The sequence below is a fragment of the Talpa occidentalis genome, unplaced genomic scaffold, assembly GCF_014898055.3.
Source record: "Talpa occidentalis isolate TD23 unplaced genomic scaffold, MPIMG_talOcc4v2.1 talOcc4.8, whole genome shotgun sequence".
In the NCBI taxonomy this organism is placed as follows: Eukaryota; Metazoa; Chordata; class Mammalia; order Eulipotyphla; family Talpidae; genus Talpa; species Talpa occidentalis.
In genome coordinates, this window is record NW_023605194.1 from 62,601,439 (window position 1) to 62,706,183 (window position 104,745).

The following is a 104,745-nucleotide window of genomic DNA, read 5'->3' on the forward strand; positions in this document are numbered from 1 at the left end:
GAAAGCAGAGATTTTTTATCCTTTGTTACATCTTCAGCACTGAGAGTGGTTCTTTGCATGCAGTAGGCATTTCAATAAATGTTTGTGGAATGTATGAATGAAGCTAGGATATAACAATCAAGGGGAATGCTGTATAAACCTGGTCAAATACATTCATTTATAGCTCTATAACATTAGGCAATTTTCCTGAGTCTCAGCTTTCCCATTTGTGAAAGGGAACCATAGCACCCACCAACTGTGCCAGATTATTTGCAAGTTTGTAGGGTTGTTGTAAGAATTAGGCAACATGTGTGGTGCCGGGCATGTAATACATTGTCAATGTAGCTTCTATTTTTATTTTTCATTAAGTTAAAGATCTTGAGATATTTCTGGATTCAGGAGAAGCCCTAAATCCAATGTCAGTGTTCTTATGACAGAAAAGAAGAAGACATAAGGACACACAAGGAAGACCACAGAAAGATGGAGGCAATGGCTAGAGTAATGTGACCACAGCCAAGCATCACCAGAAGAGGCAAGAATAGATTATCCTCTAGCATCTTCAGGGGGGACATGACCCTGCTCACACTCTGATTTTAGGCTTGTAGCTTCTAGAACAAGAAAGAATAATTTCTGGCGTTTTCTGAAAGATTTATTTATTTAAGCATACAAGAACTGGGGTACAGGCCAGAGGTGTGGGGGGTGAGAGGATTCACCAGGGACAGAGCGGGGAACAGAACAGGCAGACTGACGAAATACACTGCTGAGGGGAGCAGTGGGCAAGATAGGAGAGGTCTGCTGTGCCATGTGGGAGGCTGCAGATAGCTTCACAGTGCTGTGCTTAACCCCTTGCACCACAGGGAGGCCCAATTTCTGTTGTTTTGATCAGCCAAGTATAGGATGTTTTATTAGAGCTGCCACAGGAATCTCATACCCATTCCCCTACCCTTATATAACTGGCACACACCAGTTCTCCACCAATCAGTGGTTTGAGTGACTGACATACATTCTAGAGCAGCTACACGATACATTGAATGGGTTCAAAGTCCAACCCAAATTGGTTCTCATTCTTCATTTATCTATCTCAAGCTCTTGCCAATGTATGTCCCTATGCCGTCTTACTCTCCCATTTTTATGGTAGAGTTAGAGGCCCCAAAATGGGACCCAAACCAATTGGATTGACTATACTAATGTGATTTGATGCTGTACAAACATATTTTCTATCCTTTAAAGGGTCAGGAGGGTGGGATTGCTGGGTGTCAAGTAGAATGTGCTGGCTGAGTGATTGGAGATAGAAAAAAAGAGGCAAATCAACATGTGTGCTTATGCATACATGTGTGTAAAATGTGCGTGATGAGGCAGAGAAGCAGGATTTTGTCTTCAAACCTTAATCTGGGCCTCCTCAGTGGCAGAGGGGTTAAGCACAGCACTATGAAACTACCCGTAGCCTCCGTAGCACGAGTTCCATCCCCAGCCAGCCAGGGAGCTACCCACATGGCGCAGCAGACCTCTCCTGTCTTTGCCTGCTGCTCCCCTCAGCAGTGTATTTCAGTCAGTCTGCCTGTTCTGTTCCCCACTCTGTCCCTGGTGAATCGTCTCACCCCCCCCCTACACCTCTGGCCTGTGCCCCAGTTCTTGTATGCATAAATAAATAAATTTACAAAAAAACTTAATCTGTGTCCAGCTGAGTCTCACTCCACCATACCATTAGGGACTTTAGGGCCAACTGTTTCTGCTGTGCCACCTAGTGGGGTGGTAGGTTCAGAGGGCAGCGGGGAGAAAGTATTTGCAGAAATGATGGAGCATCTCTTGGGAAAGAATTTAAGGTAAGGGAAGAGAGAATGGGAGAATATAAATTTGTTCTAAAGAAAATGGCCCTGTGTAAAAGAAAGAGCAGGTTTTGTGCGTTTTTTGACTTCTAGATTGATCCCCCACACACCTATCCAGTTCACTTGTGTCAGGGTCATGAAAAGTGGAGACTGAGATTAAAATTCATTAAAGTTCTTCCATCACTGAATTTTCTATATGATGTAATTAAGCTCCCTGCAGAGAGCTAACATAAACCCCTTGTTCCACTTCACCGGGGAGCAGCAGCCTGACCAAGGACCAAGGAGCAGTGGCAAGAGAACTGCCAGACACATGGAGGAGGGAGGAGACAATTGTAACTCACTGTGGAACTCAGACACCTCTGGGAGTGGGGGATGGATGAAGGCTGATTCTGCTACTGTGGGTAGGAAATGGAGTTGGAGAAACAGAGTTTCGTTTCATCTGTTTCTCACATGAAGACCCTGGTTTTGAATCCAGACTGGAATGGCTTCAGAGACACTGGTGACGGTGCGAAAAGAGGCAGAAGGCAAGTCGCACATACGGAAAACCCATCCTTGCTGGAGCTCACTGAAACGGGCTTGCTCTTAAAAGCTGGTGAAAAGGGGCCTCCCCGGTGGCGCAGCGGTTGAGCGCTGGGTTGCGAAGCTGCCGGCAGCCTCTGCAGCGCTGATTCCATCCCGGCCACCAGGCGAGGGTCCCACATGGCGCGCAGACCTCTCCTGCCACCTGCTGCTCCCCTGAGCAGTGCACTTTGTCAGTCTGCCTGTTCTGCTCTCCTCTCTGGCTCTGGTGAATTCTCTCACCCTCCCACGCTTCTGACTGTACCCAGTGCTTGTTTAAATAAGTAAATAAATCTTTAAAAAAAAAAATTAATAAATAAATAAAAATGTTTAAAAAAAAAAAAGAATTTGTAAGAGTTGTTCCAATGTGGTGAAGTTGATCGTTAAAAATAATTTACTTTGCATAGATGTCAATAACGAACTTGAATTACAGAATAACTCTCCAGGATTGGAACCATGCAGGGCGTCAGATCTATTCCCATAATAAATGTGTGGTGCTATGGCTCTCCTGGCTTCTCTTGGTCTCTCTCATCCAGCTCTCAGATTTACTAGCCAGGATATTCCTGGTATCTGGGACTATTTCAGCCTCAGGCCTCCACTCACACAGCAAACTGGGGAATCCTGGAGATCAGCAAATCTCTCCAGGATGCTTTTCACTGCAGAAACACATTCAAGCTTTTCAATGAAGTGTAGATGGTTACTGAGCTACCATATGCAAGGCAGGGCAGGGAAATCTCCAGGGCTCCATGCAGCTTCTCCACCATTAGGAGCAATTTGGGGAAGAAAGCATACATTGAGACTAGAAAAGGAAGAAAAAGGAAGGCAGTGTCATGTAATGGCTTGGGCTCTGGAGTCAAAGAAATATGCAAAGTTCAGGTCTGCGGGAGTGAAGTTTTCTCAACTTAAGCCTCGGTTTTCTTACCTATGAAGTGGGAATCATAATCATATTTGTCTGAGAAGCAGAATCATATCTAGACTGCATGCCTCAGGCAAAATTTTTTGAGGTTCCCCGGCTCTCTGTATATTAATTGGGTCTTGGCAAAATGAGTAACCAGTAACCATTCTGGCAATCTAAGCTCACACCTTCCCACCAAAACAACCCTCCTTTCTGACAGCAGGAAGGATTTGCTAGTTAGGTCACCTTCCGGAACCAGGACTCAGAGTGCCCAAGCCAAGAAGAATGAGGCCTTGAAAAGGTCACTCACTGGGTTTTGGGCAGTAAAGGCAAGCTGCCCCCTATAAGCTCCCCCAGTTTTATTGAGATAAAATTGATATATTATGTAAGTTTAAGGGGCACAACATGATGATCTGATACATATGTGTATGTATTGCCAAATGTTTGCTATATACTAAGTTTAGTTAACATATCCTTCACCTCACATTGCTAACTTCCTACTGCTGTTTTGGTGAGAACATTAAAGCACTACTCTCATAGAAGCCTTCAGGTCTAAGATACAGTACTGTTAGGTATAATCACCACGTTGCACAATTAATCCCCAGAACTCATTCTTTAAACAACCTAAAGTGTATACCCTTTGTACACTTTCACCAATATCTCCCCATTTCCTTCACCTCTCAGATCCAGCAACCATTATTCTACTCTGTTTCTAGAGTAGATCTAGCGAGATCATTGAGTATTTGTCTTTGATTTATTTTATCTAAGATAGTGCCCTCAAGTTCCAACTATAGTGTTGCAACTGGCAGGATTTCCTTCATTTTTTTGCAGCTAAATAATATCCCATTACCATGGGAGATGTGTGTGTGTATGCAAAATATATATGTGGGTATTTAGGCTATTTCCAAGTCTTAATTGTTACAAATAATGCTACAAGGAACACAGGAGAGCAGATACCTTTTCAAGGTGGTGATTTCATCTCCTTAATTTTTTTCTTTTTCTGAGATAACTTTAGTTACAATGGTGCACATGTTTTAGAGGTATAAGATTCCCCTCCTTCAGGTGGTGTTACCACACCACACCCACCAAGAAAATACCCATCACCCACTACCGTAGTCCACTGTGCTTCCTCCCCACTTTGTCATTGCCCTTCCCACTCCCCCCCCCCATAGGCTCCATTCTACAGTCAGACTTCTAGGGTTGGTTATTATTTTGGCTTTATCTTAGCTTTTGTTTTGTTTCTCTGTGTTATACATATAAGTGACACCATCTGGCATTTGTCTTTCTTCTTTCGATTTATTTTTCTTAACTCAATCCTCTCCAGTTCCATCCACATTGCTGCAAATGGCAAGACTTTATCTTTTTTTATATCCAAGTAATATTTTATGGTATATATAGACCACATCTTTCTGATCCACTCATCTGTTTGCGGGCACTTGGCTGTTGTAAATATTGCTGCAATGATCATAGGAGTGCATATCCCTTTGAGTTAGTGTTTTTGTATTCTTCAGGTATATATCTAGGAGTGGAATTGCTAGGTCATATAGCAGATCCATTTTTAATATGTTGAGAAACCTCTAGACTGTTTTCCCCACAGGAGCTGGACCAGTCTACATTCCCACCAGCAGTGCACAAGGCTTCCCATTTCTCTACATCCTTGCCAGTGTTTGTTATTTCTTGGCTTTTTGATAACTGCCATTCTAACAGGTAGGATATGATATCTCAGAATGGTTTTGATTCACATTTATCTGAATAATTAGTAATATTTGTGTGTACCCACTGGCCATTTGTATGTCTTCATTGGAAAAATGTCTTTTCAAGTCCTCTACCCATCTTTGTCATTTTATTTTGCTCTGGAGCTATATGAATTCCTCACATATCTGAGATTTTTTTTAAAAATGTATTTATTTATGTATACAAAAGTTGGGGTACAGGCCAGAGATGCGGAGGATGAGAGGATTCACCAGAGACAGAGTGAGAAGCAGAACAGGCAGACTGACTGAAATACACTGCTGAGGGGAGCAGCAGGCGAGTCAGGAGAGGTCTGCTTCGCCATGTGGATTGCTCCCTGGCCGGCTGGGGATCAAACTCGTGCTGCAGAGGCTGCAGATTGCTTCATAGTGCAGTGTTTAACCCCTTGCACCACCAGGGAGGCCCATATTTGAGATATTAACTTCTTATAAAATACATGGCTAGGAAATATTTTTGCCCACTCAGTTAATTACCTTTGCATTTTGTTGATTGTTTATTTTGCTGTATGGAAGCTGTTTGGTTTAATATAGTCTCATTTGTTGATTTTTGCTTTCATTGCTCTTACTTCTAGTGTCATACCCCAAAAAATCACTGCCAAGAACCACATTCAGAAATGTTCTCAGCAAAGGCAATTTTAATACTCTTGAGTGGAGAGAGTTGTGAGGCTTCTCCACTAGGGGGCGTGTTTGATGAATTTGCAAGTCTGCCCTTGAGCTGGACAGAGGAGGCCCAGTCCCTAACCTTGCCTACAAAGGCCTTCCACACCCCCTTCAGAAGTGAGAGCTCTAAATTTAACACTGTTTTCATTTGTGTTTCTAATTTGAAAAAGCATACACAGAAAATTGAGGAGCTACAGAAAACAACAAAGAAAAAATTAAAATCACCCAGTCTCAAAACATTGGGATTACATTAGCATTTTAATATAGAAAGAGTTGAATTTTCATATGGACAACTAATCTTTGACAAAGGAGCAAAGAATTTGCAATAGATGGTGCTGGAAAAACTGGACCACCACATGCAAAAGAATGAAACGAGACCACTACCCCACACCATGCACAAAAATCAATGTCAAAATGGATAAAAGAATTGAACATAAGACCTAAAACCATAAAATATATAGAAGAAAAATTGGTAAGACATTATGTGACAAACATCTCAGTAACATCTTTAAAGACTCATCCCCCAAAGCAAAGAAAGTGAAGGAAAAGATAAACAGCTGGGATTGCATTAAACTAAAACACTTCTGTACAACAAAAGAGACATTGGGCAAAACAAAGAGCCACCCCACCGAGCCTACTGATTGGGAGAAAATCTTTGCCTGCCATATAACTGATAAGAGACTGATCACAAAGATCTCCAAAGAACTCACAGGACTCAACAAAAACAAATTAAACAATTCTGTCAAAAAATGGGCAGAAGAGCTAAAAAGACACTTCTCCAAAGAGGAAATGCAAATGGCCAACAGCTATGTGAAAAAATTGTCATCTCTCTAAGCATTTTGGGATAATTAGAGAAGAAACAGGCAACCTGGAGAAAGAGGACCAGTGACAGGGTGTGTCGGGCTGTTTCCTGCGATGGCCCCAACTAGAAGTGAGTGTGTATAAGTCTCTGCTCTTTTCAGTCCTGAAAAGTAACTCACGAGTGAAAGAGAGATCTCTGCATTGAACAACTGGGAAACCGAGGCAGGAGCATGTCTTTAGGAAGCTTGATTAGGAAATAAAAGGGAGATTTTGAAAAATATTTTTGACTGATGGCTATCTCTTAGCAGCCTGGACCTTGTCATCACTGATATATAAAATGACATGGTTTATTGCTATTGGAATCTGGCAAGGTGAAATGTATTTCCCCCGATCCTTGAATTATGACAATTATGAGTAAGAATGGGGTTTTGGTCTCCCAGAAGAGTCAAGACTTTCCTGGTGTGACGGGAAGGAGGTAACTTGTCTGGGTCTAGACTTTGTTGGAGTTTTCTTCCTCTCCCAACACACAGACACCAATGACTTAATATGTGGGTACAGCTGCTATTATTAGAAGAGGCATCTGGCACCATGACTTCTCCTGCCCTCACCCCAGAAATCAAGAATGCATTTTACTCTTTGACATTTTTCTAAGCTGAAATGTTGTTCAGTCTGGAGGGCACTGCCCAAATGCTCACACGACACTAACCCAGTTAGGCCAAAATGAAATAGAATTGTAAGCTTTGAGGATTTTGGAATTTGTTAACTTGACCAGACTGAACCTTTGTATCCCAGAATTTCCTTCTCCATATGTTTTCAGCCAGGCAGAGTTAGGAAACATTTTTTGCATCCAAGTTTGAGAGTAGAAAAGAATCAATTTCTCTCTCTCTCTCTCTCTCTCTCTCTCTCTCTCTCTCTCTCTCTCTCTCTCTCTCTCTTTTATGCCTGGAACATCAGTGAGGGTGGTGATGTAACCACAGACTATCGTTTAACACCTGAATCGACCCCCTGGTGTACCAGGCCTGTTGCTGCTCCATCTTTCCATGGCTCCTCCTTTAGTGACTCTAGTTGGTCAGGTGTGTGTTCACCTCCCTGATGAAGGGCACCAGCTTCTCCTGTAGGATCCCACATCATCAACATCAAAGGCAGTGAGAGCTGAATCAGAATTTAGTCCATCCTAGTGGGACTGCAACATGTGCAGGTTCTGGTCTGTTCCTCCATTTCAACTGCCTGCCTGGGCCTTAGCAGGATAGACCTGTGGTTGTGGTGTCCAGTATTAAACTCTACCATGAGACAGGAAGGCAAGAACCTCACAGAGGCCACTTAGCCAGCTCCCACAATTGCATAAAATCAAATTTCTCTATGAAAAATACTGATAAAGGGGCCTCCCTGGTGGCACAAAGGGGTTAAGACAGTACTGTGAAGCTATCCACAGCTACTGCAGCATGAGTTCGATCCCCAGCCTGGGACGTGACCCACATGGCACAGCAGACCTCTCCTGTCTCGCCCGCTGCTCCCCTCAGCAGTGTATTTCACTCAGTCTGCCTGTTCTGCTCCCCACTCTGTCTCTGGTGAATTCTCTTACCACCACCACCACCACCACCACCACCCACACACGGCCACACCTCTGGCCTGTACCCCAGTTATTGTATGCATAAATAAATAAATCTCTTTTTAAAAAAAGTTGATACACCTCCACTCTCTCATTGACTAATGCACAGAGATACTTAATGAAACTTAGAACTAGAAAGTTAGTAATCTAATTTTATTTCTTCCAATTCTGGTTCTGTCTCTTTATGAACATATTTTTTTAACTTTTTAGGCTCAGTTTCTTTAAAGTACAGGAGTTTTGGGCCTCCTCTGGTGGCAACAGCGGTTGAGCACTAGGCTGCGAAGCTGCCAGCTGCCTCTGCAGTGCCAGTTGATCCCCGGCTTCCAGCAAGGGTCTCACATGGCGCGACAGACCTCTCCTGTCTTGCCCACTGCTCCCCTCAGCAGTATATTTCATCAGTCTGCCTGTTCTGTTCCCTGTTCTGGCTCTGGTGAATTCTCTCACCCTCCCGCACTTCTGACTGTACCCAGTGCTTGTATAAATAAATAAATAAATCTTAAAAAAAAATAATAAAGTACAGAAGTTTTACCAACTAATCTTCTTACATCCTGTGGCAACTCCAGGACTGTCAAATGACTTGACTCTATGCTGAGGTAGACCAGATGGTTCATAAATAGCCCTCTCACCACAAAGTATAGAAATTACATTGTGACTTCATATTTCTACATTACCTTGAATTTTCATCTGCACAGCTTGTGTGACAGCAAAAATGTCAACTCAGGGGTGATTTTGACCTTTCTATTCCATAGTGTAATTTTGTAGAGAATTTTAAGCTGTTAAAGGCAGAATTTTTAAAATCTAGGTACAAGGACAAGGTAAGGTAAGGCAAGTGAGACACCACTTAAGGAGATACTATCAATGTTGTGCAAGTGGGAGTCAGTTTTGTATCATCCTGAGAGCAAGTCTTTCCTTAAATTTTGTACACTGGATTTCTCTCTCACCTCATCCATCCTGTTCTGGTTCTGGAACCAGACTACCCGGTTGAAGCAAAGTATGCAAGTTTATGGAAGTTATTTAATCTCTTTGAGACTGTTTCCTGATCTCCAAAATGGGACTCATAACTACATAACATAGAGATATATAGAAATGGAGATATAGAGGTATAAATACACATACAGATATGTCATTAAACTGTTGTGGAGATTAAACACAAAAATCTATGTAGAACAGCTAAAAACAGTTCCTGGAATATAGTTAAGGATCAGTAAATATTAATAAACTTTGCCATTATTTGTATAATATTCAAACAAAGGTATAGAGGAGTCAATAAATACTGACTGAGTAAATTAACGAATAAATAGAGATGGATGGATGGATGGATGGATGGATGGATGGATGGATGGATGGATAAAAGGATGGATAAAGTTCATATTCTGTCTGAGTTCATCTTCCTTGAATTTGTCCTCAGCTGTTTAGGAAAATACAGACAAAACAGAAGGAAAAAAATGCTAACAACTTCTTGATCATTTATTTTTATTTTTTTAAGATGTATTTTATTTATGCATACAAGAGTTGGTGTAAAGGCCAGAGGTGTGGGGGGTGAGAGGATTCACCAGAGACAGAGTGGGGAGCAGAACAGGTGGATCTACTAAAGTACACTGCTGAGGGGTCAGCAGGCAAAACAGGAGAGGTCTGCTGTGCCATGTGGGTTAGCTCCCTGGCCAGGGATCGAACTCGTGCTTGTAGTGGCTGTGGGTAGCTTTATAGTACTGAAACTTAACCCTTTGCACCACCATGGAGGCCCTATCATTTACTTTTAAATGGGGAAACTACTTAAAATAACCTCTGCCATCACGTTTGGGCTTAGAGAAGACATGGGGTTGGGGGTCAGTTAGGAGTCTTCTTTCATTCATTCACCTTCCAAGTAAACAGCCCAATTTGCACTTCGAAATTCTACATGTCTTTTACAAGATATTTATTTTTTTGTTACACAAATAATAGCACTCTTCCCATGCTTCCATGCCCTCATTTTTTGTTGATGTTTTGTTGTGCTCTTGGTGTTTATTATTTGTTTGTTTTTAACTAAACAGTCTCCCTTACCAGTATTATAAAGGTGACGTGAAAACACACTGCTTTATAAAGTGAGGGAAAAGAGATGACTTATTGACATGTTGACATGTTGAGAACTTGTTATTCAATCCTGTCTCTTGTTTACAGTCTACTTCTCCCTGATCAGATCAAGTTCTTTGTATGAATCAAGTTCAGGGCCAAGACTAACACCAGCAAAAGGGTGACACTGAGAAAAAGAACAATTCTTCAAATGCAATTGAACTTGAGGCATTTCACTCTGTTAGGAAATCATAAGTGAAGTAGTTTCGTTTTCCCAGTTCTATATTATATCTTTGTTGAAAGAAACCAAAGATTAGACTTGTGACAAGAGAGATCACAGCTAAACTGTCTCCAAAAGCTGAAGTCCACCCACGAACATCTGAGTCACGGTGCCGTGTCTGCAAACAAGACTTAGGACTGATAAGGCTCTCTGGGTGTGCCAGGGAAAACCACGTAATGACCTTGCAATAAATAATGTAACTAACATTTACTAACAGCTTACAACTTGCCAGGTAGCATTCTGGAATTTTTCTTGGTTTATTTCATTTAATCATTACCACAAACATATATAGTAGGAAGCAAAAGCGGTAAGAGGTTAAATATCTTCTCCAAGGTCACACAACTAGAAAGCCACAACCCTACTTTATTTTTGAGCTGGAGGATTTGATAATTAATATAATGTTAGTTTCAAATATTAGCCAAGATCAACTTATGAAGACAGGCTACCAATAGTTTATTATACTTTAGAAAAGCAAAAGATCCCATAAAATATTTTTAAAATGTAATATTTCACACTGAAGTCATTAAAAATTTTATTATTCTTCCATAGTTCATGCAGTTTCACGTAGAAAACCTCAGCCTCTTTTTAAAAATGATGAGTCAGTTCTCTTCATAAACTTTGCAATTTCCTATCCTCAGTTCTATGACAAACCTTTATTTCTAGAATATCTGTCAGTCCTTTACCTGTGAATTCCTCTGCCTATAAAGCAGTGTAAATAACACTTAAGTAAATAAGAAAAGACTTTAAAATGATCGTAATTAAAATCTGATTATAATAAAATTGACAAGGAAGTTTATCCAATTTTGTGATATCCAGTATTTTAACATAAACAGAATTGACTAATAACAATCTGCCTGAAAATGTCAGAATTTTAGAGTGTTTTACATAATTATAGAACTCATGTTAAAAGTTTTGTTTTGCTTCTCCATACTTAAGAAAACTTTTTTCCATTTTATTGAGTTACAACTATGACCTGCAGCTATGGTGTTAAGCCCTATGATGCATTTATAAATGTAATTCAATATTCCTTATGAAGAGGTCCAGAAAAGCAGGTTTTTTAAAGTGTATAATTATATATTATATCCTTAATTGTGTTTATGCAAAAAAGTCAAATTGATTGGAACTAGACTTAATTAGCAACTGAATTAGTTTTATTATGATGATTTGCTAGAATTAGAGTAAAGGTGGAGGGAAAATAGGCTTCAGGCTTCAGTAATATCTTTTTGTTGACAGCAGATTCTAATCCTCTTAATCATTATTGAGATTTTCGGTTTTAACCTGTGCTAGATTCTGAATTTTTCTTCTATCTGGCTAAGATTTTCCCAACTTATGTTTCCAGTTTTTCTCCCAATCTTTTTGGCTTGGATTTATTGAAAACTAAGACTACCTTTTTTCTATAACCACACAATCTGGCTGTAGGCACTTGAACAACTTCAGAGAGATCACCATGATGGCTGTGGACAATCCTCAGTACTTGCTCTTTTCCTAAATACCCGAAGATATCTAGCTGCAAATGGAAAACCACTATTTGCCCTCACCCATCCCAATATGCTGGGACCCCCAACATCTAAACCTCTAGAAATCTTCTTAACTGGCTTCCCTCAAGATGACTCACTGGATTTATGGTTTCTTTAATCCTTAACCTCTTTTTCTTTTGCTTCTATAAAAATGCCTCTTATTATTTGCACACAATAATGTCTCTAAAAATTGGACACACTATTTAATTGGACACAACTATTCTCAGGACTGAGAGACTGGCTCTGTGAAATAATTGAACAGCTCAATTTCTGAATTGTGAAACTTCTTCAGAAGCTCCAAAGGTGACACTGCAGTGAAGTAAAATTTGGGTTTCTGGTGAAAGTGGCTTTTGATATTTATACATATAAACTTCTTCTACAAGCCCTCTCTCAAGAAGAAGAACCTCCTTTTTAATGCAGAGGGCAGAACTTAAATGTACATTCTTTTGTTTTAAACTCCCTTGCTGAATTTTCCCTTCCTTCCCCACTTCCCTTATCTTAGCTTACTTAGTCTTGCTGGATGTTTCTCAAGTATACATGAGGTATACATGTTATTATTGAACTCCTACATATTTGGTTTTCTTTTATCAATTTGTCTTATGTTTGTCTGGCTACATGCCATCCAAGGACACCTATCAGACAGCTAGACCTGCCTGTTCCCCTAAGATGAGTGCAAGTGGAGGCAATCTAGTACTTCTAAACATGCAAGCAAGCAAACATCATTTGGTCACCAGAAAAAGAAAAATAAATAAAAATTCCTAAGGCACAACTTGTGATGACTGAACATTCAGGCAAGGACAACCTACCTCATGGATTTATTCAGTCCCAAACAACAACTTTCACAAACTGAGATAGGTGGGAAGAGTAAAAAGAATGTGTTAGGAATTACATATATCTAATAAAGCCCTGTGCGAGGACAATAATCAGCAAAAAATTAGCAGTTACAGAAGATTGAGATGCCTGTCCATGATCCCTCCAGAAGGAGGAACGGGTATTCTCACAGACGGGACTTGGTGAGCACAGGGTTAAAGAGCCAAGGTGTTCCCCCTGTTGGCTCAGGTGACCTTGTACACTGACCTCTTGATCATTAATAAAATCTAGATGAGTTAAGAATCATGTATGAGGGCCTCCCTGGTGGTGCAGGGGGGGTGAGCGCAGCACAATGGAAACAAAAATCAACAAATGAGACCACATTAAACCAAACAGCTTCCACACAGCAAAATAAACAGTCAACAAAATGCAAAGGTTATTAACTGAGTAAGCAAAAATATTTCCTAGCCATGTATCTTATAAGAAGTTAGTATCTCCCTCTACTAGGAGATATGGGCCTCCCTAGTTGCACAAGAGGTTAAGCATTGCACTATGAAGCAATCTGCAGCCTCTGCAGCAAGAGTTCGATCCCCGGCTGGTTGGGGTGCAACCCACATGGCGCAGCAGACCTCTCCTGTCTCGCCCGCTGCTCCCCTCAGCAGCGTATTTCTGTACATCTGCCTGTTCTGCTTCCTGCTCTCTGGTGAATCTTCTCATCCCCCGTGACCCTGACCTGTACCCCGCTTCTTTAAAAAAAAATTCATGTATGTAACAAACGCTCATGTTTTTCAGTCCTCCCCTACTGAAAGTAAAGAATGCTTGATAAAGCTGGTAGCAAGGAGTGGAGACCAGAAGACTCTGGCACAAGGAACAAAGACGTTCCTGAAGACTCCCTCCCAGCCTAAGCAATACTATATGACCCTCTATGAGACAGTATCTTTAGAAATGCTAGTTTCACTGCCTCTTTTTTCCTGTTAAAAAGAAATAACTACTTGTTTTCTGTGCAGTCTGTCCTGATAGTCTTTTATTCAGCCCAGACACCCACCAAAAGATCAGATTCATTGAGTTTGGTTACACACCAAGTCTGCTCTTACTCGTCTGTCAAATGGCCAGTTCTCACAAAAGTGTAGAGTGAAGTAAATTAGATGAGTCCAGTTATTCTCAATCAACGACTAGCTAGTGGTATTACTAGTGATAGTGTTACTGATGTCAAAAGATTTTTGTCTGGCGCTGACCAATTAATCCCCCAACAAATTTTGAAAGAGCTAACAATAGGTTTCAATGGAGGAATATTTATTGTGGACCACACACAAAAAGAGGGGTACCAAATGTCCTGAGCTACAGTCTCATCTTGAGAGCGGTGGGGGTAGGGGGGCCTGGTTTTAAGGAGTTGGTTACCAGGGTGGGGGTAGTGGGAAGCAGCATCGTAGCATGTTTTAGACTGGGCTACACTGGGACGTGTGCGAAGGGTTTTATGGAAAATATGCTTTTCCATATGTGATATTGGCATGTTAAGTCTTCACCCACAGGTGTGCATTTTAGTATGTTAATGAGTTCTAGGCCACTGCTAGGTCAGGTTTTCTGCCCTCTGTGCTAGACCACCAGCAGGTGTCAGCGGGCTTTGGAACCATTGTCTGAAGGCAGGAAACTTCTGCAGCGTTTTTTCACTGGTGATTGGTTAAGTTCCTATTAGCCTGAGGACTCAGTAACAGGAAGGTCAGGCAAGCAAGGTCTAGGTCCAAGGGATTAATAAAAGCAGCACTCTCCTGAAACAACCGTGTTCAGTGGTCATTGGAATTTCTAGTTCTCTGATCTATGTTCACTGGAAATAAAGTCTGAGTCACAGTTAAATGAAGAGTTCATTAGATAATCAAATGGAGGATTCAAGTGCAGGTAGCAGGCCAACAGATTTAACTCTGCAAGAACTGTTCCAACAATGCAAGCTGGAATTTAGTTCATGTTGGGACAGGAACTTTGTCGCCGTTTTGCAGCCGGAATGCAATGACAGACACAATAGTCATGGAGCAGGTTTGCAAGGCAAGACTCTGCTACTTGAGCAAAAGTTCTTGTGCCATTTTTTTGAAAGCATACAGACTAGTAAAAGCTGATCATGAGACAATGGCATGAGGAATAGGGTCCAGAGGGTAGGATTGGAATGGGGGACAAAGTTTTACAAGGGACAGAGAAAGGGATATTGTGACCATACATCGAGACATTTGCGTCAGCAAAGTATTTGATGTTATCACAGGCAAAGTTATCCAAGACCACCATGGAAATAGTCACAAAATCAGGTCAACAGCGGCCCATCCACTGGCTTGACTCGTGATACGGACTATACTCCATAGGTAGTCAAGGAATGCTCTGCTGTGATTTACAGATAGCAAATAGGTCACAGTTGCCCATGAGTGGCCAGTTAGTAGCCGACTCATAGGAACCCACAGTTTATATAGGTAGGAACAGTGAGTCACTGCTATTAAAAATGTAATTATTTCTTTTTTTAAAAGATTTATTTATTTATGCATATAAGAACTGGGATGTAGGCCAGAGGTGCAGGGGGGTTGAGAGGATTCACCAGAGAGAGTGGGAAGCAGAACAGACATAATCTACTGAAATACACTGTTGAGGGGAGCAGTAGAAGAGATCTGCTATGCCATGTGGGTCTGCTACGCCATCTAATTTGTGATGCAGTGGTTGGCGATAGCTTCTAGAGCTGTGTTTTTAACCCCTGAGTCACCAGGGAGGCCGCAAAAATGTAATTATTCTTGACAGAAGGGTTGCTAGTTCTTAATTGTCCAAACCTAATGCTATGCTAATAGCATTTTTTTAACTATGTGTCAGGCATCAGCAAACAGTTTGGTTTTTTTTTACAGATCTAATTGACTTTATTGAAAAAGTCTTGAATCAGGCAGTATCCTCCCTAGGTTGTAAAAGGGTGCTCTAAGAGAGGGGTTAGACAAATGGGAGGTATGTTTTTTGGGGGGTTTTGTTTTGTTTTGTAGCAGCTAATGATAACTTGAGTTTATTTTTTATTATTTTATTATTTTTTATTTTTTACATCATTGTTCATTTTTAATCAATATTTGCTTCCCCCCACCCCCTCAGGTATTGTCCCCATTGAGTTTTCTTCCCCAATGCACCTGTGCACCATCACCTCAGTCCCCTGTGCTCCTCCCTCCCTCCCTCTGATCCCTCTCCCACCTCCTCCCCTGCAGGATGTCTCTGGTTTATAATTATCTGTTTTTGCTTTGTTGTGTTTTATACTGTTATTTTTTTTTACACTGATGTCTTATTTGGTACCCCTATATTCCTGCTATTAGTGAAACGATCCGATATTTTTCTTTTTCCTTCTGGCTTATTTCACTGAGCATAATTCCTTCTAGTTCCATCCACATTGCTGTGAAGGCATAAGTTTATCTTTTTCGATTGCTGAATAATATTCCATTGTGTATATATGCCACATCTTCTTGATCCAGTCATCTATTTTTCGGCATTTGGGTTGTTTCCAGGTTTTACCTATTGTAAATAGTGCTGCAATAAACGTAGGGGTACAGGTTGTCTTTTGAATAAATGTTTTTGTGTCCTTTGGGTAGATCCCTAGGAGTGGAATTGCTAGGTCATATGGTAGCTCCATTTTTAGTGACTGAGGAACGTCCAAAGAGTTTTCCATAGTGGTTGGACCAGTTTGCACTCCCACCAGCAATGCAGGAGAGTTCCTTTTTCACCACATCCTCGCCAACAGTTGTTATTGCTTGTTTTTTTGTTTTTTGTTTTTTTGATATGTGCCATTCTCACTGGTGTAAGGTGATATCTCAATGTGGTTTTAATTTAAATTTCCCTTATTATAAGGGATGTTGAACTTTTTTTCATATGCCTGTTGGCCATTTGCAATTCCTCTTTGGAGAAATGTCTCTTAAGTTCTTCTGCCCATTTCCTTTTTTTTTTTTTTTTTTTTTTTAAGATTTATTTATTTATTTATTTATACAAGCACTGGGTACAGTCAGAAGCGCGGAAGGGTGAGAGAACTCACCAGAGTGGGGAACAGAACAGGCAGACCAACGAAATACACTGCTGAAGGGAGTAGCGGGCGTGGCAGGAGAGGTCTGTCACGCCATGTGGGACTCTCGCCGGGGATGGGGGATCACAACGGCACTGCAGAGGCTATGGGCAGCTTCGCAGCCCAGCGCTCAACTTCTGCGCCATCAGGTGAGGCCCTCTTCTGCCCATTTCTTGACTGGATTGTTTATTTTGTTTTTGTTGAGACATGTGAGTTCTTTGTATAGCTTTGTGATCACTCCTTTATCAGTTGACTGGAGTGCAAAGACTTTTTCCCAATCAGTGAGGTGTCTCTCTGTTTTGGTTAATGTCTTTTGTTGTGCAGAAGTTTTCAGTTTGATGTAATCCCGGGTGTTTATCTTTTCCTTGACTTTCTTTGCTTTGGGTGATGAGTCCTTAAAGATGTTATTGCGATGTATGTCTTATAGTGTTTTACCTGTATTTTCTTCTATGTATTTTATGGTTTCAGGTCTTATGTCCAATTCTTTTATCCATTTTGAGTTGATTTTTGTGCACAGTGAAAGGTAGTGGTCTAGTTTAATTTTTTGCATGTAGTGGCCCAGTTTTCCCAGCACCATTTATTAACAAACTTTCTTTGCTCCATCGCATATTCTTTGCTCCTTTGTCAAAGATCAGTTGTCCGTGTAAGTGTGGTTTTATTTCTGGGCTCTCTCTATTTGGTTCCATTGGTCTATGTGTCTGTTTTTGTTCCAATACCAAACTGTTTCAATTATTATGGCTTTGTAGATATGCTAATGCTATCTAATGCAATATTTCATATCTTCCTTTCTAAAAAAATGCAGTGTAGGGATTCAAAGGCTGGGTACCCATTTTTAAATCTTGATCAGCTTCATCAGTCCTCCTCGTGTTAATAAAACTGGCTTTACCTGCAGGCATTAGATTTTGCATAGTTGTTTCAACCTCAAGTTTATACAGATGACCTCACCCTCCTGTCTCTCAGATCAGGGTGGGGTCCTCATAAAACATTTTACAATATGTTTATACCTGCTATATTTCAGATTCTCCCTCTAGTAAATTTTCCTCTACCTTGAACTTCCTTATGCATGCTTCCTCCAGACAATTTCATCCTAATTGAGTCTCCAACTAGAAAATCAAAACTCTCTAAAATCTCCTTTTCCCTTAACAGGAAACCAGGGTAGCTGATAGTTAGATGTGCTTGCCAGGATACAATTTCACTTCACATTTACAAGTACACAGAAAGGTACCTTCCATCAATAACTCTGTGCTTCTCACCCTCAAGAAGCTGCAGACAGCTCAGGTATTTTTCCCAGCAGTGAATCAGCCTTTGCCAGAACACTGCAGGATAGCTGGGCAGCGTTCGGCCATGAGGTAAAGTTTTTATTTCTTGCATTGATCCCTTAAAATTGTGTCAACGTCTTTGAAAACCCCAAGGCAATTTTTTCTTTAATGCTAGAGTTCAGCATCTGTTTAAATATTTAATGTACCTTAATCGAGACCAAAAATTGTTTCGGGCATTTTAAATTCTGTAGCAGCACTGGACTCATAGCATAGTCGCTTCGGAAGCACTGGACTCATAGCATAGTCCTAATGGAAGCTATTAGAAATCTTAATCAGGAAGTGACCAGAGGTTGGAACAAGGAAGGAATGATGCAGGAGGCATTGGAAGGTGGGGGAGGAGCAAATACCTTTCATTACAATGAAAGAAAATTTTCATCATTTAAGGATGCAAACCATGCAGAAATGGTCTTACAGGCCTTTTTGTTTGTTTTGCATTTGAAAGGAAAAGTCAGGATCTTGGAATTATTTAATTATAGAATTATAATTTTTAAAGAAAACCTCCCGCTTTATCAGAGGTCAGCTCTGGTTGTCCAGTGAAAGATGGACAAGCTTTAGCTAATTCTTTTCTAAATCAGAGTGTACATCTCTGAGGTCCCCCAAAGCCTCCAGGGAAGCCGGGTTTTTTCAGTCATAGTACCCACCCTCTCCTATTTTGTTTTGTTTTTATTCCTCAGTGTTCTTTTGTTACTGAATTTCTGGGTTCTTGAGTTCTCTGAAAAATAGAAATAATGGAGACTCTAATATTGAAGCAATCAAATAAGAATTTTTTTAAAGCTTATGTAATTCAGCATAAGAGAGTTAACATTATGCTGCTCCCTGAGGAACAGGTGGATGCTCTATTTAAGCAGTTTTAACTCAACATAATTAAAGGACAAGGGTCCTTTAATTTGCTCTTTTTCCACGAAGTCATTCCATCTTTCCCACTTGGGATTTCCTGTGCCCTCTTCATAGTAGATTCCCAGCATTAATTTAGAAGGGCTGCTAGCTTAAAGGGTTTGCTAGTGGTGAAAACTATTTCATCTAAATTATGTATTGGGGAGGACTTCCTTTTCAGAGACGATACCGTACGCCCACCTCAGGTTCCCCCACCCAGTAAAAGGAAACAGAGTTTGAGGAGAAGGAAAGTAGTTTAATTTGTCGACAAACTGAGGAGGGCAACAGACTCATGTCTGAAAGACCACCATCCTGCCCTTTGGCAGAGTGCCGGGGTATTTATACAAGGAGTAAAACAAAAGAGAAATAAACAAGGGTCAGCATGTTATTTTTTTAATTTTTTTATTTTTTTACATCTTTGTTCATTTTTAATCAATATTTGCTTCCCCCCACCCCCTCAGGTGTAGTCCCCATAGAGTTTCCTTCACCAGTGCACCTGTGCACCATCACCTCAGTCCCCTGTGCTCCTCCCTCCCTCCCTCTGATCCCTCTCCCACCTCCTCCCCTGCAGGATGTCTCTGGTTTATAATTGTCCATTTTTGCTTTGTTGTGTTTTGTACTGTTATTATTTTTTTACACTGATGTCTTATTTGGTACCCCTATATTCCTGCTATTAGTGAAACGATCCGATATTTTTCTTTTTCCTTCTGGCTTATTTCACTGAGTATAATTCCTTCTAGTTCCATCCACATTGCTGTGAAGGCATAAGTTTATCTTTTTCGATTGCTGAATAATATTCCATTGTGTATATATGCCACATCTTCTTGATCCAGTCATCTATTTTTCGGCATTTGGGTTGTTTCCAGGTTTTACCTATTGTAAATAGTGCTGCAATAAACGTAGGGGTACAGGTTGTCTTTTGAATAAATGTTTTTGTGTCCTTTGGGTAGATCCCTAGGAGTGGAATTGCTAGGTCATATGGTAGCTCCATTTTCAGTAGACTGAGGAACGTCCAAAGAGTTTTCCATAGTGGTTGGACCAGTTTGCACTCCCACCAGCAATGCAGGAGAGTTCCTTTTTCACCACATCCTCAACAAAAGTTGTTGTTGCTTGTTTTGTTGATATGTGCCATTCTCACTGGTGTAAGGTGATATCTCAATGTGGTTTTAATTTGCATTTCCTTTATTATAAGGGATGTTGTACATTTTTTCATATGCCTGTTGGCCATTTGCAATTCCTCTTTGGAGAAATGTCTTTTAAGTTCTTCTGCTCATTTCTTGACTGGATTGTTTATTTTGTTTTTGTTGAACCATGTGAGTTCTTTGTATAGCTTTGTGATCAGTCCCTTATCAGTTGACTGGCGTGCAAAGATTTTTTTCCAATAAGTGGGGTGTCTCTCTGTTTTGGTTAATGTCTCTTTTGCTGTGCAGAAGCTTTTTAGTTTGATGTAATCCTAAGACATACATCGCAATAACATCTTTAAAGACTCATCACCCTAAGCAAAGAAAGTCAGCATGTTCTTTTGATGAAGACATACAGATGCAAGATCTCAGGTGGGCACCAGCTTGCTTTGTTAACACCCAATGTTTAACTTCCTTAGATGTTTAATTTCTTTATTATCCTCTTAGGGATGGCCTTCCTTTTCCTTAGAATGCAAGAAGACAAACTTGTTAAATGCAACAGATAGGAATGTTTATCTGATGGGGCAGGAGGAGAGACCTGTCCTGTTTCACTGCATCGGAGATAGGGACAGAACTATCAGAGTGAGGGTAGGTGAACTTGCCTCCAATCTATAGTGGGAAAAATGCTAGGTTATAATGACTCGGTTGGCCTCAATCTGAGTTAATGTAATGGCATTTCCTGAAACTCAGAACCCTTTCTCCTAGCTAACACATTTTAAATCAAACAAGCAAAACAACTAGGAGCATTGTTGGGACTCAGATGATGAGGTTTGGTGGGTGGGGTTCTTGGGCCTCCTTAAGAAAGAATTCAGCAGACATTCCCATTCATCAGCACATGGCAAGTTTATTAAGGAAAGGCAAAAAAGGAAAGAGAGGTGCCTGCATAGACACAGGCAGGCAATCTTAAAAGATAAAAACTGTGTTTTGCCAGAGCAATGGGTAGTCTTTTATAGTGCTCTTTTATGCAATTATTATGGAAAGTATCCCATGGGGGTTAAGTTGGGTTGACCCCATCTCGAATTCCTGCAAACTTCCATAGTAGGATGACTAATCATCCCTACCCCCACCTCTGGTGTTTATCCTTGTGAGACCTTCCATCCTAAATTTTTCTACTCTTAAGTGTCCATCATTATGAAGTGCTTTTCTGAGGATAAAATATTATAGCGCACCAAAGAAACTTTGGAAAAATCCTGGCTAGTATAAGGGGGAAATTCACACCATCCATTATTTCACCAAGTAGAAATAAAGTATTTCAAAACTTCATATGTGACCTTATTTTTCTATAGGCTTAGATCTTTCAATTTCCTTAAGTATTTTAACCTGAAGATATGTTGACACTATCTATATTCAGGGAAGGCAAATGCTGGCTTTAACGGTGTTGATACCGTAATTTCAGGTTTACAGTTCTAGTTCCCCAGCCACGAATGGATCCCTGGCTGCAGTGGCAGCGCTAGTGTCTCAGGAAGCCGCAGCAGGAACTATGCTGACACTCAGGCAAGCAAGCGAAAAGAGGCAGATTTGTTTAAAGAAATAGATGTAAGGAAAAGTTTATTAAGGAGAAGGAGCAGAAAGTGGTTTCATTTCTCTTGGACTTCCTTGATTCCCTCCATAACTATCTTTTAATCTCTTGCCTGGAGGAAATTAACCTAGCTGCAGCACTTTGGATCTGACTAGGAAAGAAGAAGTGATTTCAAAGTTCAACATGCAGGGCCTCCCTGGTGGCACAAGGGGTTAAGTACAGCACTATGAAGAAATCTGCAGCCTCTGCAGCACGAATTTGATTTCCCCAGCTGGCCAGGGAGCTACCCACATGATGCTGCAGACCTCTCCTGTCATGCCGGCTGCTCCCCTCAGCAGTGTGTTTCAGTCAGTCTGCCTGTTCTGTCCCCACTCTGTCTCTGATGAATTCTCTCACTACCACAACCACCACCACCACCACCACCACCACCCACTGCCACACCTCTGGCCTGTACCCCAGCTCTTGTATGCATAAATAAATAAATCTTTTAAAAAAATCAACATGCAAATATTTATTTAACTCTTGCTTTCAGTGTAGTACCTCAGACTTTGAACTGTGCCTATAATCCCCAGTACAGGCCTCTCTATTTTATTTTCTTTATATGATAAACTTACAATCCTACCTTGAGGAGTAAGAGTTGTAAGTACTAGAAGCTGAGTCTATAGATATAGACTTTTCTGAAACTAACTTTTAACCAATCCTCCTATTCCTAGCTCCACTTCATCTTTTCACACACACACACACACACACACACACACACCCCACTTCTGCACCTGGTGCCACCAATTTTTGAACGTTTTGGGAACTCATCATTACAATTTTGGTTGTTTCTTAGATTTCCCCCACTGTTGACAGATTTAGCTTTTTCAGATTTAGAAAAAGCAATTAATTCAGCTTTTCTACAATTTTTTTTTGCCTTTTGTGCTATTATCTATCTTCTTTCCTTATGGATTTTAGTCTTCATAAACTATTATATATCATTTTAATAGGGCTTGAGAAATGACTTAAAATGACTCATTAAATTGAAATCCCACAATACCTTCAAAAATTTGTTATGAACCCTCATCTACTTTGTTTTAAATTTTAAGCTATTAAAATACTCCTGCAATGAACACCTTTTTATCAATTAAAGTTTAACCAAAAAAGCAGAAGGAATCAGAGACTCATATAAGATATTGCAAGATAAGATATCTTAAGATAACGCAAATATTCGTTTAGGCATTATGACACGTCTGGCTAGGCAAGTCCAAATTCATCAAGAAAGGTAAGCTGGAACTCAGACATAAACTACAGTTATTGTACACTGGCAGAATTTCTTTATCAGGGAAGCTTTACTTCTGTATTAAAACCTTTCAACTGCTTGAATCAGGACCATTCTTATTATCCAGGATAATCTTAAATAAAATTAGCTGATTATGGACTTTAATCATGGCTACAGAAAACCTTCACAACATATCTTGGTTATTGTTGGATTGAATAACAGGCACTCTAACCTAGCTAAGCTGACTCATCAAAGACCATAAAAACTTTGGCTGAATATGTGATATTCAGTATATTCTTTTTGTGTAAAGGTTTATTTATTTATGCATACAAGAACTGGGGTACAGGCCGGAGGTGTGGGTGGTGAGAAGATTCACCAGAGACAGAGTGGGGAGCAGAACAGGCAGATTAAAATCACTGCTGAAGCAGTAAATGAAATAACAGGTAGGTTATTTTATTTATCCACATATTTTTGAAGTATATTTTGATATAGAAGTTGCTGGGCATTGTGGTAGGCATACTAAGAGCTTGGACATAAAAATATGCTTCAAAAATATGTGGAAAAATAAAAATAACCTATCTGTTATTTCATTTACTGCTTTGATTAATTTTTTTCTGTAATGAATAACTTTATATGGCATTGAGCTATTGATTTTATTTACATATCTCTGATTTTTAGTGATAACTTTTTATATACAATGTTGGTAAATTGTAAACTGCCTGTTTCTATTAGTATTTTCTGAACATTGGAGGGGGACTTTTAAGTATTAAAAATGATGATTTTGTCATATAAGTTATAATCATTTATCTCTATTTGCTAGTTTGCTTTTTGAGTTTTGTGACCAGAATTCGCATGTGGCCTCCTGGTCATGTTTCTCATCTGCTCCAGAGTTTTCTCCATCTCTGTATGGAAATTGACAACTGTCTTTGTGTCTCTAGGGAGCCTAACCATTGACCACAGCAAAAGGGTGGAGGGTCATGACATTAGATGACACTATCCAGTGGGTAGCATTTGAGCATCCAAAAACAGAAAGAGGGTTCACCATAAGCTTACTTCTGTTGTTTCCCATCTTGGTATTACTACTGCCCACTAAGTTATTCAAGCCCAAAAATTTTACTATAATCCTAATTTCTCTCTTTATATAACAACACAAATCCAACCCACAAGTCTAGTTGATGCTACTTCAAAAACACACCTCAATGTGTCCATGTCTTTTGTTTCTTCTACTCTCACACTGGTCCCAGCCACCCCCACTCCTTGTCCGAACCACAGCAGTAACTCCCCAGCTAGTCTAGCCATTTCACATTTGACTTCTTAAAATCCATTTCCATACATAAAGATCTTACTCAAGTATTTATAAAATAAAATTACTTTTCTGCTTAAATTTCCTCCCTTTTTCCCCATTTATCCCACCCCATCCACACACCTTTGGGGGTAGTTACTTACCAAAGCAAATGTTTCTCTTTTGTCCTCTCCTTCACTGCTTCTGACTTTGTGTGCAAATGTGCTTTTCTTCCACACTCTCTCTCTCTCTCCTCACTTTTGTTCTTGACTGATGGGCATGCAATTAGAAAGACTGGCAGAAAGAATAAGTGTTCTGTCAAATTTAGGAACAAATCTAATCTGAGTGGGGAGAGGGAGAATGATCACTTGTCTATATGTGCAAGACTGCAGAACTAATTTTAGCCAGTGTTGTTCAGGATGAGTGCAGCTCCCCATGTTAGTATGGCAAGAACGTACCCTTTTCCCATGCCTGATCCCTCAGAATATCCTCACACCACTTCTCTAAGGCAACTTGAAACAGGCATGAAAAAGAGGTCCGGAGATTCATGACTTATGTTACCAATATTAAAGAATGGCTGAAAGACTACCAAGTTGCTTATCTTGTGTATATTTAATCTCTTCTCAGCAGAGGTCAAGGGATCAAGCCCAAACCTATGTGTTCACTCACATGCAAAATGTTCTTGTGTCTTCCCCTACAGCGAAATCACCAAAAATTCCTTGGAAAATATCTTACCACAAATGAAATGTCATTTTACCTGGAATTTATATGATGAAGAAAGTTCTTTAGATGATTTAGAAGACAGAGTGCATGATCAGGTAGAATTTCTAAACACAGATTCAAAGCAATCATGTACAACCTGTTTGCCTATGTTAAACACGTCCAAGGCCAGAACCAGGCTGCTCTGGAACACTTACACCAAGCAGAGGAGTTTATCCCACACAGGCAGGCCCACCAAGGCAAGATCAGAAGACTGATCACCTGGGGAAACTATGCCTGGGTCTATTATCATATGGGTAGACTTCCAGAAGCAACAGGCTTACATCTTCGAGGTGGAAATCTTTGCAAGACATATGCAAGCCCCTATAGCATTGAATGACCTGAGATTGACTGTGAGGAAGGATGGGCGCTTTTAAAATGGGGAGAAAAGTATTATGAGCAGGCTAAGGAGTGCTTCAAAGGCTCTGGGAAAAAACTTGCCAACGCAGAGTTTTCCCTAGGATTGGCGATCACATTTTATCGTTTGGGTGACAAAGCACCAACGGAGAACACCATGCACCTTCTGAGGCAGGCCATCCAGCTGAATCCTGAAAACCATATATTAAAGTGCTTCTCACTCTCGCTCTTCAAAAGCTCAAGAAGGAAGCAGAAGGAGACAAGCTGCTAGAAGAGACCTTGAAGAAAACACCGTGTCCAACAGATGTCCTCTGCAGTGCTGCCAAATATTACCGGAATAAAGGGATTGTGGACACAGCTATAGAATTGCTGAAAAAGGCTTTAGATCAGTGCCAAATAACGTCTACCAGCATCTCCAGATTGCATGCTGCTATAGGGCGAAAGTCAGACAAATACAGAGGTCAAGAAAATGGGCCACTAATGAGGATGAAGAACTACAGGAAATGATGGGAAATGCTGTGGACCATTTTAAGAAAGTTGTTGAGTTGAATGTCAACCTCCCCCAGGCCTGCTCAGACCTCGCCTGCCTCTACACCATTACAGATCAGTATGATGAGGCAGAGTATTACTTCCAGAAGGAATTCAGCAAGGACCTCTCTTCCGCAGAGAGACAGGTGCTGCATCTGCGGTATGGCAACTTCCAGCAGTACCAACGCAGGCACAATGATGCCGCCATCTGCCATTACTTGGAGGGTTTGAACATCAGTGGAACTTTGACCGAGAAGGAAAAGCTGATCACAAACCTCAGAAAACTTGCCAATAAATGGCTCTCACAAAGCACTACAGATGCAGTGGGTTGGCAACTCTCCAGATTCATTTGTGAACTGAATAGAAAAGGGTACCCAATATCTGGTGATGCTAAGAGAGGCCTGGGATGCCTGTTGGACCCGCCAGCTTCAGAGCCTGGCAAATGTGTCCCTGCACATGTCCATCTGAGAAGGGAGGTAAAGAAATGGCAGAGGCTGCAGGTGGGGCCCACCACTCATAAGAACAGACAGAACCTCTAAAGGGAGTCAATAGCCAAGATTCCAGACCTGTTGTAAATGATGCTATGAACATTGTGGACCATGTGGGTTTTTGCATTGACAGTTTCTTACTCTTTGGATAAATGCCCAGGAGTAGGCTTGCTGGGTCACACAGTATTAGTGCTTCTTAGTTTTTTTTAAATAAATCCACATTTCATTCCATAATGGTTGCACTATTGTACATTCCCATCAGCAGTATAGTAGAGTTCCTCTTTCTCCTCATCCTCTCTGGCACTTATTGCTGAAGGTCTTTTTAAGATGTGCCTTTCCCATGGGTGTGAAATGGTATCTGGTTCTGCCTTTAGCCTGAATCTCTTTTACTGGAATGATAAACATATTTTCATGTCTCTGGTCAAAACCTCTAATGCTAAGTTAAATATAACTGGTGACAGTAGGCATCTTTGCTTTATTCCTGAGGGCAAAGCTTTTAGTTTTCACCATTAAATATTATATGGGCCATTTATTTGTGACATACGGCCTTTGCTAATTGAGGTAGATTCCTTTTATTCCTGTCTTTTTTTTTAAAAGATTTATTTATTTATGCACACAAGAACTGGGGGGTACAGGCCAGAGGTGTGGGGGTGGGCGGCGAGAGGAGTCCCCAGAAAGAGAGTGGGAACAGAACTGACTGAAATACACTGCTGAGGGGAGCAGCGGGCAAGTCAGGAGAGGTCTGCTGCGCCATGTGTTTTGCTCCCTGGCTGGCCGGGAATTGAACTTACTGCAGTGGCTGTGGATTGCCTCATAGGTTGCGTCTTAACCTTTGCGCCACCAGGGAGGCCTCTGTTCCTGTCTTGTTTAGAGTTTTATCATAAATGGGTGCCGAGTCTTATCAAATGATTTCTATGCAACTATTGATATGACCATATGGTTTTTACCTTTACTTCTGTTGATGTGCTATATTAAAATAATTGATGTATATTAATTGTTTAATATATATAAGCAATAATAATATAGAACATATTAGTCTATATTGTATTAAAATAATTGATGTATATTAATCCATTCTTGCATCCCTGGAATAAATCCCATTTGATTATGGTGTGTAATCCTTGTGGAGTTAGCCAGTTTTGTCTAGTCTTTTAGATTTTTTTAAATCAGGAGGCCACAAAAATCACACCCAGATTGCTGGGGAAACAGGGCATCACCTAGAGATCCCGAACCATGAGCTGGGGCAATGATTGCCTTCATCCTGGGTTGACTCTCCTGGGTAAGGTATGAGTACATTCTGTGTTTGGTTTTTTTTTTTTAAAAGAAGATTCATTTATTTATCCAAGAATTGGGATACAGGCCAGAGATGTGGGAGGGTGAGAGAATTCACCAGAGAGAGAACGGGGAACAGATTAGGCATATGGACCAAAGACACTGCTGAGGGTAGCATGGGCGAGATAGGAGAGGTCTGCCGCACCATGTGGGAATCTCCCTGGCTGGCCGGAATCAAACCGGCGCTACAGAGGTTGTGGACAGCTTCACAGCACTGTGCTCAACCTGCTGCGCCTCCTCGAGGGGAGAAGGGGGCTGCAGAGTCACAGGATAGAAGGAGCCTGTGTCCAGGAATCACTGGGTGGAGGATCACTCTCAGCTGCCCAAGAGCACCACATTTGGACAGTCACCTGAGCAAGAAATAAACTTCTTTTATAGTGTTGTTTATATTTTTGAATTTCTTCATCAGAGCAGCTAGTTGTGTGGAAGCAATAATTCCTTTCTTAGGGATATATTTCCAAACTTGATTTTTCCCAACTCTGAAATATTTGGGGTCTGATTTTATACTCTTCTGCTGTTTGGGCAGTACAAGTATCCCTTTATACAGAATTCCTAGCTCTGCATTCTCTCAGTAAAATCCCAGGTTTTCTCTATGGCCAAGAAGGAAGATCAAGAGCATAACTGAATCTGAAATGGCAACCCATGTCAGCCACTTGACAACACAGTAGTTGTAGCCTCACATTAGCGCACAGATCACTTTTAGGTGAGTGACCCCTGACTAGAGAAGTAAATGCCTTAGTGGGCATTATTTATGTTCCAGGCACTCTCAGGATCTATATGTAATGGTCCATTTATCATCATAAAATGCTACGTGGTAAATATTAATGTAATTCCTATTTTACCAATGAAGAAACTGAGTTATAAAGAGGTTGCTACCTCTACCATGTAAGCATCTGTTAGACCTTAGCCTCTATCCTCCCCTAGTATATAATTCCTCTTACTGACGCTACTTGTTCTTTTTTTCTGTAGCTCTTATCACATACATCTAATTTTATTTACAAAACATATTATTTACAAATACTGTTGTAAATACTATTGTATTTGCAGATACTATTTATTATTTACAAATACTATTATATTTGTTGACTTGGATTGCCATAATAAAATATTAAACTGGGTAGATTACACATCAGAAATGTATTTTCTCACAGTTATGGGGGTTCAAAATCAAGGTGCCCGGCCTCCCTGGTGGCGTAAGGGGTTAAGTCTTAGCACAATGAAGCTATTGGCAGCCTCTGCAACACAAATTCAATCCCAGGCCAGGAAATAACCCACATGGCGCAGCAGACCTCTCCTGTCTCGCCTGCTCTCCCCTCAGCAGTGTATTTCAGTCAGTCTGCCTGTTCTGTCCCCACTGTCTCTGGTGAATCCTCTCACCGCCCCCACCCTAAGCCTCCGCCCATACACTCTGGCCTATATCCCAGTTCTTGGGTGCATAAATAAAACAAAATCTTTAAAAGAAAAAATCAAGGTGCCAGCAGAGTTGGTTTCTCATAAAGCCTCTTTTCTTGGCTGGCCTCTGCCAAAGATGGCCAAAGCCACCTTCCTGCCATGTCCTCCCACAGACTTTTCCTCTGGTGTCTCTTTTCGTTTTAAAGTTATCAGTTCTATTGAATGAAGGCCCAACAGTTGTGACCTCATTTAATCTGCATTGCCTCCTTGAAGGCCTTGTCTCCAAAAAACAGTCACATTAAGTTTAGAGTCAACATGTGAATGGGGTAGGGGTCACAATTCAGTCCATATAACCATATTGCCTTCTTGATAAGATCCAAGCCACCATAAAGATTAGAATCTTGGTGTACTAATGTATCCCAAGTTTATAATGGTACCTAACAGAGAGAAGGTATTCAATATGTATTATATGTTTTATTGAATATGTTATAATTTTATAGGTATGTGAACAAATGAATAAATGAATGAATGCAGCAAATATTTTCTTTTTTTTTTTTTTTTTTTTTCAAATATTAAATTTTTTTTATATTCCCCCATACAATTGCAAACGCCCCATTCTGACCCCAATCCTTCCCCTCCCGCCCCCCACCCCCCAAAAAGTGTCTCTGGTTCATAGTTTTGTTGATTTTGATTTTCACTTTCTTATATTCATTTTCCTGGTCCCTTATTTAAGTTTTCTAGATTCCTGCTATGAGTGAGACCATCCGGTATTTTTCTTTTTCTTTTTGGCTTATTTCGCTGAGCATGATCCCTTCCAGTCCATCCATGTTGCTGCAAATTGCATGTGTTTATCTTTTTTGAATGCTGAGTAATATTCCATGGTATATATGTACCACATCTTCTTGATCCAGTCATCTATTTTTGGGCATTTGGGTTGTTTCCAAAGCTTAGCTATTGTAAACAGTGCTGCTATAAACATAGGGGTGCAGGTGTTCTTTGGAATTGATGTTTCTGTGTCCTTTGGGTAAATACCTAGGAGTGGAATTGCTGGATCATATGGAAGCTCTATGTTTAGTAGGTCCAGAAATCTCCACACAGCTCTCCATAGTGGTTGGACCAGTTTGCACTCCCACCAACAGTGCACAAGAGTTCCTTTTTCTCCACATCCTCGCCAACATTTGTTGTTGCTAGTTTTTTTAATATGTGCCATTCTCACTGGTGTGAGATGGTATCTCATGGTAGTTTTGATTTGCATTTCCCTGATTACAAGTGATGTTGAACATTTTTCATATGTCTGTTGGCCATTTGCATTTCCTCTTCAGAGAAGTTTCTTTTTAGCTCTTCTGCCCATTTTTTGACTGGATTATTTTCTTTGTTGTTGCTGAGTCTCATCAGCTCTTTGCAGATTTTTGTGATCAGTCCTTTATCATTAGTGTTGGGTGCAAAAATGTTCTCCCAGTTGGTGGGTTTCTCTTTGTTTTCTTATTGTCTCTTTTGCTGTGCAGAAGCTCTTTAATTTGATGTAGTCCCAGCTGTTTATCTTTCTCTTCACTATCACTGCTTTGGGTGATGTGTCTATAAAGATGTCTTTGATGTGCAAATCCCGTAGTGTTTCGCCTATATTTCCTTCTATGTATTTTATGGTTTCAGGTCTTATGTCTAGTTCTTTATCCATTTTGAGTTGATTTTTGTGTATGGTGTGACAGTGGTCAAGCTTCATTCTTTTGCATGTAGCGACCCAGTTTTCCCAGCACCATTTATTGAACAAACTTTCTTTGCTCCAATGCATAGTCTTTGCTCCTTTGTCAAAGATTAGTTGACCATAAATCTGTGGGTTATTTCTGGATTTTCTATTCGATTCCATTGGTCTGTATGTCTGTTCTTGTTCCAATACCATGCAGTTTTGATGATTATGGCTTTGTAGTATAGTTTGAAGTCTGGGAGTGTGATGCCTCCATTTCCTTCTTTTTTTTTCAGTAGAGCTTTGGCTATTCGGGGTTTTTGGTGATTCCATATGAATTTCATCAATAATTGTTCTATTTCTTTGAAGAATGCCATTGAATTTTGATTGGAATAGCATTGAATCTGTATATTGCTTTGGTAGGATGGCCATTTTAATAATGTTTATTCTTCCAATCCATGAGCAGGGGATGTCTTTCCATTTCTTTGTGTCTTCTTCTATTTCTTTTAACAGTGTTTTATAGTTTTCTTTGTATAGGTCCTTTACCTCTTTTGTTAGATTTATTCCCAAATATTTGATTTTTTTGTTTTGATAATAAAAAGGGTGGTTTTTTTGATTTCTTCTTCTTCAGATTTATTGTTTGTGTATAGGAAGGCTACTGACTTTTGCGTGTTGATTTTGTATCCTGCCACTTTACTGAATTGATTGATGAGTTGAATTAGTTTTTCTGTGGAGATTTTGGGGTTCTCTATGTATATTATCATATCATCTGCAAATAGTGATAGTTTGACTTCTTCTTTTCCTATTTGGATTCCTTGGATGTCTTTCTCTTGTCTTATTGCTCTGGCTAGGACTTCCAGTATTATATTGAAAAGCAGTGGTGAGAGTGGACATCCTTGTCTTGTTCCAGATCTTAATGGAATTGCTTTCAGCTTTCACCATTGAGAATGATACTGGCTGTTGGCTTGTCATAGATGGCCTTTATGATGTTGAGGTATGTTCCTTGTATCCCAAGAATTCAAGGGCTTTATCATGAATGGGTGTTGCACTTTGTCGAAAGCTTTCTCAGCATCTATTGATATTATCATATGGTTTTTATATTTCTTTTTGTTGATGTTTGGATAACGTTGATTGATTTTCGGATGTTAAACCATCCTTGTGCCCTGGAATGAATCCAACTTGGTCGTGGTGAATTATCTTATGGATACATTGTTGGATTCTGATAGCTAAAATTTTATTGAGGATTTTTGCATCAGTGTTCATTAGGGAGATTGGCCTATAGTTTTCCTTTTTTGTGTTGTCCTTATTCGGTTTGGTATTAGTGTAATATTGGCTTCATAGAACGTGTTTGGTATTGTCCCTTCCTTCTCAATTTTTTGGAAGAGTTTGTGAAGGATAGGCACTAATTCGTCTCTGAATGTTTGGTAGAATTCATTTGTAAATCCATCAGGTCCTGGGCTTTTGTTTTTGGGGAGGTTTTTAATTACCATTTCAATTTCGCTGCTTGTAATTGGTCTGTTTAGGTGTTCTATTTCTTCTTTATCTAGCTTTGGGTGATTGTAGAGTTGTAGGAATTTGTCCATCTCCTCTAGATTGTTGAACTTGTTTCCATATAACTGTTCATAGTAGTTACTGATTATTCTTTTGATTTCTGCTGTGTCCGTTGTGATTTCTCCTCTTTCATTTATGATTCTGTGTATTTGTGCTTTCTCCCTTTTTTCCTTTGTGAGCCTGGCTAGGGGTTTGTCTATTTTATTTATTTTTTCAAAGAACCAGCTCTTGGTTTCATTGATCTTTGGATTGTTTTTTTAGTTTCAATTTCATTTATTTCTGCTTTGGTTTTTATTATTTCTTCTTCTACTGGTTCTGGGGTTTTTTGTTGTTCTTTTTCTAGATCTTTGAGCTTCGAGATGAGGTTGTTTCTTTGAGTTCTTTCTTGTTTTTTGATGTGAGCTTCTATTGCTATATATTTTCCTCTTATTACTGCTTTTGCTGCATCCCATACATTTAGGATATTGGTGTCCTCCTTGTCATTCAATTCAAAGAATTTTTTAATTTCTTCTTTGATCTCCTCGTTAGTCCAGTGGTCTTCCAGTAGTGTGGCTTTTAATCTCCATGAGGTAGGATAGTTCCTTGCCTTCTTTTTATGATTTATTTCTAGTTTGATGCCTTCGTGGTCAGAAAAGATGGTTGGTATGATTTCAATCTTGGTGTATCTGTTGATGTTTGTCTTGTGCCCCAGTATGTGATCGATCCTGGAGAATGATCCGTGTGCGCTTGAGAAAAATGTGTACTCCGTTTTTTTTGGGTTTAGTGTTCTATAGATGTCTGTTAAGCCCAAATGCTCTAGGTCCTTATTTAGAGCTTTAGTTTCTTTACTTATTTTTTGTCTTGTTGATCTATCCATTGTTGATAGTGGTGTGTTGAAGTCTCCCACTACATATGTGTTTTCTCTGATGTCTGTTTTCAGAGAGGACAACAGTTGTCTGATATATTTTGGTGCTCTTTCGTTTGGTGAGTATATGTTAATGAGTGTTATTTCTTCTTGAAGTATTGTCCCCTTAATCATAATGTCGTGACCATTGGGGTCTCTTTTTATTTTTTTGAGTTTGAAGTCTGTTTTATCTGATATAAGTATAGCTGTTCCTGCTTTCTTTTTTGGCCCATTTGCTTGTAGGATTGTTTTCCATCCTTTGACTTTGAGCCTATTTTTATCTTTTGTAGCTAAATGTGTTTCCTGGAGACAGCAAAAGGTTGGGTTTTGTTTCTTAATCCAGGCTGCAACTCTGTGTCTTTTTATTGAAGAGTTTAGTCCATTTACATTTAGAGTTAATATTGATATGTTAGCATCTGTATTTGCCATTATGTTTGTCTTTCCTTTGATTTTATTTATTTATTCTTTTAATAACTTTTTTTTTTTTTGGTCTTCTTTCGTTGTTATTCGTCCCTCTGAGGTTCTGGCTTTAGGATTCCTTGTAGTATTTTTTGGAGTGGGGGTTTAGTCGCAATGAAATTCCGGAGTTTCTCTTTGTCTGGGAAGGTCCATATTCTTTCTTCATGGAGGAAAGAGAGCTTTGCGGGATAGAGTATTCTTGGTTGGCATCTGTTTTTCTTGGAGTCTGTTGACTATGTCCCTCCACTCTCTCCTTGCCCGTAGTGTTTCTTCAGAGAAGTCTGATGTCAGCCTGATTGGTTTTCCTTTGAATGTTATCTGTTTCTTCCCTCTTGTCAGCTTCATTATTTTTTCCTTGTCCTGGATTCTTGGGAGCTTTACTATTATGTGTCTTGCTGTGTTTTTCCTTTCGTCGTGGAAGTTTGGTGTTCTTCTTGCTTCTTGTATATCAATTTTCAGCTCCTTCTTCTCATTTGGGAAGTTCTCTTCAATTATATCCATGAATATTTTCTCTGTTCCTACATCTCTCTCCTCTCCTTCTGGAATTCCTATAACTCTTATATTTCCTTTCCTCATGGAGTCAGATAGTTCCCGAAGTCTTTCTTCATTCTTTTTCCTTCGTACTTCTCTTTCCTTTTCTGTTTTGGTTCTTTTTATTTCTGTGTCTTCAAGATTACTTATTCGTTCTTCCATTTCATCTATTCTGCTTTCATTGCTTTTCCCAGAGTTCTTTAGTTCCTCCATTAATTCTTTGATCTCCTGCATTTCTCTTACTTCCCTCTTTAGGGACTCAATTTCCTTCTTCTGATCTATCACTTTTTTAATCATGGCAATTTTAATTCTCTTTCTGGAAGGCTCAGAAGTTCTTCCAAGTTGCTGTCGTTGCAATCTGGGGAGTGGTTTTCTTTTTGTGGTGTGCTTCTTTCCTGAGGAGTTTTTAGGTTGCGTGTGGTTCTTCTACTCCCTACTGTCTGTTTTCTAATTTGTCATATGCGTTGGGACACTGTGTTGCTCGGACTGACTGACATCTTGGGTGAACTTCTCCGCTCCCCTCTGGCTCTTCGAGGAGCCATCTCTGTCTTCTGGGGAGCTTTCTGCTGTTTTAGGCAGTTTTTACTGAAGAAATGTCCCTGTTCTCAAATGGCGAAGCGGGATGCAGTCCCTGCGCCTCCGGTTTCAGGCACACTCTTCTGCGCACCCGGTCTGCCCCGGACGTGGGTGCCTGCTCCCTCTGTGGGCTCAGACTGCTGGTCGGAAGGGGCCTGGCGTGGAATAACTTCCCGGCTGGCCACTGGGTCCTCCAGAAACCTTCTGCCCTTTTCAAGCAGTCTTAAGAAATGTCCTGTTTTATAGGGTGTTAGTGACTTTTTTTTTCCTGGTCGCTAGGTGGCGCCAGAGATCTCTCCTATTGTCCTTGGGGGGCTGTTTTTCGCCTCCCCCCACCCCGTGGGACAGAGAACAGAGCAGGAATGGTAGGGTACACCTCAACAGCTTTGGGGTGCTGTTCCTTGTGCCCCACCGTCATGGAGAAAACCACGCCCCGAATTTTCGGCCCCGGTCTCAGTTCAAAGCCCTCAGTTCCAGGACGCGGGCTGTAGCCCAGTTCAGTGGCGCGGGAATGGCGCCTTTTGAACCCCGCTCCCGTGCCTGGGCGCCTGGTTCCTGCTCACTCAGGGAGGGACCTTCACCTCAGTGAGGACCTCGCGCGCGTCTCCCCGCAAGCCTAGGTCGCAGGCGCGGGGACCTGGGCAGCGGCGATCCAGGTCTGCACTTGCTTTTCAAGCGCACCGAGCGCACCGCGTTTCCGCGCCAGCTTACCGGCAGCCCGGGCTGTGTGCGCGTCTCCCGGGTCTTTGTTCTTCTCTAATGCGCCCGGAGCCGTTCGCTCACCGCCGCAGCGGATCCTGCAGTGTTCGCCTCAGCTCCCGTTCACGGGGTGTGGTGGCTGCAATAGTTCCTTTCCACTCACACTCCCGCTTGCTGCGTAGTTTGTTCTTGTGGGTCGTTTTGGTTTGTTGTTCCTCCTCTCTGCCGGTCGGAGAGTGCTGCCTCTGTGGGCGGGGGAGGGGAGCAGGGTTCTGCGCTTCCCTCCCTTCTAGTCCTCTTTTATGGCCAGTTTCTTCTTCGGGCAATTCGCTGGTGTCACCCGTTTATCTTCCGTGTCCCGGTTCTCACTGGGACCTGCCGCTTTTCCTCCCTATTCACTTTTTTTTAATGGGAGATCTTACTCGCAGCGTCTCCTCGCCGCCATGTTGCTCCGCCCCACTTCTGCAGCAAATATTTCTAATGTACAAGAGGGATCCAAATTGTCCCAGCATAAGTTAACTTGGAGGATCTTATTTCCTGCTTATGAATATAGAGAACTGCTTACCTCCCACAGACTGTTCAAATGCAGCTGAAACAGCTGATACTGAAAAAAAATAATGTTGAATTGACTGTAAAAAAGAAATAGGAATAGGGAGCTATTGAATTAACTCTAGCAAATTTTAGAAGCCAAATTTTTTTAATTAATTAATTTATATATATTTTACACCGGTGTTCATTTTTAAACAATGTTTGCTTTCTCCCCCCGCCCTCAGGTGTAGTCCCCATAGAATTTCTTTCACCAATTCACCCATGCACCATCACCTCAGTCCTCTGTGCTCCTCCCTCCCTCCTAGAAGCCACTTTTAAACCAATTTTAATTTTAAGCCAATTTTAAAATATCATTTTAAACACACATCTGTTTGTTAATATGTACAGGAAGGAATGGTATGTTAGGTGGGAACATATTATTCCCAACTTGTAGACCCTTGTGGAGATCAAGAAAACCCATCAGGATATGTGAAAATTCTTCTAGCTGATATAAATACTATTGAATTAGCCATCAGCTATTCTGGATGGGCAAAAAAAGGAAGAGATTGTTTGGCCCACCTTTGGAATTTCTGATTCACTCCATCTAGGATGGAACCTGAGAATTTGCATTGCCAGCAGGTGAAGGTGATATTCCTGGTGGTTGATGACAATAATTTATACAATTTGTAGTCGATGCAGCCCCTCAGGAGACAGCAAACAAGGACTCTACCTTACTCTTGACTGACACAAGGACTGTCCTAGGTCTGTCCTCTAGGACAAAGACAAATATTTGTAACAACCAGAGTAATCAAAACTCGATAAGTTTCATTTTCTCAAGATAAACACTGCTAGGGAAAATTTGGTTTCTCTTTCCACTTTCTGTTTTGTAATCACAGGGCACATTCTCACACTAACCCAAGTGTGAGGACAGCGCAGACATTGCTACTGTGGCAGCAATAGCCACGGGCACTGGCCTTCCACATTTCTGAAGAGTAAATCAGTACCTCTAGGTATTTCAAAACAGCAATCATGTGGTTGCTTTGTGCTTCCTCCCAGCCAGTACTTTCAGTAATAAGATGTAAGCATTTCTATCCAATTCCAGTTTTGTAATGCAAATTGCAAAAAACAAAACTTAGTTTCCTGTTTCAACATTCTTGTGTCCCTTAACAGTTACTTCTATAAATTCACAGAACTATGACTAGAACTAGAACCTGTAACTCTTTTTTTTTTTTTTTAAAGATTTATTTATTTATACAAGCACTGGGTACAGTCAGAAGCGCGGGAGGTGAGAGAATTCACCAGAGCCAGAGCAGGGAGCAGAACAGACAGAGTGACAAGTACACTGCTGAGGGGAGCAGCGGGGCGGCAGGAGGGGTCTGTGCGCCATATGGGACCCTCGCCTGGCAGCCGCGGATCAAACTGGTGCTGCAGAGGCTGCGGGCAGCTTCGCAACCCAGCGCTCAACCGCTGCACCACCGTGGAGGCCCAGAACCTGTAACTCTTGAATGGATTTAAAACTAAGAGTTTTCAACTGCGATAAGCTTAGCTAATAAATAGGTAGCTTGTCAAGAAGCACAGCTTTCACATTGACTGCCCTAGGCAAAAAGATCCAAGGTATAATGTTTTTCTGCAAGACTGAATAAACTGCTTTAGCAATCTCAGTTTTCTGGAAAATAGTTACATCTTTGCTCTGTGTAACTTTGCTGGGGCCAGCCTCAGCACACTGTCGTTTCAGGGGTTTCCCTAAGGATGAGACTGCGTAGACGAATCTGAGGGATTAGTGGGAGGGGGAGTGAGGAGACACAAACACTTGATCAGGGTGCAGACATCATCCTGCTGAGGGTCTCAGCAGCCCTTTATTTATACATTGCAAGCAAACTGAGAGTACATAAGCATATGTATTAGAGTAGGAAGATAAGAATCTTCACATCTTCCTCTAGAACAGCCAGGGGTTTATTTGCCATTCAACAGAGGTCTTAACATTCTTTGTTTTGAAGAAGGCACAGTTGCTAAACACAAGTATTCTTAGAATAGTCATTTATCTTAAACCATTATTTTATTACTAGCAAAAACTTATGTGACTGAAACTAACATTTCTATGTTTATCATGGTGAATGATTAACTAAGGGCAAGGGAAGCAAAGGACAGGATGTTACCTGGGGGAAAGGAGACAAAGGGATATTTTCTAACTAACCTATAAAGTTTAGACTAACATATAACCATATGATTAAAGCAAAAAACAGAAGGCTTTTATATGGAAGTTATCATCTAATAGTATATTGTTTTAATAAGATATTGATTCAATATTAAGGAACCAAGGGCCTGGAGGGCGTCAATGCCAGACAAGCCGCACTGACTCTTCCCTAGCCCCAAGCTCTCAATTAAGGGAGGAATTCTCCTAATCTAACAAAAGAGTTTTTCTACCTATTACTCCTATACTTATTTAGTCAGCCTAGTTCCTGTATCTAACTTTAACATCAAGGGAAAATTCCTTTTTCTTGATTGTTGTTTTAAGGAACTACAAATATTTCATCAGAGGCAGGGCTGGAGATAGTTATAGCTTTTGATTTTCAGAATGGTTAATACATGATATATAAGTAGTTTAATGTTACAGGGCAGCCCCAATATAAAACGGGTTACCTGGCCAGAAAAAAACTGAAAGAATTCAAGCTAGGGATAAAACTGCTTAAGCTCATGGTTGAGGCCACGTTTGGGTCAAAAACACACCCACAAGAACCGTATGCACAGGAGAAAAAAGCAGACCTTTCAAGACGTGAAACAAATATTTCACTGCGAGTCCTGCAGACCTAGTGTGCTTATGGTGACCAACGCAAGGAAAGTTACTTTGGGCTGGTCAACCACGGGTGTAGCTTGGAAGCCACATTGGGTGCCAAACTGTTACAGGGCAGCCCCAATATAAAATGGGTTGCCTAGCTGTGGGTCCCCACCTGCAAGCTTAAAAGGGACTTATTAATACTCTCCTGCAGGCACACACAAAAAAAGGTTAATAAAAGGTTTATTTACAAGGGAAGGGGAAATGAGGAAATGTACAACTCAGGAAGAAAATAGGGAAATAAAGTCTTAAATGCTTCCTTCCCGATCCGCCAACCTGGAAACCCAATGGCACTCTGAGAGCTGGCCGAGAGCCAAGAGCTGGAGGAGAGCCCAAAGAAGACCCCCAAGGCCCACATGTCTGGTTTTATACCAAACCTGGCTGCTTAACTCCAGCCTCAGTTCCCAGCAACCTTCCCTTTGGTGGTGATGGGATTTGTCTTTCCCAATGTCCTGATGGCTTTGGTCTGGAGTGGGGGTGGAGTCCACAAAGCCTGTATGGAATTAGCTTAAGACATCCTTTTCCCCCTAACAGTAACATTGACTATTTTCAAGTGCATTATTTGTGCTGCCAAGGTTATTAGCTTAACCAGTCACAAAATTGTTGATGACTTATTCTTGAATACATACTCTAACAGCTACCATACCAACTGTCACTGAAAGGGAACTGTTAAGGAAAAGGGAACTATTAAGGAAAAGGAACTCTTTCCCTGCTAAAGAGCCATAGACATGGAAATGTAAGTAAAAGACAAGTTTGCTTCCTTAATAAGCACATCTAAACAAGGCCTGGCAGCCTGCTAGGCTGGTTGTTCTCCCAAGCCATTCTCAAAGATCTGTATCCTTCCCCTTTTCCTGTGTCAAGAATTTGTATGCTAACTAACCAATGTTATCAATGAATCATGCAGTGCCATTTGCTGTCAAATTGGTTATTCAGTAATTGATCAAACAGCATTTGCAGTTTTACTTTTAGACAAGATCGGGCGCGTTCAGGGTGGTATGGCCGTAGACTGCAGTTTTACTTTTAAATGCATATTTTAACAATGGTAGAAACTAGCCATAAACAAATGAGAAGAATCTAGCAAAAGTCAGCTAATGAGATTCCTGACTTTTCAGGAATCTGCGCCATACCTGGACCCTTGTCAGACAACATGAGTAGCATGGCTCCCAGCATCACTTCCTGACCTTAAAGTCAGGAAGCACCTGGTGCTTCCTTGGGTCTGTGGACATTATAATCCTTTTCTGATTAAAGAAAACAAAGTTTTTCTATCATAACAGACTATGGCTGCAAATTGTGATTGTGGTTGCTGAATACCTGGGGATTTTAAATGCTGTGGAGTTCAGAGAGCTGAGAATGTGTAGAAATGTTAGAAACTATTTGGTTTGGATTATGGAAGATAATGAATCCTAGAATATCAGAGGAGCTAAAGTCCTGGAAAAGGCAGGCATCAAAATTTCCCTTCTGACCTCTTTGGTTAATGATTTTAGTTATTAGTTACAGTAAAAACTAAGTTATTGTGTGCCAGGCATTTTCCTAAAGACACTTCATATATCAACCTATTTAATCCTCACAATACCATCACAAGTTGGTAACAGGAATATTCCCAATTCACAGAAGAGAAATTAAAGCGAAGAGACAAGTAGTCATTGACCTGGGCTCACAGCAGAATAAATAGACCCCGGTATCAAATGTGGATAGACTGACAACATACAGAGTCCTTGGTGCTAATCATATATTCATTCATTTGGCAACTACTTTCATAAAATAATTTTTATGGAAGAAATATTACATTATAAAATTATATAAATTTCATTATAAGCCAACCTCAGTATACAAAACGTTCCTTTCATACTAAAAGTCCAGTTTCATCCTTCACCACACAGTTGAATCCTTTTCCCTGATTTACTCGCCCTGCCCCCTTCTCCCTTTCTTGCTAATAACCATTAATTTGGTCTTATGGTTTAAAAGTTTATTTTTGTTTCATTCATCCAGAAAAGGAACTGCTAAGAAAAAGAAATCTTTCCCTGCAAAAGAGTCATAGACCTGGAAATGTAAAGTAAATAATAAGTTTGCTTCCTTCATAAGCATATCTAAACAAGGTCTGGCAGCCTACTAGGCTGATTGATCTCCCAGGCCATCCTGGAAGATCTGCATCCTTCCCTTTTCCTGTGTCAAGAATTAGTATGCTAACTAACCAACTTTATCAATGTAAAGTGGTTGTGTCTAAAAGAAACTCTTTGTCTCTAGACCAGCGCTCAGACCTTAAGGGACTACCCAAGTCTGAGACCTCATGCATGAGTAATAAAGCTTTCCTGACCTCACCATTCCTAAAGTACCGCCTGTTCTTCCCCTGCCTGGGTAAAAGGCAAGAATTTATTTCTGCAACAATCCATTTGTTTGATGTCTCTATATACCACATATAAGTGGAAATAATACAGTATTTGTCATTCTCCCTCTGACTTTTCTCACAAAGCATAATACCTCTCGGTCCATACATACCACATCTTCCTTATCCACTTTTTGAACACCTGCCATGCTCAGGTATTATTGCAAGGACATGAGATGCAGCAGTATAGACAACAGCAAACCCCTGCTCCAGGAAGGCTTCCTGGCTGCAGGACATACTGGCTATCAAGGCAGGCAGAGTGAGGGGAGGTTGACACTAAGGGAGTAAGGTGCTTTGTGAAGGTGTTCTTCTCTGGGCTCCTTGCTGTCAGTTCATCCAGAACCAGAGAAAATTCTACTAATTCATAGTTTGGTTCTTGCTCAAGATTCATTTCCCTTGGGAATGCTGCTGGTTTCACTTTCCAGTTTCAGTTTCTCTTTCCTCAAGTCAAGTGCAGAAAAAACAGTCAGAAGTAACAACGGATGTTTCCATAAATAGGCCTTTTTAGGATGTATTTGAGGTGGAGGAGGAAGATTGCTGAAGAGTCCAGGAAACTAAACTGCAGTCTTTCAGAAGAGCGTGATGATCATGAGGTAAGGAGGCTCCCTTCTTTGCTCGTATTGCCAATGACTATTCTATCTTGCCAGTCCCAAACAGTCAGGCCCCAAAGACCCTGAACTGTTCGGCGGCAGCAATGTTTGTTCATATAGCATCAATATGCTGCAGGTTGTGTATCTGTCTTCCTGGATGACATGTTTCCTCCTAATTTATTTTCAGACTCATAGTCAAGCCTCATAAGGCATCTCTCACCAGGGGAGCATGGAGCTGTGGGCAGAGTTGCTTAATCCGGCAGTTGCTTCATTTAAAGATGGGTTTGGGGAAAGTGCTCCTGTCACTCTTTTGTTCCTTATTTGAAAGGATTAAGTGAAAGATTTTAACAAAACTCTTTTTTTTCAATTGAGGTAACATAGAACTGGTAGCCTCAGTTCTATAGTCAGTTTCTAGGGTTAGTTCTTAGCTTGGTTTTCTCTGACCCTATGTTCGATTTCTCTAAATTAACGCCATCAGTGTTTGTCTTTCTCTTCTGACTTATTTTGCTTAGCAAATGACGTGAGATTATTTATTTTATTTTATTTTTATTTTTTTTTTTTTTTTTGCTAAATTCCTATGTAACAAAAGATCTCTTTTCAGTAGACATTGTGAAAGATGGACTGGGGATAGCAACCCATTTCATGTTGAGATGGATTTTGCTTGTGGCATGCTCATTCATCTGGATTTGCACTAGGACTGGTAAAACAACAGAAACATTTTTTAACGCTTAGAAAGCTAGAGTCCTTCTGTCTCAAGTATGAATGGGAGCTGGCTGGAGTCCTGGGAGAAAATAGTTCCCACCTCTAAAATCTTCTCGTATGCCAGAAACAAGCTTGCCCTGGGGAGGAAGTGTTAGCTCACTTGATAAGAAGGGAGCTTTCTGTTTTCTTCCTTTTTGTGGTGTGGGGGTTAGGGAGGGCAGCCAGACCTGATATTTAAGCTCAGTCCTGAGAACTCCTGAATCCTGAGATACCAGCTCCAGCACTTAATTCCTACAGGACACATTGCCTCCTATAAGTTTCCTGATCTCTCTTCCTGAAACAATGTTTTTTTCTGTTTGTCTGCATGTCAGTCTGATAGAAAGAAAGAAAAGACTTGAGATATTTACAGATGTCTGTTTCTGTAGTAATTCAGAATCGATAAAAAACCTTGTTCCTATATCTTAGAATATTAGCATGGTCTCGCAGGATCTTTCTCCAATAATACAGACCACTCAGTCCTTCTCATTTTCATTTATTCTTTAGGTGTACAGACGGTGACCAGGCATTGACCATGTGTGCTAAGATCGTGCTTCTCAAACTTGACTATGTACTAGATCTCCCTGGAGAACTGGCTAAAGACAGATTCCTGGGCTCAGTTGCCCACACTAGATTCTGATTTTCTAGTTCTCGCTTGGGGTTCAAGGATGTAATGGGATTTTTGGTGGTGCAATTACTACTCTGAGACACTGCGGTGCAGCTTTAGCTCTGCACCAAGAGGGCAGTCATTGTGGCTTTCACAATGGGTTAGTTTTTCACTAGGGTTAGTTCTTAGCTTGGCCTTATCTGACCCTATGTTCGATTTTTCCAAATTAACACCGTCAATATTTGTCTGATGGTGTTAGAAGCAGGGGAAGAAATTGTTCTTCCAAACTTGTCTGGGGTTCTGTTCCCATGGTTCACAGGACCCACACATAGGGGTGTGGTGACCCCAACAGTCCTAGAATAGTATGAGGTTAGAGGAACATGGAGTAACTTAGGCTAAAGGAACCTAGAGTGATTCAGGCTCTTTTTTCACCTTCCAGAGGCCTTCCAGACACTGAGCAGACTCAGCAAATTCAGCAGATAGCCCTTAACCTTGATGGTATCCTGCAAGCAAGGAAAAATGTATTAATTAGTTGTGTCGTTATGAGCACACAATTGGCCCTGAGCCTGCTTTGTTCTTTGTACAGTATAAAGGGATGAGAACTCTGCCCAGTGAGACAGTGGGTGTATGGCTACTGCCACCACCACCGCTTGTGTACCCAGCCTCCTGTTGCAACAATAAAGACATCATGTATGACCTGCCCAGGCTCCCTGACTTTTCTCCAGCTTGCTGGCATCTGGAACCTGGCCAGGTTTGGGGTCCTGGCACAACAAATAAGATGCTGGGGGCTTCTGGGACCAGACTCTGTTATTCCCATGTGTGTCCTGGTCTCTATGTGCAACATTCTGCACCACTCTTCCCAAGGGGTGAAGACTCGCTCCTGTGACCTCTCAGTTCCACATCCAGCTTGAATTTGGGTACCCAGACCTGGACCCATCAAATTGTGGGGTAAGGGAATAATATAAAAAGTGAAAGGGCACAGGAAGTAAACGAGAGGTGGCAGGTGTAATCTCCCACTTGGTCAAGCATTTTAAAAGTGATCCTCACCACATGACAGGACTTTCCAGAGATCTCTATTGGATGTCTATGTTGGAGTCCAAAATGTTTAGAATACCAATTCCTGAGAAGCAGGCTGATTAATATATACCATAAAAAAATTAAGTGGGCCCCCCCTCCCCGGTGGCACAGTGGTTGAGCGCTGGGCTGCGAAGCTGCCGCAGCCTCTGCAGTGCTGAGTCCATCCTCAGCCAGCGGTGAGGATCCCACATGGTGTGACAGGCCTCTCCTGCCACGCCTGCTGCTCCCCTCAGCAGTGTATTTTGGCAGTCTGCCTGTTCTGCTCCCTGCTCTGACTCTGGTGAATTCTCTCACCTCCTGCACTTCTGACTATACCCAGTGCTTGTATAAATAAATAAAGAAATCTTAAAAATAAATAAATAAATAAGTGAGAGAAAATGACATTTCAGGAACGCTAATACACAGGCAATGTAGTGAAACAATTTGAAGCAATGAATGATTTTAACCTGCTCATTCTAAAGCTCTTCAAGATAAGGTTTTGTCTATCTGTTTGTTGTTTCTTTTTGTGTGTTTGATTTTTTTGCTTATTTGTTTCTTGCTGTTTCATTTATTTGACCAAGACTGAAGGAAAATGAACTCTTTTCAAGAGTTAAAAGGACACCCTAATGGAAAAAGAGTATTTCCCAAAAAGGAGATACTAACATTGGCTGTGTGCCTTACTCCCTGTTGTGAAAGGAAAGCACAGGAAGGAAGAAAAGTTTCCAAAGCAAATTAGAACAATACGTGCAAAATTATTGAGATCAATTCAATGAGACATGTTAAGAACAGAAATCGCCTGCCTGAGAAGTGGGGGGAAGGGTGATTATATTTTGTTCCAAGATAAAATCTCAAGATATCGCTTATATAAAAATACTAACAAAAGATTAAGTAATACAAAAGCAGGGAAATGACTAAAAGTCAAGAATGGTTGCAATAAAATTTAAATGGTTTAAATAGAAACATTCAGGAAAATGAGAATATATCACAATAATAAAAAGACAAACAAAACTAATTAGATTATTAAAAGTTTATCTAAACAAAAAAGTCAATTAAAGATATATGAAAAGTTCAAATGATTAGATAGCAAATAGAAAATAATGAAGATTTTAAAAGACAAATAAGGAGAACAAAGGAATTGAAAATATAGTAGATAAATTAGAATTGAATTTCAGAGCGATAACCAGAAATCAAATATCAGGTTGAGGACATATTGAAATAACAGAAAACTATAAAGTTAATATTTTCAAAACATAAAATACTGAGTGAAAAAAATTTAAATATACTTACTTCTGAAAAGCTACATAAACTCAAAATATCACTGAAATCAATTTCTACAGATTTGTCGGTCCCTGCAGAGTTCCTTCCAACCAGAAAGCGGGGTCCAGTGCACCCTAATAAAACTGCTCTATTCTGAGGGAAACTTGCCTCAGGCTCAGAGATCTGCCCAATCTCCCTTGTTCTCCTGCTACCAACAATCACTCTATTGCTGCTTTGCCAGACATTTCAACATAATGCCAAAATATAAAAAGGAAAAAAAGGAAAGATTTTTCTCTCTTGATTGACAAAGATGAGAATCATCTTTGCCATGCTCTCTGGTTCTTGCTGCAGGAATTGATGCTATGTTTAAAATTGTTCATCTTCATTTTTCCTATAGTGAGACCAGGAAGAACTCCTTGGAGAGCAGTCTACAACAGTTAAAATGCCATTTCACCTGGAAGTTGGTAGAGGGAGAAAATTCCTTGGGTTATTTTGAAGACAGAGTGTGTAACCAGATTGAGTTCCAAAACACTGAGTTCAAAGCTACAATGTGCAACCTGTTGGCCTACATAAAACACTGCAAGGGCCAAACCGAAGCAGCCCTGGAATGCCTAAAGCAAGCTGAAGAGTTCATCCAACAGGAGCACACTAACCAAGCAGAACTCAGAAGTCTGGTCACCTGGGGAAACTATGCCTGGGTCTACTATCACCTGGGAAGACTCTCAGAAGCTCAGACTTATGTAGACAAGGTGAAACAAGTTTGTGAGAAGTTTTCAAATCCTTACAGTATTGAGTGTCCTGAGATGTATAGCGAGGAAGGGTGGACACGGTTAAAGTGTGGAGATAAGCAAAATGAAAGGGCAATGGTGTGTTTTGAGAAGGCTCTGGAAAGGAAACCAGAGAACCCAGAATTCACCAGTGGACTTGCAATTGCAACTTATCGTCTGGAGGACAGACGACTCCGTAAGAATCCCACTGAACCTCTGCATGAAGCCATTCGACTAAATCCCAACAACCAGTATCTTAAAGTCCTCCTGGCTCTGAAACTGCAAAGGATGAATGAAGAAGATGAAGGAGAGAGGTTAGTTGAAGAGGCCTTGGAGAATGCCCCGTGTGCAACAGATGTGATTCGCCAGGCAGCAAAGTTTTATCGAAGCAAAGGTGACCTGGACAAATCTATGGAACTGCTAGAAAAGGCTTTAGAATATATGCCTGACAATTCTCATGTTCATTTCCATATGGGATACTGCTATAGAGAAAAAGCCTTCAACATGGAAAATATGGGCATATATGAAATGTATGGAGAAAGAGAGAAGTTTCAGGAACTAATAGCACAAGCTATTTATCATTTTAAAATAGCTGAAGAGAGTAATGGAAACTATTTCTCTGTCTGCTCCATTCTTGCCACCCTCTATATAATAGCAGGTCAGTATAAAGAAGCAGAGAATTACTTTCAAAAAGAATTCAGCAAAGAACTTCATCCCATAGCCAAACAGAGGCTCTATCTGCGTTACGGCAACTTTCAGTTGTATCAAATGAAGTGTGAGCACAAGGCCATCCACCATTATATGGAGGGTGTGAAAATACACCAGCAATCCACTGAGAAAGAAAAAATGAAAACTAAACTGCAAAAAATTGCCAGGAAGAGGCTTTCTGTAAACCAAGCAGATGCCAAGGCTTTGTGCCTTTTAGAGTTCCTTCAGGAGCAGGATGGAGAAATGCAGCCAGCAGGTGACAACTCTGAGAGGGGTTGGGACTCTGGAGCCTCATCCCATTAGTGTCTTTAGCTGAGAAATGAGGCCGAGGGAGACGGCACCCACAGAGAGGTGGGAGGGAGCTGAGCCCCAACACCAAGTGAGATTCAACACATTAATAACTGGTATGGCAAATATATGGAGTAGACATTGGGCATGGGCTTTGTAAGACATTAGATCTTAATTATTCTTACCTTTAAAAAAGAAATGATAGCTATGCTATGTGATACAAAGATTATCATCACTACAGTGGCAATCATATTACAATATGTGAATGTATCAATCCACATGTCCGCCTTAAATAGACACAATGCTCTACATCACTACATTTCAATAAATACACATATACAATAACATTTTCATTAAGTAATGAAAGCAATGTCTAAAATTCAAGCATCTGAAAATTAAATTCCAACTACTGTATCACTAGTTTCCGTATTATTGTTGTATGTACTTGAGACCGTAAGTATTTATAGTATAAATTTTTGAAAAAAATATTGTAGATGTAGTTAATAAAACTCTGATGTGATGGAACATAAAGGAGTATTGTAATTTTTCTGAAATTGTGCTCTATTTAAGTCTTTCAGCACCCAATGATAAACAGTATTACAATGGGATGACATAGCTCCACTAATCCTGACTGGTCATAATCAGTGAACACAACAAAAACAGTTTCCTTTATATTCAGCTTATCCTGCACCCACCACCACTCACCCTCATGTGCACAACATCTGCCCAGCACTGACAAGAAGGCTGCTAACTTGTCTCTCACACATTAACATTTCATACATTCACCACATTCTTGTTCCTCTTCTGAACTCCATATTGAGAGATTAGGATGTATCACAGATTCTCTTTACACCCCATCCAGGAAGCAATAGGAAAGTTTTCCCAATTTACAATAGGAAAGAAAAGAAAAAGACTAGATCCTGCAGTCTCTTTTTTGTCAATTCCCTCTTGTCTCTTCAGATGAAAATAGAAGTCACTCAGATACAAAGGGAAACTCATTCCATTTGATTAAGTAGGACAATGTATGCCCCAGGAGAAGGTTGAGCTCACTTGACTGAGGTTCTTGTGACTGGATCTGCTGCCTGGGGAGGAAATCCAGAAGTGGTCTGAGTGCAAGGAAAGATGGGTAGGGCTCCTGGCCTTGAGAAAGGGCTACTTGTACTTGTGTTAAAAGCGTATATAGCCTTGCCCTTCTGTGTTCTGTCACCTAAACCCTTGCTGGAACAAATCCCTAGAAGGAAAAAGATGATGTATGGCATGTTATTCACTCACTATTTATTTGAGGCTCTAGAGACAATAAATGATTTGGAAATGATAAGGAAAATCATTTAAATGTGTGTGTTTGTGTGTGTACCTTTCACTCTCTCTGAAATCTCACTCTCCAGATATATAACAGAGGCACCACATTGACTACAATGGCTTGTAACTCCCCCGCACTTCACACATCTCCCAGGGCAGGACATTGGCCTCTCCTCACATACTCGCCAGGTGAATAACAGCTACCAGAATTTCAGTCATTTAAACAACATACATGGACTGAGTCATCACAAATAACTTGCTCTTCTGTCTTAAGTGACCTTGACCTCTACTTGAGACTGTAAATCAGTTTCATTTTCAGTTCTGTAAAGCAACTGCTCAGAGGCAGAAGGAAATGTCACCTGATGCACCACACTCACACCATCTCTATAAAGGTTGTTCAACATGAACTTGAGACTCACTAGGATGATTACCGAAGACCTACCTGCTTGGACACCAGCTATCAAAACAGCCTGGAACCAGATGGCCATCATGAGGTGGGTGAGACAGAATTGCTTAGCACGCTTAATACTGAATGCAAGTTACAAGCTGAGCTTCTGGGGTGCAGGCAAGCTCCTGTGGTGACCTGTTAAGTATGAACTAAATTTTATCAATTCAGGCAATTTTCTTCTGTACCATTTCAATATAAACAGAGAATCCCTAAACTTCTAGATCACTCAGGTTGCTGGGAGCCAGATCCAAATGAGAGAGGTTTGGCAGGAGAGCAGTTTGGCAGAACCATCCACAAATTGGATGGTTCAAGGTAGACCCAAGGAAAGTACTCTTCATGGACTTTGTAGCGGTTATTCCCTTAGTCTGAAGGGTGAAGACAGGCTTTCCTCTTGCAATTATAACAGGAATCATTTCTTTTCATTATGTATTAGTAAAGGTGGAATCGGAAAGGCTAACCCTGCTCACGTTGCGTTGAATTTATCCTGTGAAATATTTAATCATTTCCGGGTGGGGAGTTGAAAGGAACAATTACTATACATGGGCATTGTTCCATTTTAAAGCCAAAGCTTAGATTTTCTTGCTGTCATGAGAGAAAGTGAGCAGCAGGAAACAATTCTCTTCAAATCATGCTGACCTGATCTCTTTTCAAATACTAATGGGATCTCTAGCTTCAGGGAAGATCGGTTGCCTGGGGATGGTCGGGTGTCGGTTTGGGAATGACTAGGAGGGCACATGGGAAACTTTAGGATGATACAAATGGTTGATGGGGTGAGTCTGGTGGTGGCACTCAACTATTATCCATGTCTCAAAACTCAGCGAACTGTACCCTTAAACTGGGTGCATTTTATTGCATGGAAAGGACAATTTGTAAACTTCAGTTTTAAAAACACATATAGACCTGCTGGAGGTCTTTCATCAGCATGTCAGGAATGAGATACATTTCTTCTTGGAATTGATTTCTATTCTCACATTCCTGTGACCAGACAAGATACCTGACATGATTTCAGTCTTCTTTTTGTGAGCCAACATATGAACTATCCTGGAGAGTATTCCATGTGTCCTCGAGAAGAATGTGTATTGTGTTGCTATTAGCTGGGATATCTGCAAAGGTCTGTTGAGTCCATTTGGTCTAATGTACAGCTTAAGCCCAATCATTCCTACTCAGTTTTCTGTATGGGTGAACTATACATTGTTGAATTTATAGAAGTAAACTTGCCTAATAATATTTTATTGCTATGTCTTTCTTCAGGTCATTGAACATTAGTTTTATATGCTACAGTGCTCCTGTCTTGGGTGCATAAATATTTACAAAATAAAATACAAAATAAATGCGTTGTGTAGACATCAAATTCTAGTAATATTTTTTCCTTCAAGTTTTGTTTTTTGATTATTGTACTAAATTTACAAATTCTTTATCCACCAAGGCAAGAGCATTTTAGTGCAAATCTCCTGCACCTGGCTATGTTTCTTGTTGCCCCATCTCAGGACTAAATTCCAAGAGATAAACAACCATGGGCTTTCATATCTTATATGGCTCCTTCTAACCAGACTCAAACTTCTGGGGGCAGAGAAGGCAATGATAACCTTTGTTTTACTTAATATCCCTGAAAAATAAGAGAGTGTCATGAAGAGATGGTCCTGTAAAGGACCAATGGATGCCACAATGAAACTTATCTCAATAAATGAGGACTGAGAACTGATTTGCACAGAAGAAAGACCACATTTCCTTGTGTCATCCTCTCTCCTTCCATCCACCCCACCTTACCTCCTGCATATCCACACTCATAGTACATTCACCTGCTTTGTGTGTTCTTGCATAACCAGCTTAGAAAGATAAATTAAGGAAGTCAAAGGAAAGGACCTCATTTCTATCTAGTAAAACTTAAGTGTATGGAGTATTCGGGGTTGTCCAAAGGAACAAGGACAACCGAGGACCCAGAAAAGGCAACATATGGTGCTAGTCTGAGTCTGAAGGCTTAAGAACCAGGAGGGCTGATGTTATAAAACCAAATCTCAGGGAGAGGATCCATGTGCCGGCACAAGCAGCCAGTCAGAGACAGCAAACTCATCCTTCCTCTGCCTTCTGTTCTACTCAAGCCCTCAACAGGTGGGGTAATGCATATCCACCTCGGTGAGAGTTAGATACTTTATTTAATCGATGGAATTAAAGCTAATCCCATCTGGTGACACTCTGACAGCTAAGCACAGAACAAATGTTTAACTAGACTTTGGGTATCCCAAGTCCCAGGCACGATACTTGCTATGATTTCAGTCTTCTTTTTGTGACCCAACATAGGAACTATCCTGGAGAATATTCCATGTGTCCTCAAGAAGAACATGTATTGTGTTGCTGTTAGCTGGCAGTGTGACATTCAAAATTAAACTGTAATTGCATTCCTGTGCCAATGCTTGCAAATGCACATCACAGTAATGTTTATTTTCTCTACAGTGAGGACAGCAAGAGTTCTTTGGAGAAAGTACTCTCGCAGCTGAAATGCCATTTCACTTGGAACTTATTTAAGGAAAGCAGTGTGCCAAAAGATCTTGAAAGTCGAGTTTTTGACCAGATTAACACGTTAAATACTGAGTTCAAAGCTACAATGTACAACCTGTTGGCCTACATAAAACACTGCAAGGGCCAAACCAAGGCAGCCCTGGAATACCTAAAGCAAGCGGAAAAGTTCATCTAGCAAGCCCACGCTCATCAAGCAGAACTCAGAAGTCTGGTCACCTGGGGAAACTATGTCTGGGTCTACTATCACTTGGGAAGACTCTCAGAAGCTCAGACTTATGTAGACAAGGTGAAACAAGTATGTGAGAAGTTTTCAAACCCTGACAGTATTGAGTGTCCTGAGGTGTATGGCGAAGAAGGGTGGACACGGTTAAAGTGTGGAGATAAGCAATATCAAAAGGCAATAGATTGTTTTGAGAAGGCTCTGGAAATGAAACCAGAGAACCCAGAATTCACCAATGGACTTGCAATTGCCACTTATCGTCTGGATGAGAGTCTACCGTGCGAGAATCTCATTGACCGTCTGCATGAAGCCATTCGATTGAATCCTGACAACCAGTATGTTAAAGTCCTCCTGGCTCTGAAACTGCAAAGGACGAAGAAAGAAGATGAAGGAGAGAAGTTAGTTGCACAGGCCTTGGAGAATTCCTCATGTGAAACTGATGTACTTGAAAAGGCAGCAAAGTTTTATCGAAGCAAAGGTGACTGGGACAAAGCTATAGAACTGCTGGAAAAGGCTTTAGAAAACATGCCTGACAATTCCCGTCTGCACTTTCATACTGGTAGTTGCTATAGAGAAAAAGTCCTCCAAAAATTACCAGAAAAGAAGAAAATGTCTGATGAGGAAAAAAAGAAGTTTAGGAAACTAATAGAGCAAGGTGTGTCTCATTTAAAGAGATCTAATGAGATCAATGGTAATCTCTCCACTACCTGCCTCTATATTGGTGACCTCTATACTCTAGGAGATGATGTTGAACAAGCAGAATATTACTATCAAGAAGAGTTCAAGAATGCCGTTACTCCAATAGCCAAACAGAGGTTCCATCTGCAACGTGGCAACTTTCAGTTGTATCAAATGAACTGTGAACACAAGGCTATCCAGCATTATAAGGAGGGTGTGAAAATACAGGAGGAGTCAAAGGAGAAAGAAAAGATGAAAAAGAAGCTGCAAAAGATTGCCAGTAAGAGGAGCAGATGAACAGGTTTTGCTAAAATCCCTTCAGGAGCAGGATGGAGAAATGCAGCAGGCAGATGACAACTCTGAGAGGCTTGGGACTCCGGAAGCCTCATCCCATCGGCATCTTTGGCTGAGAAATGAGGACTAGGGAGACAGCACCCACAGAGAGCTGGGAGGGAGCTGAGCCCCACCACCAAGTTGAAATTTAATAGTTTAATAACTGGAACAGCAAAGATACGGACTTTTTAAAAAGAAATGAAAATTATACCATGTGGATCAAAAGCTATCATCCCTACAGTGACAATCATATTATAATATATGAATATATCAAATCCATACACACTTTAAACAAATGCATTGCTATAATATATGTTGCTATATTTCAATAAATTTACGTATACATGAACATTTTCTTTAAGCAATCAAATCAATTAAACTCAAGCATCCTCCAATTACTGTATCTCTGGTTTCCACATTAGCGTTTTGTGTACTGAGATCATCAGTTTCATGATACACATTTTTTTTTAAATGTCATAGATGTAATTAATAAAACCGATGTGATGGAACATAAATTATGTTCTGAAACATAATTATGACTGTGGCTTTTCTGAAATTATGCTGTATCTGAAGTCTTTCCCTCACCCATTGGCAAACAATATTCCAGTGGATGAACCGGCTCCACCTAAACCTGACTGGCCATAACCAGTGATCACAGCAAACATGGTTTCTTCTATATTCAGCTTGTCCCTGCACCCCCAACCCTCACCCTCATGCACACAACACCTGCCCACCACTGACATGTGGGGCTGCTGCCCTTCTCCCTCCTCTATCTTGTTAACATCCTGTACATGCATCTCTATTCCCTTTCCTCTTCTAAATTCCATTTTGAGAGATTAGGATATACCACAATTTCTGTCCCATGCAGGAGGCAATCTGGAGAGTTTCCTTAATATAGGGAAAAAGAGAAAAAGACAAGTCCAACAGGCTTTTGTTTGTCAATTCCCTCTTGTTTCTTCAAATGAAAACAAATCACCTCAGATGGAAAGAGAAACAAACTCATTCCATTTGATTGAGGGGGGACAATGTATTCCCCAAGAGAAGCTTGTGCTCACTTGACTGAGGTTCTTGTGACTGGATCTGCTGCCTGGGGAGGAAATCCAGAAGTGGTCTGAGTGGAAGGAAAGATGGATAGGGCTCCTGGCCTTGAGAAAGGGCTACTTGTACTTGTGTTAAAGGTGTATATAGTCTTGCCCTTCTGAGTTCTGTCACCTAAACCCTTGCTGGAACAAATCCCTAGAAGGAAAAAGATGATGTATGGCATGTTATTCACTCACTATTTATTTGAGGCTCTAGAGACAATAAATGATTTGGAAATGATAAGGAAAATCATTTAAATGTGTGTGTTTGTGTGTGTACCTTTCACTCTCTCTGAAATCTCACTCTCCAGATATATAACAGATGGTACCACATTGACTGCAATGGCTTGTAACTCCCCCGCTCTTCACACATCTCCCCGGGCAGGACATTGGTCTCTCCTCACATACTCATGTACTCAGGTGACTAACAAACCACAGGAGTTTCAATCATTAAAACAACATACGTGGAATGAGTCATCACAGATGACTTAAGTTTTTTTGGTTTTGCCTCTTCCTGAGATTTTAAATCAATTTCATAATCAGTCAACTTCTCATTCCTGCGTGCAACCACTCAGACAGGAGGATAGCATCAGCTGATGCACTACCCTCACACCATCTCTATAAAGTTCCTTCAACATGGACCTGACACTCACTAGGACTATTTCCAGAGAGCCTATCAGCTAGAACACCACTTATCAAAGGAGCCCAGCCGCCAACAGCCGTCATGAGGTGGGTGAGACAGAATTGCTTAATACTGAATGCAAGTTACAAGCTGAGCTTCAGGGGTGCAGGCATGCACTTGCGGTGACCTGTTAAGTATGAACTAAATTTTATCAATTCAGGCAATTTTCTTCTGTACTATTTCACTATAAACAGAGAATCCCTAAACTTCTAGATCACTCAGGTTGCTGGGAGCCACATCCAAATGAGAGAGGTTTGGCAGGAGTGGCACAAAGTGGATGGTTCAAGGTAGACCCAAGGAAAGTACTCTTCATGGACTTTGTAGCGGTTATTCCCTTAGTCTGAAGGGTGAAGACAGGCTTTCCTCTTGCAATTATAACAGGAATCATTTCTTTTCATTATGTATTAGTAAAGGTGGAATCGGAAAGGCTAACCCTGCTCACGTTGCGTTGAATTTATCCTGTGAAATATTTAATCATTTCCGGGTGGGAAGTTGGAAGGAACAATTACTATACATGGGCATTTTTCCATTTTAAAGCCAAAGCTTAGATTTTCTTGCTATCATGAGAGAAAGTGAGCAGCAGGAAACAATTCTCTTCAAATCATGCTGACCTGATCTCTTTTCAAATACTAATGGGATCTCTAGCTTCAGGGAAGATCGGTTGCCTGGGGATGGTCGGGTGTCGGTTTGGGAATGACTAGGAGGGCACATGGGAAACTTTAGGATGATACAAATGGTTGATGGGGTGAGTCTGGTGGTGGCACTCAACTATTATCCATGTCTCAAAACTCAGCGACTTGTACCCTTAAATTGGGTGCATTTTATTGCATGGAAAGGACAATTTGTAAACTTCAGTTTTAAAAACACATATAGACCTGCTGGAGGTCTTTCATCAGCATGTCAGGAATGAGATACGTTTCTTCTTGGAATTGATTTCTATTCTCACACTCCTGTGGCCAGACAAGATACCTGATATGATTTCAGTTTTCTTTTTGTGAGCCAACATATGAACTATCCTGGAAAGTATTCCATGTGTCCTCGAGAAGAATGTGTATTGTGTTGCTGTTAGCTGGGATATCTGCAAAGGTCTGTTGAGTCCGTTAGGTCTAATGTAAAGCTTAAGTCCAATCGTTCCTACTCAGTTTTCTCTAACGGGTGAACTATACATTGTTGAGTTTATAGAAGTAAACTTGCCTAATAATATTTTATTGCTATGTCTTTCTTCAGGTCATTGAACATTAGTTTTATATGCTACAGTGCTCCTGTCTTGGGTGCATAAATATTTACAAAATAAAATACAAAATAAATGTGTTGTGTAGCCATCAAATGCTAGTGATATTTTTTCCTTCAAGTTTTGTTTTTTGATTATTGTACTAAATTTACAAATTCTTTATCCACCAAGGCAAGAGCATTTTAGTGCAAATCTCCTGCACCTGGCTATGTTTCTTGTTGCCCCATCTCAGGACTAAATTCCAAGAGATAAACAACCATGGGCTCTCATGTCTTATATGGCTCCCTCTAACCAGACTCAAACTTCTGGGGGCAGAGAAGGCAGTGATAACCTTTGTTTTACTTAATATCCCTGAAAAATAAGAGAGTGTCATGAAGAGATGGTCCTGTAAAGGACCAATGGATGCCGCAATGAAACTTATCTCAATAAATGAGGACTGAGAACTGATTTGCACAGAAGAAAGACCACATTTCCTTGTGTCATCCTCTTTCCTCCCATTCACCCCACCTTACCTCCGGCATATCCACACTAATAGTACATTCACCTGCTTTGTGTGTTCTTGCACAACCAGCTTAGAAAGATAAATTAAGGAAGTCAAAGGAAAGGACCTCATTTCTATCTAGTAAAACTTAAGTGTGTGGAGTATTCGGGGTTGTCCAAAGGAACAAGGACAACCGAGGACCCAGAAAAGGCAACATATGGTGCTAGTCTGAGTCTGAAGGCTTAAGAACCAGGAGGGCTGATGTATAAAACCAAATCTCAGGGAGAAGATCCATGTGCCGGCACAAGCAGCCAGTCAGAGACAGCAAACTCATCCTTCCTCTGCCTTCTGTTCTACTCAAGCCCTCAACAGGTGGGGTAATGCATATCCACCTCGGTGAGAGTTAGATACTTTATTTAATCGATGGAATTAAAGCTAATCCCATCTGGTGACACTCTGACAGCTAAGCACAGAACAAATGTTTAACTAGACTTTGGGTATCCCAAGTCCCAGGCAAGATACTTGATATGATTTCAGTCTTCTTTTTGTGACCCAACATAGGAACTATCCTGGAGAATATTCCATGTGTCCTCAAGAAGAACATGTATTGTGTTGCTGTTAGCTGGCAGTGTGACATTCAAAATTAAACTGTAATTGCATTCCTGTGCCAATGCTTGCAAATGCACATCACAGTAATCATGTTTATTTTCTCTACAGTGAGGACAGCAAGAGTTCTTTGGAGAAAGTACTCTCGCAGCTGAAATGCCATTTCACTTGGAATTTATTTGATGAAAAAAGAATCCCAAATGATTTGGAAAGTGGGGTGCTTGACCAGATCAGCACCTTAAATACTGAGTTCAAAGCTACAATGTGCAACCTATTGGCCTACATAAAACACTGCAAGGGCCAAACCGAGACAGCCCTGGAATGCCTAAAGCAAGCGGAAAAGTTCATCCAGCAAGCCCACGCTCATCAAGCAGAACTCAGAAGTCTGGTCACCTGGGGAAACTATGCCTGGGTCTACTATCACTTGGGAAGACTCTCAGAAGCTCAGAATTATGTAGACAAGGTGAAACAAGTATGTGAGAAGTTTTCAAACCCTGACAGTATTGAGTGTCCTGAGGTGTATGGCGAGGAAGGGTGGACACGGTTAAAGTGTGGAGATAAGCAAAATCAAAAGGCAATAGATTGTTTTGAGAAGGCTCTGGAAATGAAACCAGAGAACCCAGAATTCACCAATGGGCTTGCAATTGCCACTTATCGTCTGGATGAGAGTCTACCGTGCGAGAATCTCATTGACCGTCTGCATGAAGCCATTAGATTGAATCCTGACAACCAGTATGTTAAAGTCCTCCTGGCTCTGAAACTGCAAAGGATGAATGAAGAAGATGAAGGAGAGAGGTTAGTTGAAGAGGCCTTGGAGAAAGCCCCACGGGCAACAGATGTGATTCGCCAGGCAGCTAAGTTTTATCGAAGCAAAGGGAACCTGGACAAATCTATAGAACTGCTAAAAAAGGCTTTAGAAAACATGCCTGACAATTTCCACTTGCACTTTTATATTGGTAGTTGCTATAGACAAAAAGTCCTACAGAAAGTTCCAGAAAAGAAGAAAATGTCTGATGAGGAAAAAAAGAAGTTTAGGAAACTAATAGAACAAGGTGTGTCTCATTTAAAGAGATCTAATAAGATCAATGGAAATTACCTCAATACATGCCGTTATATTGCTCACCTCTACATACAAGCAGGACAATATGAAAAAGCAGATTATTACTTTCGGGAAGAGTTCACCAAGGACCTTACTCCAAGAGCCAAACAAAGGGTCCATCTGGATTATGGCAACTTTCAGTTGCATCAAATGAACTGTGAACACGAGGCCATCCAGCATTATAAGGAGGGTGTGAAAATCCATAAGGAATCAAATGAGAGAGAAAAGATGAAAAATAACCTGCAAAATATTGCTGATAAGAGGCTTTCTGTAAACCGAGCAGATGCGAAGGCTTTGGGCCTTTTAGAATTCCTTCAGGAGCAGGTTGGAGAAACGCAGCAGACACTTGACAACTCTGAGAGGCATGGGACTCCGGAAGCCTCATCCCATCAGCATCTTTAGCTGAGAAATGAGGACTAGGGAGACAGCACCCACAGAGAGCTGGGAGGGAGCTGAGCCCCACCACCAAGTTGAAATTTAATAGTTTAATAACTGGAACAGCAAAGATACGGACTTTTTAAAAAGAAATGATAATTATGATCTTTCGAGGGGGCGGAGCAACATGGCGGCGAGGAGACGCTGCGAGTAAGATCTCCCATTAAAAAAAGTGAATAGGGAGGAAAAGCGGCAGGTCCCAGTGAGAACTGGGACACGGAAGATAAACGGGTGACGCCAGCGAACTGCCCGAAGAAGAAAGTGGCCATAAAAGAGGACTAGAAGGGAGGGAAGCGCAGAACCCTGCTCCCCTCCCCCGCCCACAGAGGCGGCACTCTCCGACCCGCAGAGAGGAGGAAACAACACACCAAAACGGCCCACAAGAACAAATGACGCAGCAAGCGGGACTGTGAGTGGAAAGGAACTATTGCAGCCACCACACCCCGTGAACGGGAGCTGAGGCGAACCCTGCAGGATCCGCCGCGGCGGTGAGCGCACGGCTCCGGGCGCCATTAGAGAAGAACAAAGACCCCGGGAGACGCACATACAGCCCGTGCCGGTAAGCTGGCGCGGGAAAGCGGCGCGCTTGGCGCGCTTGAAAAGCAAGTGCAGACCTGGATCGCGGCTGCCCAGGTCCCCGCGCCTGCGACCTAGGCTTGCGGGGAGACGACCTAGGCTTGCGGGGAGACGCACGGAGGTCCTCACTGAGGTGAAGGTCCCTCCCTGAGTGAGCAGGAACCAGGCACCCGGGCACGGGAGCTGTGCAAAAGGCGCCATTCCCGCGCCACTGAACTGGGCTACAGCCTGCGTCCTGGAACTGAGGGCTTTGAACTGAGACCCGGGGCACGAAAATTCGGGGCGTGGGTTCTCCACGACGGTGGGGCACAAGGCAGACACAGCACCCCAAAGCTGTTGAGGTGTACCCTACCATCCCCGCTCTGTTCTCTGTCCCACGGGGTGGGGGGAGGCGAAAAACAGCCCCCCAAGGACAATAGGAGAGATCTCTGGCGCCACCTAGCGACCAGGAAAAAAAAAAGTCACTAACACCCTATAAAACAGGACATTTCTTAAGACTGCTTGAAAAGGGCAGAAGGTTTCTGGAGGACCCAGTGGCCAGCCGGGAAGTTATTCCACGCCAGGCCCCTTCCGACCAGCAGTCTGAGCCCACAGAGGGAGCAGGCACCCACGTCCGGGGCAGACCGGGTGCGCAGAAGAGTGTGCCTGAAACCGGAGGCGCAGGGACTGCATCCCGCTTCGCCATTTGAGAACAGGGACATTTCTTCAGTAAAAACTGCCTAAAACCAGCAGAAAGCTCCCCCAGAAGACAGAGATGGCTCCTGGAAGAGCCAGAGGGGAGCGGAGAAGTTCACCCAAGATGTCAGTCAGTCCGAGCAACACAGTGTCCCAACGCATACGACAAATTAGAAAACAGACAGTAGGGAGTAGAAGAACCACACGCAACCTAAAAACTCCTCAGGAAAGAAGCACACCACAAAAAGAAAACCACTCCCCAGATTGCAACGACAGCAACTTGGAAGAACTTCTGAGCCTTCCAGAAAGAGAATTTAAAATTGCCATGATTAAAAAAGTGATAGATCAGAAGAAGGAAATTGAGTCCCTAAAGAGGGAAGTAAGAGAAATGCAGGAGATCAAAGAATTAATGGAGGAACTAAAGAACTCTGGGAAAAGCAATGAAAGCAGAATAGATGAAATGGAAGAACGAATAAGTAATCTTGAAGACACAGAAATAAAAAGAACCAAAACAGAAAAGGAAAGAGAAGTACGAAGGAAAAAGAATGAAGAAAGACTTCGGGAACTATCTGACTCCATGAGGAAAGGAAATATAAGAGTTATAGGAATTCCAGAAGGAGAGGAGAGAGATGTAGGAACAGAGAAAATATTCATGGATATAATTGAAGAGAACTTCCCAAATGAGAAGAAGGAGCTGAAAATTGATATACAAGAAGCAAGAAGAACACCAAACTTCCACGACAAAAGGAAAAACACAGCAAGACACATAATAGTAAAGCTCCCAAGAATCCAGGACAAGGAAAAAATAATGAAGCTGACAAGAGGGAAGAAACAGATAACATTCAAAGGAAAACCAATCAGGCTGACATCAGACTTCTCTGAAGAAACACTACGGGCAAGGAGAGAGTGGAGGGACATAGTCAACAGACTCCAAGAAAACAGATGCCAACCAAGAATACTCTATCCCGCAAAGCTCTCTTTCTCCATGAAGAAAGAATATGGACCTTCCCAGACAAAGAGAAACTCCGGAATTTCATTGCGACTAAACCCCCACTCCAAAAAATACTACAAGGAATCCTAAAGCCAGAACCTCAGAGGGACGAATAACAACGAAAGAAGACCAAAAAAAAAAAAAAAGTTATTAATAAAATCAAAGGAAAGACAAACATAATGGCAAATACAGATGCTAACATATCAATATTAACTCTAAATGTAAATGGACTAAACTCTTCAATAAAAAGACACAGAGTTGCAGCCTGGATTAAGAAACAAAACCCAACCTTTTGCTGTCTCCAGGAAACACATTTAGCTACAAAAGATAAAAATAGGCTCAAAGTCAAAGGATGGAAAACAATCCTACAAGCAAATGGGCCAAAAAAGAAAGCAGGAACAGCTATACTTATATCAGATAAAACAGACTTCAAACTCAAAAAAATAAAAAGAGACCCCAATGGTCACTACATTATGATTAAGGGGACAATACTTCAAGAAGAAATAACACTCATTAACATATACTCACCAAACGAAAGAGCACCAAAATATATCAGACAACTGTTGTCCTCTAGTGAAAACAGACATCAGAGAAAACACATATGTAGTGGGAGACTTCAACACACCACTATCAACAATGGATAGATCAACAAGACAAAAAATAAGTAAAGAAACTAAAGCTCTAAATAAGGACCTAGAGCATTTGGGCTTAACAGACATCTATAGAACACTAAACCCCAAAAAAACGGAGTACACATTTTTCTCAAGCGCACACGGATCATTCTCCAGGATCGATCACATACTGGGGCACAAGACAAACATCAACAGATACACCAAGATTGAAATCATACCAACCATCTTTTCTGACCACGAAGGCATCAAACTAGAAATAAATCATAAAAAGAAGGCAAGGAACTATCCTACCTCATGGAGATTAAAAGCCACACTACTGGAAGACCACTGGACTAACGAGGAGATCAAAGAAGAAATTAAAAAATTCTTTGAATTGAATGACAAGGAGGACACCAATATCCTAAATGTATGGGATGCAGCAAAAGCAGTAATAAGAGGAAAATATATAGCAATAGAAGCTCACATCAAAAAACAAGAAAGAACTCAAAGAAACAACCTAATCTCGAAGCTCAAAGATCTAGAAAAAGAACAACAAAAAAACCCAGAACCAGTAGAAGAAAAGAAATAATAAAAACCAAAGCAGAAATAAATGAAATTGAAACTAAAAAAACAATCCAAAAGATCAATGAAACCAAGAGCTGGTTCTTTGAAAAAATAAATAAAATAGACAAACCCCTAGCCAGGCTCACAAAGGAAAAAAGGGAGAAAGCACAAATACACAGAATCATAAATGAAAGAGGAGAAATCACAACGGACACAGCAGAAATCAAAAGAATAATCAGTAACTACTATGAACAGTTATATGGAAACAAGTTCAACAATCTAGAGGAGATGGACAAATTCCTACAACTCTACAATCACCCAAAGCTAGATAAAGAAGAAATAGAACACCTAAACAGACCAATTACAAGCAGCGAAATTGAAATGGTAATTAAAAACCTCCCCAAAAACAAAAGCCCAGGACCTGATGGATTTACAAATGAATTCTACCAAACATTCAGAGACGAATTAGTGCCTATCCTTCACAAACTCTTCCAAAAAATTGAGAAGGAAGGGACAATACCAAACACGTTCTATGAAGCCAATATTACACTAATACCAAAACCGAATAAGGACAACACAAAAAAGGAAAACTACAGGCCAATCTCCCTAATAAACACTGATGCAAAAATCCTCAATAAAATTTTAGCTATCAGAATCCAACAATGTATCCATAAGATAATTCACCACGACCAAGTTGGATTCATTCCAGGGGCACAAGGATGGTTTAACATCCGAAAATCAATCAACGTTATCCAACACATCAACAAAAAGAAATATAAAAACCATATGATAATATCAATAGATGCTGAGAAAGCTTTCGACAAAGTGCAACACCCATTCATGATAAAAGCCCTTGAAATTCTTGGATACAAACATACCTCAACATCATAAAGGCCATCTATGACAAGCCAACAGCCAGTATCATTCTCAATGGTGAAAAGCTGAAAGCAATTCCATTAAGATCTGGAACAAGACAAGGATGTCCACTCTCACCACTGCTTTTCAATATAATACTGGAAGTCCTAGCCAGAGCAATAAGACAAGAGAAAGACATCCAAGGAATCCAAATAGGAAAAGAAGAAGTCAAACTATCACTATTTGCAGATGATATGATAATATACATAGAGAACCCCAAAATCTCCACAGAAAAACTAATTCAACTCATCAATCAATTCAGTAAAGTGGCAGGATACAAAATCAACACGCAAAAGTCAGTAGCCTTCCTATACACAAACAATAAATCTGAAGAAGAAGAAATCAAAAAAACCACCCCTTTTATTATCGAAACAAAAAAAATCAAATATTTGGGAATAAATCTAACAAAAGAGGTAAAGGACCTATACAAAGAAAACTATAAAACACTGTTAAAAGAAATAGAAGAAGACACAAAGAAATGGAAAGACATCCCCTGCTCATGGATTGGAAGAATAAACATTATTAAAATGGCCATCCTACCAAAAGCAATATACAGATTCAATGCTATTCCAATCAAATCTCAATGGCATTCTTCAAAGAAATAGAACAATTATTGATGAAATTCATATGGAATCACAAAAACCCCGAATAGCCAAAGCTCTACTGAAAAAAAAAGAAGGAAATGGAGGCATCACACTCCCAGACTTCAAACTATACTACAAAGCCATAATCATCAAAACTGCATGGTATTGGAACAAGAACAGACATACAGACCAATGGAATCGAATAGAAAATCCAGAAATAAACCCACAGGTTTATGGTCAACTAATCTTTGACAAAGGAGCAAAGACTATGCATTGGAGCAAAGAAAGTTTGTTCAATAAATGGTGCTGGGAAAACTGGGTCGCTACATGCAAAAGAATGAAGCTTGACCACTACCTCACACCATACACAAAAATCAACTCAAAATGGATTAAAGAACTAGACATAAGACCTGAAACCATAAAATACATAGAAGGAAATATAGGCGAAACACTACGGGATTTGCACATCAAAGACATCTTTACAGACACATCACCCAAAGCAGTGATAGTGAAGAGAAAGATAAACAGCTGGGACTACATCAAATTAAAGAGCTTCTGCACAGCAAAAGAGACAATAACAAAAACAAAGAGAAACCCCACCAACTGGGAGAACATTTTTGCACCCAACACTAATGATAAAGGACTGATCACAAAAATCTGCAAAGAGCTGATGAGACTCAGCAACAACAAAGAAAATAATCCAGTCAAAAAATGGGCAGAAGAGCTAAAAAGAAACTTCTCTGAAGAGGAAATGCAAATGGCCAACAGACATATGAAAAAATGTTCAACATCACTTGTAATCAGGGAAATGCAAATCAAAACTACCATGAGATACCATCTCACACCAGTGAGAATGGCACATATTAAAAAAACTAGCAACAACAAATGTTGGCGAGGATGTGGAGAAAAAGGAACTCTTGTGCACTGTTGGTGGGAGTGCAAACTGGTCCAACCACTATGGAGAGCTGTGTGGAGATTTCTGGACCTACTAAACATAGAGCTTCCATATGATCCAGCAATTCCACTCCTAGGTATTTACCCAAAGGACACAGAAACATCAATTCCAAAGAGCACCTGCACTCCTATGTTTATAGCAGCACTGTTTACAATAGCTAAGCTTTGGAAACAACCCAAATGCCCAAAAATAGATGACTGGATCAAGAAGATGTGGTACATATATACCATGGAATATTACTCAGCATTCAAAAAAGATAAACACATGCAATTTGCAGCAACATGGATGGCACTGGAAGGGATCATGCTCAGCGAAATAAGCCAAAAAGAAAAAGAAAAATACCGGATGGTCTCACTCATAGCAGGAATCTAGAAAACTTAAATAAGGGACCAGGAAAATGAATATAAGAAAGTGAAAATCAAAATCAACAAAAAACTATGAACCAGAGACACTTTTTGGGGGGTGGGGGGCGGGAGGGGAAGGATTGGGGTCAGAATGGGGCGTTTGCAATTGTATGGGGGAATATAAAAATAAAATTTAATATTTAAAAAAAAAAAAAAGAAATGATAATTATACCATGTGAATCAAAAACTATCATCACTAAGGTGACAATCATATTCTTTTTTTTTTTTTTAAAGATTTATTTATTTATTTATACAAGCACTGGGTACAGTCAGAAGCGCGGGAGGGTGAGAGAATTCACCAGAGCCAGAGCGGGAGCAGAGCAGGCAGACTGACGAAGTACACTGCTGAGGGGAGCAGTGGGTGTGGCAGGAGAGGTCTGTCACGCCATGTGGGCCCCTCACCGGTGGCCGGGGATCAAACCGGCTCTGCAGAGGTTGCGGGCAGCTTCGCAGCCCAGCGCTCAACCGCTGCACCACCAGGGGAGGCCCTACAATCATATTCTAATATATGAATGTATCAAATCCATATACACTTTAAACAAATGCATTGCTATAATATATGTTGCTATGTTTCAATAAATTTACATATACATGAACATTTTCTTTAAGCAATCAAATCAATTAAACTCAAGCATCCTCCAATTACTGTATCTCTGGTTTCCACATTAGCGTTTTGTGTACTGAGATCATCAGTTTCATGGTACACATTTTTTTTTAAAATGTCATAGATGTAATTAATAAAACCGATGTGATGGAACATAAATTATGTTCTGAAACATAATTATGGCTGTGGCTTTTCTGAAATTATGCTGTATCTGAAGTCTTTCCCTCACCCATTGGCAAACAATATTCCAGTGGATGAACCGGCTCCACCTAAACCTGACTGGCCATAACCAGTGATCACAGCAAACATGGTTTCTTCTATATTCAGCTTGTCCCTGCACCCCCAACCCTCACCCTCATGCACACAACACCTGCCCACCACTGACATGTGGGGCTGCTGCCCTTCTCCCTCCTCTATCTTGTTAACATCCTGTACATGCATCTCTATTCCCTTTCCTCTTCTAAATTCCATTTTGAGAGATTAGGATATACCACAATTTCTGTCCCATGCAGGAGGCAATCTGGAGAGATTCCTCAATATAGGGAAAAAAAGAAAAAGACCCCCCAAGGCCTACATATCTGCTTTTATACCAAACCTGGCTGCTTAACTCCACCCTCAGGCCCAGCAACCCTCCCTTCAGTGATGATGGGATTTGTAGTTCTGGGTGTCTTGATGGCCTTGGTCTGGAGTGGGGGTAGAGTCTACAAAACCTGTGTGGAGTTTGCTCGGAACATCCTTTCCTGGTCACAGGATTATTCTTTCAAACATCAGAAAACAAGTATGTTAAACAAGGCACAGTTGTTAAATAAGGGAGGGTAAATAAGCAGCAATGCTTATCTGGTGGGGTAGGAAGAGAGACATGTCCTTTTATCACTGTGTTACCCATTCCCTCATGGGTAAATGCCCAGCCATACAGGCTCAAAACAGGGCTCAAATCAGGTCCACAATTCTAAGGCACCTCCTGGTGAGGAACCTTAGGAAAGGGGCAGAAGGGGCCAGATGAGTCTGGAAGAAAAAGAGCAAAATCAAAATCAAGATAAATGCTGCCATTGTTAACATTCCCATGGGCCTTTCACCCACATCTGTTTCAAATGTCTTTTTCCATGTCCCCCAAGTCCCTGGTACAAGTACAAGGCCAAGAATCAAGCACAGCTTCTTCACATGTCTCTCTGCTCCAGGTGCCTCCTCCAGGTCTCCTTCTTCTCTCCATCCTTCTTTCTTCCTTCTTCAGTCTCCTCTTCAGCTGCTCCTCCTCCCTGCTCAGTTCCACCCTCCCTTGGATGGGGCAGGGAACCTGGAATCTTGGCTTTCCCTGGGGATCCACCTGTTAGACTTGGACTCAGGCCCAGATCCCAGCCTTAAGTTTTCATTTACTGCTCTTGCTTTTAGTCAGTTTCACTTTCCATTTCTTCTCTCTAGTTGGACAAGCATCCACTCAGAAGCTTGAGGAAGAGCATCAGCTGATGCAGCTACACCCCCACCCCCACATATACCTTGCCTTTATAAAGCTCCTTCAGCATTTACTTCAGGCAGACTAGGAAGATTTCTGAAGAACAAGTCATCTTGGACACCAGCTTTTGAGAACAGCAGGGAAGCAGACTGCCATCATGAGGTCAGTGAGAAAAGAATACATAAGCATGCTTTCACCTTGAATGCAAATTGTAAGGCAGCTCCTGGGTTGCAGGCTAGTTCTTGAGTTGTCCTGTTAATTATTGTCTTAACTTGCCTCTATCTGCCTCTGTCTATTTCTATGACTTTTTCTGGAACCTTCACTTTCCTAGTCATATAGGGTTGGCTGGAAAAATGCCAAACAGATACAGGAAAGTTCTAAACTGGTGTAACAAGTTCTAAGCTACTAATACTCATCACTGAATGGTGCCTAGAGCCAGGAAATGGGGTAAAAGAGACCTGGCAGAAGGGATACCACTTTGTGATTCAAAGATCGACCCAAGGAAATGACCCTTTATGTGCTCTGTCCTTGTTTTATTTGAAAGAACAGGAGGTTTACTTCTCATAATTTTAAAAGGAAGCAATTTTTCAGCATGGATTATTAAAGATGGAATTGGTAATCAAACTTAATTCACATTGAAGGGGATTTTGCTCTGAAACATCTGATCACTTTACAGTGGGAAGTTGGAGGAAACAATTCTTATAGATGGGCATTTTTCCATTTCTTAAATGAAAACTAAAACCAAAACTTAGTTTATTTTTATTGTTCTCATGAGAGGTGATGAGCAGCAGAACATTCCTCTTCAAAACATGATGACCTGATCTCTTTTATAACACTGATGGGGTCTCCAGAAAGCAGAGCAATGGTTGCTAGGAGTGCTTGGGAGTGGGGTTGTGACTGACTAGAGAGAAAGTGTTAGGGGAAAAAGGCTGTCCCAAAGCTAATTCCATACAGGCTTTGTGGACTCCACCCCCACCCCAGTGTTAGGGGGAAAAGGCTGCCCCAAAGCAAATTCCATACAGGCTTTGTGGACTCCACCCCCACCTCAGGCCAAAGCCAAAGACACTGGGAACTCTACATCCCATCACCACCCAAGGGAAGGTGGCTGGGACCTGAGGGTGGGGTTAAGCAGCCAGGTGGATACAAAAGGCAGACATGTGGGCTTTGGGGCTCTCTCCATTTTGGGGCCCTCGGCCAGCTCGCGGCGTCCGTCTAGCTCTGAGAGTGACTTTGGGTTTCCAGGTCGTCGGATCGGGTAGGACGCATTAAAGACTTTATTTCCCTATTTTCTCCCTGAGTTGTACATTTTCCTTATTTCCTTTTCCCTTGTAAATAAACCTTTTATTAACCCTTTTGCGTGTGTCTGTAGTAGAGTATTCATAAGTCCCTTTAAAGCGCGCGGGTGAGGACCCACAGCCAGGAACCCGTTTAATATCGGGGTTGCTCTATAACAAAAGGAGCACAGGGAAAAGCTTGGGGATGATACAAATTGTCTGTAGGAGATAGGGGGTGTTTTGCCTGAACATTTGTCAAAACTCAAGAATCTGTACAATAAAATTGGGTGCATTTTAATGTACATTAAAGATAATCTTTGTAAACTTCATTATTGCATACAGACCTGTTAGAGTTCTTCCATCAGAGTCTCAGAAAAGGGAGCACAGGGAGAAAAACATGCCTTTCCCACCAAACACCTATAGGGAGAGACAGAGGGGTGAAAAGCTTAAGGAAGGGGGATCCTATTTGAAGGTTTTGGAGAGGTGTTGGTTAAACACTGGGAAAAGTTTCTCCAGAGTTCCCCTTTCAGCCCCACACAGTGAGACAGTTAAATCCAAAAGCGTAGGCTTGTTAGCAAAAGAGGGAGAAGAATAAAGGACGCTTGCACAGACACAAGTGGGCAGAAAGAGTTGCCCCTGAAAAGGGACAGGTTCGGTAAAAGAAAGTTCTGCATAGTCACAGGTGGGCAGCCTTAGGAGGAGAGCTGCCTCTGCTGCCTTGCAAAGGGAAGAGATCAGTGAAGGGGAGCACCAGCATGGTCACAGGTGGGCAGAAGGGCTGCTGCCCCTTGCCAGCGAAGAAATTGTACTGATAAAAGTCTTCTCTTTGGGAGGGGCTCATTCCTTTGTGGAGTTAACTTTTGTTAACCTAATTAGTTCTAGGGTGTGACTATGTTGATATGTAAGGACCAGTGATTCTCTATAACGCCCCTCCCCCATCTCCATATCCCCACCTCTGCTCTGCAGCTCTGTGATACTCGCTATAGTAGTCTGACACTTGCCATAGCTGTTGGCACCTAAGGATTTTTCATTTCTATAGGTGGTTTAATGACCACCTTAATCACTTCTACCCCCACCTGCAGCTTCTGGCCTTGTGAAAGTCGGTTTCTGGTCTTGTAGTGCCTCCTTTCCATATTTTCTACTCTTAACTTCCATCACTATTATCCTTCATAAAGAAAGGAAAAGAAGACCCCAGGAGTAAGGAAATGAAGCATTCTCAAATGCTTTGCAGGGTTATGTCTGGGGAGGTGGTGAGTGAAAGGAATTCACTGTCAAGTACCTCAGGTTACCCTTTTCCCTGTCGGAGTCCTGGTTGTAAGTGGTGTTAACTGTGCATAAATGAGGTTGACCAGAAATCCAGGCTCTTTCCAGTCCAAGCTTTGGTAATTTGCCTGCTGAAAGCTTTTACAATGGTCCATGCTTGAGTGTATGTCAAGTGCCACTGATATGCAAGGCCACAGACCCTTTTCTCTGGACTGTAGTCTCTGATCTATGCTGAACTAAACTCCACATGATACCTATTCCCACCAGCTGTAGGGACACAAGCACCCTGGGCTGCTCCTCCCCAGCAGTGCTAAAAATTACCAAAGAGAAATACCATCTGGGAAAATGCCTGGCAACTGCCCGCTGATGGAGGAACTCTGCCTCCCCCTTCAGATATTCAAAATTCACCTACAATATAAATAACAGTCTCTATGTGATCAGATATAAATAACAGTTTCTATGTGATCAGTAATTGGCAGTGTACTCTGTTAAGTTCTTTTTTTTGCTAAGATTTATTTATTCATGCATAGAAGAACTGGGGTACAGGCCAGAGGCGGGAGGGTGAGAGGATTCACCAGAACAGGCAAACTGACTGAAATACACTGCTGAGGGGAGGAGCGAGCGGGAAAGACCAGAGAGGTCTGCAGCACCATGTGGGATTTTCACCAGCTGGCCGAGATCCAAGTTCTTACCTGCATTCTCACCTCATCTTCACATTAATCTTAGGAAGGATTATTCATTTTTTATTCACCTCAAATTCTTTTTTTATTATTTTATTTTATATATTTTACATCATTTTTCATTTTTGTACAATGTATGCATTTTCATTTTGGTTATAGTCCCCGTGAAATTCCCAACACCCATTCACCTGTGTACCATCACCATAGTCCCTTGTGCTCTTCCCACCCCTGTTTTGATCCTGCTTCCTTCTCCCTCTTTGCAGAATGTCTCTGGCTTATAGTTGCTTATTGATTTTGATTTTTATTTTATTATGATTACTTTTTGTTTCCTGATCCCTTATTTGGATCCTCTACATTGCTCCTATAAGTGAAACCATCCGATATTTTTCTTTTTCTTTCTGGCTTATTTCTCTGAGCATAATCCCTTCTAGCTCCATCCACTTTGCTGTAAATGGAATGAGTTTATCTTTTTAGATTGCTGAGTAATATTCTATTGTGTATATATACCACATCTTCTTGATCCAGTGATCTATTTTTGGGCATTTGGGTTGTTTCCATAGCTTACCCATTGTAAATAGTGCTGCAATAAACATAGGTGTGCATCACCTCAAATTCTTGATCAGCAAAATGGGACTTAGAAGGGCAAAAGTCTAGGGCCTCCCCTGGTGGTGCAATGGTTGAGCGCTGGGCTGCGAAGCTGCCCACAGCCTCTGCAGCGCTGGTTCGATCCCCAGCCACTGGCGAGGGCCCCACATGGCGCGCAGACCTCTCCTGCCGTGCCCACTGTTCCCCTCAGGAGTGTATTTCGTCAGTCTGCCTGTTCTGTTCCCGGCTCTAGCTCTGGTGAATTCTCTCACCCTCCCAAGCTTCTGACAGTACCCAGTGCTTGCATTAAATAAATAAATAAATGAATGAATAAATAAATAAATAAATAAAAGAAGGGCAAAAGTCTTGCTCAAGTAGTCACACAAGAGCAAGCGTCAGAAATGGGTCCCTACCACTGAGGCACTGAGAACCTTCTAGCTCCATGCAAAAAGACCAAAATGGTTGCATTATGTTCACTATGCTCACGGTTTAGAGAGAAGGGAGAGGACTATTACGATAAGACTCTGAGGGCTCTGTTTGGAGAGTGAAGACCACTCTGGTGGTGACCCTCTCCTTACAGTGCCAGAGTCACAGTGTAAGTGAAGGCAAAAGTGGATATAGGAGAACTATTTCTTTAAAAAAAAAAAATTTATTCATGCATACAAGAACTGGGGTACAGGCCAGAGGTGCAGGGGTTGAGAGGATTCACCAGAGACAGAGTGGGGAACAGAACAGTAGATCAATGGAAACACAGGACTGAGGGGAGCAGGGGCAAGTCAGGAGAGGTCTGCTGTGCCATGTGGGTAGCTCCCTGGCCGGGGATCAAACTTGTGCTGCAGTGGCTGCAGTTAGCTTCATAGGTTGCATCTTAACCCCTTGCGCCTCCAGGGAGGCCCCAGAGAACTATTTCCTGAATCACATGCCTGAAACTCATTCTCCCACCCTTAGAATGGCCTGGAAAGAATTCCTTTCCTTCCTTCCCAATTAAAGGAACCCCAGGGAGAACCATTTTCCATTTCTCCACAAAAATCTTAATAGCACTCTATCAGTTTCTTTTTCTTTCTCTCTTTTTTTAAAGCACATACCTAAGAGCTAGCTAGCATCCTGGGTGGAAACCTGTTCAGCATTTTCTATTGATCCACAAGCAGAAAATAAAATCTACCTAAACCACAGCCTTTCAGAATTATAGAGAAACAGCTCACAAAGTAATTCATTCCTGTTTCTCAAATAAGAGGCTGAGAATTTCTGAGTACAATATCCCCAATTAGACTGACTCGTTCGTTGCATGCTTTCAAATCAAATATATATTTATCTAATTCAATGATAAATCGTTCCTACCAATTCATGCATTTTTATTTCTGTGACTCTTTCTCATTTACAGAGTCAGACAGTGTGAGGACCCAGAGGGAAGGGATCCCAGCTGAACTGGCAACTGGGAGCTGGGGGAGAGAAAGGAGCTTACTGGGGAGGTGGGGAGGAGGTATGCTTAAAACTTTGCAAGCAAAACCTGGTCAACAAGAGCTGGGGCCTGGAGGAAGTTGACCAGGTTCTGTTCCCTTTTTTTGTTGTTGTTTCTTATATTTGAAAAGGTTACATCAGGGCATTGTGAATTTCCCTGTGGTTATTTTGAAAGCATGCTTCCTTCTTCACAAATGTCCTCATGATTAACCCAGCATTGCAAAACTCCATTTCACAATGAGGGTTTTTCCTTGAAATTTGCCTTTTCAGATTTGGGGATAAATACTTGAATATTGTTACTTACCTGCTCGATATCCCATTTGAACTGTGAGCAGGGGAAAGAGGTGCAGAATCTCCCAAACTATGTTGCAGATACCCTCTATCACCCCCAACCTAAGTGATCTATCATTGTGAAAATTCCTGTGTCTTGCACTCTGAAATCCTGACTGAGTAGATCAGAAATAAGGTTCAGGAGAAAAATGCATATTAAAAGGGGACCAGAAATATTTCATATGTATACTAATTGTTTCCTGCATTGGATGTGTGTACATGTGAGTAGAAGAACCCCAAAGTGTGTGGAGATGTTAACATAAAGCAACGCTTGACTGTTCAAGGGATATTTTAGGGATGAGAAAGTGGCCTTGAGAAAATCACTGCCATGAAGTGAAGTCTTACCAGAGTCTTCATACTCACTGTGGTTCGATCCAACCTCACCTGAGAAGGTGTTAGAAAGGCAGCATCCCAGAACTACTGAATCCAATCTGCAGCTTTTTAAATTGAATTAACATTGCTTTATAATATTGGATAGGTTTCAGGTATGCATCATTATAAAATGACATCATGGGCCTCCCCGGTGGCGCATTTGGTTGAGTGCTGGGCTGCGAAGCTGCCCGCAGCCTCTGCAGCACCAGTTCAATCCCCGGCCACCAGTGAGTGCCCCACATAGATCGCAGACCTATCCTGCCGCGCCCGCTGCTCCCCTCAGCAGTGTATTTCGGTCCATCTGCCTGTTCTGCTCCCCGCTCTGGCTCTGGTGAATCCTCTCACCCTCCCACGCTTCTGACTGTACCCAGTGCTTGTATAAATAAATAAATAAATCTTTAAAATAAATAAATAAATAAATAAAATTGCATCATGGTCAGATCTGCATTTTAACAAGATTCCCACATGGTTAGGTCCATGTGCTCATGAAAGTGAAGAAGCACTGCTTTGGAAAATTCCTTGGCTCACATTTTGAAGCAATGGACTCCTTGGGTTGTAGCTATTCTGATCAATTAAGTGGACATGTGGTCTGTCTGTCCCTTTGTCACCATAATTTCAGGTTTTCAGGCCTAGTTTCCCAGCCAGGAAGGGATCCCAGGCTGCAGGGGCAGCGCTGAGTCCCAGCCACTAGACCACCCAGGGCTGGTGTCTCACAAATCCGCAGCAGGAACTTCACCGGTGTGCAAGAAAGCAAGCGAAAAAAGGTAGATTTGTTTAGCAAAATAGATGTAAGGAAAAGTTTATTAAGGAACGAAGGAACAGAAACAAAGTGGACTCCCAGGCCTGTGGAAACAGGCCAGGGAAGAGTAAAGAAGCCAGAGCAGATTCCTGCCTCAGGTAATATTCACCTTCTTTCCCTCATTATTCGGTCTCTTTGTGATTGGTTAGTTCTCAGTGGTCTCACTCACTCTGCCTCTGCTGAGAATGACCTCCTGCATCCCAGCCCTTACCTTGAGTCCCTTATCTTTATCATCCTTGTCCAGAAATGTCCTGATAGTCCTTCTTAGAATTTGCTGCCCTAGCAGACCTCTTCTGACTCCCCTCCGCAGTGTATTTAGGTAGATCTGCCCATTCTGCTCCCCACTCTGTCTCTGGTGAATCCTCCTACCATCCCCCCACCACACCTCTGCTCTATACCCCAGTTCCTGTACGCATAAATAAATAAAAATAAATCTTTTTAAAAAAATAAAAAATAATTTGCTGTGCTTATCTCTGGAGCCTCCCTTATTTCTTCCAGGCTTATACTGACTTTAGACACTATCCACTTGCGCTTCACTCGCCTTTATGTAATTGACTGGGACAAAAAGAAAGCAATTGTGGCACAAGCATCCCAGAAACTTCTCTGGAAACGCTTACTCTTATCTATTGTGCAGGGGTCTTGAAAATTTCGAGATACTACTCTAGTAATGGTTTTTGCCAGGGATGTGTGTGCAATGTCAACAGGCTGTTACCACCAAGACAAGGGAGCGTGAGAAGGAGGAAAGTAGGTTGATCTAGGGATTTCCTAAGGACTAGCAGTTCTTGTTTTCTCTGCTTTGGTCAGCAAAACCTCGGGACTGCAGCTTGAGGTCAAGAGAAATCTCTCCTTAAGCAGAGGGAACTCACCACTCACTGTTTTCACTAGATACTGACTCTCTAGGTAAAAATAGCATTCAACTTCCCATGTTTTAACCAGAGTTTGCTACTAGATACCAAGTCTCCAGTAGGAAGCACATTCATTCCCTGTTTCACTCTCCACCAAAGCTTACCACTGTTGTAGAGAATCCCCCTACACACAGACCCACATCTGAATCAGATTTAGAAAAAGCCTTTATTAGCCAGCCAGCTCCTGTCCCTCTGGTAGGGAGCTGCCCCCAGCAGAGGGTGACAAGGGTTTTTAAAACTGAAAACTGTAACCAGGAGTTTGCAGGCACCAAAGCAAACAAGAGTACAGAAGCAAAAAACAGGCAGTTGCAAGCAGTGAAGCCTTTCACCAGATGCTGGGTTTCCCCTACAAAGGATACATACATCTTGTTTTTCTGACGGCAAACCAGCCTCTATTGTTTTGGAGTGGAATTTTCCCACAGTCCTAATTTATCCTCCTGAGATGGCTCAAGCTTAGGCCTTGCATGGTCTGCTACATTTCACATTGCCCCTGTTTCACACCACCACCCACTCCAACCCACTCCCACTCCATCCCTACCCGCCACTACACCCTCACCCACCACCACCCCTCACTCCACTCCCGCCCCCTCAACTCCTACCCCATCCCCTTGCACATCCTCCCACACCCCACCCTTCATCCCCTCCCACACCCCCACCCCCACACCACCACCTTCTTTGCTTTAACCACCACAGTTTTCACGGAACCTAAAAGCTTTTCGTTGTGTTTTACAGGTTTGTTTGCTTTGGTTATATATAGTCCACAAATAAGAGAAACCATCCGGTAGTAGTCTTTCACTTTCTGACTTATTTCACTTAGCATAATCGCTTCAAGGTCCATCCATGTTGCCCCAAAGGCACTATTTCATCTTTTTTATAAAAACTGAGTCGTAACCTATTGAGTTTATATATCACAATTTGTTTGTCCAGACATCCGTCAATGGGCATTTAGATTGATTCCATGTCTTGACTATTGTGGAAAATGCTACTATGAACACAGGGGTATGTAAATCTTTTTCATATTAGCGTTTTCATATTTTTCAGATAAACACCTAGGAGTGGTATTGTTGAATTACATGGTTTTCTATTTTTAGTTTTTTGCGTGGGTTGTTTGTTTGTTTGTTTGTTTGTTTTTTTTTTAATAGAGGCATGCTTTATTTATTTGTTTGCTGGTTTGTTTGTTTGTTTTGTTTATACATGCACTGGGTACAGTCAGAAGCGCGGGAGGGTGAGAGAATTCACCAGAGCCAGAGCGGGGAGCAGAGCAGGCAGAAGGGCCGAAGTACACTGCTGAGGGGAGCAGCGGGCGGCAGGAGAGGTCTGCACGCCATGTGGGACCCTCCTCCAGTGGCTGGGGAGCAGCCGGGGATCGAACCGGCGCCGCAGAGGCCGCGCGCAGCCTCGCAACCCAGCGCTCAACCGCTGCGCCACCGGGGAGGCCCGGGTTGTTTGTTTTTTGTGGGACCCTCGCTGGCGGCTGGGGATCGAACCAGCGCTGCAGAGGCTGCGGGCAGGCTCGCAGCCCAGGGCTCAACCACTGCGCCACTACAGGAGGCCCTCTAGTTTTAGTTTTTTAAGAAATTTCCACACCATTTTCCACAGGGGCTGCACCAATTTACATTCCCACCCACAATGAATGAATGTCCCTTCATTTCCATAACTTCACCAACAGTTGTAGTTGCCATTCTTTTCGATATACGATATGGGCCATTCTCACAGGGTTGAGATAATATTTCATTGTGGTTTTAATTTGCATTTCCTTATAATAAGTGATGTTCAGAATTTGTAAACAGTATTTAGAGTAACTTTCAAAATCACATGGGGTAAATTTTGTATCCTGCAACTTTACTGAATTTTCTCTCCTTATAGAATCCTCGTCAGATTTTGCTATTAGCATAACTTTGGCTTCATAATATTATTTTTGGAAGTATTACCATCTCTTCTGTTCTTGAAAGAGTTTTGAAAAGAATTTTTATTAATTCACTAAATGTTTGCTACTCCACCAGGAAAGATATCTGGCCCTAGACTTACATCTTTTGAAAGGATTTTGAATATTTATTTAGTCTCCTTCTTAGTAATAGGTCTGTTCAGATTTTCTATTTCTTCATGATTCAGTCTTGGTAGGTGTGCATTTCTAGGAATTTATCTCTTTCTTCTACATTGTCAATGTATCGATATATAGTTGTTCATAGTGGTGTTTCCTTATATTTCTGTGGTATCAGCTATAATTTCTCTTCTTTTAGTTCTAATTTTACTTATTTGAACTCTTTCTTGGTGAGTCTAGCTAAAAGTTTGTAAATTATTTATCTTTTAAAAAAACCTTTGTTTAATCAGTTTTATTTTCTTTTTAATTTCAATTTGCTTTCACTCAGATCTTTGTTGTTTCCTAACTCCTACCCACTTTGAACTTAGTTTGAGCTTCTGATTTGAGATCTTTCTTTTTTCCTAAAGTAGGCATTTTATCACTACAAATGGCCCTCATAGAACTACGTTAGTCACATCCTACAAGTTTTGGTAGATGTCTATTTCCATTTTCATTTGTCTCAAGATATATTTTTTATTTCTCTTTTGATCTATTCTTTGACCCACTGGTTAGTCAATACATGTTGTTTAATTTACATATATTGGGCCTCCCTTGTGGCGCAGCGGTTGAGCGCTGGGTTGCGAAGCTGCTCGCAACCTCTGCAGCGCTGGTTAGATCCTAGGCTGCTCCCCGGCCACTGGAGGGGGGGTCCCGCATGGCGCGCACACCTCTCCTGCCGCCCGCTGCTCCCCTCAGCAGTGTACTTTGGTCCTTCTGCCTGCTCTGCTCCCCGCTCTGGCTCTGGTGAATTCTCTCACCCTCCCGCGCTTCTGACTGTACCCAGTGCATGTATAAACAAAACAAACAAATAACTAAATAAATAAATAAAATCTTTAAAAAAAATAATTTACATATATTACGAATCTTGCAGTTTTCATTAAGAATTGATTTTTAGAGTCACAACATTGCGGTTAGAAAAGATACTTGATGTAATTTGAATCTTCTTGACTTTATTAAGACTTTTTTCATGGTTTAACACATGGTTTGTCCTGGATAACATTCCTTGTGCACTTTGTTGTTTTTTTTTTTTTTAAGATTTATTTTATTTATTTATACAAGCACTGGGTACAGTCAGAAGCGCCGGAGGGTGAGAGAATTCACCAGAGCCAGAGCCGAGAGCAGAGCAGTAGACTGACAAAGTACACTGCTGAGGGGAGCAGCGGGCAGCAGGAGAGGTCTTTGCGCCATGCGGGACCCTTGCCCGGCAGCTGGGGATCGAACCAGTGCTGCAGAGGCTGCGGGCAGCTTCGCAGCCTAGTGCTCAACTCCTGCACCATCGGGGAGGCCCTAGATCTTATTCTTTACACATTCATTCTCTCTGTGTTTTTGGATTGAAGAATTTTATTTATTTTCATATAAAGTAATTATTGGTAGTTATGGACTGACCATTGTCATTTTGTTTATTGTATTCTGGTTATTTTGTAATTCCTTTGCTCTGTTCTACTTCTCTTGTTCACATGCTTTGTGATTTGATGATTTTTTGTAGTGGCATGCTTAGATTCCTGTTTCCTTATCATTTATAAATTTACTGGGGTTTTGTTGTTGTTCGTTTTGTAACATTTTTTAAACTGATTAAAAACTTTAGTTCTAGTGCATACTAAAGATCAACCATTTTTATTCCTTCAACATATTTAATATTTTTGATGTTGAAATTTATATTTTCATCTTATGTATCTACTAACAAACTGGTGTAAGTATAGTCTTTTTTTTTTTTTTTAAGTTTTGTCTTTAACCTTTATACTGGATTTGCAAGCAATTTATCCATCAAAACCTCCTGGACACTGGTGGTTTTGGATTAATATTTCTTATTATCTGGTCTCAGAACTCCCAGTCTAAAATATTTTGCTCAAAATCTTACTTCTAGGAGACATCAAGAATCTAATACCAATCCAATGGGTTTTAAGGGGAAGGCTTAGGAAAAATCAGGAGACCTGAATTTCAATTTTCTTTTCTTTTTTTTTATAGAGGCATGTTTTATTTATTTATTTGTTTGTTTGTTTGTTTGTTTATACATGCACTGGGTACAGTCAGAAGTGCGGGAGGGTGAGAGAATTCACCAGAGTCAGAGCGGGGAACAGAGCAGGCAGAAGAACCGACGTACACTGCTGAGGGGAGCAGCGGGCAGCAGGAGAGGTCTGCGCACCATGTGGGACCCTCCTCTGGTGGCTGGGGAGCAGCCGGGGATCGAACCGGCGCCGCAGAGGCCGCGGGCAGCTTCGCAACCCAGCGCTCAACCGCTGCACCACCAGGGAGGCCCCTGAATTTCAATTTTCAATCACTTTTATAATAATAAAGTCACATGCATAGTTGATTTTCTTACTAAATTGTTCAGTGTTACTCTAAATGTATTAGGTTGGCCAGCTTAGCATTGCTGAGCAAACACTTAGCAAACACAGTGTTTCTAAGATGTCCAGTGGGAGCTAGCTCATAGGTTTAGTAACATTGAATGACCTCTTCTACTTGCCCTACACTTTTTGAGTAATCAACATCTTCTGAACTTATATATGACAGGTTTGGAATATGTTGCGCCTTGAAGGGATGAAATTTATATCAATAAGTACTTAAAGGTTTAGTTTTATAAGATTCTTCTGGCTTACTGATTTACCAAAGCCTACATCCTCTCCTTTGTCACATCCACTCCAATCTTGCAAAAACACAAAGAGATAGTCACCAAACTCATGAAAGCGCTTCCCATTTCTCTTTTTCTCCTTTTTAATATAATATTGGTAAGAATAGATGATGCCATTTTTGGATGAATGTTCTTCCATGTCAATTTGTGGCAAATAAGTTGGCAATATATTATTTCAGTCATAACTTTTTTTTTAAATTGTACTACTCTGTGAAATCCAAAATTATGGATAACACTGGATTTAATGATTTTTGGAATTTTTTCCCAATCTTATGATGCCAATAAACTACTGGTAAAAAGAAGGAACACAAACTCAGTAAAACATATCCCAAACCCCAAGCAAATATAGATGTGAGAATAAACTTTTAGATCTTATGTAATTTATTTCATTAAAAAGGGCAAATGACAGCCCTTGGCATCTTCCAACTCAAAACACACACCTGTCAATGTTTATTTGTTTCTCAAAACCAATTCATTGCCTCTGGGGATCTAGTCTATGTCTGGAAGACTGCTTAAAATAATTGAAGATGAAGGGACAAGGATTAAATCATGTAGCATGGTAGCAAATATCCCTGGGCTTTCATGTCTAACATGGCTCCTTCTAACCAGACTCTAAGCTTCCGGGAGCAGAGAAGGCCAGGATAACCTTTACTTTACTTAGTATCCCTAAAAAAAAATAAGTGACACAAAGAGATAACCCTTTAAAAGGTCACTGAATGATTCAATGAAACTTACCAGAATGTGTGCATATAGAGAACTGAGTTAATAATTGTGTAGGACAAGAGAGACCAAATTTCCTTGTGTCAGCCTCTCTCTTCCTATTCCCCCCACCTCACCTTCTGCACATTCACTCACATAGTGCAAGCGACCTGTTTTGTAAGTTCTTGAACAGACCCTACCTATAGGAAAATGAATCAAAGGGGCAGAGTAAAGAACCTCCTCTTCTGTTTGAGAAAAACTGTGTGTAATAGTCAGGGCTCTCCAGAGAAACAGTAGGAAGCTTATAGAGAACCCAGGAAAGTCAATGACGAAGTTCTAGTCTGAATCAGAAGGCCTGAGAATGAAGAGGTTGTTGGTTTAAAATCCAGTCTCACAAGAAAAGGACCAGTCTCCCAGCTCAAGCAACCAGGCAAGAGAGAAAATTCATCTTTCGTCTGCCTTTTGTTCTACTCAAGCTCTCAATAAGTGGGATGAGGCCTATCATTTACTGAGGGAGATCTACATTATTCAGTCCATGCATTCAAATGCTAATACCTTTTGGAAACATCCTGAGACTTATGTACAGAACAAATGTTTAACTATATATCTGGGAATCACATGGCCCAGTCAGTCTGACATTCAAAATAACCTGTAATTGCATCATTGCTGCAATGCTTGGCAAGTACACATCACAGTGACCATGTTTATTTTCTCCACAGTGAGGACAACAAGAGTTCTCTGGAGAAAGTCCTCTCACAACTGAAATGCCATTTCACATGGAACTTATTTAAAGAAAATGGTGTCCCAGATGATCTGGAAAGTCGAGTGCTTGACCAGATTAGCACCTTAAATATTGAGTTCAAAGCCACAATGTGCAACCTGTTGGCCTACATAAAACACTGCAAGGGCCAAAACGAGGCAGCCCTGGAATGCCTACAGCAAGCTGAAAAGTTCATCCAGCAGGAGCACACTAACCAAGCAGAAATCAGAAGTCTAGTCACCTGGGGAAACTATGCCTGGGTCTACTATCACCTGGGAAGACTCTCAGAAGCTCAGACTTACATAGACAAGGTGAAACAAGTATGTAAGAAGTTTTCAAATCCTTATAGTATTGAGTGTCCTGAGCTTGAATGTGAGGAAGGGTGGACATGGTTAAAGTGCAGAGAAAACCAAAATGAAAGAGCAAAGGTCTGTTTTGAGAAGGCACTAGAAAAGAATCCCAACAACCCAGAATTCTCGTCTGGTCTAGCAATCTCTATATACCGTCTGGATACGAAACCACAAAAGTACTTTTCTGTCGATGTTCTGAAGCAGGCCATTGAGCTGAGTCCTGATAATCAGTATATTAAAGTTCTCTTAGCCCTGAAACTGCTGCAAATGAATGAAGAATCTGAAGGGGAACAGTTGGTTGAAAAAGCCTTGGAGAAAGCTCCTTGCCAAACAGATGTCCTTCGTAAGGCAGCCAAATATTACAAAATAAAAGGCAATCTAGACAAAGCTATTGAACTCTTTCTGAAGGCAATAGAATTCACACCAAATAATGGCTATCTGTATTACCAGATTGCATGCTGCTACACGGCAAAAGTCAAACAAGTTCAAGATACAGGAGAATCTGGAGTCAATGGGAATAGAGAGAAGATTGAAGAACTGAGGGAATATGCTAAAGCCTATTTGAATAAAGCTATTGAGAAGGGACTAAGTCCTCTGTATTCATTTTCTGATCTCACTGAGCTCCTAGAAACAGAAGAACATTATCAGACAGCTTTCAGTAAAGATGTCCCCAGCACAGAGAAACAACTCCGCGAGAGCTATTGCAACTTTCAGGAGAATCATGGGGAGTCTGAAGACACTGCTGTCCGAAGAGATTTAGTGAGTTTGCCCACAAGCAAAAAGCCATTTGAAAAGGAAAATAGGAAATACCAACAACAGAATATAGATGAAAGTCAAGTTCCACAAAATGCACCAAATTATTGGTATCATCAAGGATTAATTCACAAGATGAGTGGAGATCTGCTGCAAGCAGCCAAATGTTACGAGAAGGAACTGGGACGCCTGCTAAAGAATAGCCCTTCAGGCATAGACAGCTTGTTCCTGCAAACATAGCTTCTTCTGAGCTTGAAGAAGGCAGTGAGGAACTGGGTCCAAACACAGAGAGCTCCCTGACTCCTAAGCTGAAAAACATAGGCAGGAGAGGAACAGAGTATCCAAGAAACGTGGAATGATGACCATAAGGGCGGGATGGGAAGGCGGGAGTTATCCAGTCTGAGTTTGCCTTTTGCTTTAATGTACTTTTTTTTTTAGAAAGCTGTTTTCTTGCGTTCCTCTCCCTGTCCACACTCACCACACACAGTTCTCTAGTCTGTAGTTCTTCTAACAACTCGAGGAAACAGTGCTCTGAGCCTAGTTGACACTGCTCAGTTTTCATTTTTCACTTAGTTCCCCAGATACTCCCATTTCTGTCCTTTTTGCCAAGTGACATAACTGGTGACTTTACCAACAGAATCTCACATCCCTCATGCATTACTCTCTAGACCTTAAGACCTCCTGAAGGAATGAATAGCTATTGACTAACCCTGGAATATTCCTTATGTCTTGCTCTTGACATTAGCCATGTATTGATATGTATTCCTGATAGTGATACTGTGCTTTAACAATAATAATGTTACAATAAATTTTAAAATTGAAACTCAGGAGAAAGGTAATTGTGTGGTTTGCATGTGTGACTAAGAGTAATTTTTATTCCCCAAACTTCTTTTTCAAGGGACAGTGGGTGATCACTACACCAATTCACATTCACCTTAGCTCCTTGGAGCTAATACTCTCACTCCATAGCCAACCCATCTATAACTCCAAGGCTTAGCCAAAGAAATGGGAGCCTCAAGCTTCCAAGAATTGAGTGTCCTACATTCCGGCACTTCTGCTTCTTTTATAATGAAGAACTGTGGTCCCAAAAACTGCCGGTATTTACAGAGATGGCAGAATCTCACTAAGACAACCAACCATAATGTAATCATTAATGGATGGGACAGGACATATGGGCAAATTGAGTGCCCCCTAAACACATTTCTTTTGTGGCTCCCCCCTCTCAGTTCTTGGTAGCTCTGCCTTTCCCATTGCTCTGTAGTCTCCCAACACCTTCCTCTCATACTCCATGTGCTGTTTGCTGGAAAGTCTGGTTGATTCTGCCTTCAACCCATGTCGTATCTATGAACTATGGAAACTATGACTCTTATTCAGCCCACGTGTCTCACTTGAGTGCAATGCCCAGTTAGCAACTGCTACTGGTCTCTAGATTTTCTGTACAGCCAGGAAGACATGGACAATTGCCTCCCTAACAGAGCATAAGGGGCACCAGTACTAGGCTGCTTGTAGGGTCAAAGATCTTCACTCTCTATGATACATGAAAATATTTTTTTTTAAAGATTTATTTTATTTATTTATGCATACAAGAACTGGAGTGTAGGCCAGAGGTGTGGGAGGGGGTGAGAGGATTCACCAGAGACAGAGTGGGGAGCAGAACAGGCAGACGTTGAAATACACAGCTAAGGGGAGCAGCTGGCAAGACAGGAGAGATCTGCTATGCCATGTAGGTCCCTGGCTGGGGATCGAACTCGTGCTGCAGGGCTGACAATAGCTTGATATTGTTGAGACTTAACTCCTTGTATCACCAGGGAGGCCCTAAATGAAAATATTTTTTTTTTAAATATTTATTTTTATTTATTTATACAAGCACTGGGTACAGTCAGAAGCGCGGGAGGGTGAGAGAATTCACCAGAGCCAGAGCGGGGAGCAGAACAGGCAGAAGGACCGAAGTACACTGCTGAGGGGAGCAGCGGGCGGCAGGAGAGGTCTGCGCGCCATGTGGGACCCTCTTCTGGTGGCCGGGGAACAGCCAGGGATCGAACCGGCGCTGCAGAGGCTGCGGGCAGCTTCGCAACCCAGCGCTCAACCGCTGCACCACTAGGGAGGCCCCCTAAATGAAAATATTTAAGTATTCTCCTCCCAGCTGGGAAATCCACATGGATTGGGGAAAGAGGCTCCTTCTCTAACAAAGGGGCATAAAATAAAGATTACAGCAGCACCTAATGATTACATTAGTGTCCCCCTAAGCCAAAAGAAAAAAAAAAGCCACCAGAAACACTCTTCCAGGTTTGTAGGTTACAGTTTCACTGGCCAATGCCAGGAAGGGAATGACTTCTGACTGGCATGTCAGAGCTGGTCCTATCCCTAGACATCCAAATAAAATAAGATTCATTTCTTGAAGTCAAAATTCTCCATTGGAAATGTTTTGCTGTTTTTATTTTGAAATTATTACCATCCCATCACACTTAGGTGCATCTCAGCCTTTTTTTGTTCACATTGCTCATTTGTCCTTCCAGATGAGATTTCTCTCCTTCTCCTTCTTGTGGAATTTCATGGGGAACATTTCTGGTAGAAACTGTGTGTCCATATGTTACATTTGTTTCAGCATATCCAGACAGGATCTGCTTCAAAAGAATTTAATTATTATTCATTAATTATTATTCATTAATGTATAAAATTTTACACTGCATATATGTACACATATACCCACAGATACGCATAAAGATATTTGGAGTAACTGTCAAAAACACATAGAAGAATTACTGAGGAAACCTTGCTAAATGGAGTACCTGTTTTTAAAAAGACAATTTTTTTTACTCAATCAAGATTATCTCAAATTTATTTTTTTTTAGATTTATTTATTTATTTATACATGCACTGGGTACAGTCAGAAGCGCGGGAGGGTGAGAGAATTCACCAGAGCCAGAGCAGGGAGCAGAGCAGGCAGAAGGACCGAAGTACACTGCTGAGGGGAGCAGCGGGCGGCAGGAGAGGTCTGCGCGCCATGTGGGACCCTCCTCCGGTGGCCGGGGAGCAGCCGGGGATTGAACCGGTGCCGCAGAGGCTGCGGGCAGCTTCACAACCCAGCGCTCAACTGCTGCGCCACCAGGGAGGCCCCAAGATTATCTCAAATTTTCTTATGTATTCAGTTAAATATGTCAACATTATTTTAAGTATGTCAATTACATATGAATTCATCAATGTGCCAATTAACACGTAAAAAATGTAATGAAAATCTGAAGGGGAAAAAAATCAGTATTTCATGGCCCTAAACTGTATAAAAGAAAAAATGATACACACTACAAAGATAATTCATTTTTAAAGTTTCAATTTTAAAAGGCGGAGGGGGCCCAATAGGCTATAGGTACTTTAGTGGTGGGAATTCTGTAGTAACATACATTTGAAGAGGTATAAACCTATATTCCTAAACATATACAGTGCTGTAAACTGTTACCTCAATAAAACATGATAATAAAGTAAAATAAATGTACATACATATAGTTATATGCATGTACACATATAGTAGGAACTTCAAAATATATCCAGCAAGAAAAAATTCACTTTTCACTTACACAAATGTTTTCATTTTCATAACACAAATTTATATACTGCATTTGAACACTGCAAATTATATTTTAAAATAACATTTCAGGATAGTGGAGAAAAAAATTCAGATTTATTAAGAAATAGTTGACATGTAGAATCATAAGATGATTGCAAATTAAAGTGTATACACACACACACACACACACACACACATTATGAAAGGATGTCCCCAACTAGTCTTTAACACATCCATCACCCCATGTGTGTACCCTTTCGTTCTTATTGTTGTTGTTAAGAACTTCTAATCTAATAGCAAATTTCAGTTATATAACAGAGCATTATCAACTGTCATCAGTCACCATGTTTTACATTAGATCCTCAGAACTTATTCATCGTATATCTGAAAATGTGTACCCTTTTGCCAACCTCTCCCGATTTTTCCTGCTCCTTATCCCCTGCCAACCATCACTCTTACTATTTCTATGAGTTTAACTTAAGTCTTTTTAGATTCCACATTTAAGCGATAGCATGTAAATTTGTCTTTCTCTGACTTATTTCCTTTAGCCTAATACCCTCAATACTCATTCAGGTTGTTCCAAATGGCAGTATGTCCTTCTTTCTCATAGCTGAATACTATTCCTTTGTGTATAATAACCACATTTTCTTTAGCCATTTCATCCACCAATGGACACTTTTGTTGTTTTCATAGCTTGGATTTTATGAGTAATGTTGCAACAGACATGGGAATGCAGGTATCCTCTTTTATTTCCTACAGATATGTAGCCAGAAGCTGCAATGTTGGGTCAAATGGCAATTCCATTTTTTAATTTTTGGAGAAACTTCCATAGTGTTTTCCATAGTGGCTGCACCAATTTACATTTCCACCAACAGTGCACACAGGTTCCCATTTCCACAGACTCATCAACCCTTGCCATCTCTTTTTTTTTATATATCAGCCATACTAACAAGGGAGGTGATAACTCACTATAGTTTTGATTTGCATTTCTCTGATGAACAGTGGTGTGTGTTCCTGGTGGTCTTTGGTTGAAAGAAATTGATGGTGAAGGGCTCATCTCTACTGTCACCACTTCTCCATCCATCACCAATTACAGACCAACTAGAGATCCAAGAAAGACTGGGCACTCTTCCATCATCAGAAAAAAAAAAAAACCTGAAATAGTGAAAGGAATATCTAATCTGTGTGGGTATTTCAGTACACAATAACTAAAAATCTCATAGGAAACATTCCTGACCAATTGTATTCTCTTAGTGCCTTAACAATTGTTTATTTTATACAATTAAAGAATCAAAGTGCTGTCTAGCCCAACAAATAAGTTGAATTTCAACAGATCAAAGTATCTGAAATTTAGGAAAGTATTACAGTTTTAACTTTTCCTGACACTCTGTTATCACAGAGGAAAAGTGTGCAATAGAGAGAAGAGAAAGAATGTGGTTTCCAAATCAAGCCCCCAAAGACACCCATCCCCTCCAGAGCAAATGCCCAGCCAACAGGGTTGGCCCAAACCAGGACCAGTGAGGCCCAAAAGCTTGCCACAAGTCTAAGGCACCACCTGTGGGAACTCATAGAAAAGTGAAAGAAGGGGCTAGGCAAGTCTGGAAGGAAAAGGCAAAAATCAAAATCCAGATAGCAACTGCCATTGTTAACCTCCCCCCGTGTCTCTCACCCACGTGTGTTTCAAGTGTCTCCTTCCATGTTCCCCAAGTCCCTGGTACTAGTCCAAGGTCAAGAAGAAAGCACAGCTTCTTCACATGTCTCTGTTCCATGTGCCTCCTCCAGGTCTCTTCCTGATCTCCTTCCTTCCATCGCTCCATCTTTCTTCCAACTTCTCATCCCTGCCGAGCCCGAGCCTTCCTTAGGGTGGGGCAGGGAACCTGGAACCCCCCCTTTCCCTAAAGAAACCCTGTTATCAAAGGGAAAAATAGATATCCCTGATTGGCAGGTGGCTCTTCTCCATCCAGTGATTCAGCAATTAAGAGTCCCTCCATTTTTTTGACTCTATCATCTCTAATATGTTTGTTTCCAAATGTCCACACAAGAGAGAAAAGGAAATACAGGACTGCACATGGACGTTTTATGGGCACATGTAATGTTTGCCCATTTTTCATTAGTCAAAACTCAGGCACATACTTGACCACAAGAAAACCTGAGACATGTAATATAGTTGCAGACCCAGAACAAAGAGGAAACAGCATAACCAGGAAGTGTAGACCCAACACAGAAATCCAAGGGGAGTTCCTCAGTCTTGGCCCCTTCCCTTATCTTGGTCGGTTACTCCCTTCATAAGTAAGACACAAAATCTCATTGCATGACTCAGTAACACTTCACAAGAGAATTTTAGAAGCATCCATTTTCTAAATTTTCATATTGCTGCTCACCATGTAGACAATTACACCAGCCTTGGCCTCATAGGAAACTTTCATTAATCGTGAATGTTGTTGCACTTATCTTCTGGTGGTTGCTGCTTTCTAACAGGTGATCTAAAAATGAGTCAAAACAGAAGAAACATGGGAACAAAATGAATTTAGATTGAGTGAATTACGTGAATTCAGATTTAGGCCATTGCAACGTGGTTGTTGAACCAGTGATGGTGAGCAGTGAGACTATCAAAATAGCCCACATGCCCGGGCAGGCTCCTCTGTGCACTGAGTTAGCGGTAATATAAGTTACACCGCCAGAAGGTGTAAACAACAGGGAACTTGTCTCACAGACCAACAGTTCAAAACCCAGAGGGAGCCATCTTGCCTAACACAAAACACAGGCCTAAACATCCAAAACCTTATTCTGCATGAATTGACAGTGGCTTTCTACAGTGTTCCTTTGGGCATAAACCGCTGACCCTTCCACTGTAGACATTCCTGGAACCGCATGACTGGGTACATTGTGATAGTTCAACTTTAACAACAGAGTCTGCCACCTTCCACAAAAATCTATATCCCTGTCCTCCAGTGAGCTTTCCTCAGCTCAAGTGTCACTATATGGTCCAGAGATCTCTCTCCTAGACATTGACCTTTAGGGAATTTGCATATCAAAAGTGCTTCTCACAAATATCATCTCAGTTGGCACAACTGAGCAAGTGCTTATCATCAAGGCAGAGATAGCCCTTTCTAAGTTTTATTTCAACAAGATAGCTCCTGACAATTTCACTGGGTTTTGAGGGTGTGCAAACTAGTCTGGGGATCACCACCCAATCTGTAACTATCATGTTTATCTGAAAAACCCTAGGACTCTGTTGGCAAATTTCAAAGGGTGCCTCCCGCCCTGAACCAAAGCACTAGCTAGCGCCTGCTGTCTCATGGTGCCATTCGGGAAAGGCTTTCTCTGCTTCGTTGACCTTGTTTCTGTGTATTTTGATATCCAGAGCTCTATGCAGTCTCTTTCCCAAGGCTGCTGACTCACTGATGATTCTGCCTCTGACAGGCACCCTCAACCTAGTAACTGAGGAGTCTAACAAGTGGGTTATTTAAGGTGGGCAAAGTTCAGGGAACTCAGGAAAAGATGGTTCTGGGCACAGCACCTAACAACAGTGGTGACTTGACACCCTTAGGCCTGCAGGGACAAGAGGCCGTCAAACCCAGGGAGCTGCAAGGAGAGGACTTCTCAAGAGGCTTTTGGTGAAAAATTCAGCCACTGACAAACCAAAGCCTGACAGAGTGTGGGAGTTTAGCAATGAACACCCTGGCCCTCTCCTCTTTCTGTGCGCTATCCTCTGGCTGGTGCTACAAGTGGATAATCTAAAAGAAATTAAAAATCAAAGAGGTCAACTTCAGCTACACAGTTAGCTGCCACAAGCACACAGCAAGGTCATGAGGGCAGGACCAGAGGGGCAAAGGAGGAATACAAAACAGAAGCGCGCTCCCAACTGTCCTCTTACCAAGCCTGCCTACTCAGAGAATGGATGAGAAAGCTCTCTTATGGCCAAAGGAGATGGCATTTGGGTAGCACTTTCTAATAGTGACGATTTCCCAGGGGAAACCGTTACACTGTCCACCAGAGAACAATCAAAATGGTAGCATTTAGAACCTTTCAAGCAAATGTGATTAAATCCAAGTGTGAAAGGAAAAGTTTAAGGACGGCCATCTTCCTAATCTGATTCGGAGTCTTGTGATTGTCATGAAACTATGAAGTTGTGGTTACAAGCAACTTGCTTTTCACTAAATGAACTGTTCTCAAAGTATGGTCCACTGACCTGAAGCACCAGTATCACCTAGGAACTTGCTAGAAATGCAGAATCTTAGGCTCCTCCTAGACCTGCTGACTCCAACTCAGGGGTGTATGTATGTTATACATCAGTCTGTACGTTACAAGTCTTCCAGGTAATCATGACATGTGCTAAAATTTGAGAAGCCACTCTGCTAGATATTAGAAAATAAGAAATCTTATCGGGACTGTGATGTGTTCATTCCCAAAAATACATATTCCTTTCTTTCTTGGTTTGGTAAAAACTGGTGAAGTGCAGTAAATATTTTCTGCTTAAACGTATGTTGACCTATAAGAGTCCTCCTTTCAGATATTGCAGTCAGCAGGAGAGGAAGAGCTTACAATAAAAGGGGCTCATCCCTCAGCACACACGTATACCTTTCTCCAGAAGAGATCGCAAGCACAGGGTTTTTTCATATAATGGCTTCTGATCATAAAATGATGTTAATGATATCCACATCCGCACGGCTGATAGAAACTCTCCCTCTCCCCCAGCCCTAGCAGCAAGGTTGCCCAGGAGATTTTGCAGTGACCTCCTGACCTGAAGCAGTGTTGAGGGGGCTCTGGACTATGTTAGACTGAATAAAACCCACATCAAAATACCCCTGATCCTAGTGGTACAGGGACAGGAAACAGGTTGAGCTCTTCCTTCCTCTTATACTCATGGATTAAAACAGCTTAAGGGAAAAGGACTCAGGAAAATGCCTGACAGCTTAAGTGTATTTGCCACATCCATAGGTCACACACATGCACACACTTGGAATTTCATAATAATACTTACACTACTAATAATTACACTGTGTGCTCACTATATGACAGGAGGACTTTAGGTATTTCCATTCCTTGTAGAGCGAGGATGCTTTATAATAACTTTCTTTTCCAGAGTCTTCCCAAAGCACAAGCCAAGAAGGTAAAAGATGACACATATTGATGAATAACTACCTATTAGGAAGAGCAATAATTCTTTTCTGGCAAGTTGGCAGGGTAACCTTGTACGAATGGTTAAGTTGCACACTTGAAGTCTTGCAATCCCAATGCAGGCTAAAATCCAATGTACTTTCCACCCACTAATTCCTGAAGCCTGGTCCTGATTAGATCACCCAGAAGCAGGAGGGCCTCCTTCTGCTTCTCACAAATGTCCTGCTGGACAGAGATGCCGAAATTGGGGCACTTGTTTAGAAAGCCTGCGTGGCTCATCCCTGAACAACCTAGCAGCTCCCTTATCTCACGTAGCAAAGAGTTCTGCATGGGTGATGTCCCTGGGCAGTGTCTGTCCCCATCCTGCCGCGGCTGCAGCGGAGAAGTGGAGCATTTATGTCCCAGGCTCTTCCTGATTCCATGTCCTTTAAAGCTGGCAACTCTTTACAGTGACCACTCTTAGGAACAATAGTGATTATTCATCTCATCCCCTCCCCCACAACATACATGCACAAGCAAGTTTCATGGAGTCATCTTTCTGGAGTTTCTCACCTCAGTATTCTGCCACACAGTCATGCCTTGAAGCAAAAACAGACTCAGGTCAGGATGTCACCTCTAAGGATGGCGAGTGAAATGAGAGCATTATGTTGAGCTACAGCTGCAGGCAGTCGTATGCCTGAGAACCTTCTGCTCATTGAATGTTGGGAATTTTCTCCTCCCCTTTATTTTCAAATGGGAATGTTGCATAGGCTGGTTTTGTGCTTCTGATAGCATTACTGGTATAATGCAATGTTGTCACAGGGACACAGGGTAATATTTGACTATTTAAAGTGCTAGCTCCATTTCCATTAGACTAAATGTCCCTTAAAAATACAAATAATTGGGGCCTCCCAGGTGGCGCAGCGGTTGAGCCCTGGGTTGCAAGGCTGCCTGCAGCCTCTGCAGCTCGGGTTGGTTCCCCGGCCACGGGTGGGGGACCCACATGGCGCGCAGACCTCTCCTGCTGTGCCCGCTGCTCCCCTCAGCAGTGTATTTCGTCGTTCTACCTGTTCTGTTCCCCGCTCTGACTCTGTTGAATCCTCTCCCCCTCCCGCTCTTCTAACTGTACCCAGTGCTTGTATAAATAAATAAATAAAATCTTTTTTAAAAATACAAATAATTGTTTTTTTTTTTTTTTTTTACAGTGACGAATCAAATGGAACTCTCATAAAAGAGAGTTTAGTTCAACTGAGATGCCACTTTACATGGGAGTTGCAAATTCAAGACACTGAAATGACTGACTTAGAAAACAGGGTCTTTGATCAGATGGACTATCTAGACGTCCAGTGCGATGTGGAAATGCACAACCTACTGGCTTACATGAAACACCTCAAAGGCCAGCATGAGGAAGCCCTGACAAACTTGAAAGAAGCTGAAGACTTAATCCAGCAAGAATATGTCAATCATTCGTATGTGAGAAGTCTGGTTACTTGGGGCAACTATGCCTGGCTCTACTACCACATGGGCAGACAGGCAGAAGCCCAGGCTTACCTGGACAAGGTAGAGAACACTTGCAAGGAGCTTGCAAGTCCCTCCAGGTATACACTGGCGTGTCCTGAGATGTACTGTCAAGAAGGATGGGCTTTGCTAAAATGTGGAGGACTTCATTATGAACGGGCCAAGGCCTGTTTTGAGCAGGCTCTGAAAGTGGACCATGCAAACTCTGAATCCAGCACTGGGTATGCAATCACCATGTATCGCCTGGATAACATTAGAAAAACAGGACATACAAGTCTGCGCCACCTGAAACATGCCATCAGGCTAAACCCAGAAAATGTGTATCTTAAGGCTCTCCTTGCCCTGAAGCTTCAGGAGACAGGACAAGAAGCTGAAGGAGAAGTGTGCATTCAAGAAGCACTGACCAACATGTCCTCTCACGTCTACGTCCTTCGGTACGCAGCCAAGTTTTACCGAAGAAAAGGTGATGTGAATAAAGCTATTCAGCTCCTAAAAGAAGCCTTGAAAACAACACCCGATTCTTCCTTCCTGCACCACCAGATAGGACTTTGCTACAAGTCACAAATATTCCAAAACAACAACGCTACAACCTGGAGGCATAGAGGACAGCCTAGAGAAAATGTTGAAAAATTAACAAGATTAGTCATATATCATTTGGAATATGCTGTGAAAATAAAGCCTACTTTTGTGCTTGCTTATGTACACCTGGCAAATATGTATGCAGAAGCAGGTAGCCACAGCAAAGCTGAAGACATCTATCAGAAACTGTTAGGCATAAACTCATGCACAGAAGAAGAACGGCTAACGATACATTTCAACTATGGCAGATTTCAAGAACATCACAAAAAATCAGAAGTCGACGCACTTGTCCATTATTTAAAAGCAATAAAAGTAGGAAAGATATCATATATTTGGGATAAAAGTATCAGTTCTTTAAATAAATTGGCTTTAAAGAAACTCAGAAATAACAAATTAGACCTGGAAAGCTTGAGCATCCTTGGGTACAGCTACAAATTGCAAGGAGACTTGGACAAGGCCTTACAGTATTATGAGCAAGCCCTGGGTCTGGCTGCTGGCCTTGAGAACTCTGAGGGATATTGACCCCAGGCACTGAAATCTTAGGGACCACTTGCATACTTCACTTAATTTTAGGTTAACATGTACTAATCTTTTCTGCTCGTAGCTTTTAGAGATATGTTCCATGCACTGTAAAGTTGCAATATTTGAACAATTACTAAAACTTGATAAAATATTAGTTGTATTCAGAAAAAAAGTGAAACAGAATGTCTTTATATCTGTTTGTGAGCTATTTAGTAAAAAACAGTCTGTTGATTATATTTGTAGCAAATAAAACACTGGACTTACATAAAATAAAATGTATGATTCATTTATTTTATTGGCAAATGGTTTTCTTTCTTTTTTTTTTTTTTTTGAGGGACCCTCGCCGGTGGCCGGGGAACCGGCGCTGCAAAGGCTGCCGGCAGCCTCGCAGCCCAGCACTTAACCACTGGGCGGGCCACCAGGGGAGGCCCTCTTTCTTTTTTTAAAATATTTATTTTATTTATTTATTTATTTATGCATACAAGAACTGGGGTACAGGCCAGAGTTGTGGGAGCACTGAGAGGATTCACCAGAGAAAGAGTGGGGAACAGAACAGGCAGACTGACTGAAATACACTGCTGAGGGGAGCCACTGCCAAGACAGGAAAGGTCTGCTGCGCCGTGTGGATCAGTTTCCTGGCCAGGGAATGGAACTCATTCTGCAGTGGCTGCGGATAGCTTCATAGTGCTGAGACTTCACCCCTTATGCCACCAGGGAGGCCCTTGGCAAATGGTCTTCAGTGCTAGACACCCAAGGTACTATGGTAATGTAGGAAAGGAAAAAATAATTTACCCATTTTAGGTTTATTGGCTGGCATACCATAAATTAAAACTGAGAAAAAACATTAACAGAGAAAAACAAACAGTATATTAAGACTTGCTTCAAGCATACACTCATTACCCAGTAATGAGTAACTCAAAGGGAGGGTTAGAACATGGACTGATGTAGCATATTAACAAATAAATTTTTAGAGAGTGATAAGACAAGGAAAAGAACTTTGAATTTCTAGGGTGCTAAATTGTGGGAAGGTGAAAATAGGGGGAAACTAATGAAAGCTACTTAGTAACATTTATCATATAGATTCCTTAGGTTTTGGCTCTGAACTAATATGGATTATATCAGGCAATTAATTATATTTATTGAAGTAACATTATATGAGTTTCAGGTCTGCATCATTAATAATTAAGTGGTAACATTAATGTGATCTGTATTTAGGCAATTAACTTCTTTCCTTCCTGGTAGACAGGGGAGGGTAGACACCTGTTTGAATATCTGTCCTACTTGGAGACAGATAAGGAGAGGCCAGAGAGTTTTTCACAGATCTTTTTTTTCAATCGCCTTCAGCTCAAAATAATCTTTATGCCAAGGTAGCATATTCTGCTACCGCAATAGCAGAATTTTCATCAAACTTCATGCACCTTGCAATCTATCAGAGAGACAGTAAAACAAGTCCACATTCAATGAAAGGTCAGTTTGAAGCTGAGGATGTTTGAAGGTTAATCCATTATCAAGTTGTTCCAAGCAGCTTCTCTTATTTTATGCCACTGTGTTTGAAGAATTATTTATTCATTCATTTGCTGGTATTGACCCAGTTAGATCAAGAAATATGAAACAGATGCTATATGATCTGAGAAAGCATCTTTGCTCACCTCTGATTATGACATTTTATTAAAAGGCAATGCAAAAAATAATATTTTTTAAATGAAAAAAGCAAACAATGCCATTGCTTTACATTTATGTTTGGGGGAGGGATTTATAAATGTATTATTATGGTTGTAACAAATTTTCACAAACTTGGTGGCTTAAAATCACACAAATTCATTATCTTGCAGTTCTAGAGGTCTGCTATCTGAAATCAAGGTTGGGTATAGCTATACTCCCTCCATAGACTCTAGGGAATAATCCTCTTTTGTACATTTTCCTGCTTCTAGATGCTGACTGTATTTCTTGGTCAGGATCCTTAACCCATGACAGTACAAGTCCCCAAATGATTCATAGAACTATTGAACAGGACTTTTCATTTCTACTGAAATTCTATAGGAATCAAAGTGAACAGAATTTATATCATGAAAGGGTAAGCATCAGGTTTACATAGAAGCAATCTTCCCAAATTCCTTACCACTAAAGCAGGAGAGTCATCAGATTTAGCAAAACAATAGCTTCAAGTGCTTGTATTTGGAAAAGGAGGCTGTGTGTTGCTAAAATATGTCAAATCACTGCAAACTTTCCCAAAGTCAGAAACATTCAAAGTAAACCACTTTTGGATAGCTGATTGATTCTCTATTATGCAATTCTTCCCAACTATTGCTATTAATAATTTGTACCCAGAAAACAGAGCTGGTTAACGTATAATAAATCACTGGTTATGTAATGCATTTGCGTGAGGTGTGATTGACAATCCACAGAGATCACGGTTACTTGGTGTGTCTTTTAACCCAGTACTGCCTCTCTGACCAACCAACAGCTCCCACCACTAACTATGATAGTAGATGCTCCAGCCCAGGTCTTTGCTAGTTGTGGTATACACAATCTAGCTCCTTGCAGATCCCTGTGGCCACCTGTGTCTCCATTCTCATGGTCTGCTAAACCTGGAACTGCATTGGGACAAAGGGCTTCTACCTAGAGTCTGCCCCACCTTGGATTATCCACCCTGAGCCTGTGTCCACAGAGCTGTGTCTTGTCCCCAGCCAGAACAAAAGCAATAAGCCACCTCCCCTTTGGATTCCATGCTACCTGGCTTGGCCAACATCAATAAGTCCTCTGGACTCTGGACTCAACAACAAACTCTATGGACTCCATCTCTCCTCCAGTATGACACAGCACATTGGTGCTGCCTCTACATCCAAACACGTAGCTGCCAACAAGCCATGCTAATCTGCCAAACAACTCTTCATTTGCCCTTTCTTCCTCTCGCCTATACAATACAAAGGGGTGACATGTGGGTTTCTATGGACTGGCTACTAGCTGGCCACTCATGGGCAACTGTGATGTATTTGCTTTCTGCAAATCACAGCGGAGCATTCCTTGACTACCTACGGAGTATAGCCTATATTATGATGCAGGCCCGGGGACACCTAGGCCGCTGTTGTCCTAATTACATGACTATTTCCCTGGTGGTCTCGGATAACTCTGCCTGTGATAACATCATACCTTGCTGACACAAATGGCTCTTGACATATGGTCAAAATGTTCCCTTCCCTGTCCCTCGTAAAACGTTGTAACCCCCCCCCCCCCATTCCTATTCCACCCTCCGGACCTTATTCCTCATACCATTATCACATGATCAGCTTTTACTAGCCTGTGTGCTTTCAATCAATGGCACAAGAGCTTCTGTTCAAGTAGCAGAGTCTTGCCTTGCAAACCTGCTCCATGACTGTAGTGTCCCTCATCGTGTTCCTGTGACAACAAGGTTCCTGTCACAACAAAGTGGCGCCCAAACAGGGACTTCATCAGTGACCCACTGGCCCAAACTGACCAGGGATGGATTGACCAGGGATCTTGAGGGATTGACCATTTCTCAACCTAGTGAAGGGCAGGACGTCTGCTTCAGCTGCATTATAGCCCCATGGGCCTTTGAGTCTACAACAGAACAGCATTTATGACTTTCTTTCATTCTTTCACACAGCAGTTGTGCTATCTTTTCTTCCTTACTCTCCTATTTTCTTTACAAAAAGTAGGGTGGGAAGGCCAAATGCCGTTTGTTTTAAGTAGGCCAGAAAGGCTCACCTGGCAAATGTTTTTTTCTTTTGTTTAACATCACCTATATCTCAGAGCCAATTAAGAGGCCAATAAAAAAGGGCACCGGTCAGCCAATTAAACATTAGGTGGCTGCCATTAGACTTCCATGACAAGATGCAAAGATCTGGCACCAAAAAAAAACCACCCCAGCTTCAGATCCCCTCTCAGATATCTAAGTGGCTCGTCTTGTCTCTTTTTTGTCTTTCCTTATCTTGGAGACAAGTTTAACTTTTGCAAAATGGGGAATACACCAATGTATGGGGAAAAACAACTTAAAAAACCATTGCAGCTCCCTATGTTTATAGCAGCACTATTTACAATAGCTTAGCTATGGAAACAACCCAAATGCCCCAAAATAGATGACTGGATCAAGAAGATGTGGTACATATATACCATGGAATATTACTCAGCAATCAAAAAAGATAAACACATGCAATTTGCAGCAACATGGATGGAGCTAGAAGGGATCATGCTCAGCGAAATAAGTCAGAAAGAAAAAGAAAAATACTGGATGGTCTCACTCATAGCAGGAATTTAGAAAACCTAAATAAGGGACCAGTAAAAATACTAATTAATACAAAGTAAAAGTCAAAATCAACAAGCAACTATAAACCAGAGACACACTACGGCGGGGGGGTCGGGGGGAAAAGAATGACTAGGGTCAAAATAAGGGGGGGGGGCAATTGTATGGGGAATAAAACCAAAATGAAAATGCATACATTGTGCAAAAATGAAAAATGATGTAAGAATTATATAAAATAAAATATTAAAAAAAAAACAATTGCAGGAACTCTTAAAAGTGGCCGGCTACACAGTAACAAGGCAACAGTTTAAAAATCTCTTGATAACCATCAGAAAGAGATGCCCCCAGTATTCTTATAAAGAAACCTTAAATTTAAATAATTGGGGAAAAGTAGGGCAATGAGTAAGGCCATCAGCTAGCAGGTAAAAACACCTCACCTTTCCATATGGAATCTCTGTGGATTAGCACTAAGACCCATTCAAGGGGATAAAAAGATATTACATCCAAGTGGCCCAGGGGCTCCTGCCCTAACTTGCCCCCCCCCCCCCACCCCGCCCCACTGCACTGCCACCATAGTTTGGGTACAGTTGAGATCCAAAAGGACTACTGCCTGCAACAGATTTTGAGCCACTCATAAAAAAATGTTTTCATAAAATACTAATGGAGGGAAAAATGCACCAACCTTTTCCAGTTATTTGAGGAGGAGTCCAGGGACCCTGACACAAGAGTTTGCCATTTGTTGTTTCTTAGTAATTAAAAAAAAAAAAAAACCCGTATTTCTAAAAATGGTATTCAAAGTTCATTTACCAAAAAAATTGTTAAAGTTATTTTAAAAATAGGTAAAAAATAACTGCATGGGGCTGGAAGGTTCTCATCAAAACAGTACCAACTTACTGTAGCTGGCAGTGGAGGGCTAACTGGCCTCAGCAAGCAGCTGTCTGAAACTTTGCTCCAGTGTTAAGATCATTGGCATGTCTCTACTTCCAGCTGTGGGAAAACTGGGCTCTCCTTTTGTCTACCTTAACACACTGGTCTGTTATGTTTTGTGGGTAAAAAATTCTATTTCCCTTTGTTTTCCTACAGAATGCTTATTGGTTGAGTAAAAACTTTTAAACTTCTTTTTCTTTCTGGTTTATTTCACTGAGTATGATCCCTTCTAGCTCCATCCACGTTGCTGCAAATTGCATGAGTTTATCTTTTTTGATTGCTGAGTAATATTCCACTGTGTATATGTACCACATCTTCTTGATCCAGTCATCTATTTTGGGGCATTTGGGTTGTCACTCATAGCAGGAATTTAGAAAACCTAAATAAGGGACCAGGAAAAATACTAATTATAATAAAGTAAAAATCCAAATCAACAAGCAACTATAAACCAGAGACACACTACGAGGGTGGGGGGGAAAGGAGGATCAAAACAATGGGGGATGGAAATTGTACGGGGAATATAACCAAGATGACAATGCATACATTGTGCAAAAATGAAAAATGATGTAAAAAATATATAAAGTTAAAATAATAATAATAACAATAAACTTTTAAATTTCTTATTGGGCCTATAAAAAGTTAAGTTTCTTATTAAAATTAATTAACCTGGTAAAAACCATAAAGTGAAAAAACAACTTTCTTTGAGCTAAATTTCAAACTTGTGATTTCTGATAAGAGTCTAGGAACAGACAACCATAAAAGAAAAAGAAAAAAAAAAAGATGTTAATCTCTGTCTTCTCCTGTCCTCAAGGAAAAGTATCTTTTGTCTTAAAAATACAAACTCAAAAATGTTTTCCTGTCTAAAAAGGTTTATAAAAACTACTGGTCTTTATAATTATTATGGTCTTGAGCCCTAGGTCTTTAGTAATGGTTAAAATTGGACATTTATTCTATATAAGGATTTTAGCTTCCATTTCATTAGAAATCTCCTTAATATAAAAAAGGACATTACACTGTTGGTTAAATGGATGTGTCAAACAAATTAAAAGCTAAGTTCAAGCCAAAGAGTCACTCTTAAAAATTTAAGACATATTACTCAACAACAAAAATTTAATCAATTAAAGTTTCTCAGTATCTTCACAAATATTGATAAAATAACTAATTCTTAAAATTAGTACAAATGGTCAAAATTTTAAAATTAAAATCAAAATCTCTGTGTTTGTCATTGTCTTTTGCCTCCAGAGGATTAACTATAAATGGGCCTATATAAATTCTAACAAAATCCCAAATTTTGAGATCATGATCTAAAATATTGCTACAAAAAAACTAGTTCAAAATTTAATGGTTTAATTTAAAGCATGCATGCCTTAAGGTTATAATGTTGGGGGGAAACTCATGGTATTCAACAAAAAAGAGTAATTAACCTGGGGGACGGAGCAACATGGCGGCAAGGAGACGCTGCGAGTAAGATCTCCGAAAAGCGGCAGGTCCCAGTGAGAACCGGGACACGGAAGATAAACGGGTGACTCCAGCAAACTGCCCGAAGAAGAAAGTGGCCATAAAAGAGGACCAGAAGGGAGGGAAGCGCAGAACCCTGCTCCCCTCCCCCGCCCACAGAGGCGGCACTCTCCGACCCGCAGAGAGGAGGGAAACAACAAACTAAAACTGCCAACAAGAACAAACGACGCAGCAAGCGGGACTGTGAGTGGAAAGGAACTATTGCAGCCACCACACCCCGTGAACGGGAGCTGTGGAGAACCCCCGCAGGATCCGCGGCGGAGGTGAGCTCCGGGCGCCATTGAAGAGAGACCCCGCCCAGGAGGAGACCAGGACCAGCACACAGCCCCGGCCGCCCAGTAAGCCTGCGCGGAAAGCAGCGCGCTGGAAAAACAGATGCGATTGGGATTGCGCGGGGAAAGCGGCGCGGATCGCGCTGAAAAGCAGTGCGGTTGAAAAGCAAACGCGGGTCCGGATCGGATCGCAGCTGCCCAGGTCCCCGCGCCTGCGACCTAGGCTTGCGGGGAGACGCGCGGAGGCCCTCCCGGAGTGAGCAGGAACCAGGCGCCCAGGCAGGGGAGCGGGATTCAAAAGGCGCCATTCCCGCGCCACTGATCTGGGCTACAGCCCGCATCCTGGAACTGAGGGCTTTGGAACTGAGACCTGGGGCATGAAATTAGGGGCGTGGGTTCCCCACGACGGTGGGGCACAAGGCAGACACAGCACCCCAAAGCCGTTGAGGTGTACCCTACCACCCCTGCTCTGCTCCCTGTCCCACGGGGTGGAAAATCAGCTCCCCAAGGGCTCCAGGAGAGATCTCTGGCGCCACCTAGCGACTTGAAGCCAGCACAGGCTCCTGAAGGAGCTAGTGGCCAGCTGGGGAGTTAGCCCACGCCGGGCCCCTTCCGAACAAGTAGTCTGAGCCCACAGGGAGAGCGAGCACCCACAGCCGGGGCAGACCAGGCGCGCAGAAGAGTGTGCCTGAGACCGGACGCGCAGGGAGTGTGTCCCACATCACCAGTATAGAATAGGGACATTTCTTCAGTAAAGACTACCTGCAGAAGGCTTCCTCAGGAGCCAGAGGTGAGCGGGGGAAGTTCGCCCACGCCAGACCCCCTCTGGCCTGCAGTCCAAGCCCAGAGGGGAGCAGGAACCCACCCGGGGCAGACCAGGCGCACAGGGGAGTGTGTCCCCACATCGGCATTTTAGAACAGGGACCTTTCTCCAGTAAAGACTGCTTGAAACTGACAGATGACTCCTGGAGGAACCAGAGGGGAGCAGAGAAGCCCACCCAAGATGCTGGCCAGTCCAACTACACAGTGTCCCAACGCATACGGCAAATTAGAAAACAGACAGTAGGGAGGAGAAGAACCACACGCAACCTAGCAACTCTCCAGAGAAAAAGCACACCACAAAAAGAAAACCAGCCCCCAGATGGCAACGACAGTAACTTGGAAGAACTTCTGAGCCTTCCAGAAAGAGAATTTAAAATTGCCGTGATTAAAAAACTGACAGAAGTCATAAAGGAAAACAATGATAAGGGAAAAATAATCAACGATCAGAAGAATGAAATTGAGTCCCTAAAGAGGGAAGTAAAAGAAATGCAGGAGATCAAAGAATTAATGGAAGAACTAAAGAATTCTGGGAAAAGCAATGAAAGCAGAATTGATGGAATGGAAGAACGAATAAGTACTCTTGAAGACACAGAAATAAAAAGAACCAAAACAGAAAAGGAAAGAGAAGTACGAAGGAAAAGAATGAAGAAAGACTTCGGGAACTATCTGACTCCATGAGGAAAGGAAATATAAGAGTTATAGGAATACCAGAAGGAGAGGAGAGAGAAGTAGGAACAGAGAAAATATTCAAAGAGATAATTGAAGAGAACTTCCCAAATGTGAAGGAGGAGCTGAAAATTGATATACAAGAAGCAAGAAGAACACCAAACTTCCATGACGAAAGGAAAAACACAGCAAGACACATAATAGTAAAGCTCCCAAGAATCCAGGACAAGGAAAAAATAATGAAGCTGGCAAGAGGGAAGAAACAGATAACATTCAAAGGAAAGCCAATCAGGCTGACATCAGACTTCTCCGAAGAAACACTACGGGCAAGGAGAGAGTGGAGGTTCATAGTCAACAGACTCCAAGAAAACAGATGCCAACCAAGAATACTCTATCCCGCAAAGCTCTCCTTCCTCTTTGAAGAAAGAATATGGACTTTCCCAGACAAACAGAAACTCCGGAATTTCATTGCAACCAAACCCCACTCCAAAAAATACTACAAGGAGTCCTAAAGCCAGAACCTCAGAGGGACGAATAACAATGAAAGAAGGCCAAAAAAAAAAGTTATTAAAAGAATAAATAAATAAAATCAAAGGAAAGACAAACACAATGGCAAATACAGATGTTAACATATCAATATTAACTCTAAATGTAAATGGACTAAACTCTTCAATAAAAAGACACAGAGTTGCAGCCTGGATTAAGAAACAAAACCCAACCTTTTGCTGTCTCCAGGAAACACATTTAGCTACAAAAGATAAAAATAGGCTCAAAGTTAAAGGATGGAAAACAATCCTACAAGCAAATGGACCAAAAAAGAAAGCAGGAACAGCTATACTTATATCAGATAAAACAGATTTCAAACTCAAAAAGATAAAAAGAGACCCCAATGGTCACTACATTATGATCAAGGGGACAATACTTCAAGAAGAAATAACACTCATTAACATATACTCACCAAACGAAGGAGCACCAAAATATATCAGACAACTGTTGTCCTCTCTGAAAACAGACATCAGAGAAAACACATAAGTAGTGGGAGACTTCAACACACCACTATCAACAATGGATAGATCAACAAGACAAAAAATAAGTAAAGAAACCAAAGCTCTAAATAAGGACCTAGAGCAATTGGGCTTAACAGACATCTATAGAACACTAAACCCCAAAAAAACGGAGTACACATTTTTCTCAAGCGCACACGGATCATTCTCCAGGATCGATCACATACTGGGGCACAAGACAAACATCAACAGATACACCAAGATTGAAATCATATCAACCATCTTTTCTGACCATGAAGGCATCAAACTAGAAATAAACCATAAAAAGAAGGCAAGGAACTTTCCTACCTCATGGAGATTAAAAACCACACTACTCGAAGACCACTGGACTAATGAGGAGATCAAAGAAGAAATTAAAAAATTTTTTGAATTGAACGACAAGGAGGACACCAATATCCTAAATGTATGGGATGCAGCAAAAGCAGTAATAAGAGGAAAATATATAGCAATAGAAGCTCACATCAAGAAACAAGAAAGAACTCAAAGAAACAACCTAATCTCGAAGCTCAAAGATCTAGAAAAAGAACAACAAAAAAACCCCAAAACCAGTAGAAGAAAAGAAATAATAAAAACCAAAGCAGAAATAAATGAAATTGAAACTAAAAAAACAATCCAAAAGATCAATGAAACCAAGAGCTGGTTCTTTGAAAAAATCAATAAAATAGACAAACCCCTAGCCAGGCTCACAAAGGAAAAAAGGGAGAAAGCAACAAATAAACAGGATCATCAATGAAAGAGGAGAAATCACAACGGACACAGCAGAAATCAAAAGAATAATCAGTAACTACTATGAACAGTTATATGGAAACAAGTTTAACAATCTAGAGGAGATGGACAAATTCCTACAACTCTACAATCACCCAAAGCTAGATAAAGAAGAATAGAACACCTAAACAGACCAATTACAATTAGCGAAATTGAAATGGTAATCAAAACCTCCCCAAAAAAAAAAAAAGCCCAGGACCTGATGGATTTACAAATGAATTCTACCAAACATTCAGAGATGAATTAGTGCCTATCCTTCACAAACTCTTCCAAAAAATTGAGAAGGAAGGGACAATACCAAACACGTTCTATGAAGCCAACATTACACTAATACCAAAACCGAACAAGGACAACACAAAAAAAGGAAAACTACAGGCCAATCTCCCTAATGAACACTGATGCAAAAATCCTCAATAAAATTTAGCCATCAGAATCCAACAATGTATCCATAAGATAATTCACCACGACCAAGTAGGATTCATTCCAGGGACACAAGGATGGTTTAACATCCGAAAATCAATCAACGTTATCCAACACATCAACAAAAAGAAATATAAAAACCATATGATAATATCAATAGATGCTGAGAAAGCTTTCGACAAAGTGCAACACCCATTCATGATAAAAGCCCTTGAAATTCTTGGGATACAAGGAACATACCTTAACATCATAAAGGCCATCTATGACAAGCCAACAGCCAGTATCATTCTCAATGGTGAAAAGCTGAAAGCAATTCCATTAAGATCTGGAACAAGACAAGGATGTCCACTCTCACCACTGCTTTTCAATATAATACTGGAAGTCCTAGCCAGGGCAATAAGACAAGAGAAAGACATCCAAGGAATCCAAATAGGAAAAGAAGAAGTCAAACTATCACTATTTGCAGACGATATGATATTATACATAGAGAACCCCAAAAACTCCACAGAAAAGCTAATTCAACTCATCAATCAGTTCAGTAAAGTGGCAGGATACAAAATCAACACGCAAAAGTCAGTAGCCTTCCTATACACAAACAATAAATCTGAAGAAGAAGAAATCAAAAAAACCATCTCTTTCGTTATTGAAACAAAAAAAATCAAATATTTGGGAATAAATCTAACAAAAGAGGTAAAGGACCTATACAAAGAAAACTATAAAACACTGTTAAAAGAAATAGAAGAAGACACAAAGAAATGGAGAGATATCCCCTGCTCATGGATTGGAAGAATAAACATTATTAAAATGGCCATCCTTCCAAAAGCAATATACAGATTCAATGCTATTCCAATCAAAATTTCAATGTCATTCTTCAAAGAAATAGAACAATTATTGATGAAATTCATATGGAATCACAAAAAACCCCGAATAGCCAAAGCTCTCCTGAAAAAAAAGAAGGGAATGGAGGCATCACACTCCCAGACTTCAAACTATACTACAAAGCCATAATCATCAAAACTGCATGGTATTGGAACAAGAACAGACATACAGACCAATGGAATCGAATAGAAAATCCAGAAATAAACCCACAGATTTATGGTCAACTAATCTTTGACAAAGGAGCAAAGACTATGCATTGGAGCAAAGAAAGTTTGTTCAAT

At 41.2% G+C, this 104,745-nt stretch overlaps 4 protein-coding genes and 2 pseudogenes across 5 annotated transcripts; all 6 read left to right on the forward strand.

The window, feature by feature from the left end:
• Positions 1–22,904: 22,904 nt before the first annotated feature.
• On the forward strand, positions 22,905–26,407 carry LOC119234659 (interferon-induced protein with tetratricopeptide repeats 2-like; annotated as a pseudogene).
• Positions 26,408–41,656: 15,249 nt separating this feature from the next.
• Positions 41,657–47,661, forward strand: LOC119233555 (interferon-induced protein with tetratricopeptide repeats 2-like). Its single transcript, XM_037495999.1, is given in 3 exon segments — positions 41,657–41,797; positions 45,850–47,213; positions 47,216–47,661. Coding segments are annotated over 3 exon segments (1,410 nt in total). The 5' UTR covers positions 41,657–41,786; the 3' UTR covers positions 47,251–47,661.
• Positions 47,662–51,417: 3,756 nt separating this feature from the next.
• On the forward strand, positions 51,418–52,794 carry LOC119234379 (interferon-induced protein with tetratricopeptide repeats 2-like; annotated as a pseudogene).
• A 4,110-nt stretch (positions 52,795–56,904) lies between these two features.
• On the forward strand, positions 56,905–58,301 carry LOC119234360 (interferon-induced protein with tetratricopeptide repeats 2-like). Its single transcript, XM_037497252.2, is given in 2 exon segments — positions 56,905–58,252; positions 58,255–58,301. Coding segments are annotated over 2 exon segments (1,248 nt in total). The 5' UTR covers positions 56,905–57,051.
• Positions 58,302–66,779: 8,478 nt separating this feature from the next.
• On the forward strand, positions 66,780–93,124 carry LOC119234222 (interferon-induced protein with tetratricopeptide repeats 1-like). 2 transcript variants are annotated; one of them, XM_037497023.2, is made up of 2 exons: positions 66,780–66,814; positions 91,457–93,124. In XM_037497023.2, the coding sequence occupies exons 1-2, from the start codon at positions 66,810–66,812 to the stop codon at positions 92,868–92,870; spliced, it is 1,419 nt and encodes a 472-aa protein (XP_037352920.1). In that variant the 5' UTR covers positions 66,780–66,809; the 3' UTR covers positions 92,871–93,124. The 2 variants fall into 2 exon arrangements, with proteins under 2 accessions (XP_037352920.1, XP_054546269.1); XM_054690294.1 differs by lacking the exon at positions 66,780–66,814 and adding an exon at positions 67,814–67,907.
• Positions 66,782–82,411, forward strand: LOC119234221 (interferon-induced protein with tetratricopeptide repeats 3-like). Its single transcript, XM_037497021.1, is given in 3 exon segments — positions 66,782–66,814; positions 80,446–81,820; positions 81,823–82,411. Coding segments are annotated over 3 exon segments (1,506 nt in total). The 5' UTR covers positions 66,782–66,809; the 3' UTR covers positions 81,949–82,411.
• Positions 93,125–104,745: the final 11,621 nt, after the last annotated feature.